At 40.4% G+C, this 144,179-nt stretch overlaps 4 protein-coding genes and 1 pseudogene across 4 annotated transcripts; 1 reads left to right on the top strand and 4 right to left on the bottom strand.

The window, feature by feature from the left end:
* The first annotated feature begins 11,790 nt into the window (after positions 1-11,790).
* On the top strand, positions 11,791-13,462 carry LOC135712080 (uncharacterized). The gene is made up of 3 exons (XM_065235060.1): positions 11,791-11,998; positions 12,058-12,642; positions 12,708-13,462. The coding sequence occupies exons 1-3, from the start codon at positions 11,791-11,793 to the stop codon at positions 13,460-13,462; spliced, it is 1,548 nt and encodes a 515-aa protein (XP_065091132.1).
* A 23,275-nt stretch (positions 13,463-36,737) lies between these two features.
* LOC135712078 (uncharacterized) lies at positions 36,738-41,471 on the bottom strand. Its single transcript, XM_065235059.1, has 3 exons — positions 40,233-41,471; positions 39,164-40,172; positions 36,738-37,066 (listed from the first exon to the last, which is right to left on the bottom strand). Exons 1-3 carry the CDS (start codon positions 41,469-41,471, stop codon positions 36,738-36,740), a joined length of 2,577 nt encoding a protein of 858 aa, XP_065091131.1.
* A 15,353-nt stretch (positions 41,472-56,824) lies between these two features.
* Positions 56,825-92,111, bottom strand: LOC135712077 (uncharacterized; annotated as a pseudogene).
* Positions 92,112-125,815: 33,704 nt separating this feature from the next.
* LOC135712076 (mucin-4-like) lies at positions 125,816-127,297 on the bottom strand. The gene has a single exon (XM_065235058.1). The coding sequence runs from the start codon at positions 127,295-127,297 to the stop codon at positions 125,816-125,818; it is 1,482 nt and encodes a 493-aa protein (XP_065091130.1).
* A 12,975-nt stretch (positions 127,298-140,272) lies between these two features.
* On the bottom strand, positions 140,273-141,559 carry LOC135712074 (uncharacterized). Its single transcript, XM_065235057.1, has one exon. The coding sequence runs from the start codon at positions 141,557-141,559 to the stop codon at positions 140,273-140,275; it is 1,287 nt and encodes a 428-aa protein (XP_065091129.1).
* Between the last annotated feature and the right edge of the window lie 2,620 nt (positions 141,560-144,179).

Below are 144,179 nucleotides of genomic sequence, written 5' to 3'. Positions count from 1 at the left end.
CTCCCATTCGCTCACTGCGGAATAGAAATTTGTTTAGCATCAACAATCAATGAACAGACTATGCCAAAAATAGCCCATTAAATAGAATGATGTCTTGCTATACATACACTGTGAATCTATTGACAAAACAATTAGTAAAAGAACGCTTAAACAAACTTTATTCACGAGGTTAGCTAGGCATCAATAATAAAATATAAATGTCATGCAAGTACTTGAAGTAAAATTGTAACAATTATCGTTTAAGTAAAAAAATTAAAATGGTCTACACTGATTGACGACAAATAAATAAATAAATAAATAAATAAATAAATAAAATCATTAAAAATGTAATGATATTGAAGCTGAAAGACTAATGAACATTCAGCGAAGTGTTTTGGTGAGCTAATACCAAAAAAAAAATTGGTTTCCGAAAATAGTCGATGAGTGCCGAAGCCATAATTTAACCTATTTTGCTTTGTTTTCGATCTTGTTACAATGGTGCTTGGTGTGCTCTTGGTGTGCATTTCCCTTCTTTGCCCGGTATGGCTTTGAAACATAAGAAAACGCGTTCAATTACGAGGCTGGATCTATTAATTTAAATTATTTAAGTTTAGTTTTAGCTTTTCGATGAATGAACATCTTCAGATTCACTCAGCATTCCTTCCAGCTAGATTTATAGAGGGAAAATGGCTCTAATGTTGACCTATGGATCTAAGATTGGACCCATCGCTAAAAATCTGCTATTTATCAATTTTATCTAGATGAACGCGTCATTGGGACGGTACTAATGGATATTTTTGGTCGCTATTGAAAATTTAGTCGATTGCTGAATTTATGTATGGGCTCAAATTAGGGGCCTTTAGGCCGACATAACATCCATTTCACCTATTTAAATTATTTTTATGTATGTCCAGTTCTTTGATCAATGAACATCTGAAGATTTATTTTACATGGATTCTTATTGTCATCCTTCCTTCAGACTGCATCTATTGTTTCTAATTATTTCAATTTTTGTCAGCTTTTTGATAATGGAACGTCATTAGATTTATATTTTAATGATTCTCTTTTTTCAGCTTTCATTCAGGAAAATCCAAGAATATTTAAATGCATGATCACACTGTTTTTTTTTTCTTCAGATGCATAAAACCACATTGTATTAAAACTATAATCACATAACTTATCACGGGGAATCTTTATCAAACAAACCTAACCCTCTAACACAATATCTCTCTGGGAATGCAGAGGTATACTCGGTTTCAAATTCAGCAAGGATCACGCACTAACATTCCATCCCCATTTCTACCTAATTGCAAGGACGTGGCCGGTGCCGTTATTGATTCTTAAATATTTGGAGTCAAATAAGTTGTAGAGGGATCATAATTCACCACTCCCAGTCAGTTATTCAGATGATTCATTGAGGTCCGGATCAATCTCGGCTAGGCTGCATGTTTTGACTAATTTCGTTATGAATTGAGGCTGTATTGTTATCAATGATGCAATAAATTTTATTTTTTGATGTCGGACTACGCCTTTGTGGACTATACTGGGGTGCAAATCAAAAAAAAATAGTGAGGTTGTGCACAAGACACATTAGCAGCGCTGTTTTATAACTTTTCAGATTCAAGCAGCACGATGTGCAACCAAAAGTACTCGATTATCACGACTGGGTTTGGGGAGAACGTTTATTTCATGAAAACAGTGATAAAATTATCACTTTTTAATTGTACATTTTTAAAACAGTTTTTTTTATGAAAAATTGAAAAAAACGTTTATTGTAACAGCTTAACAGTTATTTTAAGCAAACAGTTATTTCCTATCGATTGGTGTATTTGGATTCTAATTTCATCTATAAATGACAAAGTTATAAGCGTTCAAAACCTTACACCTTTTCGTGACGGTTGCAATTTTAGATTTTCGTTTAACCCCCAGTACCTTCCGGTAAGAAGTAGTCTACGTAAAAAAAAGTGTGATGAAATAGTGTCAGGTTTTGAACGTCATATATTGGTCATTATGAATTTAATCAAATTTAAACTACACAATTTTATTCACATAAGATTTGTTTGGTACAAAAATGATAGTTATTTTGATAACTATTGAAAATTGATCAAAGTTTTCAGTCGTAATCAACCACTTGCTTGCTCGTTATGACTATCAAATCGAGAGAACAAAAAGACTAGTCGGTACCAATCAATACTTAATGTCATTTTTTTCTTCTTTGCTCTTTTCTATTCATTGGCCTTCAACAGCAAAATACAAAATATAAGGTGGGACTATGAAGGCTTATCTAACTTAGAAAATTTTACTGCAGCCATCGTTGCAGTACTGCCGAGAACTATAAAGGGGTGTTCGTTGCGTTGTACACTGAAAACAAAACAAAAACTCAGAGAGCGAGTAACTTTTACTCCAGTTGTGAGTCACTTTTACTCATTCGTATGGAGAAATTTCTAAGAGCGTAGGTCACTCTCAGCACATGATTAACTTATGCGTTTAGAAATTTCTCCAAACGAATGAGAAAAAGTGACTCACTCTCTGAGCAAGCCTAATTTTCAGTGTAACTTGTCATCTCGAAAGAAATTCAGAATGCATAATTATTTTGTATGGGTCGAACGGTTCGAACAAAAACAAGAATATGTGTGAATCATATATCGCACGATGTATCGTTTCATGCAATACTGTCACAAGCCTAATCTTTTCGTTTTTGAGATTTTTATTATTTATTTTTTTTTTTTTTGATCGGATATTTTATAGAATGAATGAAACACACTCCATTCAGTCCAATGGAAATAAAAAGATTCGTAATGTTGATACTTTACACAGAAATGCAAAAGATTTTTGAACCCAAGTTTTCAAACGTTGATTGTGGAAATTCACAGATTTTGAGCTGTACCAGTATTGCACTAATCCGACGACTACATGGTGTAAAGCCCTGCCAATTTATCGGGTGCCCGCTTTCAATCGGGTGTATCTCAGAATCTGTTTTGTTTATAATAAAACATTATTAGAAGAAAATTTTATGTATTTATTATAGTTTAAAGATAAAATATGGGTTTAGCGATTAGTATTCCTCAACTGCTGGTCAACTGCTGCTTTTTTCCAGTATCTGGCCATTGAAATAGCAACCTTAGTCATGTTTCCACTCAGTTTAAATTCGGTCTGTTCAAAGTCCCCCCAAAGTTCATCCATTTCTCAATGACGTTTACTCTATTATCACGATACCACTATTGTACATTCTTACTGTAGTGGCAACTCGCCAGATCTGGCCAAAACTTGACGGGCCCTCAGTTTAACGGCAATACACGTTTTTTCAGGCATTCGGTAATGTATAACTGTCCGTTCATATTGTTGGTTGTGATGAAAATCGGAGTTTTCTGGCCACAGTTGCAGATTCCCTGCCAGATCATCAGCTTACGGGCAAACTTGTCCGCAAAAACAAATTTATATTCCTTGGGAACATCTCCACGACTCCTGAGAACATAAAATTTCTGTCCCGGCAGCTGTTTGAAGTTCAATTTGACGTACGTTTCATCATCCATAAGGATACATCCGTTGAATTTGGTCTGCACCTGGTCATACACCTTAAGGGCCTGAGTTTTAGCCATAATGTTTTGCTTTACGGTCCGGTTCTGTTGCTTAATAGTCCGACACTTGAAGAAACCTTCCCGAATTCGTATATTCCGAACTGTACTGTACTGCACCGAGTTTTTTGGCCACATCTACGTCCCAAAGTCCTGGGGGTCCTCATAGCCTAGTCAGTAAAAGCACGGTATTACCAAGCCGGAGGTGGCGGGTTCGGTTCCCGGTCCTATCGAGGGAATCTTTCGGGTTGGAAATTTTCTCGACTTCCCTGGGCATAGAGTATCATTGTGCTTGCCACACAATATAATATACAAATTCATGCATTGGTATTGGCATCGAAAGCTCTCAATTAATAACTGTGGAAGTGCATTTAGAACACGCAATAAGCTAATATGCGCTAAGCAATAAGCTTGAAATGCGAATAAGAAGAAGAAGAAACAACCTCTCCTTATTTCAATCTTCATTTCGATTTTGTTTTTCTACGTGCCGTATCTCTCAAATATTCAAACACTCACAGTATTATAAATTCGGATTATGTCTTTTTAAGTTCCAGAATCTCAACACTGTTATTCCACACTAGTGGTACACGTTAAGTGGAACATTTTTGATATTTTTGTCTGGTCTGACATCGATAGTAAACGTTTCTCAGGATCTTCAATATATTCCTAAGTATGAAATAGAAGTACCAAAATATTGAATTTTTCCAGGTTCTACAAGTCAAAATTTGATATGCGAGACATTTTAAATTTTCTAAAATCATGATTGTTAAGCCTAACGTGGGTGGATCACCTTTTCGTGGTACGTTACGGGATGTAAGATCTACCACCGATTCCTAGTCTTGACTACTTCAAACTAGGGGAAAAGGATTTTTCAGTAATCAAAGGAACACATCTTAGTCCTTGTTACTTTTTATGTCTTGTTGTTAGTGATAAGTCCTCGGTTTCCTCGACTGAGGATGATCTTGAAAAAATGAGTAAGTTAGTCTTCACCAGTGATGGAAAAATCATAAAAATCCAAAATCAGGAACGGCCGAAAATCCCTGCTGATCTTGAGATCAGCAAAATCACAAACAGAAAATCACGGTTGATTTTATCTTAGCTGATCTTGAGAGTAACAAAATCACAGAGCAGAAAATCAAGGCTGATTTTAACCTAAGCTGATTATGAGTAACAAAAAACCAAACGGAAAATCAATAGCTTGGTATTACAGTCAAAGTAAAAAACCGACATCCACCGCCATTTTGGAATCCAAGATGGCGAACCAAAATCCAATATGGTAGCCCCCGGACAGGGAATATTCATCTAAACCCATGCAATATGAGTATCAACGGAATAGACTTGATAAGTGGAAGTGGAAAAATGACATTCGCTGCCATTTTGGAATCCAATATGGTGGACCAAAATCCAATATGGCGGCCCCTGGACAAGGAATATGCATCTAAACACATGCAATATGGGTATCTACGGAATGGGCTCGATGAGGGGAAGTGGAAAATTGACATCCGCCACCATTTGTGAATCCAAGATAACGGACCAAAATCCAATATGGCGGCCTCCAGAAAGGGAATATTCTTTTAAACCTATGCAATATGGGTATCTACGGAATGGGCTTAGAGTTAGTTAGTCTTCACCTATGTGATTCCTAATCTTCTATTCGTAGTTCCCTAGTTTGAAGTAGTTAAGACTAGGGTTCTGATGGATGGTCATTATCGGTGCCATTGCTTTGGAGGGTGTTTAAACACTCCGAAGGGTATAAATAGCGGGATCTTTCAATTAGAATCGATTCCTTGCGTTGAAGGCAAGATTGACAACTGTATCAAAACCGAATACTTCATCATTTCTCAATAGTGATGGAATAATACGACATGCACTAAACTAAGGACACGGGATATACTACAACAGATCAAATTACTGGTCGTAATGGTGTTATGGCCCGAACAGAGGATAAAAAAGCCTAAGAACTAAAAAACACTTAGTCCGAAATCATCAAAATTGTCCTTTGTTTAAACCTTTAAAATTGTGCAATGTTAAAAAAGGCTACTTAACTCAGAATCTTATTATTTGTAAGTCTTAAATTTCACCAATACGTCCATGGTCTTATATATTAAAAACTTGTCTAGGTTGTATAATGTCATGTCCTGAAGATAATGAAAACAAAATAAATCATAATTCTGACCCATTTATATAAGTCTGCAATGGTTCGCCAATAATATGTAAATTAAAAAATATTGAACACATGACAAGAATAAAGTCAAATTCTGAGGAAAATCTTAGATACTTCAAATGAGATTCTTGAGAAAATTAAAAAAAAAACTGTGAAGGGTTCCACGAGAAATAAGAAAAAACATTAGGCACAGAAGATACTTAAAGATCTGTGGCTATAATACTTCTCTGAGTGAAGTTTATCTTAACTTCGCTTAAATTCTCTGTAAAAAAATGTTCTTATATGAAATTCATAAAATTCCACAAAAAAAAATATCATGATCCAGGGAAAAAACCCCGGGTTTTTAAAAGACTTGAAACTTGTTGAGACGACCAAATATTGTTTAAATATACTGCCGTCGTGGATAAAATTACTGTAGTTATAAACAAGTTCAGACAAACTAGTGGACCAGGAAATCGTACAATCCTGGAAAATCCTGGATTCCGAAATCACCGGAGTAATACCGGGAAAAAACCCGTGGAAAATAAATGCTATCCTCTTTCCAGAAAATAATACCTTTGAGAAAAGGCAAGACTCTTAGTCACGACCAGATTTTCGGGATAAAGCTACTTTGAAGAACTATTAAGATAATTTTGATAAAATCTCCAAACAAATTTGGAGAAGATATTAGAATGAACTACCTCAATTTCTCCGAGAAGAATTCCAGGGAGTTTTGGAACTCCCAGTGAGCCTTTACTAGAACTCCAAGTCAAATGCAGGAAGGGTTCCAAGGGGTGAGAAGAGCTCCAGGTGAATTTTAAGGAACGTTCAGAGTTGAAGGATGTTCTGAGAAGATTTTCTAGAGAGTTCTGATTATAATTCCATTATAGGTAAAATTCCATGGTAACTCGAAACATAATTTCATGTGAGAAGAGAGCATATGTTTAAAACATTTCAAAAAATAATACCAATGGCATTTATAGGCGAATACAGACTCTTCTGAGCATAATTTCAAGCCTCATCTGAGGTGAATTGTATGAAAATTATAAAGAGAAATCAAGTGATATTTAAATTGAATTATGAAAGAAAGCTTTAGTGAATTCTTGGAAGAGCAATTTAAAATTGATGGTAAATCTCAGGTTAGAGTACATGGTTATTGTTAAGATTGCTCTCGGCTGCTCTGGACTGAGAAAGTATTTAGGTAATCCCGAAGAGATTCCTAAAAGATCATTCCCAAAAAATCTATAAAGATTTCTATGTGAACTTTCATGGTAGTTAAAATAAAGAAAAATGTTGCTGTTTCTGTAATTACTCATTTTACTTATTGATCCGGTCAGTTCGATATCGCCCAACCGAGAAAATTAACAGAATTCTGAGAAAAAATTGGAAAAAGCGGAAAATAGCACATCGTAACATGCTGGTCACCAATTTTGAAAAATACTTATGCAGTTTGACAAAAATTTCAAATGCGGTTAAATTACTCATTTAACTTAGTGACTACTTTCTCCATGTGCAATAAATGTTTTTCCCCACCCCCTTATTATGAAACCTGGCTACCCCATTGTACCTAATGCTTTATAATGGTGATAATCATTGAGACATAAGGTTTGTTCCCATATACCTCGCAAATCTGGGATTCCTGTATTATTTTTTTACAGCAACTTACAGCAAAAGCAAAAATACAAGTACGGGAACAAACCTATAGTTACCAAGCAGACCTATTAGACTGATGCAAAATATGAAATTTTCGCTCCACAATCCACAAACGGTTTCAAATCGGGCCCTGATTAACCTCCACAAATGTGGACTCATTCGGTAAGAAACTGACTTGGCACATACGGTTTATGTCAAAATAACTATGGGAAACCAAAGTTTTTGTAAGTCGTGCTTCTCAGCAACCTCTGTACCAAGTAGCATGTAAGGTACTTGAATTACTTAATTTCGTCACACACGCACATACACACACACAGGCATGCTCCGATCTCGTCGAACTGAGTCGATTGGTATACGTCACTCCTTCGGCCCTCGGATCGAAGGTCAGTTTTCCAAGCGGTGAGCATATCCTTCTTTGTAAGAAGGGTAAAAACAGAAACTGATGCCAATAAACTTCCTAAATTCTAAGAAAGAAAGTCCTAAGCATATTTGTTTATTTGCCAATCACTTATGGAACACTTCAAATATTTCATTGATGAGTAGCTCGACAAGCCATGTAACAACCAAACCCATAGCAACCATTTCCTTCGTCACAGTTCTAAGTTGGTTACAAACTACATCAGAATACAGAATTAATCCCATTGAAAGCACCGATGAAAACGGTAACCATAAAACAACGCGCGGTAACGGTTTGATGTTGTTTCCTTTTCACTCAAATCAACACCTACCATCCAATTCTCCGACCGAACACTATCTTACAGAATCCAGTCAGTGGAGTGCAGACCCGTCACCGCCATGCATTTGAAATCTATAAAATGAGGTGAGTTTTCCAAACAGAGCGTTTTGGGGTTCATTCTGGGGATGCAAATCGGAAAATGGTTTAGCACTCTGTGGGTTTCGGTTGGTGCAACTTCCATCACTAGCAGTAGGTAACAACGTGGGGATAATGGTCGATGGTTTGGAGCTTCTCCTATCTTCCACAAACACACAAACACGCCCGAGCTTGGTGCGATCGTTTGGTTTTATTGGGAGAACTGTATATTTTTGGTTGTGACGCCTCCGGTATGGGTCCGGACAGAAAGGCGCGGGGTGATGTTAATTAGTAAAATTGAATCTTGGAAGTTTAACAACCGCACTCTGTGTGAATTCGACGAAGGGAGCTATTTTGAACTTGGTTTCTATAGAGGCAAAAACGGGCTTTAATTTTCTGGCAAATTTGTTTCATATTGCTAATTGATACGAGTAGGAAATTCTTAATCAGCAAAAGTTTTAATTAATTATTATCAAACTTTGCAGCTCGTTTCACTTGGAATCCATCTGAATTTGTGAGCTGAGAAAAAAAATCTAAACCAAATGATCAGCCTTTAATTTCGTGCCATGTAATAAATTCGAGTAAATCAATATAAAAAAAACCATCAACACTAGCCTGGACATAAAAAATCCAAAATGAAGTAAAAACATCCATCAACTTTAATGTTCAAACAAAAGTGTGAAATGAACCAAAACACCAATTTGCTATGTAGGTATTTTTTGTCCTGGTCACAATTGCAATGATCATGAATTGTGCTACGTTCCGTAACTTCCGCGACGTGAAAACTCCATCGCAAAGTTGACTGTTTTATTCAGTTTCTCTTTTTTCAGAACACAAACAAAAACGAAGAATCACTACAACAATAACAATGTTGTCCTTGCATTGTCCTGCCGTTGTCAATCGTGGGCGGGTCGTGTTTGCTCTAGGCTACACGAGCTTGCTTCGCTATTTCCTCCACCCAGTTCAGCACCAACCAATCCTATCAGTAGGTTCTACAACTTTGCGAAGCTATAAACGAATATATAGGTCCTACAGTTGAATGTTGGTACAGTGAGCGAGAGCGTTCCCCGAAAAGCAATGAAATTTTAGAATCATCTTAAAGGGTCACCGGCACTACTTATTGCTAACGCGTTCGAAATTGAGGGTAAGGGAGTTGTTCTTTTCTTTTCGGATTTTATGTTTTGGAAGCGGGAATAGATGACTCCAGAGGAAGGAGACAATATAGCTTTTAATAGATTCCTTTGTCACCCTCCGGAGAGCGAGAAACCGGAGAACGATGAATGCATTAGTGCTGGATGTACTTTTGGAAGATGTCCATTCCTGCGCTGGGGATAGGGGTGCTCAATAGATCACAGTCTGAGATTCTTATGATTACATTCTATAGGAGAACGCGGAAACTTGAATGGTTTGATTTTTGATAATCTTACCACAGTTGTATATTTTGATGTTTGATAATGTATAATATTAATTTACTATACTTACTTGCCGTGGGCGTTACGCAACCTAACGTCCTCTTGACGAAAAAAAAACTACAAACACGAAGTCTTCCCTGAAGTCAACGATCATGTCCAGGTTATCTGCAAAATATTAATTACACTGGTCACTCTTTCAACATCTGTGCTAAATAGTCAGCCCACCGTAGTGAGCATGAGCATGAGCTTGAGCATTGACGACCATTCATTTCAGTAGTTGCTACTCCGTGACTGACCAGATTTAGCGAAATATGTACAAAGAACCATATAAATGGGGCTTGGGACTAGCAATCCATTCTCTGTGTACAAAATCCGGAGAATCCATATTTTTGAGGTCAATAACGGCGCCGGCCGCGTCCTACCGGTCATCGGGGAGGGAAAGGATTGTTATTTCAACAACCGTTGCTACTAGAGACCGAGTATACCTCTGCATCTCCACGGTTATCATAGGAAGGACGTTTTTGTTAGTGGGAAGGGTAAATTAGATCTGGATTCACATTGAAAAGTGATGCGATCTTTTAAAAGGTGTTAAACAAGTGACGCGACCCTATCAACTCAGTAATGTAAAGAGGCTTGCGTTTTAACCCACAATCTTCTGCTCAGTAAGTAAAAACGGTCGCTCTAGGCCACCCTTACATCACAACAATCTACGACCGACGATCGTTCATTATCGGTTACAAGAAGCTATTACAATAAAATTAAATCATCCAAAGTAGTTAACAATGTCTTCCGAACCGATTCAGGCGTACGTCACATTTGTCTAAATGTACTTTCTGAATCGTTCCTCCAATTTCTGTTATTAACGATTTTCTACAATAGAGGCCTGGATATATTAACTTAGTAATGCAATGAGGCTTGGGTTTTAACCCATGATCTTTTACTCATTAAGCAAAAACAGTTGCTCTATAACCACAATCTACGACCGACTCAACAAAAAGTTTTTCAAATGAAGTGACGTCTCTGAAAGCAGCCAACAATGTCTTCCAAACTGGATCACGCATGCACGTTTTCCGAAATTCATGGTTTAAACTATTCAACTTTTGGTTATTAGCTGCGCTTTATGCTCTCGGGACCCAACGATGGTGGTTTATTCTGTTGTGGGAGAGCTTGGGATTAAACCCATTGTTGTAGTTAACGTTATTCTTTGCGATGTGGTGTAACTTCGCCTTCGACCAGTGCTGCCGAATCCTCTTAATGCGAGACACCAACACACACTTAATTTTGTCTGTGAAGATTCTTCTCGTGTCTGCTGCCGCAGAGGTTTATACATTAAGTTATCATTGTCAGTCTTTGCCAATTCTTCCACCGCGACGGGTCGCAGAATAAAATTTTGAACCTCCAGTGAGTGTTATAACCCTTAGTCTCAACAATTGGTGCCGTGACCAGGATAGATTGCATTCGCATGCGATCACGAACCGACAGAATATTGTACTACGACGATTTCGAACATCATAACATTTTGCCGAGGTGCTAATCCATAGCGCCATTGCTAAACTGCGAAACAATTGGCTGAGCAATTGTGAGGCATCGGCCATTGTGATCGATTAAGAGGACCGCGTGGTGACTGCTGCCATCTTTCCTAGGACAGAAGCTGCTAGAATAATAATTAATACAAGGCATAGAATTAGCCTGCAGCAGGTTAGTAGCAGTTCAAATTCATTCGCCCCCCCGCTGGTGCCCTCTAGAATGTGTTTCTCATTTCTTCCGGTGTACTCGATCACCCTTTTTCCCACCGTCAACGGTCTACGACGGTTAGTGTACGGTTCCTACTGCCACTTTCGGACGATTTTGGCACGTTCGACGGCTGCTGAGTGACGTCATCCAAGACCATCCGCTCCAAGGCCTATTTCCATCAAATTTCATCCACTGGCAACTGCTGGCACGGTGCTTGGCTGCTCTGGTGGTGGGTACCAAGCAGTCGTTCCTGCCACGACGGTAACAAAGGCCGACCGAGGTTTCGGTGGCGGACGACTCTTCCTGTTCCTGTTGGCTGATATTTTAAATACAAGGCACATTTTTGCCTTGGAAAAGGTACGTACCTCTCCAAGCGGCTATATTTCCAATCCCAGGGCTACTGGTCTTCATTTTTCCCAGAAACCGGTCGCTTCACCCATCGAGCTACTGCATCACCATCGGCATACGTGAGTGCCTTGCAAAATGGCGGAACATCAGGAGAAGCGGCAGCTGGTGCTTCGGCGCACGTCACTGCTGGCATCGTTGGCTCGAGCGGGACAATTCCTGGAGGCATACGAAGAAGAGCGGGATAGGCTAGAGGTGGCACTGCGAATCAAAAATCTGGATACGATTCGGCAGAGCCTTGAAGACATTCAGGCGGTTCTGGAAGGCATCGAGGAGTCAAACGCAGGTATAATCCTTAACACCCAAATACGTTCCGGCTTTGAGAGCCAATTTTTCCGAATAAAGGCTGGTCTGCTTTCGAAATTGCCGTCGTGCATTCCTACTGGCAATTCCAATCCTACCCCCCTATGGTTTCCTCCAGTATCAAGGGTCTTAAGCTTCCGACGATTACTCTGCCTGAATTCAACGGGGATTACAACGAGTGCTTGGCCTTCCATGACATCTTTCTGGCGTTGATCCACTCGAACCAGGACGTTCCAGATATCGAAAAATGCCACTACCTGAAGTCATCATTAATTGAAGAAGCTGCTCAGGTCGTCGAGTCATTCGCGATTAGTGCTGCCAACTATCCACTGGCCTGGCAGGCACTGGTGAGCAGATATGCAAACGAATACCTCCTCAAGAAGCGACACCTGCAGGCTATGTTAGAGATCCAATGGGTGAAGAAGGAGACGACAGCTTCGTTGCACGGAATCGTTGAAGAATTCGAGCGGCATACCAAAACTCTACGGCAGCTCGGTGAACCAAGGCGTGGGAAGATCATGCATCAACGACCGAGAACCCAACCTACGATGCACTCATTGAGTTCCTGCATCGGCGCATCCGTGTACTGGAGTCCATTTCGGTCAATCACGCTCAACCTCTGCCACAGTACGTCACCTCTCATGTTTCTTCCACTCGAAAAACCTCCAACATGGAATTTTCGCCCCATGCAGCGGTCGATAGTCCTCCCATCAAGTGTTATGCTTGTGAACAGCGCCATCCGTTGGTGAAGTGCATGAAGTTCGAGAAAATGAGTGCAGCTGACCGGCTGACCCTGGTCAACGTGAATCGGCTTTGCTTGAACTGTTTCCGGTCTGATCATTTCTCGAGGAACTGTCCGTCGAGATACACGTGCAGGTTTTGCAAGAGGCGTCATCATTCTCTACTCCATTCTGGATTCGGAGACAATCCAATTACATCCGAATCAAGTAATGAGACGCAGGTGTCTGCCGACGTAAATCTGGCCTCAGCGAGTGACGAGTCAACATCGTCCGTTCTATCGGCAGCCGCATCCACCCAACCAACGGAGACCGACTGCAGTCTACAGCCTCAAGAGATTGAGAGAAACGTTTTCATGCTAACAGCAATCGTTGTGGTCGTTGATCGCTATGGCAAGGAGCACTTGACACGTGCTCTGTTGGATTTTGAATCCCAACCCAACCTGATTACCAAGAAGATGGCTCAATTACTAAGGCTGAAGCGAAGCAAGACGAAAGTTCTTGTCCAGGGAATTGGTCCACAACCACAGAACGTTCACGTTCAGATCCGGTTCAGGAAGGAGAACTTTTCCGTGGATGCCGATTTCCTGATTCTTCCGAAGGTCACTCCTGAAATACCCGTCCACAATGTTCCAGTAGATCATTGGAACCTTCCACCGAAGCTCTTCCTGGCTGATCCCCAGTTCCATAAGCGTGTGATCAATCACTAGAATGTGTATGCTACCGATGGAGTAGACGGAGTACAGTCAACTGCCATCGGATGAGAATCAACCTGAAGTACTCCAAGAGGAAAATTGAATTGTAATTTTAATTAGTTTGTTAATTTGCCTTTTGCATTTGAATTTTGAAAATCATGTTTTCAAGGTGGTGGCGATGTTGTAGTTAACGTTATTCTTTGCGATGTGGTGTAACTTCGCCTTCGACCAGTGCTGCCGAATCCTCTTAATGCGAGACACCAACACACACTTAATTTTCTTTGTGAAGATTCTTCTCGTGTCTGCTGCCGCAGAGGTTTATACATTAAGTTATCATTGTCAGTCTTTGCCAATTCTTCCACCGCGAAGGGTCGCAGAATAAAATTTTTGAAACTCCAGTGAGTGTTATAACCCTTAGTCTCAACACCCATGATATTCTGCTCATTAAGCAAAACCAACAAAGAGATACGCGATAATTCATATAATTTCAGCGGCTGGTGGTTAATTTTAAATTTTATATACCGCGACTATGACGGCGCCTACGACGACGACAACAGCGAATTTGTAACTTACCATTTGTCTAGGATATAACACCTTTGCCCGGCACCTCCACGATTTTTTCAAGAGAGGCCTGGATAGATCAACTCAACTAAATAGTCAGCCCACCGTAGTAGTTAAATATTATTTATTTATGGTTTTGATATGTGGTTAACTGTTGGTAGTACAGGGTAAGTACTTGGTCAGAAGATCTCTTCATCGGGATTTTATTTTTTTTTTTCGTAACTTAACCTAACGCAGCGGTTTTCAATCTTTTTTCGTTTGCGACCCAATTTTTGAAATTGTAACTAACTTAAAAACTCCAAAAAGAGCCATGGAATTTGAATATACAAAATTCCACAAGTGGGTTTACTCAGATAGTGAGTAAAATTTTCCACACTTTAAAAAAAAACTGCTTGAATCTGCGGAAAATTGGCCAACATTTTACACAGTCTAGGAGTAGCGTAATCCGAGGGCAAGATCATATAATAATTTAATGATAAAAATAAAAATCCACATCAAACGATACTGTTAAACTTATGGTATTAAATCAGTAGCTATGAGATTTCTATCGTTCTGCACGATTACTTATCATATTGAGTGTTTTGTTTATATTTAGGAAATTCATGAAATCTCAAATTCAAAAATAGTGATTTGGGGTGAACATGATCAACTTCTCAAATGACTTGCAAGTAACTAATCTCATTAAATTTGGGTTTCCTGAATCCCTATGAATGCCCGTTTGTATGAATGATGATATTGAACGTCAGTTAAATAAGTAAATTGAACGTCAGTTCAATGCAGTAAAATATACATTTTTTATTATGAAAATCTTGTCAAAGCAATCATTTAAGTTAATGATGAAATGCTATCAAGATTGATTGATATCTATCACCGATAATTTTCTACTTTATTACTAAAAACGCAACCCATTTAGCTTGTTTGGCTTTATTACGACCCTATTGGTACTTTACGCTGACTCTTAACTTAGTGTTCTTTGAGTTCTTCCACAGTTGTTAATTGAAAGCTTTCAAAGTCTTTACCGTTTTTGCATACTGTGTGGCAAGTTCAATCATACTCTTTGTCCAGGATAGTTCAGAAATGTTCCAACCCTTCCTCCTCTTGCTATAGGTATAGCTTCGCCTTTACTGACTGAGCTAAGGTAGGCCCCTCCCAGATCAAATACAGCCCGGAGATCAGTTTTTTCTCCGGATTACGGTATACTAATAGACTGATTGGAATATCTCTCGATGTTCCTTGTATTCTGGAATTTTTACCTGGCAAATGGAGTTAAATTTGACTCATTATTTGAGTAACCTTACTTTTGGTAATTTTGAGTCAAATTCGACTCAATTTTGAGTTACTCTCATTGGCCGTGTATATACACATTAAGTAGGCTGAATGCAACATTTAAGCGAAAAGTATTGGGTCAGCAATGAGCTGATGCAACATTTTCAGCCATTGGATCACTGCTAATATGCAATCAATCCTTGAACCCTTGTTGGATTTCTTGATTCGATTAGTTGCTTCCATATCCTGCAATGTTAGAGCCTTAGAGTTGTCGCGAACAGGGTTGTTAAGTGATGAGCCACAACCTTGGCTGATCGTGCCGAGAAGTTGATGGCAACTGGTAACATTTTAGGTGATAAATGGGGTCACTGCCAGTCGCGTATTCCACTGACATCCTTAGGTTCATCTAAGGATGGTGTGTCGCTAAAGCGAGAAGGGTACAATTGGCGAAATACGTTCTAAAAATGTCGGACAAGAATTCCGCCAAAATGGTGTTCGCCTCGAATCCGCACCACACTCGGGTTTGACGAAGAATTTTTCCTATCGCTGTACAGAAAATTATTACAGACAAAACTGCAAACGACTTTTCCATTTCCTCGTTAAGTGTGAGCATCCCCATCAACGTGAAACCCCATTCCAGTGCGCTCTCGCGTGCCGGAAAGAACATCTAAAATCAGTAGCAATACCAGCAACCATAGATACAGAACAGAACAGCAGTAACAATAGCAAAATGCGTCGCACTTAAGGAACACCACCATCCGGAACCGGGGAGGGATTATATTGGAAAACTTTGCGGCTCCGGTTCCTGGTATGCTTGCTCACGAGCAACCCCTTCGGAACGCTATTAGATTGCTGCGGGAGATGGGAACGGGAACTGTTCTTCCCTCAGCCTCAATTTTACGATTATTGTTTTATTAGAAATTGCCGAATGAGCTCTGATGGTTATTCGAAATTAGCAAAGGAGGGTCGTCGCGTCAAAACGAGTGGGTGGCAAAATGATACCGCGCACTAATTGTTGGTATTGATGGTATTGATTAGGCCGTATGGGAGTAATTTTGAATAAATGATTGGAAAATGACCGCCACAGACCAGGTTGGGGCTTGCGGGATGGCACTAAAGGTGATCATCAAAATATCCAGTATGTTTGGGCGCATGTAGGCTAATTAGGTGGGCTTTTGATGTGTTTAGGCGAGTGAACCTTGCTGGACGACTGGTTTGATAACAAATTAAATATTTACATAATTTTGACTCAATATCCGAGTGTTTGGTGTAATTTGGAGAACTAGAACGGCAAAAACTGACCGGACGCAAACAATGAGCCGCAAAATTGAACGAAAAATTAATTATTCCGTGCCCAGTATGGACACAATCACATCGCTGATGATGGTAATTAATACAATGTTTCCAATTGGTTAGCAATGAGAGTACGTGTATGTGCGTACCATTGATCAACATAATAATATGTTGATTATACTTACTGGACTATTCTGTGATTCATTTATCATTCGTTCAAAATGCACAGCTACTCCGATTCAGATGTAAAATGCGGAAAGAATTAAAAGATTTTGCAAACATTTCAATAATCGTCTCAAGCGAAACTTTTCTTATGTAATTTCCTTAGGACTTCGTCCGGTTGCTAAGCTTGAAAGTTGTAGAAGATATCCGCTTGGAAGGTCATCGCTGGAAGCAGTGCGGTACGGATGGCAACATCCACACTTTCGTGCTAAATTAAAGAGTTGGAAGTTGAAGATATTAATTGCATCCCGTTTCCTTCCGTTTATCTTATCACGTACCCACTAACGCGCGGAACTGACGGACGTGGGAAATGGAACGTTGCGGGAATCAACGCGCGAAAAAGACATCCGTCTTCCCACTCCACTACTGATGCGCTGCCGAAGCAGGCTAAGTGAGGATTGCAATCGTATGCAACTTTTCTTATTAGCAACCATCAGAAAGTACTGCCAACAGCGATGCCAGATCTACTGAATCTTCCGTAATTCAACGGAAATGCTCTATTTTTGCGGAAATACGGATCCGTAGACAAAATGTGTTATGTGGATTGTTGTAATTTTCTAGGGCGACTTTTGAATACCTTCGAGGCCCAAGGAAGACAACCCTATATCCCTATCAGAGACATGTTGGGAACTCGCGATATATGCTATATGCAGTGTTTCTGAAAATGTAGAAGAATTTAATTCCTTTGTCTTTTGTCTCTTTTTATTAGTTTTTGTTTGTCTTGTTCCCCCGTCTCGATGAGTCTCATCGTCGCCCACTGGTCACCATAGCCGGTCGAACTCCAGATGAAACTAAAACCGCACTAACGTTCATATTGGCGACAACGCTCTGATGAGACAACGAAACCTCACCCCCAAGCTCCTCCCCTGATCCTATCACTCGACAATGTACCCCTCTAACATCGGGTAAGCCACGAGTATTCGGCCCAACTCCTACTAGACATAGAATTAAGTGAATTTTGTTACAAACAAAGAACAATGAACTATCGGCTCCGTTATGCTAACACGATTGAATTGCTGATGATATTCCTCCAGCATCATTCTCTGGGGGGAGTGGAAGCTCCGCACAAAAGCAAATACACTCTTGCTCGGAAGAACGCGAACTCGGTCTACACGAATTCCATTTACGTGGAATGATCCATTTACGCGAGAGAATCGCGTAAATGGAGTACACGTAGCATTTGGGATTTGACCTAATAGGGACCAACATGGAATATCTCGCGACCCTGGACATTAGAAGGTTACTGTTTTGGGCAACTTTGCTTCAGTAGATCAAGACCTAATGGTTGGAGGACAGAATTTTGAAATTTTCTCACAACGTGGTGCTAGTGTGCATGTATTAGTGATTTCCTTAATTATGTCATGTCTTGAAATCCTTCCCATCTAGGAAGTTGCTGTTTTCGGCAAAGTTGTTCAGTAGCAGGCTTGCCTAAACTCCTCGAACTTAGATTATGCCGTATAGATGCTCATTCATCGTGAGCTAGTTCATCCCTCACATATGAAGAGCAATGATGTCAAATCCAAAGAGTGCAAAAGAGCTCGAGCTCAGATTGATGCTCAAGCTGGACTTTCACTAACACGCATCACGATGAGTGATGCGGATTTCGTTCTTGGGTGAGACATGATTTACATCGGCTCTGCTCACCAAACAACATTTTGAACTTCGGGATGGACTCGGTTAAACGGTGAGCTTTGTTATGCATTCGGAGCACAGCCTTTGATTGATGCACGGTTCTTCCATTCAATATAATGATACCCAACAATACATTCAATGGACTATAGGACCATTCCCAGAGAACGTAACATTTTGAGAGACTGATATTTTTTTAACTTGGGGACCAATTTGTAAGAAGGGGGTTTCCTACAATTGGGAGCATGCGACTTACCTTAATGACTCATCTCAGGGGGAGCCTAGCTTCCGTCTAAAGAGTTATTTCTACGTTGGGAGAGGGGACTCTCCGTTCCGCAGTCACACCAAAGAGCACCACCTTCACGATCGACACCAATTCAACGCGAAGCGTCCACTCGAACCGTAGTTTTTCCTTGGTTTTCGCACCGGACCAGAAAACGGCGATTATTATTCCTCACGCATTTTGGACCACGGGACAAATCGGATCCGCTCACGGAACGAGATCGGGAGTCGGTCCTCAAATTACACTGCACTATCTTCGCGGTGACGGGCCGCTTAAGAACTTGGTTCCGAAGTCGACACTTGGTATCACTGTGAACTGGATGCGACGCAAGTGATATTCACACGACGGTTTTTAATTTTTCACCACGGACTCGATTTTCGACCTTATCGCAAGAGACCGACGTCTCTTTTTTTCCGATCCTCATCCACCTCCCAAGTTCGTTTTTGCGCGTCGTTGTTCGAGCGACGCTCGTTTCGGCGGAAGCTGCCCACCGATCGTTCTTTGCGCTTTTGACGCCTCCTTGTGTCGGAGTGGGTGTTGGCGTTATGCGGCAAGCCGGAATGCAATTTTATTTTAAATTTATAAACCTAACTCCTACAAGCAATACTAAACAATTTTGATAATTAATTTTTGATTATCTATGGGACATTGCAAATATGTAACAATTTTTTAGGTTGCTCAAACTCAGTCACAAAACTCTTTGATCGTTTTTTTCCGCTAAGTGCTTTATGAGTGAATACACGAAATTATATGTCTGACTTATAATGTGCAATGGAAAAACTAGTAAAAGCACTAATTACTTCGTTTATGGATTATCCCTTGGTGATGTTTTCGTATTCTCCTGACTGTTGCCTTTTAGCATGTTCATTCATTCAATTTGCTACCCTCGCTGCACACACGGTAGCTTGAAAATCTTTCTGGACCAACATTTGAAATAGGCGGATCAGTTAGCGCTCAACTTCCGAGCCGAGCAGTCGATGTTTTTGGACAACCAAGTTCTGGAAGTCGTTCACGGACTATTGTACGTTTTTGTATCGATTATTTTCTACCGTCGCTTCAAGTATCGCGTTCGCGTTCGCCGCGACGTCATATTCCGCGATGCCACGCCGCGAAAATACGTTTCGCGTTGACTATTCGCAGTTTCCGAAGATCCTCTCTCATGACGAGATTCATAAGTTCGTCGGGAAAGAACTCGGTCTTACGCGCGAAAACGTGCTTCTACTCCAACCAAGCAGACGGCTTGGATGTACCTTCGTGAAGGTCAACAACCTCGAACTTGCCGAGAAGATCGTGGAGCAACACGATAGCAAGCACGAGTTCGTGTTTGATGGCAAGTCCTACAAACTACGGATTACGATGGAGGACGGTGCGGTGGAGGTAAAGTTGCTCGAACTACCCGAAAGCATCACCAACGACCAGATCGCAGTTTTCCTCGCCGACTACGGAGAAGTTATTAGTGTTCGTGACCTAATGTGGGATGACCGATACAGTGATTTTGGTGGTGTTAATACCGGTGTTCGTGTTGCTCGAATGGTAGTAACGAAGAACATTCCTTCACTCGTGACAATCCAGGGCGAAGAAACTGCGGTGGGATACAAGGGGCAGCGGCAAACCTGCTTGCACTGCCATGAATTTGCACACATCGGCATCCCATGTGTTCAAAACAAAAAACTGCTAGTGCAGAAGCTCGTAGCAGATCAATCCTACGCTAACGTAACGAAGGGAAAACCGTCCAAACCGCAACCGATGAAACAGCTATCGGATCCACGAAAACCATCATCGAGCTCGACTTCAGGAACTTCGGGTTTAAAGGCAAGTCTCCTTGGAGCAAGTGAGACACGAGTTGCAGCAGCACAGCGGAAAAATACAATGCCGCCACCGGCTGCACCATCTACAGCAAAACCCTCTGCAATGCAAGCTATTGTCCAACTCTCGCCGCTGTCAATCCCGATCGGTACATCCGTATCTCATCGCAGGACCGATGGCAACGACACGGACAGCTCACAAACATCTCTTGCTTCGAACAACAGCCGACGCACGCGTAGGCAACCACCGGGTAAGAAAATGCGACACTCCGGAGATGATATCACCTCCGAACACGAACACATCAGAGTTTCCGATGAAGAAATGCAGCAATAATGGAGTACGTCAGCTGTAATATCGGAACCATAAATACAAACACCATCACCAACCAAACCAAGCTAAATGCCCTCTGTACGTTCGTTCGTACAATGGAGCTAGACATTGTGTTTCTGCAGGAGGTTGAAAATGAACAGCTTGCATTACCCGGCTATAACGTTGTCTGCAATGTCGACCATGCGAGAAGAGGAACGGCAATTGCTCTAAAAGAACATATTAAATTCTCCCACGTAGAGAAGAGCCTGGACGGGAGATTGCTCGCCCTTCGTGTTCACAACGCTACGTTTTGTAATGTGTATGCTCCATCGGGTTCCGTGCCTCGTTCCGAACGAGAGCGGTTTTTTAACAACACCATCGCGTATTATCTTCGTCATCGCACCGATCACATCATCCTTGGAGGCGACTTCAACTGCGTGATTCGACAATGCGATGCGACGGGGCACAACTCGAGTCCCGCTCTTCAAGCCACCGTTCAGCAGCTACATTTGCATGACGTGTGGCAGCAGCTCCGTCCACGAGAGATGGAATACACTTACATCACACACAACTCCTCGTCCAGGCTCGATCGGCTATATGTAAGCGCCGGTCTCCGAGAACAGCTGAGATCAACAGCTGTCCATGTGTGCTGCTTCTCGGACCACAAAGCCGTCACCGTGAGAATTTGCCTTCCTCTCCCCGACAGAGCACATGGTCGTGGTTTCTGGGCGCTTCGTCCCCACCTCCTGACCACAGAAAATATAGACGAGTTTCAAATACGGTGGCAATATTGGACTCGTCAACGCCGAAATTATTCGTCGTGGATGGAATGGTGGCTGTCATGCGCAAAGCCTAAAATAAAGTCCTTCTTCTGTTGGAAGTCGAAAATAGCATTCGACGAATTCAATCGTGATCAGCAACGGCTCCACGATCTACTACGGCATGCGTACGATGGCTACCAAAACAACCGTGCCATGCTCACCACCATCAACCGGGTAAAAGCCGAAATGCTTTCAAATCAACGAAGTTTCTCCAAAATGTTTGTGCGGACAAACGAAACCTACGTTGCTGGTGAGCCGTTGTCGACCTACCAGCTAGGCGAGAGAAGGCGCCGAAGGACCACCATCGAGCAACTGCGAAACGAGAGAGACGAGATCATCGGTGATTCTACTGCGATACAGGATCATATGGTCCAATTCTTCTCCGATCTATACGCACGCGGTCATGTGGACGAAGAAGAAGAACAAGATGGACCCTTTCAGTGCGAGAGAGTCATCCCCGAGCACGATGCCGTAAACGAAGACTGCATGAATGAGGTAACAACGGCTGAAATACTTTCTGCCATCCGCACAAGCGCATCCAGAAAATCACCAGGCTCTGATGGGCTGCCGAAAGAGTTTTATCTGCGTACTTTCGATGTGATACATCGTGAACTGAACCTGATTTTGAACGAAGCTATCAGGTCAAATTTCCCGAGTCAGTTCGTCGATGGAGTGATCGTGCTGGTGAAGAAACGAGGTGCGGGGGACACCGCACGTTCATACAGGCCAATTAGTCTAGTCAATTAAAGGGTGATACGGTCAAAATTTGGTCAATATCAACTTGACGTATTTCTTTCAATTTTGCATTTAAAAAACCTGAACACCCCTCATTTTGAAGGTGTGTGTGTGTAGAATGTTGCTCCTATTTTGATTTTGGAATTTACTCTTCAGTTGTCAAAATGCCGTCCAAGCAAAAAGAGCAGCGTATCAAAATTTTGCTCGCGCATCGCGAAAATCCGAGCTACTCGCACGCAAAGTTGGCAAAATCGCTAAAAGTTGCCAAATCAACCGTTACAAATGTAATTAAAGTGTTTGGGGAACGTTTGTCGACAGCCAGGAAGTCTGGATCGGGGGGAAATCGAAAACCGGAAGCCGCTGAGACGACAAAGAGAGTTGCCGGTAGTTTCAAGCGAAACCCTAACCTCCCTCTCCGAGATGCCGCAAATAAGCTGGGTGTATCGTCTACAACCGTGCATCGAGCCAAAAAACGAGCCGGACTATCGACTTACAAGAAGGTAGTGACTCCAAATCGCGATGATAAACAAAATACGACGGCCAAAGCGCGATCCCGGAGGCTGTACACGACGATGCTGACGAAGTTTGACTGCGTGGTAATGGACGACGAAACCTACGTCAAAGCCGACTACAAGCAGCTTCCGGGACAGGAGTTTTATACGGCAAAAGGAAGGGGAAAGGTAGCAGATGTTTTCAAGCACTTGAAACTGTCAAAGTTCGCAAAGAAATATCTGGTTTGGCAAGCCATCTGTACCTGTGGCTTGAAAAGCAGCATTTTCATAGCTTCCGGGACTGTCAACCAAGAAATTTACGTGAAAGAGTGTTTGAATAAACGTCTGCTGCCTTTCCTGAAGAAACACGGTTGTTCCGTACTGTTTTGGCCGGATTTGGCATCTTGCCATTACGGTAAAAAGGCCATGGAGTGGTACGCCGCCAACAACGTGCAGGTGGTTCCCAAGGACAAGAACCCTCCCAACACGCCAGAGCTCCGCCCAATTGAGAAATACTGGGCTATTGTCAAGCGGAACCTAAAGAAGACCAAAAAAACTGCTAAGGGCGAGCAGCAGTTCAAGGCAAACTGGCTTTCTGCGGCGAAGAAGGTGGACAAGGTGGCTGTACAAAATCTGATGGCAGGGGTCAAGCGTAAGACCCGGCAATTCGGATTTGGAAAAGCGGAAGCCTAACTGAATATTTTTCCTGAATTTTATACTAATTGAACTTGAAAAAGAAATTTAATTTGATTTTTTAAATAAACGATTTCACCGATTTACACGCGTTTTCCCTTGACCAAATTTTGACCGTATCACCCTTTATGACTATAAAATTCTCTCGCGTGTCCTAAAACAGCGGCTTGAAAATGTATTCCGTGCCCATGGTGTTTTGACTGGCTCGCAAAAATGCTCAAATACTGGACGCAATATCTTCCAGGCCACGTTAGGTTTGAAAGATAAAATTGCACAGCTGAAAGCGAACAGGCAAAATGGGAAACTGATCTCTTTCGATCTCGATCATGCATTCGATCGTGTGGACCAACGCTTCTTATTCGATACGATGCGAGCTATGGGATTCAACCCGGCGCTTGAGGATTTGCTCTCCCGTATATCAGCAGCTTCTTCATCTCGCTTGCTTATCAGCGGACACCTCTCTGTACCCTTCCAAATCGAACGTTCGGTCCGCCAAGGGGACCCTCTCTCGATGCATCTTTTTGTACTCTATCTGCACCCACTCTTGCGGCGTTTAGAACAAGTGTGTGGAGCAGATCTAATCGTCGCATACGCAGATGACATCAGTGCCATCGTCACCAGCGTCGATAAGCTCGATGCGATGCGGGATTTGTTCCGACGTTTTGAAAGAATAGCAGGGGCGCGCTTGAATGAAGCTAAAACAACGGCAATCGACGTCGGCCTCATTAACAATCCGTTAACTGTGCCGTGGCTTCGTACCGAAAACACTATCAAAATTCTCGGAGTTATTTTCGCCAACTCGGTGCGGGTAATGACCAAGTTGAATTGGGACCTACTCGTGACAAACTTCGCTCGGCAAGTGTGGCTACACTCGTTACGCAGCCTATCCTTACATCAAAAGGTAACGCTGCTGAATACATTCCTATCATCGAAGATGTGGTACATAGCAGCAAACTTGAATCCAACGGCGGCACACGTGGCGAAGCTGACGGCTACCATGCGGAGCTACCTATTCCGTGGTGCATGTGCGACCATTCCGATGGAGCAGCTAGCGCGAAAACGGGAGGATGGCGGTCTCAACTTACAACTACCAGCGTTCAAGGCATTGCTAATTAATCGGCACTTGCAAGAAATGATCTCCCTTCCTTATTATAGTTCTTTCCTCAACCAAGTAAACTCCCCCCCTGCCTGAATATAATCCTAAACCATTTTCCAAACTTCCCCTTCCAAATCCGACAACACCCTTCCGCTGAGTTCATCCATCGTTTTTTCGTCGAACGTACATCCAGACCGAAAGCCGAAACAGCAAATCCAGCAATCAACTGGCCCCGTGTGTGGAAGAATATAGCTACTCGTGATTTATTGCCTGCGCAGCGCAGCTCTCTCTACATGTGGACGAATCAAAAATTCTCAAATCGGCGACTGATGTTTACCATGAGAAGAGCGGATGGAGAAAATTGCCTTCACTGCATTACGTGTATTGAAACAATACAGCACAAATTCTTCGGCTGCCCCAGAGTACGGGCTGCTTACGATTTGCTACAACAAAAGCTGCTGGTTGTGACAGGCAGGCGACGATCTCTTCACTTCGATGATCTTCTCCGGCCCTCACTGGAGGGGGTAGCAGCGAATAATAGAACATTGATAATGAAAACTTTGTTAACCTATATCACCTTCATTGATAGCTGTAATCAAGGTTGCAAAGACTCATTTCAGCTAAAACAATGTTTTTCTAAATTATGAAATAATTAGATGCCATGATCAAATTTTGAATTGGTAGGATACAAGAAGAGGTTGCAAAGAATGTGTTTGACATATTAAACCTGTTTATTTCACTTCATGAGAGTCACAATCAGCGATTTTTCACAAACTCACTCACTCACTCAGCGATCAGCAAATCGCTGATTGTGACTCATAGAAAGCAAAATTTACAGGTTTTATGTTTCCAACGCATAATTTGTAACCTCTTCTTGTAAGTTACAAGTAGAACATGCCATCATACCATCTTTTGGTTTTATTATTCCGAAAAACATTATTTTAGCTGAAATGAGTCTTTGCAACCTTGGCTGTAATGGCAGGATTGATATAGATCAACTGAAATTTAATTTTGAAATCGAGGTTTAAATAATTATGTGAATAATTTTTACTAAACAAACAAACAACAAATAAACGTACTTTTACAAAAAAAAAAAAAAAAAAAATAGATACACGAAATTATTTGTCTGACTTATAATGTGCGATGGAAAAACTAGTAAAAGCACTAATTACTTCGTTTATGGATTATCCCTTGGTGATGTTTTCGTATTCTCCTGTTGCCTTTAAACATGTTCATTCATTCAATTTGCTACCCTCGCTCCTAACACGGTAGCTCGAAAATCTTTCTGGACCAACATTTGAAATAGGCGGAGCAACCCAATGTAAACAATGGCTTTAAACACAAAATTCTCGAGAATCAAAACACTACCACGTAAACTAAAATTTCTATTCGATAAAGGAAGTTTGCTCTATCAGATGATGACGTAAGATTGTTTGGATGTGCTTTGATTTTCGAGGAATTTGTGTTTAAAGCCATTGTTTACGTTTAGTTGTTCCACCTATTTCAATTGTTTAACTCAGGTTGAGTTTGAATCGATTAATTCATAACATTCAGTTGGTTGCAAGATGTCGCAGAAACGCAAATCAAATTTTGATGCGGTTCTGTTCTTCCGCAAGTTAGGAAATTCAGCAGATGGTGAATTAAAGTATAAATCTTGCGAAAAAAAATTTAAACAAAACACAACTTCAATTTGAAAAGAAATTTAAATCAATGGTAATTGAAACGTTATTCAATGAACGCGTGATAATTACAGGTAGTATAATTAACATTTAAATAATCCACTTTGTTAAAATGTACTTACTCTACCTACAAATTCAGCATAGCATTAAATTTGCAATGTGCAACTCATACATGATAGATAGCGTAGAAGTTTCTATCTTCGACTCTATGTATGTATTCCTGGCATAGGCCAATATCTCTTGATTCTCAGCTGCGATTTAAGTTTGCAACACAAGAGATGATCCGCTATACGATGACGAGACAGTTGAAATGCCGTGAATCGTGTTTCAGTTTACAAACAAATAAATAAAATAAATAAATAAATAAACACGAGAGCTATTCTGCTTTGCCTGAAATAGGGGCGTTTACCGAGAATATAGACAGTTACCCTAAGAATACAATTGCCACTTTGGAGTTTCGGAATATATGCATACGTTCCATATATATATATTTTTTTTTTTTTGATTTCTTGGTTGTGCACGTCTTTTTCAAATACAATACAAAATCACTCATTCATGCGCACTGGGAGAAGCCATTAAGAGCCAAGCTCTCTATGAATACATCACGAAGCTCCAAGTTTTACTGCTTTGCGCGAGCGCATCACGAAGTTAAAATTGTTGCTCGGCAGAGTCGATGTACGCCCGAGAACGAGCTCCGCATCCCTCTCAGCGATGCGGGTTGGCAAGAGCCCAGCTTGAGCAGCAAGTATAGCTCCGTGAGAGCAAAATATATCATCATCAAAATATGCTGGAGCTGAGCTTATTGATGACTCTTGATGGAGCTTTTGGCAAGCCTGTTCAGTAGATCAAGACCTAATGGTTGATGGATAGAAGTTTGGAATATTTTCACTACGTATCGTTGTTTGTGTTATATCTTAAAATCCTTGTCATCTAGGAAGTTGCTTTCTTGGGCGAAGTTGTTCAGTGGATCAAGACCTTATGGTTGGTGGACAGAAGTTTGGATTTTTTTCTTCGCACTACGCGGCGCTAGTGTGCATGTAATAGTGATAAGGTTTTGGTCCACTGAAAAACTTTACTGAAGACAACAACATTCTAGATGGCAAGGATTTCAAGATATGACACAATCACAAATTCAAGTACACTACAAATTTGGAACTTCTGTCAAACAACCATTAGGACTCGATCCACTGAACAGCTTTGCCGAAGACGACAACTTCCTAGATGGCAAGGATTTCAAGATATCACGCGTAGTGAGAAAAATCCAAACTTCTGCCCATCGACGATATGGTTTTGATCCAGTTAACAACTTCGCCGAAGAAAGCAACTTCCTAGATGTAAACAAGGGCATCATTAATTAATGCACACTAGCGTCGTGTAGTGAGAAAATTCCGAACTTTTGTCCACCAACAATAAGGTCTTGATCTACTGAAGCAACTTCCTAGATGGCAAGGATTTTAAGATATCACACAAACAACGATATCACAAATTCATGCACACTAGTGCCGCGTAGTGAGAAAATTCCAAACTTATGTCCACCACGATAAGGTCTTGATCCACTGAACAACTTCGCCTAAGAAAGCAACTTCCTAGTCACAAGAATTTCAAGATATCATAAAAACAAGGGCATCATTAATTCATGCACACTAGCGCCGCGTAGTGAGAAAATTCCAAACTTCTGTCCACCAACCTTTAGGTCTTGATCCACTGAACAACTTTACCCAGGACAGTAACCTTCTAAATGTCCAGGATCGCGAGATATTCTATGTTGGTCCCTATTAGGTCAAATCCCATATGCTACGTGTACTCCATTTACGCGAATTCGATTTACGCGGTACGTATTACTCGCGCTCTTCGGGGGGAGAGTGTAACCCACAAGCATAATGCAGCTCTCCACCTCACACAACAACTCCAGATCCGAATCATCGACCCGAATGATTCACCGGGAGCTGTTTACGATGACAGCTCTCGGACCCTTCCAGCTCTTCGGATCTTTTTTCCTCTCGATTCTTCACGATTTAGCTCCGGATCCGGATCTGAGCTGAGATCTGGAGATAATGTGGTGTTTACATCTGTGCGGATTTACTAGCACTAGGCCTACTAGCACTGTACAAAAAAGTAGCCAGCATAATGTAAACAGGGCATCAGCGTCTACCAGCATGAGATTTCAAGAGCAACTGAAATTCGTACTAGTTGGTTGAGCTGGTGCCCACAAAGCCGAGAATAGTGAGAGAAATTCTGCTGCAGAATTAACATCAGCAATACAAACTGTATGAAAACTGGATTACATAGCATGAGAAAATACGCAACATCGTGTGACACGATGTCAATCATATCATCGCGTGTGTCATAAGTGTAGCTCTCTCGCATACATTTTTTGCTTTTGCTGTTGTTACGCGGTGGTTGTTCAGTTATTGCGTTAGTGGCGTTTTCAATAAAAAGTACAGCCGTGTTGTAAGCTTCGGATTTATTGGCTTAGACTGCTTTTTCGATTTTATGTAGTTTTAAGCTTAAATCACCAAAGGATCACCAAAACCATTTACAGGTATACCTCGATCAGTGTCTGTTTTTATCATTTAAGCTGGGTTTAAACAGGGCAAGTCAATTGATCAAGTCAGTTGAATTCAACTGACTTGAACGCGAATTGAACGTGTAAACCATGCCATTCAACTGACTTGATCAACTCACTTGAATTGAAAAAAGTTGAACCAGGCTCAACTTTGCAAGCCAATTGAATTCAACTGAGTTGATCATTTGACTTGCCCTATCTAAACCCAGCTTTACTCTAACAGGCACTGACTATCGCTTCTACCTACACGGTTAGAAAAAAGTACCCAAAATTAAGTTCTTTTCACTCATCTCGGCACTATAGTGCAGGAACCCAATAGTAGGTAAAGCGGGTCAAAGTTATTTTCATTTACTTTTGTGCAGTTCGTATGGAATTTTCCACTGGCTTTTTAGCCAAAAGTAAGTTAGTTGTGCCTAACAGTAGGTAAATATGATTATGCTCAACGTTGGGTTCCCACACTTTACTACCTCTGTTGGGTAGTTTTGCTCCTCTGTTTTTGATAACATTAGAAGGAGAAAAGGAGACAAACTAGTCAAAAGTAGGTTAAAGTGAACTGGCCGTTGGGTACTTTTTTCTAACCGTGTAGTGTAGATGAATTGCAGTTGTTTTGAAATTCTTCACTGTCAACAAACGAGTGATATGAACAAATGAGTTCATTATTCATCGACGAAGACGTGTTTATTGATATTCATCAACGCTTGAGTTTCCAACCCAAAATTGTCAAATCGGAAACGATCTTCAAAGCAAAAACGGCCATATCAAGTCTGCAAAAGCCAATAATTTTGTTCCACAACGGTATATTTGTGTAAAACGAAAAAAAAAATCATTTCGCATTTGCTACTCAAAATCATCCCCACCAAGATGATAATGAATATTGATGTGACAACAAAACAGTCTATAATGAAAACGCATCTTTGAATGAACAAAAACAATTGTTGACTTTGAAACTCAGCGGTTGCCTTGATCAAGAGCATGTTATCATGTCAAAATTCAAATTCATGCAGGTAGTTGGTTTATCTTTCAAGGTTGCCTTAACTTTCAGCTTATTTGAGTGTAGAAGAAATCAGTGGCAACATTTCAAACGGGCTTAATTGCTTTTGTAAACAATAGCTTTAGCCAATGATTTCTCGCGAATAAAAGCTCGCACACGGTAATTAATGACACCAACAAGTACCAGCTAGCATTGTTAATTTGGAAAGGTGAGCCAAGAGTATGCAAGAAATCAACGGCTAAAGCTATTGTTTACAAAATCAGTTACGCCCCCTTTTAAATGTTGACACTGAAATGATTTTTATCAGTACTGACCTCGATATAACGTAACTTTCATTTTTGACTTCCTTCGTCAGTATCTCCCAAATAACAATTGAATCATACAAATTATATTACCACTACGGAGGATTATGTCATCTGTCCGATGATGATTTTACTTAGCTTGTTTGAATTAGAGTCGGTGTATAATGAGTCACGCCAAGAGAAAAACAGTTGAACTCGCATTACGGTTTTCGAAAGATTCCCTTTCTTTTCACTTGGCAACAGAGGACTTCTGCATCAACTTTAAATGACTTCTAGCGAGGAAAAAAAGTAACGGCTGTAGTAAATAAATAAATCAGTGATTTTGTCAATTTATCTTAACGAAAAATAGTAGAAAATCTCACTAATAACCATTACAAAACGTATCGCATGACAAATGTAATGCTCCACGCAGTGATCATTTGTTCGATTATATTTACATTTAATTGCAATACCTTTCGTGGACCTTTCATAGCATCGTAATGCTTGTTTACTTCGCGCGATAGGTAGCCGGTTTGACAGTTCAATAGGTAGACTTGGCTTCACTCTTGGCGTGACTCATTTATACACCGACTCTAGTTTGAATGATCGTTTGCGAGACATCGGCGATGGAAGTTAAAAGTAACAGTTACGTTATATCGAGGAATACCTGTATTTCATTTCCGATTTTGAATTTGTGTCAAAATTTCTATAATTTCAATGTGAGCTGAAGAGCTGTTCTAAAGAATCGGCTTCCCTTAGTGAGCTGGACGGGTCAGATCCGCTCAGACAGGTGAGCTTTTTCGCCCACCTCTACTAGAGACATCGTCTCAGTCATAGTTGAACGGGTTGATCTTACGTTCTGATCTCCAGGACTATTATGGACTGGCTTCACAGTGTTGGAAACGTTCACCAAAACTCACTATGACTCGCAAACTTCTCCCTTGGTGAATTACATGAAATATCGCAAGCTTTTCCAACGCTGAGGCTACGTGCATCTTCTTGGACGTGATTTTTTAGTAAATATATTGACTACTTAAGTCGTGGTTGAAGTATATTGGAACTTATGTTTATATTTCTATTTATATTTATATTTTTTTGAACATGACTGTGTCCGAATCATGGGCTGTAGAACTATGATAAATGCCAGATTTGACGACATGTCTTCATTTTGAACACATCTGAAAACTGATCTTGAAAAAGAGTTCAAAGGGCTTTTTGAAATTCAAGCAGACAAGTGTAGTTTTGTTACTATTTAAATATTAAAGACATTGACTTCAAATTTGGAACTCCTTTTTGATGTTTACGACACATGCTGACTTGAACGTGAAACAATCGATAGAACTGTTTCCGTACATTGAAGATACGTTAGCAAATCGGCGATCATCTCTTTTGCCAGTGGTGGTGGGGGAAAATACCCCTCACCATCCCTCTCCAACAGGGGAGTTTGGTAAAGAAGATGATCAAACCGATTCGTGCCTTCCTGCAAATTGACCTTTACTCGTTTTCTACTCTCTATACACAATTCTCACACTGCCGTACTCTAACGGAACTATCAACTCTATGCTTTCATTTCCTCATCTATCGTTTAAAATGAACACTTTAAGTCTGATTTTTGTAGTTAAGCATCTCCAAAAAAATATCTGCAGTTTACTGAAGTCTTCGATTAGCTCGAGAACTTTTGAACCTGAAGTCTTGAAAAAATAATATCCAGGGAACTTTACTTATATACTCGTCTATCTGGAGATCTTCTGAAAGGATATTCTGTAGCTTATGCAAAGCTTCCTGAAAATCTTAAAACTTCCTTAAATTTTACAAAATGACCTCAACTTCTACGCAGCTCCCTGAATTTATTCCAAATTCCAATTCCACCCAACCAGGGGGATATAAGATTCGCTTACAATTATGAGGGATTCATCATGGGAGGATGTTGGTGGAGACCACTTGAACGGAGGATGAGGTATACCGAGCTACGGTCCAATGCAAGAAAATTGGAGACCGAAAAATGTGGAGTGTATAAGTGTGTAGTATACATGGATAGGCTAAAAGCGAATAAGAAGCGTTCATAGTACGATAATTTGATTTCGCATGCTTTTACTGCTGAGCGAGAATAGGAAAGAATCGAAACAAGTGTGTGCGTCGTTCTACAATGTTATAAATAAAATGCTTGGTGATATGGTCGAAAGTGGAATTGCCTGCAGAGGATTATAGGAAATGCTACTAACATTCAATGTAATAGATTTTTGGTTTGCGTGTAACATCTGGAAAATTCCTTGAAATTTAACGAAGTTCCCAAAACATCCAAGAAGATCATTGAATTTTTTTGAAGTAAGATCTCTGACAAACTGCTGCATAGTTCCCTGAACTAAAGTGACCCAAGGAGCGTTGCAAGCATTAAAGAGGTTTTATAGCAGTCTACAAGCCTAAATAATGGTCTATATATCCTTAAAAAAAAAACCAAACAAATTAAATGGGAAGGATCCCTGTAGTGCTTAGAAGATTGATGGACTATTTTTAGATCTTCCACAAATTTCCCTGAACTTTTTCAAAACTTCCTACACTTACGTCAATTTCACGCAGCTCCAATAGTAAATGCTACGAAATTCGCAAAACAACTATAAAATTGAGATAATTGACATATAGGGGAAACGCTCCTATAGTTGCGGTACGTTAGAAGCGTTAGGTTCCTATAGTTGTGCATGGAGACTCAATACACAACTATAGGAAACTAACGCTTCTAACGTACCGCAACTATAGGAGCGTTTACCCTACTGGCACTTTTACAATTTTGTATTGCTCACTTATTGATTTCTAAGTGCTAATTAAGATTTCAGATTGGTATTTTTTTTAATGCTCGTCATAGAATTTTAAAAGAATTTTTTTAATTAGGGTTAACTACCCCATTTCCGGCCGGTATGTTATTATAACTGATGGCTTCCAAATTTATTTACCTTTCCGTACAAGACCCGTACATGTAAGATTTGATAAGGAGAAACAAATTGATGAGATGCTGTTAAAAAACTAACACTGCTTCTTGACGCCAAACTCGGCCTACGGATTCTAAACTCGGCCTAACGCATTGAAACGCCATTGAAACGCCAATGAATTCACTTCGGCCTATTGGATGAAGATAAAGATTGATTCTGTTGGAGCGCTTCATTTGTATTTGAAAATATTGGGTGCAAACATTCATATCACGCGTTCTTATTGACTTTTTTCGGTAGCATTTGAACTAAATTATCGTACCAAACGCATAATTTACCTGTTAACGCCAAAATCATGGATTTATTTGATGTTTTTTGCTTGATAGGCCAACAATGGGTGCTTAGGCCGAAGTAGTAGTATTCATGGAACATTAAAGATTGTCTACGCTGTGTGATAATCAATTGAAAGAGACCGATTTATTGGTCGTCCTGCCTTGGCAGAGGCATTAAGCGATATAGATTTATTGTTTGTTTTTTTTTTTTACATACAGTAGATACATAATAACAGTGACAATTATAGATATAAAAGTGGTGAAATCTATAGGGTGTCCCAGAATGTCTAAGCACGATTAAAAAAACGATAACGTAACTCTGTTTACAGCAAATTCGATTTTTATTGCGTATGAATGTTCTCTATAGTATTCTCTTACAGTTAAACGTAGAAAATCCAAGATCCGATCAGTCATTAGCCAAGCAGCGGATTTTCGAAAGACTTTTCTCAGTCTTTCGCAAACTTTGTAACGAAATCCGCTGCCTTTACATGTTTTCGCAAATATGCTTTGGTAAGGGCCCAAAAAGTTTCGATTGGCCTGGCTTGGGGACAGTTTGGCGGATTTATCTCCTTGGCTACGAATTGGACCTTGTTGTAATTAACCGACCCCAAATCCGGCAAAACCAGTACTGAGGCGTCTTGTTTGCAAATCATGAGTAACAGACGCTTGTTAAAACACTCACGCACGTAAACATCGGTTGCCATTGTATCCTTTGTCACAAATAGCTGCCAAACCATAGCATTTTTACCAATTTTTTTGATAAAAATTGAATTGTCCGCGTGATCAAAACACTTCTACCATCACGAACGGTGTAGTTCTGATCACCAGGAAGACTTATGTAATCAAATTTAACGTATGATTCATCAGCAGCACCGATGGTGTAGTGGTAAGCGTGATTATCTCTCACCCCAGCAGGCCTGGGTTGAATCCCAGTCGGCGCAGCCGGGATGTTCTGAGTAATAACATCTCTGATCACGCCTTCCTTCGGGACCCCCGGTTCATGAGTTGATGGGTCGATAGGTAGGATCCAGATGTGGAAGCTGCCTCCCTGGCGTTGGTAGCATTGGTACTCAGCACGGAAAATCAAAGGAAAAAAAACGTATGATTCATTGTCCATAATCACGCACACCGATTATCCGCACATCAATTGGTCATATAACTTCCGAGCCCTCGGTTTGATGAATGCGGGTTGTTTTTCACTCCACTTTGGCTTTTTCTGCATCTTATAAGTCTTTAGACTCATTCTTGCCTTGGCCCGCTGGACGTCACTTTTCGAGGATCCCATTTTTTCCACGTATCGAACCGAAGCACATTTCTTGCTAGTGAAAGCTTGCAGGATTCCCGGTCCAGATTTTGGTCAACAGGGTTCGTCCAGATTTTTGATTGTCATGGAAAGTTGCTTGATCACCATACTTCCGAATCGCGTTTCGAACGGCTCCAAAGCTTAAACCTTCCAATTTCGCTAATTGACTCAGAGAAATTTTAAGGATAGTACACCATTTGTGCACGATCTGTTCGCGCTTTTCCGGAAAAATGCTTCGTATTTTCACGGAAATGTGAAGAACCGACACTAGTGATAGACGGAACTGTTGGTCGAAATGTAAGCAATGATTCAGCGTGATAATCACGTCATCTGAAACAAGCAGCGGTGTTCCAAAGTCGTGCTTAGACATTCTGGAACACCCTATATGGACTGGTTTAATAGCTACGTCATGCTTAGGATCGTCGCTTGCACGAACAATGGGGTTTCACCAGCGAAAAAAATATTTTCTATGGCCATTTTTTAATTTTCAATTAATACTTTTAACTAGTCTATTGCTCATTTCAATACTTTATTGCTTCTGAGCGAGTAGGTTTATTGGTAATTTCACATTAAACTATGGGAATTCTCCCTACTTTAAGTGTAGACGATTAAAAGTGAACGGAATTGAACCTGAGATAAATCTGGCATCACTGACTGCCAGCGTCTGGTGGCAAGATGAGAAAGAAGAACCTGCGAACAAACGAAAAAATGATCTCCGACTGCCATGAAAAATAAACAGTCCCGTTCCTTTGCCACCAGCGCAGCATTCAGATAGACGGTGCCAGTCAGTGCGGATACTGTGAGTGTTTCCATAGAGTAAATTAATTCATAATTTACTGGTGAGGGAGAAGCTTTGCGCGCAATGGATACAGTGAGTGCCAGCTAAATGCGCTTCGTCGCTGTCGTCCTTTTCAGTTTAAATGTGGAAATGAGCGCTACTTCATTCCGAGCTATGTCTACACGTTGCTGTAAGAATGTAACGCCTTGAAACAAGATAAGTTTTCTGTTGGGGAAAATTGCTGACAAGATCTAGATTCTAGAAAGATTCCACTCGTTCTGTATTAAACAATATGACTGCGGTAAGGAATGGGGCCTAATTAATCCAGCAGATGGAAATGAATTGAGATCATTTCAAGGAAAATTCTGAAAGCACAATTTTGGCCAGTGCCAAGCTTACAACAATGCAAACAAAGCTGAATTAAAATTTAAAGCTTACTATCTGTGTTTGGATTCAGAACAGCTTCAAATACGAGACGACTGCCTTTATCTTCAAAAAAAACTTCATAAAGAGCATGCATTTTGGAACAGACTACTATAAACTCTGCGATGTACAAGGATTGCGTTTCATCTGTGTTGGGGGATTTAGGTTCTTTGGTTGAGCTGAATACTCCGTTTGCCTTTCCGTGCTCCAAATATACACCTTGTAAGCCACCTCAGGTACCTTAGATCCTACGTTGTGTGTTTTTCCAGAATCGTACTATTTGTCCTTCCAATTCCGATCTTTTTCCGAATATCCTAGGTATCCTTTTGCTCCTCTTGTTTCCTTTCCTTCCACAATTGCAATAGAACTGAACCAATTCCACTTCCAAACACTTTATTTCAGAACCAAAGTTTAATACACTTTATTTGTACGGGTTTGTAAAGCGCGCGCATATATATATTTTTTGCCTTTATTCGTTCGCTATCGGTTGGCTAACTAACTTCACTGTTTCGTTATCTGTCTATCATACCTAGGAATTCATGTACTATCTCTTCGTGTTCTATTCGTATTGAGTGTTCATTTAGGTACTAATAGTGTAAGTATTTAGTGAGTGTCTTCTATATGTGGTGAATGTATAACAGTTCTGTATCAACCAGTGTTGTAAATTCAATTTTAAATAATTCAATTATTGCTTAATACTAAAACATCCAACATTTCCGCCCTCCTTGAAACTAAGTTTCAACATTCCTGAACAAGCCTTGCTTATGTTAGATAACGTTCAAAAATTTTGCTTAATCCCTATTCGATGAATTCAATTAATATCGGCAGAATCCTCGGTGGGTAACGGGCAGATGCGGTTTGCTGGACGCCTGTAGGTCCCTTTAGACGTCTTGATCGTCACCACTCGTATAACTCCGTCTGCGCCAGGGTGAACCTCGGTTATCCTCGCTAGGGGCCATTGAAGTGGTGGTAAGTTGTCCTCCCGAAGAATCACGATGCTGCCTACACGGATGGTGCTTGGTAGACGGTTCTTACTTGCTTCCTGAAGTCCAGTGATGTACTCTTGACTCCAACGCTGCCAGTATCGTTGGAACATCTGCTGCCGTTGCTGATAGTGGGCTAAGCGGTTAGTGGGTATGGCTGTAAGATCGGGATCGGGGAGGGCTTTCATAGAAGTCCCGATCAAAAAATGGGCTGGTGTTAGGGCATCGAGGTCTCTAGGGTCGTCTGATAATGGGGCTAGAGGTCTAGAGTTAAGGGCGGCCGATATTTGTACGAGCAGGGTGCAGAAGTTTTCATGACTCAATTGGTTCGTACCGACTTCCTTTTTCAGGCAACTTTTGGCGGAGCGTACTGCTGCCTCCCACAATCCACCGAAATTGGGGGCACGGGGTGGAATTAAATGCCAGGATATTCCTTGCTGTGACATTTCAGATCCAATAGCTTCTTGGGCAGCTTTGCTGTTGAGGCTCTTGTACAGTTCGTACAATTCGTGTTTAGAGCCTTGGAAATTTGTAGCATTATCTGAATGGATCTGCGATGGAAGTCCATGGTGTCCAATGAATCGGTGAAGTGCAGATAAGAATCCAGCAGTTGACAGGTCCATGACTAGTTCCAGGTCTATCGCTTTGGTCGTAAAGCATATGAAAACTGCAATGTAACATTTCGGTGGGGCTGCTCGACGGTGAGGGGGCTTTAAATAGAAGGGTCCACAAAAGTCCACGCCAGTTATGAGAAACGGCCGAGCTGGGCGTACTCGCGTAGATGGAAGCTGTCCCATCGGTTGTTCAATCGATGTGGGGCTCGACCGGAAGCACCGATGGCACATTCGAAGTACAGAACTGACGACTCTTTTGCCATGAATTGGCCAGAATTCCTGCCTTGTAGCAGCGAGCGTAGCTTGCTGTCCTCCGTGGTGTGTTTGAAGATGATAGTATTTGATGAGTAGGCGAGTGAAGACATGTGATTTTAGTAATACCGCTGGATGAATTGTCGCATAGTTCTCCAGCGAGTGTCGTAGTCGTCCGCCAACTCTGATAATGCCACCCTTGTCTAGGAAAGGGCATAAAAGCTTTAACGGTGATTTATGTGGAACTTGATAGCGCCTTTTCAAGGAGTTGATTTCTTCCAAGAAACATTCTTCTTGAACCAGCCGCACGAGGGCCATTTTTGCAGAGTTTATCTCATGGACACTCAAAAATAACGAAGTGTTTCTTTGGGTGGATTTTCGACAGTTGGCAGCAAACCGTAAGCATAATGCGACTATTCTGACTAACGGAAGAAATGAAGATCGAAGAGTGAAGAAGATGTTGGGCTCTTTCGAGGCAGTGGTTGCTTGAACGACGACTCGGGGTTCCAGATCTACTTCTTCAGGTACGGATCCAGGACATTCCGTCAGCCATTCTTTCGGCGCCAGCTTCAACCATGACGGTCCGTGCTTCCAACGATCACTTTCCAAGAAATCCTCAATGGTCATTCCACGTGAAACCAGATCTGCGGGATTCTCCTTACCGGATACATGTAGCCATGGGTGTCCATAGGTGGTTGTTTGTATAGTCGAAACACGGTTTGCTATGAAGGTTTTCCACGAATTTGGCGGAGCTTTCAACCAATGCAGAACAACAGTTGAGTCCGACCAGAAAAATGCCTGCACTCTATCTAGTGCGAGGGCCCCAATAACTGTCTGATATAGATGCGCAGCTTCTCTAGCTGCGCATAGTTCTAATCTCGGGATCGTGAATCGTTTTAAGGGAGCGACCCGAGATTTCGAGGACAAAAGCTCAATGCGTACGTTGCCCTGTTGATCCATGGAACGCACATATAAGCAGGCTCCGTACGCAAGATCGGAGGCGTCAGCGAAACAGTGGAGCTGTACGTCGACGTAGTCTGGGATGAAGGAGAACCTGGGTATGCTGAATTCTGCTAATTTGAACAGTCGGCGATGGAAATCCGTCCACTTTTGCTGTAGTTGTGGTGGTACTGGGGAATCCCATCCTGTTTGCAGTAGCACCAGCTCTTGCATAATTATTTTTGCAGTCACCACTAAGGGAGATATCAATCCTAGGGGATCGAATAGTTTGGCTATTGCAGATAATATGCGCCTTCTGGTCCATTCTCCTTCTTCCTCTCCAACATTATATAAGAACCTAAGCTGGTCCGCTTTCGGTTCCCAAGTAATCCCTAGCGTTTTAACCTTTTCATCGGGATTCAACTCAAAGGTTATTGTAAGATCAGTACCCAACTGGTCCTCAGGAATACCGGATAGGACTTCAGGCTGATTCGAGCACCATTTCCGGATTGGAAATCCTCCTTTGGCCATCAACGATGTCAATTTTTTTCTAAGCTCGATGGTTTCGACGACATTTGCGGATCCTCCAATATAGTCGTCGACGTAAAAATCCTTTTGTAGCGCTAGGCGAGCTTTAGTACCTTCAACTCCTTCATCTTCAGCCAGCTGTTGTAGTGCCCGGGTTGCCAGAAAAGATGACGGTGTAAGCCCATACGTTACGGTCAGCAACTCGTAAACATCTATGGGATCATCCTTCGTGAAGCGAAAAAATATCCGTAGACGAAGAGTGTCATTAGCGTCCTGAAGTACCTGCCGATACATTTTTTCCACATCTCCCACAAGCGCCACTTCATGCTTGCGGAAGCGTATCAGGAGATTTAGCAGATTATCCTGAATTACAGGTCCCTTCAGAAGAACATCGTTGAGGGAGTATCCGCTGTCTGTACGTGCCGATGCGTCAAATACGACGCGCACTTTTGTAGTTGTGCTTGATTCTTTTATCACCGCGTGGTGCGGCAAATAAAACACCTTCCGTTGACCTACTCCGTTGGCCTCTGCCTGCAGTTCCGTTGTCGTTAGCCTTCGCATGTGCCGCATGTCCACGTACTCCTTCATGAAAGCGTGGTATGGTTCCTTCATATCCGGGTGCCGTTCCAACCGATTCTCCAATTTCTTGTACCTGTCCAACGCCGTTGCTCGTGATTCTCCCAACATCCGGTCCCAGCTATTTTGTTTCGGCAGCTGCACGATATACCGGCCATCTGCTGCTCTGGAATGCGTACTCTTGAAATGCTCCTCGCAGTCTTGTTCCTCCTTTGACCATGCAGGTCGATCGTCGCAGCTTTCTACTCTCCAGAACTTCTCCAATAGATCTTCGATTCTCTCGATTGGGGTGACTGCCGTGCAACATCGAACTGACTGTTTCTGCTGTAGACTTTCATCACGTCCGGATACAATCTACCCGAATACCGAATCCACGAGTATTGGCAGCTTTGGACCCAACACCATTCTTTTCACCTCTCTATCGCGCAGGAAACTGAAGAAATGTTCCGCTCCTAGTAGCAAATCAATGCGGCCGCTTTTGTTGAATTGTGGATCCGCCATCTGCAGGTCATGAGGAATATTCCAATGCTTGATAGGACTCGTAACCAAAGGAAGTTCAGATGTCACTCGCTGCAAAACCAGGAAATCCAATTCAATAGAGAACTCGGTGACTCTGGACTTAACCGTTGTATTCACTGCATGTCTTGCCGTCGATTCCGATTGTCCAACTCCTGTTATGGGAACGCATATTGCTCGACGTTTAAGCTTCAGCATTTGGCAAAGTCGTTCGCTCATCACATTGACCTGCGATCCATTATCCAGCAACGCTCGGGTCAGCTGTGTACCACCATTTTGATCCCGTATCGCCACGACCACTGTTGAAAGGAACACCTTGGAACTCAAAATTTCCTTTTTCGTTCCAACGCTATATGATCCGACTGCGACTCCTTCGGCTGCTTCGATTTGTTCTTCTTCCGCTGTTTCTGCTGCAACGTGAGGCCTAGCTGCGTCGCTTTTGCCATTGCTGCCTCCTCCATTACCAGGTTGAAACCCCGGATGTATCAAAGTGTTGTGCTTCTTCCCACATGTCTTGCAGCTAAACCTTGACGAGCAGTCACGAACCCAGTGACCCGTTTTGAAGCAGTTGCTGCATAGCCGTTTTCCGTTGACAAAGTCCAACTTTTCTTTTAGTCCAAAACCCTGGAATTTTGCGCACCGTACCAAATAATGCAATTCACCACAACATTGGCAGGTTGGATCACTTTTTCCGCCCTCCGTAGACGTTTGTACAGTCACGCGCTCTCGTTTAGCCGCCGCCTTGGGATGAGCAGAGCCGTGATTGATGGTGTTGGATAACACAGCTTCCAAAACCCTCGTTCTTTTCTCCAGAAAGTCCACCAATACCGCGAACGTAGGTTCCCGTAACGATGCAGCGTGATCCTCCCATAGCTGCAGAGTATGCGCATCCAGCTTTGAACACATCCAATGGATGATCATCGATCCCCAGTGCTCCGTCTTTTCGCCCAGCTGCTTCAAAATCTTCAGCCGTTGATCGAACTCGTCCACCAGTCCATGTATTCGCCCAGCCGACTCCTTCTCGATCCTTGGGAATTCCATCAATGCCTGAAGATGGCGCTTCTTCAGCAAATATTCATTCGAGTACCGCTTGGTGATGGTGTCCCATGCTATTATGTAGTTTCCGTTTGTGATCATTAGAGACTCGATCAGTTTAGCTGCTTCCCCTCTCAGTGCAGACTTCAAATAATGAAATTTTTGCACGTCGCTGAGTTCATTTGAGTCGTGAATCAGCGACACGAACGTAGATTTGAAAGATAGCCAGCCCTTGTAATCCCCGTCAAACTCTGGTAATGAAATTTGTGGAAGCCGAACCCCTGTGTGCACACCCAATGAAGCATTATTCCGACCAAGAGTATTATCCAAATTTGCTGCTGGTGTAGTAGGTTCTAATTTACTCAAAAAAGCAGCCCGAATCGCATAATATTGCTCTTCGAAGTCGACGTATGCTTTGCTCGAGACGGCTAATACATAGGTGTAACAGTCGGAAGAAGTGTTAGTTTGTTTACTTAAATGAACCATGCCCATTTTGTTATGGCATGTTTGCTATACGAAATGCGCCTCGTGTTTATTAGCGAATTTCACATCAAAGATTGATTAATTGAGTAGGAAATAAGTTTGGCACGGCATTTGTGACCAGCATACACCTTCCGGTAGTATGAAACAGGTCAAAAACTGTTCAAATCCGCAGATAAAATTTTTGTTTTGAATTTCTGTATAGCAAAATAGTGAACTTTTCGTGAACATTAACGGCAAAGAACTCACCAACACTGGGAGACTGTGAGTTCCTGCCCACCTGTTCATTTTCCATCGTGTGCTTTGCTAGTCTCCGCCTCTACTTCGCCTTTCGCATCTAGCTCAGATATTTCGTCCTGCAAATCGTTAAAATCCTCCCAAGATGCCTCTAACTTATCCAACCTGGATTGAACATGCCCTTGTTTACTTTCCGGATCATATGCATCCAAAAATTGCTTATGCCGATCCAAAGCAGCAAAAATGCGCTCGCGCTTCTTAAGCTTTTCCTTAAGTTTTGTAGCCATACCCACACTATCAGATAAGTAACGTTCCACAAGCAAAGGTCCGGAAAAGATAGACAAAAACAGACCCAGGAAGTACCGCTGATAGGACTATAAAGTCAATGGACAGTCACTCACCTGAGACCTGTCGAATTCAGGCCTTGTATAAATTTCAAATGCGCCAGCTATCAGCCCTCCGCAACCATATACGGTCCTTTGCTTCGTTACTTTCCAATGATAACCGTTGCAAAATTTGCAAAGGATGATCGCTGTAGCCTGTCAACAATAGGCCTTGATTTTAATTTATATTCTCGCCTCACGCTTCCCAAAACCGTTTAAGCATATGCATGTGAAGTACTCAACGTACTCCTCGATCCAGCAAAAATCGCTTTCCGCCAATCGCCCAAGTCAACCTTCCTTGCCAACGGTTTGATCGTATCTGCCGTGTATGGGTCCTCACCAGCTCTGGTCTTCACCGCCCGACGTCATATGATCCCTTTCGTAACTAATCTCGTTGTAAACACTCCAACGAATATATCATGTAGAGATGTCTCCGTTCCGCAGGTATATGAAATTGGTGAAAGAGATCCAAGTAGCACAACAAACAAAAAGGGTAAGCTTGGACAGGCACTCACCTGAGGCCTGTCAACAATAGGCCTTGTATAATATAGGGGAATTTACGTATTCTCGTCAATCTAAGCAGCGTCTGCACTTCTACTAGCATTTTCTCAGCGTCACGCACATATATGATGTGTCTGTTTGTTTACATTCATCTACTGCTTGCTTCTCTATCCATTCCAATCGACAGAATTTTTCAAAACGTTTTGAAAGCGTTTTTACAACGCTCCAAACTTCTCAGGTGAGTGTGACTATTGTCGGCAGCCTCTTTTTCTTCGGCAACCTTCCCATTAGAACTGCGTGTTAACCAGCTGTTCTATTATCGGCAACTCGAAATCAACCCCATTTTGTAGTGCGTATGCTTTATTTGAAGTTAAATGTAGCATTACTGGATTGCTCGATCGTTCAAATATAATCAGATTGAAGCTGAAAGGCTAAACAATCGTTTGGAAACAATCAGGGAAGTGCGTTGATGGGAAAACATAGTGAAATTAACGTTTAAATTTTGGTTGCCGAAAACAGTCAATGGGTGCCGAAGCCAACATTTACCCTATATAGCAGGAACCAGCAATACCCAATACGAATGTATATACCTTGCTCGGTAACCGTTATCCGGATCCACGATGGAAAATGAACAGGTGGGCAGGAACTCACAGTCTCCCAGTGTTGGTGAGTTCTTTGCCGTTAATGTTCACGAAAAGTTCACTATTTTGCTATACAGAAATTCAAAACAAAAATTTTATCTGCGGATTTGAACAGTTTTTGACCTGTTTCATACTACCGGAAGGTGTATGCTGGTCACAAATGCCGTGCCAAACTTATTTCCTACTCAATTAATCAATCTTTGATGTGAAATTCGCTAATAAACACGAGGCGCATTTCGTATAGCAAACATGCCATAACAAAATGGGCATGGTTCATTTAAGTAAACAAACTAACACTTCTTCCGACTGTTACACCTATGTATTAGCCGTCTCGACCGAGTCCAGCCGAATCCAACCGATGCTCAGATGAACCAATCTGACTGTGCTCTGGGTGTTGATCAGACCAAATCAAAACAAACTTTCGATTCGTAGATCAGTTTGATGTTGTTCTTCGATTAATCCACACGTATCGACGTTCAATGTCCCGACTGTTTGAATACCCCACAGTGCGCTTAGTTTCAAAGACTAATCGATGTTTGTCATTCACTAATCGTCCTGACTCCAGTGTAGAATGTAGCATTCAATTGTCGAAGTGTTGCTACGTCGCGTTGTATATCGCCAATCGCACGACCACAAAAGTTGCAGTTAGCCCCACAATATTGTGTAAAATGATCCGTTGGGTGGTATAAGTAAAGGGAGCTGATTAACTTGCCGTTGAAATATTTCACCGCAATTGTCTCCTCAAACTGCCAGCAAACATGGCCTTGGCGCCATCCAAGTCCTCGTAACAATACGACAATGATCCAATTGTCCTCAGCACCGACGCTTCCCTACTCAACCGTTGATCCTGGTCACGGCACCAATGTTGGGGGATTTAGGTTCGTTGGTTGAGCTGAATACTCCGTTTGCCTTTCCGTGCTCCAAATATGCACCTTGTAAGCCACCTGTGTTTTTCCAGAATCGTACTATTTGTCCTTCCAATTCCGATCTTTTTCCGAATATCCTAGGTATCCTTTTGCTCCTCTTGTTTCCTTTCCTTCCACAATTGCAATAGAACTGAACCAATTCCACTTCCAAACACTTTATTTCAGGACCAAAGTTTAATACACTTTATTTGTACGGGTTTGTAAAGCGCGCGCATATATATATTTTTTGCCTTTATTCGTTCGCTATCGGTTGGCTAACTACGAGACGGCTAATACATAGGTGTAACAGTCGGAAGAAGTGTTAGTTTGTTTACTTAAATGAACCATGCCCATTTTGTTATGGCATGTTTGCTATACGAAATGCGCCTCGTGTTTATTAGCGAATTTCACATCAAAGATTGATTAATTGAGTAGGAAATAAGTTTGGCACGGCATTTGTGACCAGCATACACCTTCCGGTAGTATGAAACAGGTCAAAAACTGTTCAAATCCGCAGATAAAATTTTTGTTTTGAATTTCTGTATAGCAAAATAGTGAACTTTTCGTGAACATTAACGGCAAAGAACTCACCAACACTGGGAGACTGTGAGTTCCTGCCCACCTGTTCATTTTCCATCGTGGGCTAACTAACTTCACTGTTTCGTTATCTGTCTATCATACCTAGGAATTCATGTACTGTCTCTTCGTGTTCTATTCGTATTGAGTGTTCATTTAGGTACTAATAGTGTAAGTATTTAGTGAGTGTCTTCTATATGTGGTGAATGTATAACAGTTCTGTATCAACCAGTGTTGTAAATTCAATTTTAAATAATTCAATTATTGCTTAATACTAAAACATCCAACAATCTGTTTAAACTAATCAGCATACAAGGAATTCACAGTTTTCCAAAGTTGAATGTTCATGGCACGTTTTCACATTTATGGATTTATCACACTGCATATTTACTGTCAGTGCCACCATGATCGATTTTCCTCTCACAAAACAGAACACGTGCCATTTAGATTTGTCCACATTTCATCCGTTTCATGTCTACCGGCTGAATACACCCGCCGTCTGGATGGCGGCACGGTCCTGTCCGTGTTTCAGTCACGAAAACCTAGACGACAATAGCACCACTAGCAAAACTCCTGTGATCCACGATCCGGAACACTTTCATGTTTACTTTCACTAGTTTACACCCACAGAGACACCGTTCATATGTCCAGGGTACCGCAGTCGCATTGCCGTCATCACCTAGGTGTTGACATAACCTAAAAAAAAACTTACTACTCACCGGCTTAGGTCCTACTACAGGAGCTTCTGAGAAAAACCACGACTATGTGTACAACTGACGACGAGTGCACCATATGTGGCGAACGGGAAACCAAAGCTGAAAACTATTCATTGACACGTTTTCAGGTGACAGAGAAAATAGGTTCGGTTTTCGATTGCTGAACAACACAGCTATTGAAGCAGGATTTCCCATATCCAGAAAATGTTGCGCTATTTTAGGCTGGAACTATCAGTTCGAGTGTATCTCCAATATTAGTTATTCCAAATGACAAGGTTTATTCCAAATGACAAGGATGCAAACGTATTCTACCAGCACACCAAACGTTCTTGACAATTCAACTTGCTTCCAGAGTGAACTTCTGCAGTTGTCGAATCGCACATTAGATATCCTAATTCCGGTTGATGTCCCACACATTGTGCCAGATTTTTTATCCCACGTTAAACCTCTAAATCAACCCATCCGTAGTAGCGAATCCGTTTTTCCATTCTTTTCAAGTTCAGCACGGTGTAAATGTGTAGATAAACAGACGATCCTGCACGACCGTACGGTTCGTTCGACTGGCGCTTCAACAAGCGACTTCCTACGTAGAGGTTAGGTTAGTTGTACCGCGGGCGTGGACACTAAAACAAAAAAATAAAAGCCATCAGACACGTCGCACGTTCCGCGGAATGGCGCGCAATGCACACCCAACACACACTGCATATGTGTGTCATCATCGTTTTTAAGTACGTGCTCCGTGACATACTGTCATACATATCTAGCTACCAGCCCCATTGAGTGAGTCACTGTGTCACACACGTACCCGGGTTGCATTTATTGTGCTCCGCTTGCTTGGTCCGCTGGGTGAGGAGGAAGGATAACAGCCAGCAGCGCCAGGACCAACCCAACTAGGTACCTAAGTATACATTGAACGGAATGATACGACCAGCATTCACTTGAATCGGAGTCGGCAAAGTTCAACGAGCGGCGCAGCCTTTTGGAACGAGTTTCGTCGAGTGAAAAAAGAAGATATTTTACGTTTTTCTTTCTTTCAAATTATGGCATGAACCCAAATGGAATGCCTAAGTGCCCGCGATGATACGTGACGGTGATAATGAAGTCGCTTGGATGTATCAATGTGTATGTTTGACGGTGGAAGTTGGGCTGGATAATATGTTGAATTTGAGCTGCGACTACTCGCAGCTGCATCATAAGTGATGATATAAAGTTTGTTTTGGAAACAGCTTTTAATGACATTCGACAGATCGTTTTTTCCACTGTCAGGGAAAAATGGTAACTTCGCAGACATTAAAGAGCATTCGCTAAACAAATGTAACACCTAAAATCAGTACTTAGGGAAATGTCAATTGTCACTCAAGACAATGGTTACCCCAATTCGCAGATTTTTTTTTTCGAGATGATATTTTTTAATTTTTTTTTTTTCTGTAAAATAAGACAAAAAGAGCAATTTTGCTAAAATTTTTCTATATCAATCAGAACACAGCATATTAATAATTGTCTATGGAAAACAAAGCTATTTTAAAGTTTTCAAGTAGCGTAACTAACCCATATAATTCGAAACCGTAGGTTATGTGCGATCATGATTATAAATTAAACATAACTATTTCGCGGCTTTTAGTATTAGGGGAAGGAAAAATGTGTGGAAAGCGCAAATTGAGCTAAGTATTGCGTATGAAGTGGATGAATTCCTGGTCGTTTTTTTTTTTTTTTTTGGTATTCGAGCATTGATCTCACTATCGTATTGATGTTTTAACAAGTTTAACTCTTCGTATGTGCCAAAAAAAATCAAATTGTCATATCTCAGCAAAAGTTCAACGGATTTTGAAAACTTCAAATTCTTTATGAAGTAAATTTTATGTGCCCTCAGTTTAACTAATCAAAGTTGATCTAAGGGAGGGGCCAGAGATGGTTATATCACCAGATCCCAACCAAATAGAATGTTGCTTCCATCTGCAAAGATATTCAAGAATACAAGGTCTTCAATGATCAAGTTCCGCCATCTTATATACACATTATGTAACGTTATCTATAGATCCAGCTCATATGGATGGTTCCCGTCCTCAGCAAAGTTGTTGATATGGACAGTACCTATCTTATGAAAAATAGTTTAGTTAAGAATTCACTCACCAGGCAGCGCAAGTGTGACATTCATTTTGAATTATTTGCCCTAACTTAGCATATGGACTAGATAGAAGGTTTCCGTCTAGGGTAAAGTTGTTCAGATGGACTAGACCTATCACTATTGATGATCAAGTGACTGATATGAACCGTATCTTATTTTTTAGATATTACCGGAAGAGTGGATGGAAGGTGTCGTATGCCCAATATACAAAAAGGGTTATAAGTTGGATTGCTGCAACTACCGCGCGATCACACTGCTGAGCGTCGTCTACAAGGCGGAGATGCCAGATTTACAGGCTTTTAATTTTTCATATACATTTTTTTTTTCGTTATAGACATTTACAGACTTTTAAGTTTTTTTTCACAGATATTTAAAGACTTTTGTAATAAATGTTAAATTTTAAAATTTATTTGATTTCACTGTTTTATATATTTTATAAAATTATACATGCGATGCATTTTGCAACACGCATTAGAAATTCGCGGGTTTGCAAATCCATCAGACGAACGAGCTGTCACTGTTATAGACGGCCATAGTTATAGACCTATGCTGCCATGTTGTATCCAAAACGAGCATTTTCCATACGATTTGACGGTTTGTTTGGATACGTCAACTCACGTTGTCCGGTCTATAGATTGACAGTCTATAGTTTAGTGTAGTATAGTATAGTGTAGTATAGTATAGTGTAGTAGACTGATGCAAAATTTGACTTTTTCGCTCCACAGTGCTTAAATGGTTTCAAATCGGGTCCTGATTAGCCTGTCAAAGTTACAACTCATTTGGTTAGAAACAGACTTCGCACAAGCCATTTGAAGTTTACATGTAAATTACTATAAGAAATCTCAACTTTTTGTTCATTGCCTTCTAGTCTTTTTCCATATAAAGCTGCGAAACAGTTCGATAGCTATTCTTATAGAAAATTTTCTCAGCTACAACTTTGTTCAAGATTTTGTCTATGTAAAACGAGACAGGAAAAAGTTATTAATTATTTAAGAGATTGGTAAACTTATGACATGATCAAGCAGCTGCTCTTTAGGCAACACTGTATTTTACAGTGTGACATAGTAGCCATGATTTGTGTGTCTTATTCAACGCCCCAGAAACACCAATGTTGCCTGCTGAGCAGTTGATTGAGCATGATCAATTCAAACATCAGCGCATTGAACCATTGATAACTTTCGATCCTTGCATTTAATTAAAAAGTGGCCTTCAGCAAAGTTGTAGCTGGGATAATTTCCTATAAGTACAGTTCAAAACTTTCAAAGCAGACTGATATGGTTAATTATTAGATAGACATGAACAAAAATCTTTGTTTTACCATAGTAATTCCCATCAGTGCTGTAAATTCTCCTTTGGTTTGTTTTTTTTCCGTCGATCTTGTTTTCCGTGCTGAGCACCAATGCTACCGACGTGCCAGGAAGGCAGCTCCCACACCTGGACCCTACCTATCGACCCATCAACTCATGAACCGGGGACCAACGGCTTTACTTCCCATCCGAAGGAAGGCGTGATCAGAGATGTTATGCCTCAGAACATCCCGGCGGCGCCGACTGGGATTGAACCCAGGCCTGTTGGGGTGAGAGGTAATCACGCTTACCACTACACCACCGGCGCCGTTACTGCTGTAAATTCTCAAAATCATTTGAACATTTTTGATGAAAATGAGAAAAGTAGCTATTCGCTATCAAAGGGGACCTCCTCCGAACGGGTGATATCAGTTGCTTAGTCATTTGACGAAGGCATGGATCATTCTCATTTGAGAAACGCTATACATCATTCGATTGAGTGTAACCTACACACAAACGGAGCTCTGGTCGACATTCCGGCGAAAAAGCTAAGCCAACCCGACACCAACCTGACTTCTATCAAACCCCAACCCGATGTTGACCCGACATTGACCTGACATAAACCCAAAATTGACCCGACATTAACACGACATTGGGTCGACATCGACCTTAAGTTAGCCTTACATTGATCCGACATCGGTTCGACTTGTCTGTTCGGGACCATTTTCCTGGATTTCTTCCATACTCCACTGTCGTATATCAAATGATACTGAGTGACTCAATTGGCAGTGACAATGAGCTTCGAATGACAAAGGGGCTCTTCAAATTATGGTCATGTGAGAATTCGTTTACACAGAATTGATTGAATGGTTGTAGTGGTTCATCTTCAATCGAATGATATGGAAATTTACAGCACTGATTCCCACACAAACTTCAAATGGTTTGTGCCATCTCAGTTTCTCACCAAATGGGTTCAAATTTTGAGAGGTTAGTCAGGATCCGATTTGGAATCGTTTAAGTATTGTGGAGCGAAAATTTCAAATTTTGCATCACTCTAATAGTATAGTATAGTGTAGTATAGTATAGTGTAGTATAGTATAGTGTAGTATAGTATAGTGTAGTATAGTATAGTGTAGTATAGTATAGTGTAGTATAGTATAGTGTAGTATAGTATAGTGTAGTATAGTATAGTGTAGTATAGTAAAGTGTAGTATAGTATAGTGTAGTATAGTATAGTGTAGTATAGTATAGTGTAGTATAGTATAGTGTAGTATAGTATGGTGTAGTATAGTATAGTATCGTATAGTGTTTCCAATCTATTCCATCTTGTTATTCGAGAACACCCACCCCCGGATGCAGTTTTAGTGCTGAACGATGCAGCCATTTTCGCTGTTTTGTACCTGAATAAGAGTCGTAAAAATGTGGAGAAAATCGAGAAAAATCAAAGGGAACCCGAGAGGAAACCCCATAACGAACTTTTTCATAGGATCAGGTAACCTTTAAGTTAAGGAAAATCAAAATAAACACTTGCACTAATCATTATGTTGAGTTCCATGCAATTTGAGGTATCTCACGATGTCGAATGTCAGAATCTGTCCACTTTCCGGAGGTACCTGGTTCATCTGGAAGAGGCCATTGTGATCATTGGGTCTTGATATGTCCACTATTGATCTTAAAGTAAAATTCAAATGTGATTTGAGGTGTCACATGAGACACATCTTTTGGAACTTGTTCCATTGGTTCAGCCATCCCTGCAAAAATTGAGTGAGTAGCACTCATACGAACTAACATACATACATGTATGGCAGATTATGCACGAATACAAATTTCCGGATAAACTGACGCGATTGGTCAAGGCGACGATGGATCGAGTGATGTGCGTTGTTCGAGTATCGGGGACACTCTCGAGTCCCTTTGAATCTCGAAGGGGGTTACGGCAAGGTGATGGACTTTCGTGTCTGCTATTTAACATCACGTTAGAAGGTGTGATCAGAAGAACTGGGATAGACACGAGTGGCACGATCTTCAGGGACCACCGATGACATCGACATCATGGTACGGAACTTTTAGATGATGGCGAAAACGTACATAAGACTGAAGGCTGAAGCTAGGCGGATTGGACTTGCCATCAACGCATCGAAGACGAAATACATGAGAGGAAGAGGTTCTAGGGAAGACAGTATTAGCCTCCCTCCCCGAGTTCAGATTGACGGTGACGAAATCGAGCTGGTTGACGAGTTCGTGTATTTGGGTTCACTGGTGACCACCGAAAATGATACCAGCATATAAATTCAAAGACGCATTATGGCAGGGAATCGTGACGCTCCGGTCGAATAAATTTTGTCGCTGACTATCTACAAGACGAACGGAAGGTGCTGCTACCATCTACGGTGGAGTGCAGAAGAATGACGAAACGTGGAAGAGACGAATGAATAACTCACCAACGCCCAAGATCACGCTTGATTTTCGTAGACAAAAATCAACAAGCAAACAACTACGGTTGATTTTGCACGCTGTGATATCGCAGCTCAGAATATCAAGCTAACAAAACTCACCAACTGGAAATCTCACCAAACTGTGGTGAGATTGAGTTTAAGGATTTTTGCTTTACACTCGAATGCAACCGAAACTTCCATGATGGCTTGCAGCAGTCCATTCGCGTCTGCCATCGGTGAAGATTAAAAAGAAATAGCAAACTATGCTTTCTCTTTCTAAAAAAAAACGATGTGCAATGGAATCATTTTTGTGTCGAGTCAACTCTCAGCTTGATTTTTGCATATTGTGAATAGTCTCGCAATATCAAAGGAGCTTGTAAAATCAATATCAAGCATGATATTTTGTTCCAATATCACGCGTGATATTGCGAGCGCATGAGAGCGGAAAAATATCAATTGATTTCTGATTTTGCCAACGCTGGTTAGGAAAAACTATTTTTGCAGGCAATCTTGATAATTTTGATCACAACAGTTGGAAATTTGTGTAATTTTCAATAACTAGTTTCCTATTGAAAATTGATAAAATGTTAAGTTTAGCAGATTTGTAGGAAAACTTCCAAACGATTGGCTTGTTTAGAATTAAAATCTATCCGCTATTGGCAGAGCTACAAGTGGTCCAGCGGTTTTTGAAATTACACCGCCAATATGCCGGAAAACATAATCCTACGTCAAAACTTCACCTAAAAGTTCTTTTCATTAGCCTTTGGGCTTCACTTTTTAACTTCTTAGTGACACTGAGCTACACAGCTAGTTTTCAGTCCGGATATCTGGGTTTATAAAACAATGTTAGCTATCACGCGTTTTATCACGTCTATGCATAGATACTATAGCACATTCGGTATAAACGATTTAGCACACTTGGGTATATTCTTTGACTAGGAAATTAGGCTTCACGATTTGATCCCTCGCACAGATCTAACCATAATGACCCTGGCTCATATCGTTATCCACTTCGTGGTTGTGAGAGATAAATTTAGAACTAAAATCAATTCTAACGTATACTGATCTGATTGGATAAAACAACAACGTCCGGTGTTGCGTTTCACAAGTTTTTGTGAAAGATTAAAATTTATTCGAACATACCACCTTCAAAAAAGAATAACGATGCGAGGCTAATCAACGGGAGTTATCAATATCTGCTGTAATGGTTTTTACATATTTAGATACAAAACCCGCCACACCACTAAAAGCGAAGCTACCATCACTCAAGGGTATCAAAACTCGAAGCAACGTAAGCAATAGTGCGTGTCTGGGTGATGCGAAGACGGACCCCAAAATCGCACCAATTCTAAACTCTCCCGGTGCGACGAAACAAATATAAGTTTTGCAGTACCGTAAAACGGGGTATCTTTGATAATGCGGGTAACTTTGATAGTATAATATAATGATTGAATTTACTCGCTGCGCTTTTTCTATATAAGAAATATTGGTTCCATATTTCCGTTGAAATCGTATATAGTTTTTATATAGTATGTGTTACATATTTAACAAACATATTAAAAAACAATTTTCGTATTTTTCGCCTGTTTGAAAAAGCACTCAAACCATCACTTATGAAATTAATTTCCGATAAAGCCATCACAAATTCAATGTTGTATTCTTATTGCTTACGAAGTTTTCTAATTATATACTCATTCAAAGTTTCATATTTAAAGAACTAAAATGTTTGAGTTTCACGCATTTGTTTCTACATTCATTGAGCATTATCAAAGTAACCCCAAGTCAAAATACTAATGTTCGGTAACAAAACTAAAAAAATAGTGCAAATGCTTTAATTGCCGTTAAACAAATTACTAACGAATAAACTCTTGGATCCTCAGTACTTATTTTAAAAATATAAAATTTAAAAAATATTTATTGCTGCAAAAAATATTTAGAATATACTTTAAAAAATTATCAATGTTACTCCGTTTTACGGTACATCAATATTAAAAATGTTCAAGTTTATCTTAAATCATTTTATCAATAGTGGGATGTAGTGTACATTATCACTATTTTTTTCAAATATAAATTATCAATTACCGAAAAGAAAAAAAATAGGTAAATGTAGGAATTTGGGGCCTTCCTTAGCTCAGTCGGTAAAAGACGCAGCTACAAAGCAAGACCATACTGGAGGTGGCTGGGTTTGATGACCGATCCGGTCAAGGAATTTTTCAGGATGGAAAATTTCTCTACTTTCGTGAGCATAGAGTATGATTGTACTTGCCACACAATTATACGAATACAAAAATGGTACAGACATCGTAAGCTCTTATTTATAACTGTAAAAGTGCATCTAGAACACTAAGTTTTTTTTTCCTTTGGTATGTTTTTTTTCCGTCGATCTTGTTTTCCGTGCTGAGCACCAATGCTACCGACGTGCCAGGAAGGCAGCTCCCGCACCTGGACCCTACCTATCGACCCATCAACTCATGAACCGGGGACCAACGGCTTTACTTCCCATCCGAAGGAAGGCGTGATCAGAGATGTTATGCCTCAGAACGTCCCGGCGGCGCCGACTGGGATTGAACCCAGGCCTGCTGGGGTGAGAGGTAATCACGCTTACCACTACACCACCGGCGCCGTTGTTGAACACTAAGTTGAAAAGAAATAAGCTTGAAATGCGAAGAAGAAAAAGAAGAAGAAGAAGAAGAAGAAGAAGAAGAAGAAGATATTTAGAAAAACAAATTCACTTCGATGAAATTTATGACTGTAATTCAGCTGCTGATACAAACCTCAGTAAAAGATATGTTTTAGCTGAGTGATGACACTTGGTCTTTTGGCGATAACTGTTAGCTTATTGATTCAATCAAGAGAAAAACAACTACGGAATTCAATTTACAATAACTGCCATTGCACCGGATGCCAGCCACATCTCACAAATGTGATTAAACGATGAAATCGTGAAAACCACTTTCCTGACCAGCACTGATGCAGATAAGAACAGACGCAAGAGGCTCAAAATTCCAAATCTGTCAGCTCTCCTCCTCATTCCCTAGCGATCATCGCTTCGCAGAGCGTGCCGTGCTTTCTCCAGCAACCATATCCCCAAAAATTACCACCATTAATCTCGCTTAAATTTCCGGAGCTGCCGGAAAATTAATCCGCAAAAGGATTACGTGTCACGACCAGAACTCTGCTGACAGTAGCGCTAAGCTTCCGGCGAACAACACTCTTGCCCTACTACCCAGGGAAGACGAATTGCGCGGAACGCAGGCTGATGAAGAATGGTCCATTCCGGTTGCAGCGAGTGCGGCGGAGAAACGCCACCAGAAGATCAAGTTTATTTATATTTTTCGCAATTTTATCGCTTGCCTTCAACTGTGTGGCTCGCTCGGTACGGTTCGGTTGCGAAGTGCATCCGCTCCCGGTGCCACCACAAACTCCACAAACGCTGGCTGTTAAGCTGAGGGACTACTATCGCGAAAGTGCATCGCAGGCAGGAAGTCATTCTTTTCCATTTCCCTTCCCAGATCGCATTGGCCACTCTCAACGGAACGAGATCCCGGTTCCGCTCATGGAAAACTTCTAAATCCTCGATAATTATTTTAATCTCCTGTGCAAATAGAACTTAACATTGTCAAAGTATTATTTATTCATGGATTTTTTTTGTGTTCGGTCTAGCGTTCCCGTGTTGAGCAACGGAAGGATTGCATGCCACAGGCAAACGGGACACCATATCCCAGGCAACACGACGGCAGCGACGACATATGATGATCCCCAAAAGACCACCGCCATCAGAACCAAGTAGACGTTTCACAGTGGGGCAGCGAACCTGGTGGCGTGGCCAAAATCTCTAGCGCCCTGAGTATGCATGGTCTTGGACAAAGTTGCTCAATTTATACAGGGTTAACTTTTGGTAGTTTCTGATTAGTTCGTATTCCTGGCGCTTAAGTGGTGCTCGATTCTATATTTTAAACGGAGCTTCGCATAAGGATGGTTTCTTCGACAAAGTTGTGAATTTCATTGGTTCTAATATATGTTGTCAAATACAGCAAAGACCTGCAACTCACCGGTAGCAAGATTTTAACCTAATAATTAAAACTTACCGTAAAAGGCGTTTTCTTGACACGAAAATATTGTTGGGGTTTAAAAAAGCCATTTATTTTACAGAGTTCAATGTTACAGCTATACATTAACGTAACATTTTTTCAGTCTTCCTTCTTACCATACGCCATTGCTCGATTTTTTTTCGTACACGGCTCATCATCTTTTGCACTAGCCCTGTTCCCACGGCCAAACGGCTGCCAAATTCCATGTCTGCTTGTAATCCTTCACGTCAATTAAGTCCTTTTTCTTAATTCACTATTGACCAATATTCCTCAAATGGCCCTAGTTCCGGAGTATTGACCGGATTCATCTCCTTGGGAACCACAGTGACGCCATTTTTGCTGTACCACTGTTTGGAGGAATTTGAGTAGTGTCAGCTTGCCAAGTCCAGTCAGAATAGACAATCCACCTTATGCTGCTGCAGAAAATGCAGTAGTCTCTTCCATAGGCACTCCTCCTGGTAAATTTGCTGGTTCATGGTCCCAGAAGTAACGAAAGTTTCACTTTTCAGCCCACAACTGCAGATTGCTTGCCAGTCAAGGAACCTTCCCGATCGCCATTTTTGCATCATCAATTTGTCGAATCCTTCGCCAGGAAGGGCTTAGTTGGAAAGCACTCGAGAGACGATCTATTCAAATACGTAGCGAAGAAGTCGTCCAGCTTGCCATAGAAATGAGTGGAATCAAATGGGATTATTAAAATTTAATCTTCCTGGATGAAGTTAGTTTTGATAATAGGCCAATGCTTAGATCTAAAGGATACGGAGTAAGAGGTCAACGTTTGATTTGTAGGGGTGAGTTAGTCAGAAAACCCAGAATGTCACTGTTATGCATCATTGGACAAAAAGGGTTAACTGAAGTATTCTTGACAAAAGGGACTTTTAACAGGGCAAAAATTTTCGAATGCTGTAGAAAATTTGTTTTGGAATCTGGAACGGTTCAGTGCTACCCTGGGTTCCATTCTGTTTGGATTATTGATGCTCTTTTCCAATCCGATAGAATTTGTATTTAGGATGATCAAACGAAAACTGAAAAGGACGTATCAAGAGCTGCTCGCGCTTCAAATGCCTCAATGTTCATTTTCAAAAGTCAGTTAAGCATTCAAGGGTTTTTTCAAGATTGTTGAATGTTTCTCTTATGAAGATTATTTCTTCGTGGTACCCTGCATTGACGTTGTGAGCCACGGTAAAGTTTTGACGAATTTGCATCAATCGCGGCAGCTCTTTGGCTATGAAAAGCTTCACCAAGTGCGCTGGAAGTCCTTCGTTCACCAGGCTTTCGTGGAGACAAGGGTCTGAAGCAAAAATTTAATTAGCCCACACCATCCACTGCTTGCCAATGATCCCCGTGCTTTGACATAACTTTTCAGTTAATAGTTTAACAGATCTGTTGGACGCAGCACCATCTCTATCCCGTTCTTCGGGATCTAAAAGAGTGCCCTTCAGCACCTTATGGACTGCCTTGTCATTTACGGAAAGAGAGTATACGTGCAAGAGAAGATGAATCTCTTTGTTCTTCCAGTTTTGCAAAATTGTTGCTGTGATTTTGTCAACGGTATGTGACCTGTGACAAGATTTGTCGTTAAATTATGCGAAACGACTGAAATCTTCTTCATCCGGTTGCATTTTTGTGCACCTTGACGGCTGGGCAACACCATTTCCATCGCAGACGAAGACGATCTCACGTTTGAGAAACTGTTGGGAAAACAACCAACAGTTTTTCACAAACTCCTCGGAAGAGTCTCCTGAAACTCCCCATTTACCTGCATCTTTTCCTGAACTCTGACCCTTAAACTCACGAACCGATACCAGCAGCCAACAGCCATACAAGCCACTAGGCAGCATAGATTGAGCATAGCCACGATTTTCACCGGTTAAATACAACTCATACCCCCTAATTCTGCGAGTCACGTGACTCTCTGTCACCGGTGAGGTGACAATTGTCACCTCGTGTGAGGTGACTCTCCGTGCAAATCAAATGGAGAGTCACCTCACACGAGGTGACTATTGTCACCTCACCGGTGAGAGAGAGTCACGTGACTCGCAGAATAGGGGGGATAATCTACAATCACGGCCGGGTCAAATCAGAGATCGAGCGTTCTTCTCCTCCTTAGCCATCTTCGGGAGATTCCATCTCGTCATCGGGGTTGGAAAGACGCGACAGATTTTCTGTTTCCGGATTTTCCGAAGCTTCCAAGCGACGCCGTTTTTGGTTTTTCTCCATACTCTTGCAATCTGTGCAATTAAGGAAATCGTTTGATTAATTATTCCACAACTGATATTTGAAAATAACCACCTATCGACAATAAACTTTTCCCTAGACTATTTATTCCGGAATGAAGCCGATAGGAAAACAGTGGAACAGAACAACTGAATACAATCTGACAAGCGCGTAAGTGGAAAATAATCAAAACAAATCAAGAAAAACGATCAAAGCATACAAGCCTGTGAGGGATCGTGACTGAGAAAATAATTTCAGCTCAGGAGTCTACTATGCTGCAAAATGCGCAATACATTACCGAAATGATAAATTCTGGTCCACTCATATTTCGAATTTATCACGTTGGATATGTGTGCAGGATATTTTTTTTTCTTGTCTTTCTTCTGGTACAACTTTTTTAATACTGCACGTATCGAGACGAAACTTTCACCACTGAAACACGCGTACTTCAAAACAAATCGCTGTCAAAACATTCCAAATCCGGCCAGTAGAGGTGCTGCTATAAAATAAATAAAATGTCCGCTTGTTATGTGGACTAGACTTTAGCATTTATCCAAATCTTACATGTTTTGAAATGTATCAAACATTTTCATAAAAATATTTTCAAAATTTTGCAATTAGTGGTATCTTTGATAATGCGGCTAACTTTGATAATATAATATAAAGGATAAATTTACTCGCTGTGATTATTCCAAATAAGAAACATTGGTTCCATAATGTAGCTTAAGGTATTTCCGTTGATATGGTATATAGTTTTTATATAGTATGTGTTACATATTTACAAAAATATTAAAAAACAATTTTCGTATTTTCGGCTTTTTGAAAAAGCACTCAAACCATCACTAATGAAATGTAATTCCGATACAGCCATCACAAATTCAATGGTTGTATTCTAATTGCTTATGATGTTTTCTGATTATATACTCATTCAAAGTTTCATATTTAAAGAACTAAATTGTTTGAGTTTCACTCATTTTTTTCTACATCCATCGAGCATTATCAGAGTAACCCAAATCAAAATACTGAAGTTCGGTCACAAAACTAAAAAAATAGTGCAAATGCTTTAATTTTCGTTCAACATATTACTAACGAATTAACTCTTGGTTCCTCAGTACTTGTTTTAAAAATGTAAAATTTGAAAAACTGTTATTGCTGTAAAAATATTTAGAATATACTTTAAAAAACTATCAATGTTACCCCGTTTTACGGTACGTCTTTTAGTCAAATAAGGACAAAAAGGGACAGGCTAATATTTGGGCGTGGTTAGTGTAGAACTAACAAAATGATTCACTGACCATAGGAGAACGGGAAACAGCAGGCATTATTAAAAAAAACCTCATGTTAATATATGTTTCAAATTAATTACAAAATATTCAAATGTCATTTCATAGAAATGCCTGCTGAACCCCGATGTACATTCGCACTGAAATATGCAACTAACTCTACCATAATAAATCTGAAAAAAATTGGCCATCCATTTCTGCCCCAATTTGAGTAAATGGCATTTTTATACATCACTATTTTGAAACCATTTAGAACATACTTTTATAAAAATGTTAGATATATCTTACCTCAACATTTGTAATAATTATGTTAATTTTAGCATACTCATAAAGCACCATGTATTTGAAGCTAACATAAGCTAAACACGTCAATAAATGGTTATAATCATTTTATATTTTTTTAATTTGTTTGAAAGCCGATAACTTATTTTCAGTGGGTTAGAAGCCTTCAATGTCTCGGACAACATTTCTTAAAATTATAAAATGCACAACTTTACTGAAGAAACCATCCTTGTACGATACTCCGTTCCACCTATGCGGCACGAATACGAGCTAATCAGAAACCACCAAATGCTGGTCTTTTGTAAACTGAGCAATTTGTAGAGGACATCATATCTGTAGAATGCATACCCACGGTGCTAGCGGCTTTGGCCACGCTACCGGATTCACTGCCCCAGTGTGCGTTAACGATGAAAGTTGTGTATGGGAGAAGGAAGTATGGAATCATGACCGTGGAATTGCTGTCGTCGCATCATGCTGGGAGAATTCATTGCTATATCCTAGTAGAAGTTGGATATAGGAGTCGTAATTTGCTCTTGCTATCTACTGCTTTGAATATATGCTGAGAATAGAAGCTGAGATAGCGTTTCAGTACAGAATATATGAAAAATATCCACTGTCCTACTTTTTCATGCAATCTCGTATGCTTTTCTTTTCTTTTTTGCATGTAGCAATAAATTTGATAGGTGATTTTCATTAGTCACTAGCCGAGCGGTAGTATTGTCAGCTAAACGATGTCAAACGATTTTATGATTTTTGAAAAGCTATAGGGGGTGCCATAAAATATAAGCACACTTTCAACACGCCGTCATACTTGGTATACTGATGACGTTTTAGCAGCTGTTCAACGATGTGAGTTGTTGCTTTCTGATTGCTGAACAAATATGGGTGCCGAAGGTGTTTTTTTTTTCTCCAAATTATCACGTGGCATTTCCTGGGAAATCAAAACCAGATCTTGCCCCATTCCAAACTTGCTAATCTGAACAAGCTTGAAATACCTTAGTGAAAGAATACGTTCCAGGACACGTGTAAAACAAACCTATAATGGAAGATCACTCAAGCCTTCGTTAATAAGAGTGCCTCTAAAAACTGGGAGCATCTACGAATAAGGTAAGTGGTGACACATTTGCAGTTACTATCACTCAAATAACTTAAAAAAATCAGTATAAACGTTAAACCTTCCATAACAAAAGGTCTAATCAACATTAAATCAGCACTTTAACTAATCTTGTTTGTGTTACTCCATGCGTGAGGTTAACGATTTACATAGTTGGAGATGCTAACCGTCAAATATCAGACTTAAGTGGACATTTCGAAACTGTTCCCGAGCAAGAGAAAATAACTAGCCTTGCCTTGCAGAGCTTCATGACAACATGCGCATCATAGAATGGTAACAATAATATATGTAATGTTCTTTGAACTATTCTGGAGCTTATGTCTTGAAGTTCTACATGCTCAATATAGTCTTGAAAATGTACTGAAAATCTTCATGAGTTCTTGAAGCTCAAGAAAGCCTGCTGGCAACCTGTACATCATAAAATGGCGCCTTTCCTTTCTTTTATTTAACGTCGGTCTCTGTTCCGCAATCTAGTGTCAATCACCGACGGACATCGATTGCCATCCATTGACGGCAATCGAATGTGCAGGAAGGCAGCTTCCACACCTGCATCCGAAGGAAGACGTGACTAGAAATTTTTATGCCTCAGGAAAATCCCACAGACCTTGGCTCGGATTCAAAACAAACCCATTGGGGTGAGAAAGCAGTCACGTTTACCACTACACACCGGTGCCGGCTATAAAATGGTATCATTAAGATATTTACTGCTCTCTAAGGCATTCTGGAGTAACCCAAGCAACACCATTTGTTTCTCAGCGAGTAACAACAACCTTAGTGTGACTAATACCTAGATGGTCTAAATTATGGACAACGCACCGCATATAAAACTTCATTGTACCTTAAAAAGCGCAGAAGGTGGAGTCTCTTTGCAACTTATGATTGTGGCATAAGGTGTTGCAAATAAGGTGCATGTAACATGATATTTGAATGACACAAGTTGTAAATGAGGTTTTAACTGACTTAACTGCAATGTTGCAGTGAAATATTTAAAACAGTACTGTGATGTTTTCGAATACATGTAAATGACATTCAAGTTAACCACATAAATGTATTGGATATTTTTGTGAGGTGATGCGGAAAAAGCATACTGATGTTTTTATTTAGACTGCAAAATAAGAGATGACAATTGTAGAAAAAGTCATTTGAATAAAAGTATGAAATTAATTACTTTTAAATATTGATAACTGGTCCATTTTTTCAAACGCATCTAGTTTTATGGTGAAATTACACATTTTGCTTCGATTAAATATACACGCCTTCAAAAACAAACAAATTTATGCCACAAATTTGCAGCTTAAAAATATGTCAAAATAAAAAATTGATCTCTAAAATAAAATATTTATATTCAAACTATTGTAAAACATTACAGCTGTAATAAGTATTTCATGTTTTTATGTTAATAGGGTGTGAAAAATGAATAAATTGAAAAATAAGTTTATTATGTTTATTTCTGGTGGATTACATATGGCTGCCAGTCTTACCAACAGCTTTCTTATTGTGTACATTGCGGGTCAACATGTTCAGTACAACCATATTTATTTGTATGTGCGGTTTTGTTTGCGAATGTGATCAATTTTTGATTTCATTCTAACCGAATTAAATTAGCATGATGATGAGTTCTTAAAACTCAACTTCATGAAGTGTGCAACCCGTAGCCGCAAACCTAAATTTTAATCAGCATAGTTAATTTAAAATAAATACTTTACAATCAATCAAGGCCTAATAAGTGATCAGTTTTTTAAACCAAATAAGCGTTTTTTATGCAGTACCGATAAATCATATTAATGTTAAAATGCTTAAAAACTAATTTAAAGAAGTATTTTATGCATATATTTAAACATAAAAATATATATTTTTTAAATAAATTAAATGGTATAAATTTTTATCAATTTAAAAAATCAATCAATCAATAAGTTAATATATAAATGAAATAAAAACAAATTGAAATAGCCTGTTAACCAATTGGAATTAATGACTTTAACAAACAAAGCAAACCCCCACTGTTTATTACTGACAAATGCTAAAACTTTCATCGTTTCGCCATTTTTTAACAGAATGTAAAATTTGCAGTTAGCAACCCTTCCCCCGAAAGTCTTTCTAAGATTTTAAAATTTTCAGAAGATCGTTAGATATCGATTTGGGTAAATTTTTACATGCATTTGCGCATTTAAGGTTCAATTTACTTTGATGCTTTTTCGAAAAATTCAAGAGCAGTTTTTTTCGACGCATTAGTTCAGATAGCAAAATGCTCGCACTATTCGATTCCTTTTGCTATTCTACACAAAATGACGCGAGCTTTTAGCAATCGGAAATAATGTGTCGAAAAAAACTGGTTTTGAATTTTTTGAAAATGCATCAAAGTAAATTGAACCTTAATGTATTTGGAGGTGTTTTGGCATTGAATCGCTTAAGATAAAATTATGTTTTTCACCTACTACATTTAATGAATGAAAATTTCAACCCCCCTCTCCCCCCATTCCGTTACTAAATTTGTGGATGATCCCAAATGTTGGAAAAGATATAAATAATCCAAGAAAATCATTTTTTCCAAAGATTTCATAGAAAATTAGCATGTAACAATACGCTTTCAATCTCATCGAATAAAGTTAGCCTCCCAACCAAACCGAAAGGTTGATTTTCTGCGACTTTTGAGTCCATCTTTGTGCGATGATGTCTGAAAAAATGTATTGAGCCATCAATATTTTCTAAAAAAAAAAATGAGAAACTTAAGCGGTTACGGATTCCGAAGACGGTCGTTGGAGATCAGTTGTGGAACTCGTATGACTCCCGGAAACAAGAAACAAAAATTCAACTCCAAATAAATAAATATACCAGTTTGCTGCTGCGTATCATCAATTTCTGGTCAATACATAAATCCTTGCTCTTTGACCCCTTGGTCGATCATAATATTACTATCCATTAATTAGTGAATGGGATAGATATTTCAACGCTTAGAGTTCATACTTCAAACCCTAAGGATTCAAAATCCCAGTTTATTTCGCGAGAATTAAAGCATTTTCACTACGTCGATTACGCAAACCGTTAGGCTTCTTTTCATAATCATCTAGTCATGAATCACTGATCTTTTAAAAAATAGCTTATAATTATAAAGCAAAGATATCTATCGGAATTTTGACAAAATACAAATCAAATCCTTCACCTGAATAACATTGCACCATAAGAAAATAGAACCAACCAAAATGGAGAACTTGATATAGTTCTCTAATGTCCTGCACATCAAAACGCCCTCTGATAACCATAAACAGGTGTAAAATTCTGAATTGAATTAATTTTTTAACGTTTGGAATATTTGTGAACATAATTTTGGTCGGTAGTGTACGGTTCATCCAGATATAATCCAGCTAACTGAGCTGTAGCAAACATGTTAAATAGTATGTTACAATAATGTAGCTATTTTTCAAGACATCATGAAAAGTTCACAACAAGTATTTTTTACGTTGCAGATGAGTGGATATTAAAATTATTGATTCGCATTGAACTGCAACAACACCGCAACGATTTGTCAACATAACTGCACCATTACGTATTATCGATGTTACAGTTATGTTGAAACTACTTAGTTTGAACAATCATAGAATTTGTTGAGTATGTGCGTGCTTTAAACGTCACTTGTCAGTAGCAATGTGACATCGAGTGGTAGCGACATCGGTGCAGCTCCTCCGTCAGCAGTCATCAGGTTTCAGCATTATAAGCCACTAGTTCTGGCAATCCACCCGCTATTTGGTGCCGTTTCCAGTTCGCCAGCAGTTCCGGCAAATACGAGCTCCGTCTCTAACGGTTCCTCAACGGCCACATCTCCGTTCGGCGGTATCATCATACTTGCTGCCCCCAGCTCATGCAACAACCAATCCATCGTCACCTCAGGCTTCTCACCATTCTATTTAGCTCTTTGGAACACCCGGTTGGTTGAGAGACTACGGCCACGCTGTTGTCATCGTCTTTAGTCACCATCGTCCCCCGCCATCCGTAATCCTATCGTCGTGGTCTTCCATTTCCTATGCAGATGTTAGCACATGCATTACGATTTCTTTGCTTTTGCCAATGTTGCCATGGTAGATACTAGATGGTTACAACATATCTTTACAGTGACAACTTGATTCAGTTGGTTGCAAAACGAAGTTTGAAAACTTATAGATTCATACGCTTAATTGGAACAAGATTGCAAATAGGTTCTTCAACACATCTCGGTTCGTGAACTTTTTAGTAACATATCGAAAAAGTTGCACAATAGGTACAAAAAACATATAGTTCACATTCTGTTGCAACAAAGTTTTAAGAAACAATGTTTTATGGAACTCTCATTTAATAAACAAAACACAAGTTAGATTTGTTACTTAAGTGTTTCATAAAATATCACGTAGCATATAACTTCATACCAATTTGAGTGTAACATGTTTGCTCCTCCCATATGAAGCATGATTTGACAGGTCATCCAAGCAGTACATTGAAACAGTTGAGTTTCATTATTGTGACCTAAAGTAAATGAAGCAACTGAGACTAGATGAGACTCACCCTATGTGGCTCAACCAAGACTCCCGGATATCTAGCTCAGTAGCATGAGACCCATGAACTGTGTCACAGGGCCGGCATGCTACTTGGTAATTTGGAGGGGTACGCGGGACAAACTGTGCAGAAACTGTGGGATTTCTTATGTGATTGTGAAATTAATTGGAAGCTAAAGTGTGGGTCGAGAAAGTCTAAAAGTTTATTAAAATGGAACTATGGTGCGGATGGTTTTATTGGGCTATTATGGGGTGTGTTCTGTGGGTTTCTGCTTCCTTGGTACGTACCGGGGGTGTTTGCTGGACGATGGCGAGCGCTCGCTGGTGGTGATTATATTGGGCAGCTGTTGTTTGACCGCGATGGCGGTCCGTGGCTTGATCACTCCGTCGACAATGGCGGATCGGTGCCTTAAACTGGTCTGGAAGATGGCGCCTGGTGACTAGAGCTGTGATCACTACAATGGCGGGTTTGAGGCTTGGTTTTGCGCGTTGCGATGGCAGTTTGCAACCAGGGAATATAGCAATCCCTGTGCAGCTACTGAAGTAGTCTTTTCGGTGTCAACGGCATCTCCCTTCGTTGGCGAACATCAGCTGACCGTGACAAGGCCACCTTGGTCGAGCCGAGAAGGGTCTTCCTCCTTAACAGTTAGGACTACCGAGTCCGAGGATGCTCTCCTTTCTGGCAATTATTAAGCCGGAGAGTTGAAGGTCCTTGACATTTAGACCAAGACAGTCGAGACTGACTTGGTCGAAAAGTGCCGATCGTGAGAATATCCGTGGAATACCAAAAAAAAAGGTTGCTCAACGATCTGAGCCGATTGAGTGTTCAGGAGCCTGGGAACGGAGAAAGCGAAAATGAACAAGAGCAGGAGGAAGAGGAACAAGAACTACATGAAGAGCAAGAACAAAAAGAAGAGCAACATGAAGAGCTAGTAGAGGAAATCGAAGAAGATACCGTGAGGGCATTTGACGGATAGCAGGAAGTCCAGTACTCCTATTCGCCAAAATCCAAAGGTCGTTAACGCGGATGAGCTGTTTGATCGAATCATACAGCATATGGATATGGTAATTACATCCAAACTCCAGAGCTTGAACATAGGAGCTAGCTCACATAAGAATCATGCGTCGGGAAAGGTGGACAGGTCCAGAAACAAGGCTGTAGGGAAACCAGAAGTAATAACGGAGTTTTTTTTTAAGTTAATTTTTTTTTTCACCACAGTTGATTATACACCCTTTCGATCCTGTCACATCCAATTAAGCTTATAAACAAATATCATTTTCAAACTACCTACTAAAACAAATTTATACATTTTTCAATAACAGCAATTTTACCTACAATCCTACTAATCCTTCTAACCCAACACTGACACTAAACAAACACTACAGTTTCCTAAAACAACATGCACAAATTAAAACCTAGGACATTGTAACTAAACGGTTGCACAACAAAGCTGAAACTTTGTCGTATCAAGATGTATTTCCTGTACCATTTAAGGGATTTCTAGGCAACTTAAATAAAAAATAAAAGAATTGAGATGTTTTCTGTGCTGCTTGGGTAAGAGTTTGAAGATCTACAGGCTCAATGAAATTTGAATATCACTTGAAGTATGTCTCCGCGTACATAGTACGGGTTAGGCAAAAGATGTGCGTTTGACTTCAAAAAAACTGTCGCATTAATGGCCCTTCGCTCATTTTCAACTTCTATTCAATTTTCATACTGCCGTACTCTAACGGAACTATCCACCTACCCTCTTCTAAAGATCATTCTCTAGCTAATAAATTATCACACTTAGCATTTCCAACCAACTCTGTTAGGAACAACTTTGTACACTTTTTTTTCTTAATGTTTCAATTTCAGGCTCTAAATGCAACTTTCCTGCTAAATTCCCATTCTGGACCACTGTGCAATGTGGGAGAATTGTTCCAAATGCCACCACCTCCAACTGCAAAGGATCCAGAGCAAGATCCTTAGGACGAACCTCAACGGTCCTCCACGGATTCAAAACTTTGAGGTCCTCCTCTTCAGACACTTGTAGGATGGGAAATAGTCTTCCTGTGGGGCAGGTTAGGTTAAGTTAAGATAGTTAGGTTGGTTAATAAATTAAGAAATTTAAATCAACTAAACAAAACTAGAACGAAACCAATTTATTAAGATGCAGAGCTAAAGGGGGTATTCGATAAAAATGGCACACACATATTTACTCACCACAATTAAATCGATTAATGGATGTTCTAGAAGTTTTCAGGGAATGAAAACTACTAATGAGTTATGATTTCAATTTTTTTTTTTCATTATTCAATTTCGTCTCCCATCCCGGGTGAGACGGATCCTTTTTGTTTGTTTAATTTAATTTTAAACAGGATTGGAATTTAAATTTAGGAGCTCGGCTAGCTTGGCGGCTGCCGCTTTTGCTTACTGAGTAGAAGATCGTGGGTTTACTCCCAAGCTCCTCGAGAACAAAACAATTACTATGGTCACATCACCTGCTTAAGCGAATACTGACCCATCTGCTACATAACTATCCAACTCCGTAGCATCTATGGGGGCGTCGGTGAGTCGCTGGCCTCCCGTTAAGTAGATGCTACATCAACAATATCCTTCCTTTCCCCGTAACGGAGAAGATGGGCGTGGCCGGCAATGGTAATTGTCATGTTTTTCCTGTTCTGAACTTTGATTGGAGAACTATTCACTCCCAAATAGTTTTCCTTAAGCAATCAGAATAATAACGTTAAAGTTGATACATGACAGTTGCCATTATTCAATCTACGAATTACTCCATTACACACGCAACGCAACACATACGGTTCAAAAGTTAAAGAAGATTTTTGAAGCACCATTTTTATCGAATACACCCTTTAGTCAAGCTAAATCACATGAAGTGTAACGATTTTGCTTAAACGGTGCGTTTTGCACCATCCTACCCTACGGAAAACAAGATCGACGGAAACAAATCAAGGAACAAAAAAATGTCAAACTTTCAAATATGGGAGTGACAAGTTGACAAATGAACAACGTCGATCGGATTCATGTCAATATTGTTCATTTGTCAACTTGTCACTCCCAACACAGTTTACCCATGTATAGGTAGGTTCAGTATTGACCGACCTGGGTGGAGTCTACCCAAATTTGGGTAGATTTAAAATAGCGTGTGTACAAACAAAAAGGGGAAGTGTTCCTCGTCCAACGCCCGGCCAACGAAATGAACCAGCTTGACGCGGAATGATGATGGTCGTCATATACCAACCATCTGTGAGCAGTGATGATGACGGTAGTGGTGATGATGCTGGTTCAACCTTGAGTGGAATTTCGGTGGCTTTTCACCGCGAACATCCCCCTTCCTGTTCCAATACATCCTACGAGAAGAGAACGATGCAACCAACAACACACGGATCAAACCAAACAAGTTTCACGCTCGGCAAACTGCTACTCTAAGCTCCATTATAATGCTGTTAGAGATTACGTTGAAAGACTACGACTCCTCTGGTAACTGCACCAGTGCGATGGGGAAAAGGGATGTTCGAGAGAATGAGATGAGCTTCTCTGACGATCGTGCGGTTGAAGGCAGAAGGAGTGTTGCTAGTGAAGATTAAAAAGTTGCCCGGCTGCGCCTGATGCCTGTGAGAAGAGAATTCCATCCCGAACGGGAGTGCATAGTTTGTAGCGGGGGAGGAGTGCGAAGCCATTGCTGGCTTTTCTCGGACGATGGTTAAGTAAATTGAATTCGAGGAGTTAACGGGATGTTTCTGCTTATTTGCGCTGGATTGTTTAAATATTAAACTCTTCAATCTACTCACACTATTCAGAGTTAATGGACCTGGGTGGAAGTAGCTCATGTTATTTTTTTGCGAAATGCCCGTATTGAAACCCTAACAAGGCAACAACAGCTGTCAACATTCAGGATAAGACTTCCCACACGCCGCACCCACCAAGTTATTACATCTAGCGTTCAGAGTCATAATGGCCTATATGCTTATTGCTTTTGCTAGCTTATACAACCTTTCACTACACTTTATTGTGATAATTTCGGAAAATTTGTTCACTGCACTGTGGTAATGCGAAGGAAAAATTGATGAAGAGAATCGATCATCTCAGATAGGCCCTTATGATTCTAGCCGCTAGATATGCACTTTTTAGCGAATAAAATTATCATATGTACGGCCAAATATCCACTCGACAGTTCAACCCTTCCCGTTCATTCGTTGGTGGGCTGGCAGGAGTGGATGTTCGTCGTTCATTCGTTGATGTAGGCCCATAACGCATTTCCTGTTTATTTCGGTTCATAAAATGCGAACATTTTTATGGTCCAGCAATGAAAGTCAACATGCATCGAATTTTCCCATTGAAAACTTCCTGGCATGAATGAGTACATATGTGCTCGTGTATTTGCAAAGGTACTTCAAATGCTCTCTTGCGCTCGTATTTTAGCTTCGCGCTTTGTCTTATTGTCACATAATAAATATTAAATTATGTTTGTTTGTTTTTTTTTTTCATTGGAAGGTCTATTTGCAATTGACCAGCTGGTTTTGATGACTATTGTTAGCGTTATAAATAAAAAAATGCTTCTTTATCGGTAAATGTTATCTAAGCCATTGAAAAACGCTCACTTAGGCTGTGTCCCAATTTCCGAGTCAAATTTTACTCGTATAGTTAAAAGTGACATTTTTAAAGTTAATTTCAATGTACAAAAATCCCTATGTTGACAATCGACCGGTTTTCGAACCAGACTCAGCTACAGTTTCAGCAAGTAATAAATCAAATTACAAACAAACAGCACGGCTTTTTTCAGCTACCTATAGTCTTCTTGAATTTGTAACCTTCATTCTTAACGCAATGGACAATGGCAAGCACGTGGAAGCTCATTATACTGACTTCAGTAAAGCATTTGACCGAATCGACATACCATTATTACTCTTTAAATTGGAAAAAATAGGAATGGAATCTAGATTTCTGAATTGGCTCCAATCATGCTTAACGCAACGCAAACAAATAGTTCGTTTTCAGAATAAACTTTCAGAACCTATTTAGGTCACCTCTGGGGTGCCCCAGGGCTCTCATTTAGGCCCAATTCTTTTTATTTTGTACGTAAACGACATTTCCTACATACTTAAAAAAAAATAATAGTTCTTATATATGCAGACGACATGAAGCTCTTCATGGAAATAAGTAATTCTAGCGACACAGAAGAATTCCAAAATGAAATTAACTTATTCAACACTTGGTGTAGTAAAAGTCTGCTCCAGCTTAATGTAAAAAAATGCAACGCAATTGTATTTAGCAGAAAAATAGAAACACCTCTTTTTGAAATAATTTTAGGCAACCAAAAAGTAGAAAAATGTAAAACTGTAAGGGACCTAGGTGTGATCCTAGACTCCAAACTCACTTTTGTAGAACATTACAATACAATCGTAACGAAAGCAAATAGTATGTTGAGCTTCATTAAGAGGTTCAGCTATAATTTTCAAGACCCATACACTATCAAATTATTATATATTAAATACGTAAGACCTATTCTGGAATACTGTAACCTAGTTTGGAATCCCTACATTGCCATACACGAGGAACGCATAGAATCCATCCAAAAACAATTCCTTTTATATGCCCTTCGGAAATTGAATTGGACCGCATTTCCTCTTCCATCATATGAAGCACGCTGTATGCTCATCAACTTACAAAACACTCAAAGAACGCCGCGAATTTTCAATGCTTTTCTTCATCAATGACATTTTTTCACATCGCATAGAATCATCAGAAATACTTTCACAATTAAACTTCTACACACCCTGTCGACATCTAAGAACACGAAAATTATTTTCAGAAAAATCACACAGAACAAATTACGCAAAAAATGGCCCCTTCAATCGAATGATGCGACAGTATAATCTACACTGTGAAGTCATTAGCATCACTATGTCAAAAGAAGAAATTAAAACCCAACTAAAACATTATAGAAATAATGCATAGTATACACTGAGTATGTAAGTAAAACATTGTAACCATTGTTTGTAGTCTACTTTGCTTGACAAAATAAATAAATAATATAGTTATAAAAATCTAGCTTTTTGTCTGTCATAAATATTCACGCACGGATAGCAGGGTTATTTAAGGTTCTACAAAGGGTCATTATTTTGTTTACTTCTTCTTTTTGAAATATTCTTCGATCATCATTTTCTAAATGTATTGGTAAAATTCATTGGAAGTGCATGTCCCCACGCCAAAACTGCCCATTTTTCATAAATATCAACTGGTATGGTGACGAAAACTTAACCATCTCTTTTCTTCCTTCATTTCAATACAACAGCAAATATGATGTCACACTATCTAGTGGATAAGAATGTAGCAGACAAAACATAAGCACTGCCAGACTGCGCTGTATGCAAGTTTGTTTACACCCCTGAGCGGGAAAGTGTATAACAGGCTACGTGCACTACTGCCATCAACCCTGTTAGTGTTGAATTCAATATTCTGTGACTTTCTTAATTGGACCGGTAAAATGTTTAAAATGGTCATTTATGTTTTATTTAATCAGTTTTTGATATTTATCCACCATTAAATACATCCACTCATCTATGTTAATAAGGCAGACTTCGCAATTAATTGTTTTAATAAACTTAAATTCATTGCTAGAGGCAATACATCTGGCACCGCTGTTTCAATGATACTTTCACGATTGCTAGCAAAGCAGTAAAGTAGAAATGGTTTTCTTTGTGATGAATTTTGTTCACCAAGAGTTTTGTGAAGCAGTTGTTTTGAGTTTCGTGTATTCGATTGCGTTTAATTGTGCTATACTTCGAAGAACACAAGTAAGTAAAACAGTGAATGTGTTTTACCCAGGAAATTTTCGCGTTTTACCCACGAAATACATGTTTTAAATTTTCATATTCATAATATATGAATATATGTGTAAACTAATGATGATGATTTTATGATATTTAAAGAAGAAGAAGAACACAAAATTACTTACCCTTTGTAGAACCTTAATAATTTTCTATCTCTCACTTTCAACTATAAGATAAATTTAACTCGGTAAATGGGACACAGCGTTAGTTGAAATTAATCTGCATGTGCTAGCTACTCAGGTTAAATACACTGTACGTGAGGTTAAAGTTGGAGAAGCGTAGTGATAAAATACTCAAAAGCTTCTTTTAGAACCTACTTTTAGAAACTTTATTAATACTTCCCACAGAAGCTCATTTGAAATTGTTTTAACTTCTTTTGATAGCACGTCACTACGCTCTTCTAACTAAAGAAACACGGACAGGGTAATAAACCTGACTAGCTACGCACCTGCATTTGCGCTTTCAAAACATAGCTGCACTCGTTTGTTCAGTTTCATTCATTCAGAATGTTCTGACTGTTCTCGGAATTAATATCATTGTGTGCAGGATGGAGGATTACAATGATTGTGAAAAACCATTAATTCTCGAAATTGATGAATGAATTAAAATTACTTAGGTATGGAAATTTCAAAGCTTTTCTTTGAATTTTTCTGGAAAATATCGCAAAATAAGGTCAGCGAGGCGGAATTGATAAAAAATTCCTAACGTTTTTGTCACTGGGGTGGGTGAGCCAGTAGTGGAGGAACTAAGCCAATCTATTAATTAAAAAATAAATATACGATCTACACACAATTTTCATGCGTCAATCTTTAGCTTTCAACCTCTTTTGATAGAAAAATATTACATTGTAATAAAATCGCATAAAATCTCTGAAGCTATCACTATGTCATCTAAGTAGATAAATACGAAGGGTTCAAGATCGAATCCCATGGCTTTAATCATTAGCCTACCCATCGTAAACGGGGCGTTTCTCAGACCAAATGGGACAACTTTAAATCGAAAAAGTCCTTTTGGGGTTCGGAAGGCTGTAAAGTTTCTTGAATTTTGTTTTAATGGAATTTGAAAATAGGCATCCTTTAAATCAATGATGCTAAAATATTTTGCTTTTTGTAGCCTATAAAAAATTTCATTCATGTTGCGCATCGGGTAAGCGTCTTTTTTGGTAATTGAATTAATTTTTCTCGAATCCAGGCAGACTCGAATATTCCCATTCGACTTTTTGACCGGTACTAATGGGCTAGCAAACTCACTAGTGCACTCTTCGATCACATCTAGCTTTTCGTATCGTTCAAGTTCCTTTTCTATGCTCTCCCATACACTGGGCGAATATCTGTACATAGGCAAGTCCCGCATTTTTGCGCCTTCTATCGTCTCAATTTCATGTTCTATTAGGGTAGTTCTACCAAGTTTGTTTTCACTAGTCCATTGGAAACATTTTAATGTTTCTGTGAGCTGTTGTCGCTCGTGTCCTGTTAAGTCATGTTCAATTTCTATGTTTTCAATGTCTCGTTCGGGGTTGCTAGATAATTCTAGAGATGGCATATCTAGTGATTCGTCTTGTTCTGGTTTTGCCTTATGAGTAAGGATGTTCTCATTTTCTGTTCGTTCTAATGAACATATCGTTAGACAGATTTCTGATTCTAAGTCGGTAGGGTTCAATTGTCGATTATGATCTGCGGAGATTAAATTGATCATGGGTTGTCCGTTGATATCTAAAAGATCAACAGCAGTTACCTGATCGTCACTTTTGATCATTGGTTTTATCTCGAAGGCATTCAAGAAATCCATCCCTAATATTAATGATTTCGAAGGTGGGGGGACAACAATGGTCGGAATTACCTTGGTAACGCCTGCAAATGTGTAAGGTACGTTTGCGTACCCAAGGCATTCATGTTCTGTATCATCCGCTGTGCTGACTAACACGTTTGCCTGAAATAATTTTAGCTCATGTTTTTGGAGAATTTTTGTCGAATTCAGCACGCTAATACTTGCGCCTGAGTCTAATAAAGCGATTATATCTGTGTCCAAAATAGCAACGCGTATTCTTGGACAAACGTTAGGGTTGACCTTTATATGCAAGGTTTCTTGATACTTTTTAAATTGCTCAGAGCTGTTTGTTTTAGGGACCACTTTTAACATTTGCAAGATGGACGGGTTCCCTTCAGTGCATCCCGCATCTAGTTTAACGGTTGCTGTTGAGAATTAGTGGAATTTTGTTTGTTAGCGTTAGGATAAGATTGGGGGTGATTGCGCTCACATGTTCTTGTGGTTCGACCAATGTTTCCACAAGCATAACAAAAAATAAGTTTTGGCTCCTTGCAGGATCTCCAGTTGTGTCCTGTCTTTTGACAATTCCAGCATTTCACTGTTGAAAAATCTGATGCTTGAGAAGTTTGTGTATTGGTTGAGGGGTTTGGTTTTTGGGAGTCCCGTACTGTTTTAGTCTTGCGTTGAAGTACATTAATAGCTACTTCATCCGGAGATGAATATTCATCGTCAGAATTACTTTGAGCCTCCAAGTTATGCATTTCGCTTCTAACATTTTGACTTGACCGATAAAAACTGGGATCATTGGCATCGATTCAATGATTGAGATCCAATAAATGTTCCAAATTATGAACTCGAGTTGTCACTAATTTGGACCTGTAGTGAGGTCTCATGTTCTCCCATACTATTTCAAAAATTGTTCGGGATGAGTGAGTGTGTTTCAAGCACAGGTTAAGCTTTTCAACTTCTGTGACGAATGCCACGAAAGATTCACCTCTCTTTTGCCTAAGTTCCCGTAACTGACTTCTTATGCCGCGGTCATGGTTAGGGCTACCAAACCTAAACCGTATTTCGGTTTCAAAACTCTTCCATGTGGTGCAGTGGCTTTCTCTGGTAAACCACCAGTCACTGGCCTCCCATTTGAGTTTATAGTGTATTCTGTCCAATAACTCATTTTTCCCTACCTTTTCATGTTTGGCCAATTTTTTTATTCTATTTAGAAAGTCTTCCACTTGCATTGATCTGCTGTCTCCGTTGAAACTAATGTCCCAATTTTCAACTCTTGAGCGTGCTGATCTAAAATATTCTTCTCTATACCCTCTAATGGGTGTTTGTGACCTACGATTATCCCTATTTCTGTTCCGTCCTGTTTGTTCTTCTCGCTCTGAGCTGCTCACGCTGCTCGAGGTGGATAAAAATTTCCCTCTTGATTTTATGGGCTTCTTGTTTTTTCGCTCCTTTTGTTCGTCTTCTGTAAAGTCATCCCTAGTGTCGGAAGAATCAGTTGTGGAGTGGTTTGAATGTTTCTTGCGATCGTGATTCTTTTTTCCTTCCTTGTCGTAAGCATGTTGTCCGCGTTTGTGTTTGTGATCGCATTTGGAACGACTGCTTTTTCTCGGTGTGTATTTTTTATCTTTTGCTTCTGAATCTGTGTCACTACTTTCCTCCATATCCTGTTTTTTTGAGTATTTGTCTGATCTAGCTCCCTTTTTCTCTGATTGTTGTTTTACTTTTGGTTTTGTCCCTGTATTATTAGGCTCTTCTTTTTTTTTCTTTAACTGTAGCCTTCGGATCTGGATTTCGCCAAGATTGTTTTAACGCTTTCGCTCCTTCTCCTAAGTCTAAATCAGTTTCGTCGTTCGACTGCTCTGGATCGTATGTTACTCTTTGTCTGTAAGCCCTTAGAATCTCCTCTATCTGTTTGCAGCAATCGTCTTTCATCTCTTTTTCTTCATCATTAGTGGTTTCTGCTGAAGCCAATCTAATTAAATAATGTCTAAGCCGTGAGACAACAGCATAATCAAACCGTTCTCGCAACCTATGTCTTAATGTTCTTACTACTTGATCTACATCCTCAGCCTCTTTCACAATATTAAAGCCAGAATCATATTGTTTCGGTTCACGGCGTTCATATTTGTATGCATGTCTCAATGTTCTTTTCTTGTCCTCAATTTTCGCGTCTTGCTCTATTTCAACGCTACGTAATCGAAATTCAAAATCTAGTTCCTCCTCTTGCAAATGATCTGCATTCGGAGGTATGTAAAACCTAACCATTATTTTATTTTCAGTTCAAACTTCAAAGTATTTCAATGAGAAAAAAAACAATATAATAACCCTAGCCTAAATAAACAAAAAAAAAAAAAAAATCAAGAATGACCGAAGAAACGAAGAAAAATTAAGCTTATACTAGATAAATGTTAAATATAATTTTGTTATTTTAAAAATGTGATGCTATAATTAAAAAGTGGTTGATTTCAAGAGAAAAAAAATAGAAAATAATATATTCAATTATAAATTCAACTTAATTCTACAAAAATTAAATTAAAAAAAAAATTATTATCAAACCCAGTATTGCTCTAACTTAACCGAGATAAAATGTACATCCAATTAAAAATAAATTTTAAAAATTTCGAAATGTTGTGTAATTTAAACTTGCTGCTCAAGATTAATAATGTAATTCAATTTTACGTTGGGCGCCACTAAGAATCACTAATTTTAGTACCAATAATTTAAAAGAATTCAATGTCTAAAATTACCTTTGTTATTTTCAATAGACTGCACACAGAGCAGGATAATTGTGCCTTCTTGGCTTTGTTTCTACGAAACTTTAACTAAACAAAATTACAAAAGAAACATAAAAGATTAACCTTCACTTCACCACTTTACTAAATTTTTAAGTCACACCTTAATTGAAACTAAAACGGAGATCACTGAGAAGAATTTTTCAATAAGACATCTGCTCACCAGCCGCTATGAACTTTAAGTGAACGAGAAGAATCCTAAATGCTACTAAAGACCTCGTTTTTTAGAGGAAATGGTCAATGTCGACTGCTAATGACATTTGACATTTCTATCACATTCTAGAATGTTCGTTTTTGCACTAACGCTATCTTACATTTCGTTCGAAAAACAACATTATTCTATAACTTGGTAACCTAGTGTTGATATACATTTGAAGTTGCATTGGAAAAGAGGCATTGAAATTTAAATATTAAACCATTTTATAGCAATTTATTAAATAAACGAATCATGCTATAAAATTCAATATATTGCATTGGAGATGGATCTACCTTTAATTGGAAACCTATCCTAAACAAATAAACCGCATTCATATGGAAAACTAATCGAAATAGATGAACAACGTTACAAGCTTATGTTCTATTAATAAGAACACTGTTGCAGTAGTTGTGGTAGTTGCTAACTTTGGTTCCTATGATAGTGGAATGCGTTGGTTTCTTATGGGTTCCACTATTATAGGATCAGAACCGCAACTATAGGTGCAATGGAGTGAAAATCTTAAGGAGAATTAATGATTTTCCATAATTTTGTGGGCTAATTTTAAGTTTGAAATTTGCAACTATGCTTTATTTTAGGATAGCTACCGATGAAAAATAATCTTATCCGGGTCCTCTTCACTATTCCGGCACAACCTCCATACCGCAACTATAGGTACACCACAATTACTGGAACACCTACCCTACCTCCACTACTAGCTCACCCACAATATATATATAAATGAATTTATGTCTGTCTGTCTTTCTGTCTGTCTGTCTGCCTGTCTGTCTGACCCTTATAGACTCGGAAACTACTGAACCGATCGGCGTGAAAATTTGTATGCAGGAGTTTTTGGGGCCAGGAAAGGTTCTTAGGATGGTTCGAGACCCCTCCCTCTCTGTAAGGGAGGGGGGGCTCCTATACAAATGAAACAGAAATTTCTGCATAACTCGAAAACTAATCAAGCAAATGGAAGCAAATTTAGCATGCTTTTTTGACGAAGACTACGCCTTAAGGGAAGGTACGGGGGGTAATTCAAAAATCTGAAATTGCAACCGTCACGAAAAGGTGTAATTTTTTGAACACTATAAGCTTTGTCATTTATAGATGAAATTAAAATCCGAACACACCAATCGATAGGAAATACCTTTCGTAAGCTGTTGCAATAAACTTTTTTTCAATTTTTCACAAAAAAAAACTGTTTTAAAAATGGACAAATCAAAAGTGATAATTTTATCACTGTTTTCATGACATAAACGTTCTCCCCAAACCCAGTCCTCATAATCAAGTACAATTTGGTTGCACATCGTGCTGCTTGAATCAGAAAAGTTATAAAACAGCGCTGCTAATGTGCCTCAACTCATTTTCGCTTCGGACGGCGGGTAAGCAGGTAGCAATAGTAGCAGCAGCAACATCAGAAGCAGTAGGCAGGCGGTTCCTGTCAAGCGCACGAAAACCAAAATTTAACTTCTAGTCGGTCCGAAATAACCACGCTCGTATAGCAGGGTTATTCGATAACTCATCTGTCTATTTAAACCACAAATAAAATTCAACTCATAACACAAAATAAGCGATGTGTTTTTTTCGTTTTTGAGTTAAATTTGTTTGAAGTTATCAAGATTTGGGTTTTCGCTCTATACTCGGCCCAGTGGTTCAAAAGTTATGATTTTTTGAAAATAGTCATTTTTGAAAAAACGATTTTTTTAAACCACCCTAGCAAGGAAATGGTCACCCTAATGACAACATAAAAAAATATAGGTGTAATATTTTGCGATACAGAACAAAACTACATATTTTTACGAAATTCTGAGCAGTGTCTGTTTTTATCATTTACCATCACACGCAAGGAGTAGCGCTTCAACCCAGTGTAGATGAATTGCGTTTGTTTTGAAAATCTTCACTGTTACGTACAAGCGAAATGAACAACTGAGTTCATTATACATCAACGAATACGAGCTTGTTGATATTCTCCAGTGCTTGATTATCCAACCCAAAATTGTAAAAATCATAAATGATCCTCAAAAGCAAAATAATCAAATTCGTTTTGGGCAAAATGATGATTTTGAATATTGTCGACTCCAGAGCCTAAAACCGGGATTTTAGCATTTGTTCAGCATGAGCAATTTTCCATCGATGTGTATGTAAAAACTAATACGACACGTCCTTCAGTGTTATATTTGTGTAAAATGAAAATAATCATTTTGCATTTGATCCTCAAAATCATCCCCACTAAAATGAAGACGAATATTAATATTGACAACAACGGAGCAGGGTTGCCAAAAGCAAATCTGTATTTTTGCATATAAAAATCTTTTCATCTGTATTTCTTCTTCGAAAAATCTGTATCAATATCTGCATACTTTAAATATTGCGTATTTTGCTCCATCGTGTTGGAAGTGCGGTAACGGTCATAAAAGTGCGCTTTTGCATCAAATAGTGCTAGTACGTTTTGCGCCGAATACATTAATAGCGGTAATCTTCAACTCGGATTTACTTTTAATACCGTCCCTGTTTGAAAAATCAGCCAAATGTTTGCTTAAAGCGAAGACAACAAATCAAGAAGACTGGCAACTCTTCCATTTTCTCATACAAACGCTATGAGACAGGTACAATCGCGTCATCTGTCGCTCAAAGGTAAATGCTTCGAACGAATTTGATAGCAAAGATTACATCGTCAGAAGAAGGGTTTGTGTATTTGCTCATTTTTGTATGCGTTTTTTTTTTTTTAAACGTACCAGCCTTAATTGTTATGATATATATCTAAGTGTTTTAACATTGTTCGTGTCTTGGCAATTATGTATTTTAAACAGGTTTGTTAACCTGCATGTCAGTATAACAATTGATATCTTAAAACAAAAAACTAAAACTAAATCTTATCTAAGTATAAAGGGAATTAATCGTTGCAATTGAGGATTGCAACGATTTTTGCCTGAAATTATTCATTATTTTTTTGGACATTTGTTCTAAAGTCTCAACATTCGAAATTCTATGTACCTCAGTAGTACTGTACCAGGGAGGCAACTTCAAAATCATCTTCAGAACTTTGCTCTGAATCCTTTGCAGTGCTTTTTTCCTGGTAGTGCAACAACAAGACCATATTGGCACAGCGTAAAGCATGGCCGGTCTAAAAACTTGTTTAAATATTAGATATTTCAGGAATAAACAGGATTTCCTGTTTATAAGAGGATACAAACATTTAATATATTTGTTACATTTAGCTTGAATGCCCTCAATGTTATCTTTAAATGTTAATTTTTGGTCAAGTATTAATCCAAGATATTTCACTTGGTTTGACCAGGAAATTGGAACTCCGTTCATAGTGACTATGTGACTACTACTAGGTCTCAAAAACGAAGCTCTAGGCTTGTGTGGAAATATTATAAGTTGAGTTTTGTAAATAAGAAGAGAAAATATCTAAACTTTTCTGCAGTCTGCTGCAAATAACACGAAGATTTCTTCCTTCAGCGGAAATGCCTGTGTCATCAGCGAACAAAGATTTGTGGCAACCCTGAGGCAAATCAGGGAGATCCGAAGTGAAAATGTTATACAATATAGGCCCAAGAATGCTACCCTGAGGAACTCCTGCTCTAACAGGTAGTCGATTAGATTTGGAATTTTGATAATTTACCTGCAGAGTTCTGTCAGTTAAATAATTTTGAACTAATTTCATAATATAAAGTGGAAAATTAAACTTTTTCAATTTAGCAATCAAACCTTCATGCCATACACTGTCGAATGCTTTTTCTATGTCTAGAAGAGCAACTCCAGTTGAGTGGCCTTCAGATTTGTTTGAACGAATTAAATTGGTAACTCTCAAGAGTTGATGAGTAGTTGAATGCCCATGGCGAAATCCAAACTGCTCATCTGCAAAAATTGAGTTCGTATTGATGTGAAGCATCATTCTATTCAAAATTATTTTTTCAAAAAGTTTACTTATTGAAGAAAGCAAACTTATTGGACGGTAGCTAGAAGCTTCAGCTGGATTTTTATCCGGCTTCAAAATTGGAACAACTTTTGCATTTTTATATTTATCAGGAAAGTATGCCAAATGGAAACATCTGTTAAATAATTTTACCAAGAAAGACAAGGTACTCTCTGGTAGTTTTTTGATGAGGATATAGAAAATTCCATCATCACCTGGAGCTTTCATATTTTGAAACTTTTTAGTTATAGACCTTACTTCGTCCAAATCAGTCCCCCAGGAATCATCAAAAATGTTTTCCCGAGAAAAAATATTCAGAAAATCCAGAGCAACCTGATTCTCAATAGGACTAGTAAGACCCACACAGAAATTATGGGAACTCTCGAATTGCCTAGCAAGTTTCTGAGCTTTTTCCAAATTTGTGATCAAAATTTTACCACCTTCTTTAAGCGCTGGAGTAGGCTTTTAAGGTTTTTTTCAAAATTTTTGTGAGCTTCCAAAAGGGTTTGGAACTCGGGTCTAATTTAGAAATATTATTTTCAAAAGTTTTGTTCCTCAGGGCAGAGAATCGCTTTTTAATTTGTTTTTGCAAATCCCGCCAGATAACCTTCATGGCAGGATCGCGTGTTCTTTGATATTGTCTCCTACGGACATTTTTAAGACGTATCAAGAGCTGAAGATCGTCGTCTATTATAATTGAATCGAATTTAACATCGCATTTTGGTACTGAGGCAGCTCTTGCTACAACTATAGAAGTAGTCAGAGATTCAAGAGCATAATTAATTTCATCTTTGGTTTGCAAAGGAATGTTTGGATCGAAGTTATATTCCATAAATGTTCGATACTGCTCCCAATCAGCTCTATGGTAATTGAAAGTAGAGCTGTTGAGATTACAAATTATTTCTTGGGATATTTCAAAAGTTACTGGAAGGTGATCAGAACCGAAGTCAGCATGGGTAACCAATTGGCTACAAAGTTGACATGAATCAGTTAAGACCAAATCAATAGTGGAGGGATTTCTTGCAGAAGAAAAGCATGTTGGGCTGTTTGGATATTGAATAGTGTAATAACCTGCAGAACAATCATCAAACAGAATATTACCATTGGAATTGATTTGAGCATTATTCCATGAGCGGTGTTTTGCATTAAAATCACCAATAATGAAAAATTTAGACCTATGACGGGTAAGTTTCTGGAGGTCACCCTTGAGAAAATTCTTTTTCTGGCCTACGCATTGGAATGGCAAATAGGCAGCTATAAACGTAAGTTGTCCAAATTTTGTTTGAACAGAAACACCCAAAGTTTCAAAAACTTTGGTTTCAAATGAAGAAAGAATTTTATGCTTGATTCGTCTATGAATAATGATGGCAACGCCACCACAGTGTCCTTCAAGACGATCATTTCTATAAATCAAGTAATTTGCGTCCTTCTTAAGCTTATGGTCAGGTTTTAGGAACGTTTCAGTTATAACGGCAATATGCACGTTATGAACTCTCAAAAAGTTAAATAGCTCGTCTTCATTATCTTTAAGAGATCGAGCATTCCAATTTACAATATATTTAATGCTTTAAAATCCATTACTAAATTTTAAAGTCATGACAATATTATTTGCAAATTTTACTCCAGTTTGAATAGCATCAAACATGGAGTTAGATTTAAGCATATCAGAAATCATGTCAATTAATGATTTCTGTAAAAATTCCATTTTAGGGGCAGTAATGCTTCCTAAGTCAAAATTGTCAAAATTTACGTTAGAATTACTTTGGTTAGTATTTTGATTTCTACCCGCTGCAATAGCAGCATAGGTAGCTCCATTAACTCGCTGAACATTGTTAGCAGCGAGGGGAGTAGGTACAGATGAAACATTTGAAGCAGGGGTGATATTTGTACCTACGGGTACGAATGTAGAATTTGTTCCTCGCTGACCGTTGTTAACAGCAGAGGAATTTGTACCTGGTCGGAAACGTGGAGCGTTTCTTACCTGCCGGTTAGAACGAGATTGTAGGATCGCTTTGCGAGTCTTACATTCCCAAAAATTGGATTTGTGGTTTTCACCACAATTTGAACATTTAAATTTCTTAGGATCTTCCTTAACAGGACAGTCGTCCTTTGCGTGAGAGGAATCACCACAATTCATGCATTTAGCTGGCATGTAGCAATTTTTAGTTCCGTGACCCCATCCCTGGCACTTACGGCACAGAGTGAGGTTTTGGTAATTTCGTCCAGTCTTCCTGAAGTGTTCCCACTTCACTCGAACATGGAGCATAAGGCTAGCTTTTTCTAAGGCCTTAAGGTTGTTTAGTTCACTAGACTTGACGTCCAATTTGTAGAGAAAACTTAACTTTCACGAAGTTCAAAAGTTCCATGCGAAGATCATGGAAATCGGAAGTGGTTATCACAATAGGGGGAATCTTTTCCTTCTTGGCATTAAGCCGGGAAAGTTTACTAGAATTTTTCTTGGATGATAGATCATTCTCGTCATCCGTGAGCAAATCAAATTTATTACTCAAATTAATTTCATCAGAAGGGGGGTCAAGAGTTTGCCCCTTTCTTTTGCGTTTAGGCGCCATGGCGGCAGTAATTTTTTATCCAAATCGACTTCCAAGCAGATTACTATAAGAATCTGAAGGATCGAAGAGGAATTTTCCAAATCGATATCCAAGAAGGATTACCTCGGGTAGGGTCCAAACAAGGATCGAAGAGGAATAAAAGTTGAACAAGGTAGAATATTTTTTACAGGATGAGCACTGAAAAGTGCTGTTTAAATTTGTTGTAGCTTTAGGTAGTAGTAACACTTCCTTAAGCAAAAAGCAAATAGATCCGCACGACAAGAGAGCACGATGCGGACTGATTTTTTTTTTTTTGTATGCGTTGCTTCCACCTTCACTCAAGTGCAGCGATACTGTATCTGTCGCTTGGATTCTGGCAAAGTTGCCAGTCTTCTTGATTTGTTGTCGTTGCTTTTTAAAAAATCGATTTTTTTAAAGGTTTTTTTTTAATCTTTATTATTTTTTGAAAGGTATAAGCACAGACAAACATACATAACTCATTGAATATTTCACACTGTAAAACATCGTCGATAAAACATTATCGCCATCTTTTGAGTACAGTGTGGTGGGCACCACGCTGAACAGATGGCGGTAGTGTGTAAACGTCAAACGCAAGGGAATTGACTATGCGCGCCACAGGTGGTGGTACTAACTACGATACTTTTAAATTGAATGCTTGTTCGATTAACAACTTGCTAGTTTTATGTCTGTTAATCTGTGGTATAAGTGTCTACTATATTTTACTTTGACTATATGTTTAGTATAACTTCTGAGTGAAGTCAACGATTTACATAGTTGAAGATGCTAATTTCAATTAACAGACTGAAGGGGTAATTTTTATACGATAGAGTGAGGAGATGGAAGTATAGAATTGATAGTTCCGTTTAAAGTACGGCAGTGTGAAAATTACATATAGGGGAGTAGACAGCGAGCTAGGATATCTTTTAGGAAGGTACAAATCGATTTTATCATCTCTCTTTACCAAACTCCCCCGTTGGAGAGGGATGGTGAGTGGGTTTGAATGAGAACTTCCCCTTAAGATTGAATTGGTTAATAGTACCCTCGATACCAAATCAACCCAACATTCATTATCGCTATAAGACCATTCAAGTAATCCAAAAAACAATGTATATGGAATTTGTGACGTAGGTAATTGCATGTACGTACAGTGCTGACATGCAGTTGTGTGTGCCCGATTACTTCACCCCGGTAATCCAGTTCATTGAGTTCTACACTCTCGAGGCAAGGTTATAAATCATACGGTAACATGAAAGTAACACTGACGCAAAAATTTAGCTGAATTAAAGACAGACCTCAAAATATCTGTACAAACATTTACCCAATCAAAAAATCTGTATATTTGTATTTATACAGATTATTCTGTATTTTTGGCATTCCTGCAACGGAGGCGATAAAAAACGAATGAACGAAAACAAATGTTGATTTCGATACTCAGAGGTTGTCTTGATCAAGAGAATGTTGTTATGTCAAAATTCAGATTCATGCAAGTAGTTGTTCTAGCTGTTAAGGTAGTCTTCATTTTCAGCTAAGTTGAGTGTAGAAGGAATTATTTTTATCAGCACTGATTCTGATAATCACTACATCGTTTTGCTACGTTTCTGACACTAATCATATACAGGTATACCTCGATGTAACGTAGCTCTCACTTTTGACTTTCATCGTCGATTTCCCGCAAATTATTATTCAAAAAAGCAAAGTTATGTCACCGTCGGACAGATGAAATAATCCCCCATTAATTGGTAATATTAATGTGTATGATTCAATTGTTATTAGCGAGTTATTGACCAGGGAAGTCAAAAGTGACAGTTACGTTATATCGAGGTATACCTGTACACAAAATGAGCTTAGTTGGTTGAAGAATAACCGAGAAACAGCGGTGAGTGGACGGTACAACCCACCGCATACTAAATGGAGGGATTAATGTACCTCGAATTTCACCATACATTTATAAGAACATTTTCAACTGGAACGTAGTTACCAAAGATGGAATATAAGAGAAATTCTGTGAAAAGAACCGATCAATGTTACTTATGACCTAATGCATTGTTCAGCTTGATTTGTTTTATGTATTATTTCAGCACACAGCGCCGTAATAAAAAAAAATGGCGTCTCATTCGACCATCACCACTTCACAAGCGATCGAGGTCATACTGGTAAACAAAAGGGAATGTGAGAGCAGCAAACATAGTACAATTGCAGCAGCAATTCAAGAACAAAACGAGTGTAAATATCTAATTAACTATCACCACGTGGTTTGGAGCTAATAAAATTCGATCACCGTTTCACAAAATCAACCCAAAAACTAGCAAAACATGTATGTGAAAAGCTAATTTAATATAGGGGAAATGGTTCTAATGTTGGCCTATAAATCTAAGATTGGGCCCATCGCTAAAAATCTACTATTTATCAATTTTATCTAGGTAAACGCGTCATTGGGATGGTACTTATGTATATTTTTGGTCGCTATTGAAAATTTAGTCGATTGCTGAATTTATGTATGGGCCCAAATTATGAGCATGTAGGCCGACATTACATCCATTTCCCCTAATTATCAGGCACCGGATCCAGAGCTAACAAAAAACACGACTGATCGGTATCGCATTTTATTTTTTTTTTCACACTCATATCTCATCTCAAGATTAAGTTATTCTAACCCTCAGGAGATCAAGTTTCCCCTAACTGAGTTAGCAACTTCAAATCAATCTGAACAAAAGATGAAAAGAAACACAAGAATGGACAAAAGGTGGAATAGACAAAAGATAGAATTGGGCAAAAGAAAGAATTCAATTTGTAAGGAGCAGAAGGCCTAAGGAAAAAAAGTAGGAATGGACTAAAGTTTGAATGAACAAAAGGTCGAAATAAATTAAAAGGGACAAAAAGTCGAATTATCAAAAGCATGAATTTGACAAATGGACAAAAAGGCGACATAACTTTTAGTGGATTAAAGAATGAAAATAATAAAATTTCAGAAAGGAAACATGCTACGTAAAGCAAGTAAACCATGCTGTGGCTTTGAGTAACCTAACTAAAGTACTAGAAATTTATTTCTCTATACAGTGTCTTCCCGTTTTTGGCAACACATGATTTTTGCCTCATTCACTTTTTAGAAAATCCATCTAACGCTTCATTCTATTTCTGATACTACTAGACATCTCTTTAAGGATCTTTTCTTCTTGGAATTTCATGAAAAATTCCCAGAAAGTACTAGCACAAATTTGAAGAAATCTCGCGTAACATTTGAAAAGGGCCTATGTCCAAAATGTAAACAATCCAGAAAATGGATTGTAAATTTTTCCGCCAGTATTTAATTCCTATATAAATAAATTGAAGTATTTTAGGCATTTATATTGTTCACAATAACAATAGTAACTATATCTCAGTACACAACATTCAAAACATGCGAAACGTTTTCAAAAATACATGAAAATCGATAAAAATTTAATATCACAGTAATAAGCCTTTTTGTGAATCTTTAAATGGTTAGGCCCTTTTTTTTAAGCCGTTGTGCTTGTCATCATAAATTGTAGGCCCTTTGCTAAGCCTTTTCTTAACGTCAAATAAATCATCGGCCCTGCCTCAAGCAGTAGGGCCTAGCTTTAATTTGAAATTTTTCAATCAACGGCCCTTCTACGTCGCTAGGCTTATGAATGGAACCTCATCGAACGAAAAAAATATATGTTAGGCCCGAGGTTAGGCCGTTTTAGCATGAATGATTGGAAAAATTTCGTGGATCCGCCGTTTTTAAAATCAAGTTATTTTTAATGATTTTTATCGATAATGTGGAACATTCCTATACGACTGGTAGCTAATTACCAGTGCTACAGAATGGTATCAAAAATCGGTTTGTTTACATTTTGATCATAGGCCCTATTCAAATGTTACGCGAGAAATAATTGGTTGATGAAGTGGTGTTGCCAAAACGGGAAGGCATTGTATTGAAGTTAACTTCTTCTTAAAAACATTAGTAGTTTTTTGGCCAATAAAAGTTATTGAAAATCTAGCTAAAAGTGCTCGAAAGTAATTTCTTAGTTTTGAAGTTGATTCCTTCGTTGTAACATGAGAAGTCATTTGACAAATAATGCACTTTAAACACTCCAGTTGAAAACACTTTAAAGTTATTTCTTGGAATTGGAATTCACTCCTTCTTTGTAACATGAGCTAAAAATGACATGTGCAGAACACCCATGCGCTTATTCAATGGCATTATTGAATCAAAGCATACTTTAAACATCCATCTTGCAGATCAATAAGAATGATTTGGAATTACGCTTATGTAAAATTATTTAAAGATACAAGTCTGTTCGCGAATGTGCTGACAAAATCGGGTCATTACTGTATGCAGTGCTTTCCCGATTTTGTCAGCTCCCGATTTTGTCAGCTCCCGATTTTGTCAGCTCCCGATTTTGTCAGCTCCCGATTTTGTCAGCTCCCGATTTTGTCAACCCCCGATTTAGTTACCCTTCAGATTTCACATAATTTTTCAGTTTTTAAGCATGAATTTTTAAACTTTTCGCTCTGAATAATTTTTATTCTTAATGTAAAAGTTAGGGGAAAAAATATGAATATTAGGGGAAGAGAGGGTAAAATTTGTATACGGGATAAAATGAACAATTGACGATTTTAAGAGCTTATTCATTCAAATATCAATCAATTCAATGCACAGGTCTTTCAACCAATGGACCTTTAACATTTTAATTCATTTACATTCATATACTTTGAATAATTATTCCGTTAAAAAGGTCAATTTTTCACCCCACTCCCAGTTCCCCTACTAGAAATAATAAGTTATTAATTGCTGTACTGGAAAAACGTATCTATATTTTCTTTAAAATTGTAATAAAACAAATAATTGCCCCGTAACGTGGGTAGATCACCTTTTCGTGGTACGTTACGGGATGTAAGATCTACCACCGATTCCTAGTCTTGACTATTTCAAATTAGGGGAACAGGATTTTTCAGTAATCAAAGGAACACATCTTAGTCCTTGTTACTTTTTATGCCTTGTTGATAGTGATAAGTCCTCGGGTTGCCTGGACCGAGGATGATCTTGAAACAAGGAAAATGAGTTAGTTAGTCTTCATCTATGTGATTCCTAATCTTCTATTCGTTGTTCCCTGGTTTGAAGTGGTTAAGACTAGGGTTCTGATGCATGGTCACTATCGGTGTCATTCCTTAATTTTGTTGCTAAGGAATCCAATTTTGACTGACAAAGGAGCGCGCCTTTGGAGGGTGTTCCAACACTCCGAAGGGTATAAATAGCGGAACCTTTCAATTAGAATCGATTCCTTGCGATGAAGGCAAGAATGACAACTGTATCAAAACCGAATACTTCATCATTTTTCAATAGTGATGAAGTAATACGACATGCACTAAACTAAGGACACGGGATATACTACAATAGATCAAATTACTGGTCGCAGTAGTTTTATGTCCCGAACAGAGAGAAAAAAAAATAAAACAAATTGCCTTATTGTCAACAACATTTATTCTTACAAAATAAAAAAATAGCATTACATATTTGAAAAAAAAATGCTTTGCACATAAAAGTTTTGACTGACTTTAAATTTTCAAGAGCTTTCGTCATCTTCAATTCTCGAATTCAAAATAATTTCGTCAATTGAATGGGACGATGCTTCAGCCCTATTAACTTTTGTTTTGGCCGCCCATGCAACTTCGGCGGTAACTTCCCCCTGCAGTACTGTTTGTTTGAGTTTTTATTTGCGAGAAATCGGTGATTGAAGTCATTGTTTACACAAACAGTTATGCTCAAATCTCAAATCAGTCCAGACATAAAGGTGCTGAAGCATCTATTTTCACCTTGGTTTATTTATGTGAAGGCTCAAAAGAATGAATCTACTTGATTTTAGTGCATTATTCCCAATCACCATCGCTAAGGGAAAATTGATTCAATAAGTATAATTATTTGATGGTTTAGAACAGTTTTAACAAATAATATTCATAGGTAGGACAAGATGGAGTAAAACGCGTTTTTTAAACTATTCAAACTATTCAAAGACTAATTTAACAGTTTCGAAAGTGATAGTTCTCCAGCGCTTCTTGTGATTCTGGGTGAAAACCCATTAAATTAGTTTTAAAAAGACGAAAATAAGCGCTGTTAGTCATGACACGCATTACCCCACCTTTCTCTACAACAATTTCAAAATTCTTAAATAATTTTGATCGAAAAAATAGTGTGTAAAAAATTTCCCGATTTTGTCAGATTCTACTGTATCTAAGTTGTCTTACCCCTTGGTGCAAAATGGCATTTAGTCATCAAACGAGGTTATCCAAATAAAACTTATAGGCAACTTAATACAGCTTATAGATAAGAAATGCTATGACGAACAACTTTGCCGGAGTTCTTCTTTATCGAGATATTCACGAGGAAGGATAGTCATATTTATGCATATTACCATTATAATCTATATATTTTCGCAGTGTCATACAAATACGTTCAATGCAAAAAATAACCTTTAGTCTTATTTATCCCTATGTTATGCGTTGCTTGTTTTATCTGTGAAACCAGCTAATTTTCTTCGATAAGGGTTATGTAAAATTTTTCCAAAATAAGCCCTAGCGACCACTCAGACTAATGACCTTTGTTCTAATGGGCTTCAGCCTCTTGACCCAGTACAATTAAAATAATACGATAATTTATGCAAATTTAAATAGCAGATGGGTTCAGAACGGCGTCGTTTTACAATCATCAAGAATAATCACAGTGTACATTTTAGTACAATCCAACCCCAAATCGCAGACAGCCAATTTTAGCTCAACCAAACGAAAGAGAATCAAGGACTGCTCTCTCACTTTTCCACAATATACACCATCGTGTTTTCGTGTCGCCTAGTAGGTATGGGGGAAAATTTCCTGAAGCTTTCCAACGTGTTCACATCACGGCATGATTCTCTCGGTTTTCTTCGTGCGTAACCTTTTCCGGGTTGACGACAATAATCGGAAAGCTCCGAAGGCAAAATGCTTTGAGCGAATTCCAGCTGATAGCGTTGGTCCACGCTCTGATGTTTTGGTTGTTTTTCAGACTGCGGTTCGTTCTTTACACTCACTCTGTTGTCTGTTTTGCTCTGTGAGCAGGTTGGTGAAAACGGTCGGGATTTGTTGATTCGAAGGAAGCAGTGTTGTTACTGTTGTTGTTGCTGCTGCTGGAGCTGTTTCGTGTATGGCTATGTTATTTGCATGCGAGAAAAGCTAATATTAGCGACTAGACAAAGATACGCACTCGCTTGATCCGGTTCTGCCCTTGACTGTTGGATAATAATCACCAAATTACATCATTCTCAGCGAATCGATAATCGACTAACTAGGTTATGTTATCCCTTTTCCCAGAAGAGAGGGTTATCAAAGGATACAACACCGCACAACTAAAACTATCACCGAACCCCTCTCATCGACGTAAATCCCTTCAAATCGGTTTGACCTTCCCATATCACTTAGGGCTCAATTCGATTCCCCCACCCGAACCAGACAAGAACAAATCACAAGCCACCGAAACACAACCACCAGCAGCTACTCACACACATGGCTTGTCGTTGCTACTCAGCGCCGATAAAAATGCCAACAGGGATTTTCCTTCCGCCTCCCTCACATATCCAAGAAAACTCCTGGATGCGTTTACACACGTAAAACGATACGTTCGTCCTTGTAACCCTTTTCCACCGGTCTCTCGGATTAGGCGGCAGCTTTCGAGTTCGTGAAATGTGTGTCGTCCCCTTACCCAAATGTGCGTGTTATTCCCAAAGGATAACATCCGTTCTCCACTTTTCCACCATTTGGCTTGCCTATGCACTACACCGTATCCTGCGCCAGATGTGACAATTCTCTTCCCATCTTCTCATCGATGGTTGAGTGTTATCTCCGGCTACGATACTGGAATATGGAAACATGCCCGAGACGGAAAAATAAAAGCTCTAACAGCACGGCAGAGAGTAGGTAATGCGGGGAAGCTACAGAGATTTCCAGCTCCTGCTCCGTTGACTTGGGTGGATTCAACCTCAGTGTCAAGGACAGGTCAGGAACGAGCACGGCATGGTACATTGTAGCGTAACGATCGGCTGTGTGGTCTACTGAGGGATGGCCTGCTGAGCGTGGGATAAGCCGGGAGGGGTGTTTGCAGAACGAATGACGTTCTAAAGCGGATAGCGAGTGGGATGTCAAATCTTTTAATCTCCGTTTGAGATTTTTCTTTAGCGGTTTAGAAGCGGTTTGGTTGAAATATTGTTCAGTTGAATTTCTTATTCTTATTCATGACTGTCACGTTCCAACTGGATCTTTATGCCTGGTATCAAAGTAGTGTTCTTTGAACAATTCCACAGTTGTTATATGAGAGCTAGAGAAGCCTATACCTATTTTTGCATTTTTAATATTGTGTTGCAAGCGCAATGACACGATACGCTCAGGAAGCTCAAGAAAATTTCCGTTTGGAAAAATAACCGAACCGGACCGAGAATCGAATCCGCTCCCACCCGGAGCCCCTCGTTATATAACTAAATTTTTCTCTCACTTCAATTGCAACATTTACGTAATTTAAAAAAAAAAACAATCGAAGATTCACGATTCGCCTAAGCTCAAAGTTCGGTTAAAGGGTGTTCCACGTCAAATTGCATTTCCGGCTTCACGGCTGTTGAAAATTACCTAGTGGACCGATCCTTTTCAGATAATAGTCCAGTATTTTTCGTTTGCCTCAGTAGCAGATCACTTGCTAAAGCATATTTTTCTTGGCAAACTTTGGAAACTTCTGCTTCCTTACTTCCTCCGGAACATCAAACTTGTGCTGGGTGGTGAAGAACAGTAGCCCCGGAGGCTGCCGGAAGTCCGCCTTGATGTAAGTCTCATCATCCATGATTAGACAATGAGGTTTCGTCAGCATCTGGGTGTAAAGTTTCTGGGCCCGTGACTTTCCCAGCGTATTTTGCCGTTCGTCACTATTTGGAGCCTTCTGCACTTTGTACGTATGCAGTCCCTCCCGGTCCTTAGCTCTCTGAACGAAAGATTTGCACAGATTCAACTTTATGGTCACATCCCTGACCGAAGCATTGGGATTCCGCTTAAACGCTTTAACTACACGCTTGTGATCCTGATCACTAAGAGAACATCCATTCTGACCGCATTTTCCCTTCCGTTCGATGCTCTGAGTTCCGTAATAACGTTTAATCACACGACTCACCGTTGACTGCACGATTCCGAGTTGTTTTCCGATGTCCCGATGAGAGAGTTGAGGATTTTCCAGGTGCTTGCGGAAAATCAATTCGCGAAGTTGCTTTTCGGATGACGCCATTTTTTCCAACTTTCGAAAAACTGACAGCGATTCAAATACAGTGTAAACAATACACTCTAAACTATTATTTCTGCACTTCTAAAACGATGGCTATTGTTTAATTTACATTCGGGTCACTTAAAGGTGATTTTGAATTTTATCAATACAGTATTATTATCACCATAGACCCGCAGAATAACAGAAAAATTAACAGCGTTAAATCGATCAGTGCTAATAGCAACATTAAGGTATTTCCTTGCATAGTCCACAGTTTTAAAACATTTCAAAATTTCATGAGTGAGAATAAAAGTAAATCTGGTTGCACGGCCAACTAAGTTATTTTGTCTGCAAGGTTTGGCAAACCGCAATTTAGTGTTTACTTCGAGTGACTTTAATTTCAACAACTGTCGTCCGGTAAAATGAATACCTACTTCCTTGACCGCATCAGTAGTATCGGAATTCAATCGAAATATTTGAAGACTCAATTGTTAACAACTCCAAGCGAAACCAAATATACCACATTAAAGGGTATATTCTACAGAGCGTTGCACAAAATTAAACAATTCTTGTTTCCTACCCTGTATGAGTGAAATTTTTCACAAAATTCACTATCAATGTTTCAATTACATAGGAAACGCCTTGATCTACGTTTCAGAGCCTGTGAACATATTGTTCGTTGTGCTGGAGCGAATATTTCGTGAGAACGAAGCTGGTGAATAAAAATAACATTCCAGCCCAGTTAACTACCTTGATGATGTCATTGAAAATCACTATTTTTGAAGAATGTCACGATATTCGCAGGAAATTATTTGATAGGTTCATAATCTTCAGACTCCTTATTCATCAGCTATAAAAACATACTGCATTCTTTTCGGAGAATGTGGCTTATAAAACCCGAGCGTCTGTTCTCCATGTTAGGGGCGGCTCAAACAGCATCTGACTGGCATCCAGCGGCTGAATACGAAATGCTTCTCCCCGAAAGCTATACCCAAGATGGCAGTCCCATCACGGCGGATAGGAGACCTAAGGCCAACCACCTACTGTCTCCGAAACCTTCAAATTGTTACAGAAATATAGTGAAAGATTACTAACTGATTTTATGGCAACGACTTTTAGTGCTAAACAACGGACAAGAATTGGAACATGGAATGTACTGACGCTAGCCCAACAGGGTAAAATGGCACAACTCGCCAGTGAGGTCCGCCGTATGAAGCTTGAAATCCTGGGACTTAGTGAAGTCCGCTGGCCGAACTGTGGAGAACACAAGCTGCCTTCGGGACAGGTACTTTTATATTCTGGTACGCGAGGTGAAAACGCTCCGTGACATCGTGGAGTTGGCTTTCTGCTTAGCGCCCACGCACAGGCTGCGCTCTTCAAGTGGGAACTTATCAAATGAGAAAATAATCGTTGCCATATTCAGAACACGGGTCCGAAACCTTACCATAATCCAATGTTATGCGCCAACCAATGCTGCCGAATTGCAAGACAAAGAGAACTTTTAGAGTCAACTGAATGCTGTCGTGGATAAGACTCCAAGAGGTGATATCAAGATCAACACAGGCGACTTCAATGCGAAGATCGGCTCCGACAACTCGGACTATGAGCGCATTATGGGACGCCATGGTCTCGGAGATATGAGCGAGAACGGCAAGCTGCTTGCAGAGTTTTGTGGCAACAACGACATGGTGATCGCCCAGTGAATAAAGTCACATGGGTCTCCCATGCTGGATATACAGAGAACCAAATCGACCACATCTGCATCAGCCGAAAGTGGAGACGGAGCCTTCTTGATGTTCGAAATAAACGCAGCGCTGACCATCATCTCCTGGTCGGTGAGATCCGCCTACGCATTGCGCGGGTTCAACGGCGGGAGGAGAGACTCGGGCGGCGATTCAACACACGCCGACTGGAAGACCCAGCAGTGAAGAGATCGTTCGTCGAAGAACTCGAGGCTCGCGCAGCTAATATTCCGGAAGGTGGCAGCGTAGAAGAACAGTGGACGCCTTTATTGAAACAAGCGAGAACAACCTGGGTGAGCTGCGCACTCAGAGTAAGGAGTGGATCACCGATGAAACCTGGAGGAAGATCGAGGAACGGAGAGAAACAAAATCCGCGATAGAGCGATCAAGGACCCGAGGAGCCAAGAATGAGGCCCATCAGCGTTATTCGGCTCTAGAGAGGGAAGCTAAGCGCTCCTGTATACGGGACAAGCGAGCGTGGGTGGACTCCCTTGCTAATTAAGGGGAGAAAGCCGCAGCAACTGGCGATGTCCGCCTCCTCTATGATATTTCACGACGCCTGGGCAAGGATGAACCAAAGGATGCCTGTGAAAGACGCGACTGGACAGTTGCTCACCGATCCCACTGATCAGTTGAAACCTTGGTTTAAGCACTTTGAACAACTTTTCGAAGTTTCAGCGGTCAACCAACCATCAAAATCTCGGCATGAACCACCAAGGGTGAGCGCGTTACTCGCGTCAACACTGAAGCTCCATCATTGCAGGATATAGAACCAGCCATCCGAAGTATGAAGTCCAACAAAGCTCCGGGGGTCGATCGCATATCAGCAGATATGCTCAAAGCTGACCCCATGCTATCCTCACAATTGTTGCATCCGGCCGACTGGATGCAGGGCGTCTTGGTAAAAGTCCCCAAGAATGGGGATCCAAGTGTATGCGACAACTGGCGAGGCATCATGTTACTCTGTATTGTTCTCAAAGTTCTGTGTAAAGTTATCCTCAATCGGATACAGGAGAAGATCGACGCGACTCTCCGACGACAGCAGGCAGGATTCCGTGCTGGAAGATCCTGTGTGGACCTTATTGTCACGCTCCGCATCATCTTGGAGCAGGTCAATGAGTTCCAAGAGTCTCTGAACTTGGTATTCATTGACTTCGACCGACTAAACCACGAAAACTTGTGGGGCGCCCTGAGACGCAAGGTAGTCCACGATAAGATCGTCAACCTCATCGAAGTGCAGTACGAGGCTTTCTCAGACAAAGCTCATTTGTGCAACACTCTACAAATGAGCTTTGTCTGACCCGATTCGGGCAATCGCGGGTGTGAGGCAAGGATGTATATTATCACCGCTACTGTTCCTCATCGTAATCGACGAGATCATGGTTGGAGCCGTTGACCGTGTACCAAACTGTGGGTTGCTGTGGCAGCCCATTACCATGGAGCATCTCAACGACTTCCATTTGGCTGATGATGTTGCGTTATTAGCACAACGGCACTCTGACATGCAGAGTAAGTTCGACGGCCTTGTGGAACACTCCTCTGAAGCAGGTCTAACCATCAACGTCAACAAGACCAAATCGTTGGATGTCAACACGGAAAATCGTTCCAATTTCACGGTAGCTGGGCAGACAGTGAAGAAAGTTGAAAGCTTCCCCTATCTTAGCAGCCAGATAGCGTCGGCCGGCGGCACCAAGAGCGACATAGGTGCACGGATTAAGAAGACGAGGGCTGCTTTTGCCAGTTTGCGAAATGTATGGAGAGCGAATCAGATCAGTCGACGCACCAAAATCCGAATTTTTAACTCGAACGCCAGTGAAACATGGTGTGTATCAGTGGAGAACACTCAGAAGCTGCAGGTGTTTATCAACCGATGCCTGCGGTACATAATTCGTGCCTGGTGGCAACACAATTGGATCTCAAGTTCCGAGCTTCATCGTTTGTGCCATCAGAAACCGATAGAGACAGAAATTCATTAACGGAAGTGGATGTGGGTCGGCCACACACTCCGACGGAGCGGAAACGAAATCTACAAGCGAGCACTGGACTGGAATCCAGCAGGACATCGCAGCAGAGGCAGACCCAGAGACTCGTGGCGGCGGAGCCTAAACAGTGAAAACGTTCTTAACGTTGACCGAAATTCGACTTGGGCACAGATCAAGGCCAAAGCTAGTAATCGCCCAGGATGGAAATCTTTCACAAAGGCCCTTTGCACCCCTGGAGGTGCGCAGGATCGTTAGGAAATACAAACATAGAGGTATCTCTAAGACCAGAAAGTCCCGAAGATACAAATCCGGAGATTTATAACCTTGACAGTCGACTTTGTAATTTTTTAATAATAGTTTACCGTCTGACATTGATATAAATATTAACAATCCCCTCGCCTTTTCTCGTGAAGCTCTCATATTTATTTACATTGATCCATTGCAACCGCCTTTCACGGTTCAATTGAAACATTTGGTTTCAGTTTTCGAGCGTCTATTATAAAACATCGTCTCTGGTTTATCATATCGCAAGCCACCAATTGTGTGTGTTCATTAGGGTGCTTCATTAAAAAAAAAACTTTGAATTTCTTAAAGACCAATACCTCAGAATATGAGTCTATCCAAAAAATGATAAATGTCATTTTCGTGTTTGCGGTATAAAGCAGGAATAAGCGCTTGACAGCTCAACATCATTTGTTTGTAAACAAAGGTGCATCTATCCTATATATAATTATTTCGGTGTACAACAGTATACACCGCAAAAACGAAAAAAGATTGATGAAGGTTTAGAGGTCGCACCAATGAATTGAAGTTTGTATGGAGATTTCGGTGAATAACTAGGGGACATTATTGAGATTCACTTACATTGATCTAACTTTGGTTGTAGTTGTTCGAACGATGAAAAAATTTGAAATGTGATAATGATTAACAAGCATGTTATAAAACAGCAAAAAAGGTTATGTTCCACTTAATTAGTTTTGGTATCCATGACAGATACGTATTTCGACTACAATGTGCAGCCTTCATCAGTGTCATTCCCACTAAAGAACTTATCAAAATCTAACCCCCTTAAGTACTCATCCCATAGGTAAAAAAAGTCAAGATCACAGGTATAAAAATGAAACTACAATGTGTTGAATCGGAACCTACCTAGCTAATAAAAACCAAAGATTTAAGTAAACTAAAGGAGAAAAATCTATACAACTCTTTAATAAGGAAAATCTCAAAGGCTTGGTAGCCATCATAATGAAATAATGAAATTGGGTTTTTAGCGGAATGCTGTAAGCCCGTTACCCAACTTAAAAACTAGACAAAAAGAACATGTTTCACATATTACAAATTAAGCTGGTTCCTTAAAAAATACCTAAGTCTACTTCGAATTTGTAGAAATTACATCTTGTAGTCTATTAAATTCTTGCATAAATCTGCTTGTAGGCTCGTGCTGCGTGTAGTTTCTTGACCTCAACGAAGGATCGAACACCCTTCGGTGACGAAGATAAACCGGGCTGGTATAGAAGCTAATCCGATCGTAGAGGAAGGAACTCCTTGTCCGTCCGCTCAGTTTGCTGCAGAAGCATATTATGTCGGCGATCTTGTGTCTCGTACTGATTAACAGAGGTCTTGTTATGCTGGCAATTGTTCTCCACTTCACAAAGGTTTCTCAAGGCAAATTTAAGGAACTTTTTTCTAGCCTTTGAATGTGCACTGCATAATGTGGTCGCCATACCACGGTCTCAAAGTCTAGTTTGGACCTAACGAGGCTATTGTAGATAGTAAGGATTGCATGAGGATCAGTGAACTCTCGGCTGAAACGTCGACTAAGAGCAAAGAGTTGCAGCACTTTCGTAACAACTCTGTTGGCGTGATCATTAAATGTTGAGGATTGATCAATCGTCACACCCAAGTCCCGAACATTCTCTACCCGGTGTAAATACCAATGTCCCAACCTGTAGTGAAACATTATCGGTTGAACTCCTTCTTGGTGTACGTCATAACGGAGCATTTGTTTGGATTTACAAGGCTATTTTCAACGACCAATCCTTCGAAGTTGTGCAGTCATCGGTGACTTCACCGGTAGGAAATTTTTCACATCATCTGCGTAGATGAGTAAAGGGTGATACGGTCAAAATTTGGTCAATATCAACTTGACGTATTTCTTTCAATTTTGCATTTAAAAAACCTGAACACCCCTCATTTTGAAGGTGTGTGTGTGTAGAATGTTGCTCCTATTTTGATTTTGGAATTCACTCTCCAGTTGTCAAAATGCCGTCCAAGCAAGAAGAGCAGCGTATCAAAATTTTGCTCGCGCATCGCGAAAATCCGAGCTACTTGCACGCAAAGTTGGCAAAATCGCTAAAAGTTGCCAAATCAACCGTTACAAATGTAATTAAAGTGTTTGGGGAACGTTTGTCGACAGCCAGGAAGTCTGGATCGGGGGGAAATCGAAAACCGGAAGCCGCTGAGACGACAAAGAGAGTTGCCGGTAGTTTCAAGCGAAACCCTAACCTCTCTCTCCGAGATGCCGCAAATAAGCTGGGTGTATCGTCTACAACCGTGCATCGAGCCAAAAAACGAGCCGGACTATCGACTTACAAGAAGGTAGTGACTCCAAATCGCGATGATAAACAAAATACGACGGCCAAAGCGCGATCCCGGACGCTGTACACGACGATGCTGACGAAGTTTGACTGCGTGGTAATGGACGACGAAACCTACGTCAAAGCCGACTACAAGCAGCTTCCGGGACAGGAGTTTTATACGGCAAAAGGAAGGGGAAACGTAGCAGATGTTTTCAAGCACATGAAACTGTCAAAGTTCGCAAAGAAATATCTGGTTTGGCAAGCCATCTGTACCTGTGGCTTGAAAAGCAGCATTTTCATAGCTTCCGGGACTGTCAACCAAGAAATTTACGTGAAAGAGTGTTTGAATAAACGTCTGCTGCCTTTCCTGAAGAAACACGGTTGTTCCGTACTGTTTTGGCCGGATTTGGCATCTTGCCATTACGGTAAAAAGGCCATGGAGTGGTACGCCGCCAACAACGTGCAGGTGGTTCTCAAGGACAAGAACCCTCCCAACACGCCAGAGCTCCGCCCAATTGAGAAATACTGGGCTATTGTCAAGCGGAACCTAAAGAAGACCAAAAAAACTGCTAAGGGCGAGCAGCAGTTCAAGGCAAACTGGCTTTCTGCGGCGAAGAAGGTGGACAAGGTGGCTGTACAAAATCTGATGGCAGGGGTCAAGCGTAAGGCCCGGCAATTCGGATTTGGAAAAGCGGAAGCCTAACTGAATATTTTTCCTGAATTTTATACTAATTGAACTTGAAAAAGAAATTTAATTTGATTTTTTGAATAAACGATTTCACCGATTTACACGCGTTTTCCCTTGACCAAATTTTGACCGTATCACCCTTTACTATTGCCTTCGCAATGAATGCAGCACGCATGATACTATCTACACCCACCAGTGGCCTTGCTCATGTCCGTATAAACACAGTCGACTTAGCACTCTTTGGATATGTAATCCAATAGATTGAAAATAATGCTTACTCCCCAGCACTATTCCTGACAGCAGTCTGGCTAAGAATTTCAAAGAAGACGTGAGTGTAACTTGTATCCAATCTACGAAATATATCTTAACAACGTTGACGCTAAACCTAACATTTTTATCGGAAATTCAAATAAAATGCTTGCCAATAGCAGTTGTTGACGTCGTCGGTGAGGTCGCCGCCAGGATCAAAATCTAGTGACTGCAAGTTGAACGGCAACTTGATCGTAATTGTTTTGTGATATGGGGAGCTCGGTGGCCTTTGCTTACCGAGCAGAATATCATGGGTTCAATCTCAAGCTTCCTCACATTGTAGAGTAAAAGAATACATGAATACATGAAATGTCTCTAACGTTGGCCTATGGATCTAAGATTGGGCCCATCGCTAAAAATCTGCTATTTATAAATTTTATCTAGATGAACGCGTTATTGGGACGTTACTAATGGATATTTTTGGTTGCTGTCGATTGCTGAATTTATCTTTGTCTTCATCTTCTTCACATTTCAAGCTTATTGCATATCGCATATTAGTTTATTGCGTGCTCTCAACTTAGTGTTCTGGATGCACTTCCACAGTTATTAATTGAGAGCTTTCGATGCCTGTACCATTTTTGCATTGGTATAATTGTGTGGCAAGTCCAATCATACGTCTATGCCCGGACCGGGAATCGAACCCTGCCACCTCCAGCATGGTCTTGCTTTGTAGCTGCGCCTTTACCGACTGAGCTAAGGGAGGCCTGAATTTATGTATGGGCCCAAATTAGGGACACTTAGGCCGACATTACTTGCATTTCCCTTATAGGTTAGAGGAACGAGTACGTAAAAGAAATAATATTCGAGTTTTAGGAGAGACGTGTTGATCAAAACCCCATAACAAATCCTTCTCCATAGCACCCTAATAATATATGAATGTTTATTTTGCTTAAAGACTTGGGTATCATCCAAATAATTTGGGAAATAGCTCTATCATTTGAATCATCAATCTCTACTATTTTTTGCACTGGCTTCACTGGCGTGCACAGGGTGGGTGCCTCACCTTTTATAAATAAGAGTTTTATTTCCACATTTACAAAATTATGGTATAAAATAACTTGATTTCTTGATAGCTTGATTTGAAGGTAAAATGACTTCATTTCATAATACACTGGAGTCGCTTTTTACACATGACCGTGTAAATTCCAAAATCCACGTAAAAAAAAACGTGTAAAAAGCGACTCTAGTGTATAAGGGTACTGGAAACCTTTTATTGTATCAATTCCTTTGAGATGGTGCCTGAAAATTGCACCACAAAGGTGCATGAAGGGACAAACCTCAATGAAATTTTTTGGTGAAAAAATTGCACCACAGAGGTACATACAAAAAATTTCTGATGTATTTTTTTTTCACGGTAGTTCATGGAGAGTTAAGGTGATACTCTAAGGAAGCCTTAGCGTGAAACTTTAAAGGCACAAATGTCAGCATCCACAAAACATACAAATTTGAAATTGCTACTCCTTGTTTGCTGTGCTACTACAAACAGAGAGTAGCAATTTCAAATTTGTATGTTTTGTGGAAGCTGACATTTGTGCCTTTGAAGTTTCACGCTAAGGCTTCCTTAGAGTATCACCAAGAAGAGGGTAAATTTAAGGTTGAGAAAATTCACCTTCATGGTAGTAAATCGAAGAAAAAGCGTATTATACAATATTTCTGGTGTAAAAATATCATCAAGGTGGTGCATTGAGGGACTTATCAAAATAAATAACTCTGGTGGAAAAATTGAATCACGCTAAAAATTTGGAGGTGCACATTTAACTGACAATTTCTGGTGGAAAGTTCGCAACACTGTGGTGAATGTAGAAGCAAGGTTTATTAATTTTTCTGGTGCATAATTTGCATCGCTCTGATGAATGTAAGCTTCATTGAAAATTTATAGTGGAAAATTTATGGTGGAAAATTTGCACCATTCTGGTGCATGAAGAGGCAAAGCCTGAAAGTTGCACCATAAAAGTGCATGGTAAAACAAACTTCACTGACAATTTTTGGTGCACCGTTCTGGTGAATGGAGGAGCATGTTTTATTGAAAATTTCTGGTGCAAAATTTGCATCGATCTGAAAAAAGAAGTGAACTGAAAATTTCTGGTAGAAAACTCGCACTGGTCTGGTAAATTAAAGCACAAGCTTTCTTTAAAATTATGCTATATTTAAAATTTCTGGTGGAAAATCTGCACCGTTCTGGTGAGCTTTTCGGTAATTTTTTTGTCTTAAATTTGAATCCCTCTGCTGAATAGAGAAACAAATTTTAATAATAATTTCTGGTGTAAAATTTTCATCATTCTGATGATTGTAGGGAAGCTGCTTTACTGAAAATTTATGATGAAAAATCTTAAAATAGGGGCAAGCATTATTTGGTGAAAAACCTGCAACTTTCAGATCATAGGAAGAAGCAATCTTTATTGAAAATGTCTAGTGGAAAAAGGAAATCTACACCAATCAGAAAATTGGAGAAGCAATTTTTCTTGAACATTAACGGTGGAAAATTGGCAGCGTTGGCAGCGATCAATTGAAATTTTCTGGTGTAAAATTACCTGGGAGCAAGTTTGTATTAAAAATTTCTGATGTAAGATTTGCAACAGTCTGCTGCATAGGTGGGTAAGCTGAATTGAAAATTCCTGATGTAAAAATTGCACAGTTCTGGTGAATGGAGGGGCAAGCTTCATTGAAAATTTCGGATAGGAAAACTACAACGTTTTGGTGAATGGACGGACAACTTAAACTTGACTTCCGAGAAGAACCTCAAGGATATTGAATTCTGAGGACAGTTCGAAAAGAAAAGATTGCTGGGAATGATTTCATGAAAATTCTGCGAATAATTAGTGAATCCTGCAGACAGTTCCAAGATAATTTCGAAAAGAATACCGAGAGAATTAAATTTTGAATGAAATTCCAATGGGATGTTGAGGAAAACTTAAAGGAAATTCCGATGACAATTTCAAGCTCATTCTGGGAAGAATTTCTGGAGAATACAGAGGAAATTTTTCTGAAATTTTAGAAGACTTCCAGTTCCAAGGTGTTTTGAGAAAAAATGTTCAAAAATATTCCGATAAGAACCTCAAGGATATTGAGTTTTTAGGACAGTTCCAAAATATTTCTGTAGAGAATTAAATTAAAATTCGAAAAGAATACCGAGAAAATCAAATTTTGAGTGAAATTCCAAAGGGATTTTGGGCAAAATTTCAAGCGAATTCGAGGATAATTTCAAGCTCATCTAGATAATTTCTCATCATTCTAGCTTACTTCGTCCATATCAGTCCCCCAGGAATCATCAAAAATATTTTCCCGAGAGAAAATATTCACATAATCCCGAGCAACCTGATTCTCAATAGGACTAGTAAGACCCAAACTGAAATTATGGGAACTCTCAAATTGCTTAGCAAGTTTCTGAGCTTTTTACTAATTTTACCACCTTCTTTAAGCGCTGGAATAGGCTTTTGAGGTTCTTTTTTGTTTTTGTTCCAAAGGTTTTGGAACTCGGGTCTAATTAAGAAAAAAAATTTTCAAAAGTGTTGTTCCTCAGGGCAGAGAATCGCTTTTTAATTTGTTTTTGTAAATCCTGCCAGATAACTTTCATGGCAGGATCACGTGTTCTTTGATATTGTCTCCTACGGACATTTTTCAGACGGATCAAGAGCTGAAGATCACCGTCTATTATAATTGAATCGAATTTAACCTCGCATTTTGGTACTGAGGCAGCTCTTTCTTCAACTATAGCAGTAGTCAGAGATTCAAGCATAATTAATTTCATCTTTGGTTTGCAAAGGAATGTTTGCTCTATGGTAATTGATGGGACTAAATTGCCAATTCAATTGGCTGTCTGAAAGCAGTTTGCATTGCAGAAGATGAACCACCACCGGAGCAAAAATAAATAAAATTAGCTAAATTGAACAGTAGGGAAACAGTGTTGGGAGGACAGCACCATCCCCCACGCACTTTGGAGTACTCCCCATCCACAGATTAAATGCACCATAGAAAAAAAATTGCCCCTCCTTAACAAGATTCCTGTGCATGCTAGTGACTGGCTTATATTTTGGGGTTTTGAATCGAACTGGAGGGTGACCTATAGAAATTTATCATTTTTTGACGTAGGATTATGTCTTTTGGCAACATATTGACAAAATCGACCGCGGGTGTAATTAAAAAAAACAAAATCAATAGAGGATGGATTTTAATCCTAAACAAACCAATATATTGGAAATGTTTCTACAAATGAACACTTTATCCATTTTCAATAGGTCACTATTGAAATTACACAAATGTCCAACTGTTGCAATGGTGATCGAAATTATCACCGAAAGCCTGTGAAAAGCGCTTTCCCTAACACAGGTTTCAAAATCGAATTCCATGCGGTCTCGCCGAACGGTGTTTATTCAATCACCGCGTGTGGAGAAGGTGGTGGCCGATCATCATCATCAGCAGCAGCCGCTTTCGGCGCGTACCGTTGTACATTTTTCACCAGTACACAACGAAAGGCTCTCCACAAGCAGCTTATCAAGGCTGCCCTCCCAAGCCCTCGATTCCCCGAAGAAGGAGGAAAAAGCCGCACTGGTACTGATCAGATTCAGTTGCTCTTTGTGTGGTGGGTCATCTATGCCAAGCGTATCACCATCGTTCCAAAAAAATACAGCTTGCCAGCCGTGTTGAACACCCTACACAGCAAAAAAATAATTTTGACATCACATCAAAGTGGATGCACTACAATCATGTCGAAAATTTCATGTAATTTTTATGACCACATAAATAAACAAATGCAGTAAAAGCAGCGTAATGTCAGTTCATGCATTGTATTAATGATAATTTTGTCCTTTTTAGCAAGTAATATTACACCATATTTTCGACATGATTGTAGTGCATCCACTTTGACGTGATATCTAAATTATTTTTTTGCTGTGTAATAGCTCACGGTTCTTTTCAGGAACACCATAAATTATTGTTATTTAAGAGTTAATTTTAAATGAACGTTCACTCGCCTTACTGCCAGCCACATCACCCCCAAAGCTCTTTGATAATGAACCCGGCAACCAAACGAGGCGTTTTCGTGATGGAAAAAAAGGTTTCCCTAACACAGTCGCCGAATATTGATATCGAGCACGTAATCCTACGTCAAATCTACGGTCGTGTCTCTTACTCTTTTCGTCCCCTTCTTCCTGTGCGACTGGTTTTATTTTCGTTCCCTTTTCTATGTGTTGAGGTAATGGATATTTTAGGAGATGGCGGGGGGATCTCAATCTCCGACGATGATTCTATGCTGGATCTTCCTTCTTCTAAAGCGATGAATACATCTGGTGGTGATGGTTCATCCACCAATATGTACACCGAAGCGTATCCAAATGTTAAACAATCTCCACAATACTCCAATGCCCCCTACTCCACCCGTTCCCCTGAGAACATCACCTGCCCCCCTCTAAGGCTTACCCAAAAGGCTCGAAAGGTCCGTGGGTTGTCTTTTTCCAACGCAAACAAAAGGCTTTGAATATTCATCAGATTTCTAAAGATCTGATGAAACATTTAATCAGAAAAATAAATCGAAATTTTGAGGCCAAATAAACTGCACGTTACCGTTGTAGGCAGACAAGATTATTGCCTTTGAGCTATTTTTTTCTGGAATATCGAGTGTATATTCCAATTCATGAAGTTGAAATCAAGGAAGTTGTTACCAAGCGAGTATGACTTGCGATGATTTTCTGAAAGGCGGGGTGGTGTCTTCAAGAACCCTAACCTCCCCAAAATTAAAATTCTAGATTGCATTCAAATGCATTCAATGTCACTCGTTTGAACGTTTCGATTGGGATGAGCCAAAGGTAATTAATTGCACAAAATGCAAGCGACTAGGGTACACTGCGACCTTTTGTGGCAACAAGCCTGTGATCTGTGATCAATGTGGGGAGAAGTAGCGGTAATGTTCCGAAAGCCCCTCCACTGGGTTTCAAAACATTTGATTTTGACAGGGACTTTTCGTGACTTCCAGGTTCTTCCAAGGCTCTAGATGTTCCAGTTCTACAGTCAGGACAACATCAATCCATGTTCATGTTTTCTGGAATTGTGAATGGCATGCAAAATTACGCTATATCCAATGCAAACTGGTTTTTGTTTTTATTTACATTATCTGATAACACTGAGCTGCCAAACTGATACGGTGTCCAAAGCAAATATAGTTTTAACTTGTAGGATAACTACTTTGTTGTAAAAATGTATATTAGGCTTAAAACGAAAGAAGTGCATCTTGCCCAAACGGTACATGTTACCCCAGGAACCCCTACATGTGCTTCCCTTCCCCTAACACAAACTTGCACTTTCATAGCTATCCCGGAAAGGCCTACATCTCTATTTTTTCTAGAGTAGTTATGGACAAACGTTACACATATAATCTCGACCTATCCTAATTTGTATTTATAAGACTATTTTCTTTCCAGTCCGGGCACCAAATTTTCCGTTTTGGCATCCAGTTGGGGTGGGAGCTTGACATGAGCCAAGCCAAACACACAGCAGTCTAGCGTATCCCCAGGATTACGTGGCACAGACAGCTGAGGAATACGAAAGACCAACTCACCTAGAGAGAGAAACCATGCACCATGTGGGGAGTTACATTTACATTTCAGAATACCGGCCGTGCCTCCGACCGCACACTCAGCCAGATGCAAGCACACAATTCAGCTCAACCGAGACGATTGTTGTTGCTTAGAGAGTCTGGTTTCCGTTCCATTCCCAATTCAGTCAGTGCCATTGTTGGTAGTGCCGTTTTTCCGAGCTTCTTCCGAGCCAGTGATGAGCAACGAGAATCCTTATGGCCTTCTTCCGGAGGCAGACGCGTTCAATTATTCATACTGTTTTTTGTTGAATCGTACACCGCAAACGTTCGCAGTCGCCCGTGAGTTTTGGGATGCTTCGCTTATCAACCTGAGTCCCGGAACGACTGGGCTTTGGAATGGTTCAAGGACAACTTTCAGCAGGGCAAGAAGCTTTAAGCACTTGGTTTTAATGCTCTTCCGAGTGCTTCTGCTGATATGGGAGACCACCTCCTGAACCGCACTTTGGTCCCAACTGCTAGGAAAGGAAGAAAATCAATTTCCGATTCTACGAGGAGGAGCAGGATGGGCAAATGCTTCTCAGCTCAGGCACAATTTAATATTTATGAAATGGAATTAGTAGAATACTTCTTCCAGATCCCTTCACCCTCCGGCAATGAATATGAAGTGGAGGAGTGCTCATCGGTTTACGATAAGAAATTCTTAAAGACCTTCTCTTCATTAGGGCTAAGTCCGTCGAACAACAGCATTCAATCAATATCGGAATCCTTTTCCCAAGCGGCTGCTTTCGGAGCGGAACGAAAGGGATCAAAACTTTACCATAACTTCTCCACACTCACACCGGGGTACCATGGAAGACAAAAAACAGATGAGTGTTATTTGTTTTGGCAGAATCTCCCCGGTACCAAACACCCCGCAGGTCAACAATCCACCCCAACAACGACAAGATGATGAAAATGTTTATCAAAACAAGCACGCACCCCCGCTCTTGACAGCATCAATTCATATGGGCAATCGTAATCTTCATCATCATCTCGATCGCACTACGAGATTGATCCATCTCATCAGCGAATTTCAACCTTGTACGATGTGGATTGTTGGATGTTGTTCAATACATGTCTCGGCGAAATTCGAGGGAATTGGCGTAGAATGTTTTTGTTTATGTATAGGGTAAGTGCAGCGATTTTGTACATTGTTTCATATTTTAGCCATACCTCAGAAAAAACGATTATATCACAATCATCGTGCGCACAATCTAAACACAACTTAAACATGCAAAATACGTGAAATATCTTCAAATCCTGGCCAAAATAGGTGCGTTTCCCCTAATTTGTTTGGAAACACGAAGCCGACAGAAGACATGAATGAGAAACGCAGACTTGCTAATAACAATCCACCTGGGAAATGGATTTATTTCTCTGATCCGGAGAATCCGATCCCAAGCAAACTCGCTACATAAATTGAATTAACGTAAAAGGGAGGTGAGGAAATTTACGTCTTAAACGATGAGAGCTTTACTGATTTCGCTGAAAATCATCAAATATTCAATCGTTTTTGATGAATCATGTAGCTATAACCATGTAAACTAATTAACATGATGCATTGCTCTATAGCGCATGGTGATTGTGATCATACTCAAATGTTAACTACACTGAAAATAAAATTAAGTTTTTACAACCAAATCGTTCGTTTGATCCACGAATCCATTCGTTGTTTCTTCCGTGAATAAGGATTTCCCTCCAATTGCACCAGCTATAAATTCCGTCCCTTATTGAAATCACGATTCCAACTCCATGGAATCAAACAAATTTACAAACTACCCGTGCCTTTCATTCCCACCAGCATTCACATCAGCATCACTCCCAGCAACAACAAATGTGAGCAGACACGAAGACGAAAACAGCAACACAACACCGCCATCAGCAACTGAAGCATCGCAAATCTCGCGTCACTGTTCTAAAGCTCCTAAGTAACATATGTAAACAAATTGAGTTAAGCGATACAAACTGTTGCTCTTCTTTCATTGTATGTGATACAAAAACATCCATCCAAATTTACCTTCATTTATTTAAGATAATCATAGGTCAAAAATTGTCCAATGTACAGTTTGAAATGATGGGTACATGATTGTTACTTGGGTCATTTGGACTGCCTAACATAATTGGTGCTTGTTTTCCAAAGGCGGGGACAATCTAAAGTTAGGTACTCTACTCTGAAATCTGTGAAAGGGAATTTTATATCATGAAGAACAAAACGTCCAATGTAACACTCATTGATTGTGTCATTGAGAAAAATCATCCAATGTAACATGTCCGATGTACAACTTGACTAGTCAAATCGTCCTATGTGTTTTTTTTTCTATATTGTAGCATGAAATTCAAAGTAAAATTGTGATTTTACCGTTTCTACTGAATTTTCAACGTTATTATTCACTGACTACATTAAAAATAGTATTATAAAATGTATTATTTCTAAACAGTTTAAATAATAATCTGTCGAACTTCAACTTCGATTTGCTCAAAACGATGGATATGTTACAATGGTCTATTTGAAAAGTGACGTGAGAAATATGAACAGGCACCAAGAAGAGCAGCAGTTTGCTGGTCCGTATGAAATTCAGTTCAGTGTATTGTACGTACATGACGTAATTTTAACCTTTTCCTAGATGATAGGCAATACGAATGTTTCGTACAATGAACGAAAAACTATGATTAATCTACGAAACACATTTTTAAGAAACGAGCGTAAGAGAATTAACTAAAAAAATATGTTTAGTGTATAGACATCGCTACAGCAAAGTTTCACAGAGGACAAACAAATATAATCGATACAACCGATCATAACCTTCCGATTCCCAGAAGATAGGTTTTCGGCTTCAAACTGGAAGGGCTCAACAACTGAACCTTCTTCTCAGTGACGGACTACGATTAGAAACAAATTGCGCCCCTGGGCTGGATGTTGACACATGAGCCGCTGCTGACTGCCACCGAAAGGGAAATCCCAACCTTTCGCCTTTTTTTTCCCACCCCATATATAGATAACTCGTGTCACACGGAAGCACCTTCAGGATGACACAATTCTTTCGTCGTTTTACGGAAAACGGACTGAAAGTAGACAACTCAATCGAAACGAAACGGACTCTTCAACTCTGTAGGGGACGACGGGGAAAGACGGCCACCTTTTGGATTTTTGAAACAATCAGCTCACACACATTTTAACTTGATAACAGTTGTAGCGTCAAAATGAACATCAAATACAAATATGGTGTCTGCATACTACGAAAAAGTCGGTTCCCTGAGACCGCCACATGTAAGCGGCCCTTTTGACATAAGAATCAGTTGAAAGAAACGAGAAAATTAATTCAATCAAACGTTCTTTTCGTCGAGTTGCTTATGTTTCGGTTTGAGAACACCTAATTTTACCTGAAAAGTTTGTTTACGTTCCATGATTTACGTCCAATATGGATTACGTCTCGTGTAAAATTAGTTATTTCTAAGTGGATTTTCAATATGGGAATTTGACTCCAAACATCAACAAACCATCGTTGCTTGTTTTCGTTTGGAACCAGTTATGCGAGCTAGGCAACGATTGTTCGTATTTGACAGTCAACTCCTCCCCCTCATCCCCCCCCCCCCCCCCCTTTGGTATCGTGGTAAGATGACCATGTTTGGATGGGATATATTATTCCTCAAGGCTGGTACGCAGTGCAGTAAATAACAATATTTCTGTTAAGGTGAACAATTCATGAAACTACGAGCTAGTTTTATACGAAGTTTCTGTTTCCGGCAATGTCGGTAATATGACCAAGATCTTCCGAATGGTGATGGTGAACAGATAAATTTGGAATTTTCTCACTATGTAGCGCTAATGTACACCGTTTTAAAAATTCGTGTAAATTTCACACAAAGTTGACGCTTGATTTGGCGTAAATTTGCTCGATATTACGTGTAAATTTAAGCGTAACATTACATAGATTAACAATATTGTATGCTAGCTTATAAACAATTTTGTTGTTGTTGTGAAAGTCTCCTTAAAAAAGATATAAAAAAAAAACAAAAAAAAAATTGTTGTTTATGCCAACTATAGCTCAATATTAAACGAAGGGAGATTTTACGCGATAGTTAAAATTCAGAATTCTTCATCTTCAGGTATCCAGGATCCATCGGCCACTTCGCTAGTTTTGCTTCTTCCATTCCATGATCCTTCAGCAGTTTGTCGATGTAGTTGCGCAAGCTCCCCTTGAACTTATCTCCTTCACGCTTCACTTCAATTCCCAGGAAATGCCGCACTTCCTAGAGGCTGATCTACTCAAACACCGCATTCAGGCAATCCTTGATCTTCTTCATCTTGCTTTCATCCGTAGACGATAACAACAGGTCATCAACGTATACTAACAACAGGGATCTGCCTTTGCTGCCTTGAATCCGTTCTTCACGAGCACTTCATGTAGCCTGTTCTTCCAACAGTGAGCTGACTGGTGCAAACCATATATGCTTCGTTGAAAACGGTAGAGTAGATTTTCCTTTCCGCAAGAAACGAAACCCGGAGGTTGACGCATGTAGACTTCTTCGAAATACGCCGCCTTGATATCCAGATTTTAACGAACATGTATTGCTTCGCTGCCATTGTCAGGAACGTCCGGAAAGTTGCTTGACTGGACACGGGAGCAAACACTTCACCAACATCAACTCCAAACCGTTATGCAAAGCCCTGAGCTACCAATCTAGCTTTGAACTTTACTATGTGGTTAGCTTCATCCCGCTTCGCCTTGTAGACCCATGTGAATCCGATGACCGTGCGCCCTTCCGGCAATGAGCGTCCAACTCATTTTCCATCGCCTTGCGCCACACAGGTTCTTCCATAGCGTCCTTGAAGTTAACAAGTTCTTCAACTGCACACGCTGCTACGCCTGCAGCATACGAGAGCTGGAAATCGTCAAGGTATTATCGTCACCGGACCAAGGTTTCCAGCCTCGGCCACGGCTACACGAATTAATGATGCAGCTCCCACGGCTGCGACTGGTTCCAAAACTGCTGCTATTGTTGCTGCTGTACCTTCTATTCATCCACCTCTTCCAAAATTCGTTACAAGAACCCGTCAACGAGCTTAGGTGCCTCATATTTATACTAGAGTCGGTGTATAATGAGTCACGCCAAGAGAAAAACAGTTGAACTCGCATCACGGTTTTCGAAAGATTCCCTTTCTTTTAACTTGGCAACAGAGGACTTCTGCATCAACTTCAAATGACTTCTAGCGAGGAAAAAAATTAACGGCTGTAGTAAATCATTATATCAGTGATTTTGTCGAATTATCTTAAAGAAAAATAGTAGAAATTGTCATTACTGATCATAAAAAAACGTATCGCATGACAAATGTAATGCTCACTGCGTGTATATGATCATTTCTTCGATTATATTTCATATTTAATTGCAATACCTTTCGTGGACCTTTCATAGCATCGTAATGCTTGTTTACTTTGCACGATAGGTAGCCGGTTTGACAGTTCAATAGGTAGACTTGGCTTCACTCTTGGCGTGACTCATAATACACCGACTCTAATTTATACCTGCTAAACTATCAAAATTCTCGAAGCAATGAAATTCCGTTTACATACGGTCTATCAAGCTGCTCACTCGATTCTACTCATTCTTTATTCCACACAAACTCAATATACTACATTCTTCCCCTCTCCTATTCTCCTTAATTGAGGAAAGGGGGAATTTTTTTCCATTAGGTCATGGCAATTCTACCTATTTCAAAATTTCTTCAGTCCATCCATTAGGTCATGGTAATTCTTATCTACCATCCATCAGGTCATGGCAATTATTATTTACTATCCATCAGTTCATGGCAATTGTAACTGTTTTTTTCATACTTTGCCATGGCAATCATTTTTAAAAATTTACTCAGTTCATCCATCAGGTCATAAAAATTCTATCTACCATCCATCAGGTCATAGCAATTCTTATATTCCATCCATCAGGTCATGGCAGAATTTCCTCAGACCATCAATCAGGTCATGGCAATTCTTATCTACCATCCATCAGCTCCTGTTAATTCTATCTACCATCCATCAGGTCATGGTAATTCTATCTATCATTCATCAGGTCTTGGTAATTCTATCTATTATCCATCAGTTCATGGCAGTTCTTATTTACTATCCATCAGTTTATGGCAATTCTTATTTACCATCCATCAGGTCATGGTAATTCTATCTACCATCCATCAGGTTATGGCAATTCTTATTTACCATCCATCAGGTCATGGAAATTCTACTCTACCATCCATCAGGTCATGGTAATTCTATCTACCATTGATCAGGTCATGGCAATTCTTATCTACCATCCATTAGGGCATGTTAATTCTATCTACCATTCATCAGATTAAGATAATTCTATCTACCATCCATCAGGTCTAAAAAATTCTATCTACTATTCTTCAGGTTATGGCAAATCTTATTTACCATCCATCAGGTCATGGTAATTCTATCGACCATCCATCAGGTCATGGCAATTCGAATCTACCATCCATTAGGTCATGGCAGTCCTAATCTACCATCCATCAGGTCATGGTAATTCTATCTACCATCCATCAGGTCATGGCAATTCTTATTTACCATCCATCAGGTCATGGTAATTCTATTTACCATCCATCAGTTCATGGCAATTATTTTTCGAAAAAAATCATCAGTTCATCAGTAGTAGATGTACTACATTGGCGTGACCGGACCGAGGTTTCCAGCCTCGATCTAGGTTCTGCAGGTACGTAGCAGTGAGAATTGCTTCACCCCAGTAACGTTTCTCCAACATACACGTTGCCATTTCCGTCTGCGACCTATTTTTCCGTTCGGCAACACCGTTCTGTTGAGCAGAATAGGGAGTCGTAAACTGCGGTTGAACTCCTTCCGATTTGTAAAACTCCCATAGCTCCTTATTATCAATTTCCCCTCCATCAGAGCGCACAATGTGTGGTTTGTGTTCAAACATATTGTCGATCTATCGAACGGAATCTTTCAGATTACCGGTTGCTTCCGATTTATGTTTCAGAAGGTATGTGACTGTAAATCGGCTGTGATCATCACTGATCGTCATCACATACCGATTGCCACTTGGAGTGACGTTATCTATTGGCCCACATAAGTCAGTGTGGACAATGTTCAACACTCGCCAGGCCTTTAGGTAGACGACCGGGGGAAAGTAACCATAGCTGACTTAGCTTCCATGCAGCATTCGCACACCAGCCGCAGCCCGCAATCGCTCACCTTGATTCCGGTAGCCAAATGCTCTTTCAGAATCCGCTCAGCCGCAGCCCAAACGCGATGACCGAGCCGTTGATGCCACTGGTGCTGGCAGTTGAGTTTATGCACCCCTTCAGATGCAGTCATCGACACTTCTGCAACTTGCAGATACTACAAACCACCATGGCAGTTTCCCGTAGCCACAACTATACCTTCAGCATGCAGGATTTAGCAACCACTTTAGACAGTCCGGCGACTGGTGACAGTAATTGTTGGTCATATGCGCGCTGGCACCGCTGATGATCACCCAGCTGGACGATTTCTCTTTTCCAACGACTCCATACCTCTGACGTCACCTTGCGCAGCTTTGGTCTTGGCATGAGTGTTCGTATCAGAACGAGACGAATTCCCATCCTTCTTCAGCGTCGTGAAGAACTTTCGACAGTTCCTGCTTATTCACCGTATAACGCATCTTCGATCGCATCCTCTTTTCCACTCCAACGGCAAAATTGCTATGTATTCGTGCACCAGTATCGACTTGATGACGTCGAGTGAAATATCGTCGTCTGAACGGCTATCCAGACCCGTAACCAGCCCGTCGAATGAATGAAGAAGGCTGTGAAGCAGCATACAGACCTTGGTGTCCACGTCCAGTTTCATTACAGCAGCATTCAGCCGATCGAAAATGTCATCAAAATCGTGAATGTGTTTTCCTAAGAGAAGAAGTGACAATGCGAAAATGAACCACTTTTCTGTCAAACGTGAACCAGCTCCTGATTGGCCGATTTCATATGCGTAAGATAGAGATAGAGATAGAGATAGATAATGATAGAGATAGAGATAGAAATAAAAGAGGTCACCTCTTCCTTAGATGTTTTCCGACATCACTGTTTTCCGAGAGGTTCGTGGAGCACAGTTTCTTCAACAGCGACACACGAATGGAACGAGTCGTCTTCTGATGATAGTTCTTGAGTGTATTGTATGCATCCCTGTCATGAACGCAGTCCCTCACCAACGGAAGCTGACTGTCCTCCAGTAATAAAATCATCGTCGCTTTCGCCTTCCTATCTTCGCTCTTCCACATCGAAGTCAGGTTCACTCCTTGCGGGATATCCTTTCCGATTACGTGCCAGAGGTCCTCTCGAGCTAGCAGCATTTTGAGGCGTATCTTCCAGGTTTGCCAGTTGGTACCGTTCAACTTGGCAATGGCAAATCTTGCATCAAGCAATTACGCCCTAATCTCGAAGTTCTCCGGATATATGTGAATCAGCAATATCGACAGTGAGCATGCATAAGGGCCTATACGCGATGATCGATTCTCTTCGTCGATTTTTTCTTTTGTTAATAACTCGCTAGATTTAACGTTTCTCGGTGCGTTTGCTGTTGCTTTTGATAGCCAATACAACCTGTTACTACTCTTCATTGAACATATTCTAGAAAATTGTTTCGCTTAGCTGTAGAAATGCAAAGAGAAAATCGATGAAGAGAATCGATCATCGCGTATTCGCCCTTATGCATGCTCACTGTCGATATTATAGTTGGATGAACATAAAAAAAACACAAACTGTCAAAAACACGGTTCAAGGTAGCTGGTATAGCAGGTTAGCTAAGTCAGTTATGCAGAAGAGAAGCAAAGTAAAATGAGAGAAGAGGCAAGCATTGCTCTTTTTCACACTTATAAGCTACAGACATAGAATGACGGAATCCAGCTTTCACTAAAGTATTAGACGTAAACAAACATGTCATGTAAAATTAAGTACTTCGAGACTGAAAAGTCTGCTATGACTTAATTTTATGTCATATGACACTCGTATAGTCTCAGAGCACCTTATACCCCATTCACATTACAGCCTATATCACGTAATATACGCTGTCTAGCAATGAGCACTCATGCATCTAGTTTTCACTGGAAATCCTATGTATGAGTGCTCATTGCAAGACAGCCAATACTACGTGATATAGGCTGTAATGTGAACGGGTATAAATTAACATGAGTTTTACTAAGTGTGTATAATACTTATATCCTGACCTTGGCAGACAAATTAGTTAAAAAAAATTCTCACTACGTGGTGCAAGTATGAATGGAAACTATCAGTATATGATATATCTCGAAAACCTGACCATCTATAAGGTAAAGTAAAGTTGTTCTGCTGACTAAGGCTTTCCTGATGATAGACATACAAGTGGCGTGTAGTGAGAAAATTGTGAACTAATCTGTCTCCCATCCAATCACCAAATTCAATCACCTGAACACAATTTCCGAAGACACCAACTTCTTAAATCTTTTTTTATATTAAAGAGATTTTCAGTCTCGGGCAACTTCTTAGATGATCAGAACATTAACGTAACTAAGACACGCATGCACGCTAAGACCAACCGGTGGAAATTAACGATTTTAAATTGGCTCACTACTTGACTAGCCTATTGGTCCCAAGCAAATCGATTAACGTACCCTATTCTAGTCCAGTACTACATAATGTTTGTTTTGATTCGCTATGAAAGTTTGACAGATAAAATGAGGGGTTAGTGGATTTTCCTATGTTTCGAGGGGTGAATCGATTAGCTTGGGACCGAAGATAGTACCAGAGCTGAGCTATAAAGGTTGAACACGTTTCTTCGGAACCTCTATGCTAAGACCGCGTAGTGACAAAAATATTAACTATCCCTCCCACAATTTAGAAGACCTTGGTCAGCTGAACAACTTTCCCGAAGACGGAAAATTTCTATATACAGCTTTCCATGCTCGGTAATGGCAGCCTGTTTGTATGAATAAATGTATCCTTCACTGTGCTTTTTGACACTATCTGGATGTTCGGATTTTGACCACTCCCTTTCCAAGGAACAGAAGAAAATGGAACAACATACGCCCTCCAGTTAGCTGGAAAGTCACGATCTCAATATATCTCGCGTAACATTTGAAAATGGCCTATCCTCGTTGATCGATTCTCATCATCGACTTTCTATTTGGTTTACCCCGGCAACATAAACGAATTTCTCGCTAAGCTCGCAGCACAGTTCGACAGAAGATAATGTAAGCATGCGCTTGATTCGATCAACAATGATAGATCCTTTTCTCGTGTTGCTCGTGATATATTTTATGCAGGAAATTTGAACATTAGCGCCGTATAGAACTACTGTTTTCTTACCTATCGGCCTTGATGCACTGCACAACTAGGCTAAGGGGGGCAACCTTACCTCTTGCATTAGGGTTTTTGATCTGATTTCCGTCCTACTAAGCATAACCCCCGCTAAACCTATCTTTTTTGAACGGGTTTGAACTAAAAATGGAATATTTCTGTCAAAGATGACTTCTAAATGTATTCACCTTTCCATACGTACCGTTGGATTTGATAAAGAGTCACACATTGTTGAGATACTGTTTAAATCTAATACCGCTTCTTGATTCTAAATTCGTCTTACGAGTTTCAATAACGTCCTAACGCATTGAAACGTCATTAGATTTTCTTCGTCCTACGGATAAACGTAGAAAAAGGGGATTTACTAGGAGCGCTTCTTTTGTTTTGAGAACAATGACCGTAAATTTTCATACAATGCGCTCTAATAGGATATATGTTTTAGCTAATAAACTAACGCATAGGAATAACCTTATTATTGATTTGTGCACGGTGAAATCATTGATATTATTGATCTTTTCTGATCGATAGAACGGAAATGGGCGATTACGACGAAGTAGCGCTCTACCCTATTTAGACTTTTTTTGGTTCGTGATAAAACATTAGGAAATTCCCTAAAAATCCATGTTATTAGGGAAAGTAGGTACCTTAAAGATCAATATTCACACGATCGCGGAAATTTTATATCGCTTTGGTTAAATTTTACTTTCCGGTTAGGGTGACCGTCTAACCCCGTCGTCCCCTATATCTGCCCAACAACACGTGGGAACAAACCTGCTACTTCGAATAAAAAGCGACTGGTGTGGTAATTTATAGTACTAAATGCCTTTCTTGTCATGTCGTCGTCGTCCTTTTCTAGCAAGGTGGGAGTTTTGCGGGGTTCGATTACAAGGGACGAACGAGGTGATTTTGATCCCTTCGAGGAATGTTGTCAACGGGACAAACTGATAGAACTGAGTTGGTTTTGATTCCTTTTTTTTTTTTGGTTGGCTTTTCCACCGTTTCGGGAGCGAAGGATAAGGTAGTGTGAATAACAAGATTGATTGAGGAAGCGGTACCGGAATGGGGAGAAAAACCGTTTCCATTTGCTTTGTCGTTTAATTGAATGATTCGTTTTTTTTTTTGCTTTCGGGAAGGTGTCGTTCGAAAGGGTTCCGGAAAGGATTGCACATGGGTTCTTTTGGGGATGAGAGTAATGGCAGTAGAAAGTCGTTTGTAGCTTTGGTATTTTTTGTGTTTACATCTAATTCAGGTCGTTTGGAAAGATTTATGAAGTTGAAACAATTTTAGAGACAGGATTTTGTGGACACTTTAAAACGTGAAAAAAAACCAGTTAACTCAACGAGCAGTTGCGGAAAATTTACCAAGTAATTAAGCTACAAAGTAAGTTACGGCGATGAAACGACCACAATTATGGCAAAATTATAGCTGCAAAGGCAGACGATCAGGTAGGACGTACACTCCAAAAAAATCACATTTTCAAAGGAAAACATCTATGTGAATTTCAAATAACTTTCATGAGATCACATAATTGGAAAATGCACCACAAAATTACATAAACCTTACGTGTTCAATGTACTTTCTATGACTTATCACATTGAACTCATATGATCTCATGAATGTTATGTGATATTCAGATAAAAATAATTAATTTTGATTTTGGAAAAAAAAACAATATGTGCGTTGCTAATGGAAACTATATGAAAACTTGTTTTAGCGTAGATTAGAGAAACAGGTCCAAAAGAACTTCCGAGGAAAATTTAAAGCGCTCTCCAGGGATTAGTCGGGAAATAAATTTTCATAGTAGTCAGGTGATACTTACAAGGAGGAAAATAAGAAGAAACTTCAAGGAGAACTCGGAAGAATCTTTGAAATGGAATTGAAAGAAAATCCCAGAGGTAGTTGTAAAAAGCTTCTGACGGAAGCCAGACAGATTTGGAGGACAAAACTTTTTCCTGCATTTTGAGAGTAATATAGTCATTTTTCATCGGGAAATATTGAACTATTTCAGTATTTTTCATACAAAAGAATTAAGTGACGGATTTCACGCCAACTCGTCTTCGGAGTTGGCAGCACCCTCTCAGAACCTTATGAAACTTTGTGGGTGTGGAGACTTAGCAATTTTAAGCAACTTTGAGTACTTATTTTTTTCAAAATTTATCTCGCCTAACATTTGATAAGGGTCAAAGTTTTTTGTCGATTTTTTTTTCAAATCGATATAGCTCAAAAATGACAAGCCCTACAAAATAGTGATGTATGGCGAACTTTTAGCAAATAATCTGAAATTTTATAAAAAAATTTAAATAAATTAAAAAATTGGTTTCTACACTCTAAAAAAATATATTTAAAAATTAAAAGTCATTTTCCCAAAAATGGTACCCCTCAGATTTGCTTGATATTTTTTCTCATGAAAGGCAATATAATTACCTAACTTTTCTTCATACATCGCAAAGTGGGCGCTTTTAAGGAAAAAAAGTTGTTCGAACAACAACTTTTTCATGTTAATTTTTTTTTTAGCGTGTTTCACTCAAAGTCGAATAGTAATACGCGCACAACCTTATTAAAATCCGTTGAAACTTAATGAGCATAAAGATTTTGACCTTTTGATAATCTGGGCGTGCTTAAAACAAAAATCTAGCCTAACATTTGAAAGGGCCTAATACAGAGGATTTTCCTGCATTTCGAATGGTGTTTTAATAAATGAAAACTCTAGTGTTTTTGTTTAGTGCATAATTTATTTTCCTATAATTCTCCATACATAATTTGAGTTTTTCATTGATTATTAGTCTATCGGAAACAGAGTGAAATTTTTCGGAGTTTCCTTTGAATGTGAAAATCGCTTAGTAGAAATTATGTTTTGAGAAATAGGTACAAAACAATGAAATTTTTGTGTACCAGGTATAGTTTTTACATGACTGAACAGCTCCTTGAGTTCATCGGACATCTTTGTGTATTGATCATTTGATATGAAGCAGAAGTTCAATTTTGTGATGCTTGTATCTGTTTGTTTAACTGCCCAGTCATACAGTTCTTGTGGAGTTGTGATTGTGTTTCCATAATCTCGAGCAAGACTTGCTCTCTTTGCCATTCGTTTGAGAGTTCCTCCAATTGCGTCACATGGGCCTTTCCCATGAGACGTTGCGAAGAAGTGCCATTCTGCTTCCAATCCATACTTGGACTTGAAGTTGCACAAACTGGCAAAATTCTTTTTATTTTTGTAATGAGCTGCTCCATCTGACATGAAAGTAATTTTTGTGAAACTAATAGATTGTTTAATGAAATCTAACAATTTTGATATAAATAATTGAACTGCTATTGTATCATGGGTCAATACTTCTGAAATAATAATAAAGCTTAAATTTTCCAACTTGTTTTCTTTTATGTAGTAAATTTCGAAAGGATGTATCGTAGCTTGATTATTGTTCCAATGATACCCCTGTGCTGAGTTTTGAATAATAAATGAATAATTTTCAGAAATGTCGCAAATCACTAAAATTTCACCGTTTTGAAGAGAATTTTTTTTATTACTTAGGTAAGATGATTGCTCTTTATGAATAAAATCATGGGTTATGAGCTTTTCAACTTTTTCCTGTTGATTTGGAACAATTTGAGGGTGGTTTTATAGAAGTTGGATAGAGTGTATGCATATATTATAATACAATCCATCACAGGAAAGTGCAAACCATGCTGAGATGGCTGTTCCTCATTAGAACGTTTTGTTCTGAACTCTTATTGGACGATTTGCAGGTAACTTCTCTGTACCCTTTTCAAATGTTAGGCTAGATTTCGCCCAGATTATCGAAAAGTATACCCATAAAGTTTAATCGAATTTTAATAAGGTTGTGCGCGTATTACTATTCGACTTTGAGTGAAACACGCTAAAAAAAAATTAACATGAAAAAGTTGTTGTTCGAACAACTTTTTTCCTTAAAAGCGCCCACTTTGCGATGTATGAAGAAAAGTTAGGTAATTATATTGCCTTTCATGAGAAAAAATATCAAGCAAATCTGAGGGGTACCATTTTTGGGAAAATGACTTTTAATTTTTAAATATATTTTTTTAGAGTGTAGAAACCGATTTTTTATTTTATTTAAATTTTTTTATAAAATTTCAGATTATTTGCTAAAAGTTCGCCATACATCACTTTTTTGTAGGGCTTGTCATTTTTAAGCTATATCGATTTGAAAAAAAAATCGACAAAAAACTTTGACCCTTATCAAATGTTAGGCGAGATAAATTTTGAAAAAAATAAGTACGCAAAGTTGCTTAAAATTGCTAAGTCTCCACACCCACAAAGTTCCATAAGGTTCTGAGAGGGTGCTGCCAACCACTGGATGAGTTGGCGTGAAATCCGTCAAGTGAAAAATGGCCCATTACACAGTCAACTCCCGCACTTGATAAAGAATAAGGGAGGGTTATCAAGTTACGGGGGGAAATTTTGGAAATTCAAGACCAACAATGGAAAAGGGCTCAACTCCATTTTGTAAACAAACCTTGGAAGGCCATTTCCTCGCGAACCGAAACCTACATTCAAAAACCTTAAACACAATCGGGTAGAGGAGGATTTCCCCTACCTGTTCGTTTTGTTGGTTTGCGTTGGCGGACTTCGGTTCGCGAGAAAATGGCATTACAAGGTTTGTTTACAAAATGGAGTTGAGACCTTTTCAATTGTTGATCTTGAATTGGTATGGGAATAGTGGACAAAGTAGTCTGTTTTTTGGTTGAGGGGGAATATCGAGCGAGGGAGCGAATTTTATAATGTTATGTAATATGTCTCAAGGGTCTAGATTTTTTACCCATGTTGGGTAAACATTTTTGATTGAAGTTGTTTGGAAATGCTATCTATCATGAAGCTTTAGTGTGATAATTTATTAGCTAGAAAATGGTCTTAGAAGAGGGTAGGTAGATAATTCCGTTAGTCACGTCACCCCAATTCCAAAAACACTCATATTGAGAGGTATTTGACAGTATTTCCCAAGTGTTTCTGTAACTGGAAGCCGCAATATTGGATTAGAGTAGATGTAGATTAACGATATTAAATGCATTCCAGAATATCCTTCTTACTACGGGAGCTGTCAAATATATAAATATGACCATTGACCAATACCACCCATTGTAGCATGGAAACTAAGTCCGATAGCAGTGGATTCTCTTTTCTGATTGTCTTGCTCAAGCTAGATAACCTCTGATTGTCCTCAACATATCGCTGTATGAAGGGCCAAAAACGGATTAGGTGGATCGATAGGCAAAGTCACCTATACGCATCTACGGGACAGTAAAGAATCTCCTTCCAGCAACATGAGCACTCAATTAGTCAAAAAGATTAGTCCCAAACAGGAAGATACCCCAATGAGTGGGGAGATGAGCCCACCCTTTATCCACGAAATTTTATCAACAGGGAGTTGGCATTCCCACTCTCCCCGTCCGAATCGCTTCAATCGAGTACCCTGATGCTACCCTACCAAGCCCAGCAGTGTTGTATGTACAGGGTGTCGACTCAACGAAGAAAACTAAATTCCCTGATTTTATCTGATTATCCAGTCGTTTTTCAGGTATAGAAAATCGTTCACTTTTTCAGTTAAATAAGTAACCGGGGTGTTACTTTGATTGATAATGATGTGTGAATGCAAATGCAATAATGTTTATATCAATCAGCTTGCTATCTTTTAATCTATCTACAAGAAGTTAAAAATAAAGTTATCATAAAACGATCGGTTTAATTTTCATCACAAGCTTGACCTCCAGAAAGTTCATAATCCCCTTCTTTCCTCAATTTACTCAATTTCCTCTTCTTGACATGTCATTTTCCTCACCCTTATTAGGGGCTGTTCATGAACTACGTAGACTGTTTTTTTTTTATTGGTGACCCCCCCCCTTGCCCTGCGTAGACAATTTTTCATACACAATTTTTAAAATTTGTATGGGCCGTCGATAATTGACAACCCCCGTCCCCCGTCCCCTAACCATTCAAACTTGTTTTTTTAAATGACTGTATCAATTTTCGATGAACATGTTTCAAGCTGCATTTAGTGTCTTTCTCATTCCTGCTGGGCTGAACTTCATAATGATGAAATAAATTGGACTAGAATAATTCCATTCCTGAGATGCAGAGACCACGTTAGGCAGCGCTGGTCTACGTAGCTGGAGAACAGCCCCTTAGTTATATTCTGACAGTTTCTGGACTTTCCGCATATGAAACACTTGTCTTTAATCCCTTGTTATAATGTTCGATGCGCAACCCATTTCCGTTGAACATTTGTTATGGAGAACACGTTTAACCAAACGCTTGATCGCAGCGGCATACCTTCGGTGGGAAATCGTTCACAAGCACGAATTACACATCCCAGGTAACCAATAAGCCCGCTAATTTACATTGGTTTTGCTATATAGGGCTAACATACTATTAATTCAGAGGTTTGACACATTATTAGTGGGATTATTATTAAACAGGCTTGTTGGATACGTGAGATTGCCCTCCACTTTCTTACCATCAGCATAATCGAAAATTTGATATTCAGAGTTGTACTTTCACAAAATAAGAAATGTTGGTCCATGTGACCCTGAGTTCAATATTTAATCATAATCTGCTGTTCCAAGTCGTCAAAAGATCGTCCATCGCCTACTGGTTTAAATTTTGATTGAATAGCTCAACGTCTGAATTTATCCGACTCTTAAGCACAAAATGAGGAACTAGATCCACAAGCTGTCAAATGTGTAAATATAAACAAAAAACTAAACGCAACACCTCTAGCTACGAAGTGATCTAAATTTTGGTGAGCAATTCCTTAGACTGTAAAGAACCAAAACAGTGAAATGTTTACAATATTGTTTACTATCCTCTTCCTGGATCACTTCTAGATTGTTTGTTGAAACAATGAATTTAATTTTGTTTTTTCGTTTTGCAAAGTCGTGTAGTCGAAGTCGTGTATTCGAAGTCGTGTAGTCGAAGTCGTGTAGTCGAAGTCGTGGAGTCGAAGTTTTGGAGTCGAAGTCGTGGAGTCGAAGTCGTGGAGTCGAAGTCGTGGAGTCGAAGTCGTGGAGTCGAAGTCGTGGAGTCGAAGTCGTGGAGTCGAAGTCGTGGAGTCGAAGTCGTGGAGCCGAAGTCGTGTAGTCGAAGTCGTGTAGTCGAAGTCGTGATGTCGAAGTCGTGGAGTCGAAGTCGTGGAGTCGAAGTCGTGGAGTCGAAGTCGTGGAGTCGAAGTCGTGTAGTCGAAGTCGTGTAGTCGAAGTCGTGTAGTCGAAGTCGTGTAGTCGAAGTCGTGTAGTCGAAGTCGTGGAGTCGAAGTCGTGTAGTCGAAGTCGTGTAGTCGAAGTCGTGTAGTCGAAGTCGTGGAGTCGAAGTCGTGGAGTCGAAGTCGTGGAGTCGAAGTCGTGGAGTCGAAGTCGTGGAGTCGAAGTCGTGTAGTCGAAGTCGTGTAGTCGAAATCGTGTAGTCGAAGTCGTGTAATCGAAGTCGTGTAGTCGAAGTCGTGTAGTCGAAGTCGTGTAGTCGAAGTCATGTAGTCGAAGTCGTGTAGTCGAAGTCGTGTAGTCGAAGTCGTGTAGTCGAAGTCGTGTAGTCGAAGTCGTGTAGTCGAAGTCATGTAGTCGAAGTCGTGTAGTCGAAGTCGTGTAGTCGAAGTCGTGTAGTCGAAGTCGTGTAGTCGAAGTCGTGTAATCGAAGTCGTGTAGTCGAAGTCGTGTAGTCGAAGTCGTGTAGTCGAAGTCATGTAGTCGAAGTCGTGTAGTCGAAGTCGTGTAGTCGAAGTCGTGTAGTCGAAGTCGTGTAGTCGAAGTCGTGTAGTCGAAGTCGTGGAGTCGAAGTCGTGGAGTCGAAGTCGTGGAGTCGAAGTCGTGGAGTCGAAGTCGTGGAGTCGAAGTCGTGGAGTCGAAGTCGTGGAGCCGAAGTCGTGTAGTCGAAGTCGTGGAGCCGAAGTCGTGTAGTCGAAGTCGTGTAGTCGAAGTCGTGTAGTCGAAGTCGTGTAGTCGAAGTCGTGTAGTCGAAGTCGTGTATTCGAAGTCGTGTAGTCGAAGTCGTGGAGTCGAAGTTTTGGAGTCGAAGTCGTGGAGTCGAAGTCGTGGAGTCGAAGTCGTGGAGTCGAAGTCGTGGAGTCGAAGTCGTGGAGTCGAAGTCGTGGAGTCGAAGTCGTGGAGTCGAAGTCGTGGAGTCGAAGTCGTGGAGCCGAAGTCGTGTAGTCGAAGTCGTGTAGTCGAAGTCGTGTAGTCGAAATCGTGTAGTCGAAGTCGTGTAGTCGAAGTCGTGTAGTCGAAGTCGTGTAGTCGAAGTCGTGTAGTCGAAGTTGTACAGTCGAAGTCGTGTAATCGAAGTCGTGTAGTCGAAGTCGTGTAGTCGAAGTCGTGTAGTCGAAGTCGTGTAGTCGAAGTCGTGTAGTCGAAGTCGTGGAGTCGAAGTCGTGGAGTCGAAGTCGTGGAGTCGAAGTCGTGGAGTCGAAGTCGTGGAGTCGAAGTCGTGGAGTCGAAGTCGTGTAGTCGAAGTCGTGTAGTCGAAATCGTGTAGTCGAAGTCGTGTAATCGAAGTCGTGTAGTCGAAGTCGTGTAGTCGAAGTCGTGTAGTCGAAGTCATGTAGTCGAAGTCGTGTAGTCGAAGTCGTGTAGTCGAAGTCGTGTAGTCGAAGTCGTGTAGTCGAAGTCGTGGAGTCGAAGTCGTGGAGTCGAAGTCGTGGAGTCGAAGTCGTGGAGTCGAAGTCGTGGAGTCGAAGTCGTGGAGTCGAAGTCGTGGAGTCGAAGTCGTGGAGCCGAAGTCGTGTAGTCGAAGTCGTGTAGTCGAAGTCGTGTAGTCGAAGTCGTGGAGTCGAAGTCGTGGAGTCGAAGTCGTGGAGTCGAAGTCGTGGAGTCGAAGTCGTGTAGTCGAAGTCGTGTAGTCGAAGTCGTGTAGTCGAAGTCGTGTAGTCGAAGTCGTGTAGTCGAAGTCGTGTAGTCGAAGTCGTGTAGTCGAAGTCGTGTAGTCGAAGTCGTGTAGTCGAAGTCGTTTAGTCGAAGTCGTGTAGTCGAAGTCGTGTAGTCGAAGTCGTGTAGTCGAAGTCGTGTAGTCGAAGTCGTGTAGTCGAAGTCGTGTAGTCGAAGTCGTGTAATCGAAGTCGTGCAGTCGAAGTCGTTTAGTCGAAGTCTTGTAGTCGAAGTCGTGTAGTCAAAGTCGTGTAGGCGAAGTCGTGGAGTCGAAGTCGTGGAGTCGAAGTCGTGGAGTCGAAGTCGTGGAGTCGAAGTCGTGGAGTCGAAGTCGTGTAGTCGAAGTCGTGGAGTCGAAGTCGTGGAGTCGAATTCGTGGAGTCGAAGTCGTGGAGTCGAAGTCGTGGAGTCGAAGTCGTGGAGTCGAAGTCGTGGAGTCGAAGTCGTGGAGTCGAAGTCGTGGAGTCGAAGTCGTGTAGTCGAAGTCGTGTAGTCGAAGTCGTGTAGTCGAAGTCGTGTAGTCGAAGTCGTGTAGTCGAAGTCGTGTAGTCGAAGTCGTGTAGTCGAAGTCGTGTAGTCGAAGTCGTGTAGTCGAAGTCGTGTAGTCGAAGTCGTGTAGTCGAAGTCGTGTAGTCGAAATCGTGTAGTCGAAGTCGTGTAGTCGAAGTCGTGTAGTCGAAGTCGTGTAGTCGAAGTCGTGTAGTCGAAGTCGTGTAGTCGAAGTTGTACAGTCGAAGTCGTGTAATCGAAGTCGTGTAGTCGAAGTCGTGTAGTCGAAGTCGTGTAGTCGAAGTCGTGTAGTCGAAGTCGTGTAGTCGAAGTCGTGGAGTCGAAGTCGTGGAGTCGAAGTCGTGGAGTCGAAGTCGTGGAGTCGAAGTCGTGGAGTCGAAGTCGTGGAGTCGAAGTCGTGGAGTCGAAGTCGTGTAGTCGAAGTCGTGTAGTCGAAATCGTGTAGTCGAAGTCGTGTAATCGAAGTCGTGTAGTCGAAGTCGTGTAGTCGAAGTCGTGTAGTCGAAGTCATGTAGTCGAAGTCGTGTAGTCGAAGTCGTGTAGTCGAAGTCGTGTAGTCGAAGTCGTGGAGTCGAAGTCGTGGAGTCGAAGTCGTGGAGTCGAAGTCGTGGAGTCGAAGTCGTGTAGTCGAAGTCGTGGAGTCGAAGTCGTGGAGTCGAATTCGTGGAGTCGAAGTCGTGGAGTCGAAGTCGTGGAGTCGAAGTCGTGTAGTCGAAGTCGTGTAGTCGAAGTCGTGTAGTTGAAGTCGTGTAGTCGAAGTCGTGTAGTCGAAGTCGTGTAGTCGAAGTCGTGTAGTCGAAGTCGTGTAGTCGAAGTCGTGTAGTCGAAGTCGTGTAGTCAAAGCCGTGTAGTCGAAGTCGTGTAGTCGAAGTCGTGTAGTCGAAGTCGTGTAGTCGAAGTCGTGTAGTCGAAGTCGTGTAGTCGAAGTCGTGGAGTCGAAGTCGTGGAGTCGAAGTCGTGGAGCCGAAGTCGTGGAGTCGAAGTCGTGGAGTCGAAGTCGTGGAGTCGAAGTCGTGGAGTCGAAGTCGTGGAGTCGAAGTCGTGGAGTCGAAGTCGTGGAGTCGAAGTCGTGGAGTCGAAGTCGTGGAGTCGAAGTCGTGGAGTCGAAGTCGTGGAGTCGAAGTCGTGGAGTCGAAGTCGTGGAGTCGAAGTCGTGGAGCCGTGGAGTCGAAGTCCGACATATTTTTGAGCATAAAGAGTGCGAAGACAAAGTACTGGAGTCGACTCCGACTATTATGAAAAAAAATAACTTGAAACTAGAACCTAATTTGGTCCTCGAGTAATTTTGGCTCAAGAATTAGATTGAATTTAGGAGCCTATCATGAATGTTTTCATGAACTGTCTATAATGATTTTGGTCTCATAAATCTCATCAGCATAAAACGTTATGCTATTAAAGTTCTATTTTTTTTTTTGCGTTGTCGTCTGATGTTAAATATTTACTATTGAATACGGTTAATGGTGCCCGTAACAGCTATATACGTGCTAATTTTGATGACACAAGTGAGACTAAATTTTAAAATCTCAAAGAAAATAAATGTAAGGTTTTAGAATTAAGAAATAATTTGCCTGAATAATTTTAAATATTTCATTGATTTTTTTTTTACAATAGTTTGTTTGTTAGGCTCAAATGATCAAAAGAACTCCTCGGAGCCGAGAAGATTTTAATGAGGGACATTTTTTACGAGTTCTTCATACTCTTCCTTGTAAGCAATTTGAGTTTGGCTTCCGCTTTCATCCATACCCTCAACTCCCTTGCTTCTTCCAATTGTTTTTCCTTCAGCAGCGCCCGTCGCTTGGCCTCATTTTCGACCTTTATTTGCTCTTTTTCGATATAGTCCACTATCCCGAACTTGTAGTAGCAAAAAGACAAGCGATCAACGAGCCGAACAATAACGCTTTGTCAGAAATGGAAAGCAATAATGATATAATATTCTTCCTTCTTTTTCATGACAAACAGCCTCTGCAACACAGCTCGCCGGTAGAAGGGCCGGTAGAAGAAGCGGTAAAAGGGCCAGTAGAATGGCCGGTAGAAGGGCTGGTAGAAGGGCCGGTTAAAGGTTCAGTACACTCTAGCGATCATAAACAAATTTCTTTATTTTCGATTTGATTCAGATTTTCAAAACTTGTAGTTCGGTTAATAAGTAACAACTTTGCTGACGATTGCATTATGATTCGCTTTTGAATGTATATGAGCATTTTGAATATGAAAATTTCAACCAAATCTTCTATATGAACATTAATCCAAAAGCGCCAGCCCGTGTAACGTCAAAAAGAGTTGAAACATTCAAAGAGTGGTTATGGCACCAAAAGACACGATTTTTAGTGATAATCTAGGTGATACGTTGTATAAGCTGCCTGTATTTTGTTGCAGTGTACGAGCAGAATGCACATAATAATTAATATCTCCATAATACTAACTTGAATCAACAATCAATACGAAACTAACGATTTTAAATTGGCTCACTACTTGACTAGCCTATTGGTCCCAAGCAAATCGATTAACGTACCACATGAAAGTTTGACAGATAAAATGAGGGGTTCGTGGATTATCCTATGTTTCGAGGGGTGCATCGATTAGCTTGGGACCGAAGATAGTACCAAGGCTGAGCCAAAACCATGTTTTTTTGCATATACGCCAACCGTTGATGGTATTCAAACATTCACTCGTATCTTATCTTCCAACTGACATAATTATCCCACCGTTTAGGTTAACAAAGATGGAAAAGGAAACGCTCACAACATCAATACCTACAATACAGGAATCTCCCGAATAGCGCGCTGGATGCTACCAGCTCAAGAGGTTGGAAAACACCCGAAAGCACTAATCGGGGGATTCCTGTGCCTCAAAATGCCTAGACGCAACCCATCATCTCAAAAAGCCCTCCTCCGTTGATTGCTATTGACTTTGAATTGCCTTTACCACTGTCTGCTAACCATCCTTCCATCCATCCATCCTTCGCCATCGGTGGTTATTTGTCAAATTCGATAACCGAATCACTTTCGCTGCTAACTGCCTACCAGTCATCCCAACCAACCTCCCAGCCTCCCATCAGCATTATTGGGAAACCTGTAGCCTTAATTTTTTTTTTTTTTTTGCGTAAGGAGAAAGTAGGGGAGTTTATTTTCCCCTCTTAACCACCAGCAATGAACAACAAGCCCGACAGAAAGCAAATACAAATTCTTTCTTTTCATCAGCTCAACAGCAAAACCTGAAGCGAAACCGGGCTGCGGCACCGTTCTTAACTTTCTTGTACCCAAATTTGTTCAAACAGGACGACGACATCGTGGCCTGAGCGGTGACACAGTGGGGAAGACGAATTGGGGTGGTACATCGAACGGCGAAGGAGGAAAAATCGAGTGAACAAACACATAAATCAATCTCGTTCAATTATTCCGGTATTCCAGTCCTGGAAAGCAAACCGGGGAGAGAGAACTTCAAGATTAAAGCTGCCACCGCCAAGAAGTTTCCAAGTCGAAATCCAAGCGTGTGAGTGGTGGCTGGCAGAGCAAACAGTAGTAGCAGTAGCAAACCGGAAATATTTGCATTCTTACCCAGTGCAAGCGAACAAGCTCGCAAGTGGAACACTAACACAATGTGATTGAAGGAATCGGACGGACGGAGGAGGGTTATCCCGGAAAAAGAGCTAATCAAATTTCGATGTATTCAGTGGAAAATAAATATTCCATTGTGCCTCTCGTCCCCCATCCGCCCGCTCTAATATGCGATGGCAAAAGCATAAGGATTCCGCTTTTGTTCCGACCAAGAGGGGGGGGGGACCCGTTTGGGAGAGAATGATGGAAAACAGGAAGCCTTTTCAGCAATATAAAAGCGAACGAAAACATATTTTCGCACACATACATGGAATGGAGCGAGCGGACACAAGAGTGTACCTCTACGATTTATGTGATTTGTAAACATAGCTTCGAGCAACGTCCCTCAAGCTTAAGGTTATTCAAATGGGACAAGCCCCTGAAGCGGCCATTTTGACAGTTTTTTCCCCTTAAAATGGTGCCATCTTTGTCAAGCAGTTTTGGTGTGACTTTCTGCCACCGATTTCACAAAACTTGACCAACAAATGAAACGCACAAATTTTGGCAACATTTCACGTGGTTTATTAAGAAAAAAATCTAAATATATTGTTTTATTTCAAAGTTCGAGCGGTTGAAACCGTCATTTTAACTGCTCAAATCAAGCGGTCAATTAGAATTATCTTGCTCTGGGTCTCGTTTGCAATGTATTACAATATAACACCAAAACACTAGTCGAGTTATTCTACCTTCCTTCTCCCCCACGCTCTTTTTGTCCACAAACTGTACAATGCGCAATACCTGAGTATTGAGAGATCTTGGCTTCGAGCATAAATAGGATTGAGATTTCAAGCATCCTCCCGGAAGAAGATAGAATAAGCAGATTCTTGTTGTCAAGTTTGTTTTGCCTTTATTGTGGTTTTCTGTTTGAATGGGGAAATTGTTTCGTATGTGGATTATTGCTGGCATTGGAGCTTTGGATTGATCTCTGAAATAGTCCTCGTTGTGTACACGATCGATCAAAGCTACTCCAAATTGAGTAGAGTCAACTGCAAAAAACAGGAAAAACTTCTCGAATATGTGGAAAACTGCTGAAAATTTTACTCAGTCTACGAGTATACTAATAGACTGAGTGAAACCTTTATCGAGTTTTGTCATATTCGAGAAGTTTTTCCTGGAAAAGCCATGGAAAATTTATCTAACAATTTTGAATAAGTTTATCGACCACCTTATGTTGTAAAATGGACTTTAATATGAAAAACTTTCGTTATAATGACGATGACATGGTTTCTTCCAATCCATTTTTTAAGTAAATATATTTCAAGCCTTCACCTGCCGAACCCTTCCGCAACCGCAAGGGAATCAAGCTTCGATTCTTCAAATTTCAATAAAGCTAATAATGATAATAATTATTGCAGTATTCCTACCGACTAACGAGTGCAGGAAGCATTATCAACGAGGATATTTTGCCACAGCACTTGGAAGCCGTTGAGGACCTTAAGGATCTGCAGTTCATAGTGTACTGTGCAGCTATGGCCGTGGTACAAACGTTGGGATTGTGAACGTAACCGCAAGGAGACGGCGAAAGTCGTACACGTCCCAACGCTCAAAAACCCGCATGGATGCGACGCCTGGAGGGCCGAATCGTCACACTTCGGACTAAGATTGATCGGTTGACACAGTACAAGAGGGGAAACCGATCATCGAGACTAGTTCGTCACGTTGCTGAAATTGTCAAGCCCGCAGAGCTCCATGACCTCACTGACGCCGATATTACTGAGGTGCTCGACACACATGTACAGTAGGGTGCTTCATTCTGAAAAAAGTGATGAATTTCTGATGGGCCACCCTCCAGTTCGATTCATAGCCCCAAAATATGAACCTGTGCAAAAATTGGTAAAGATTGATGAAGGTTTAGAGGTCGCGCCAATGATTTGAAATTTGTATGGGAATTACTATGGAAGAATTTAAAAAATCGCTTATATCGCTATAACTTTGCTTCTACTTGTCCAAATGTCGAAAAAATTTAGTATGTTATTGCTATGGCAATAAACAAAAAGCCTACAGTTGCTACGCTCAGTTTTGCAGCGTATCAAGAATTATAAAAATGTGAAAAAATGGCAAAATAGGGTAAATTGACAGATGAATATGTACAAGGCAACAACGCCAATTTCATCGCAACAACAACAGGCTTGTTGATCATTGTCATGACAACCACATATTTTTTTTTTCAACGTTTGGACAACTACAACCAAAGTTAGAGCAATGTAAACGAAAATCAATAATTTCCCATACTAATTCACCAAAATCTCCATACAAAATCCAAATCATTGGCGCGACCTCTAAACCTTCATCAATCTTTACCATTTTTTGCACAGGTTCATATTTTGGGGCTATGAATCGAACTGGAGGGTGGCCTATAAAAAATTCATCACTTTTTTCAAAATGAAACACCCTAATGTACAGCGGTTGAGTACTCTTGCTAAACGGATGCGACGTTATGGAGAAAGTTCGAAGCGGAAGAAGGAAAATCGATTGTTCAACACTAACGAAAGGGAGTTCTACAACCAGATCCGTAACAACAAAACCGACTAATTGCAAGTATTGTAAGTATGCCCACGGTCGTTGTAACCGCTCAGGATATTCGGTAGGCTACCTGGTATACCAGGAATTGGGCTACACCACAACCAGATTTTGTGTATAACATCTGGTATAAAAAGTTCACATTAATCCATGGGCGGATGGCGGAATGCTTCAATATGGTACTAGAAAATCCCCAACAGCTACCAGAATTCATTACCAGAGGGGTAGCCTATCTTCTGCTGAAGGACCAAGACACGGCTAATCCAGCCAAGTTCAGGCCAATAACATGTCTCTCGAGCCTGTACAAAGTGCCCTCATCAGTAATAAATCGGAAGATACAGAACCATTGCAATGTAAACAACGTTATGTCCGAAGAACAGAAGGGCTGCCAGCAAAACACTCAAGGCTGCAAAGATCAGGTGCAGTTATTGTCGGTCAGGCGAGCCAGAAAAATAGAAACCTGAGCATGGCGTATTTCGACTACAAGAAGGCGTACGACCATAGAGGTAACTCTAAGACCAGAAAATCCCGAAGAAACGTGCTCAACTTTTTGGCTCAGCGCTGGTACTCTCTTCGGTCCCAAGTAAATCGCACCCCTCGAAACATAGGAAAATCCACGAACCCCTCATTGTATCTGTCAAACTTTTATAGCAAATCAAAACAAACATAGTGTAATACTAAAATTTTGACTAGAAATGGGTACGTTAATCGATTTGCTTGGGACCAATAGGCTATTCAAGTAGTGAGCCAATTCAAAATCGTTAGTTTCGTATTGATTGTTGGTACGATTCAGTACCGCATTCGTACCTTCTCAAGGTACTGCAGTTGTACAAGGTGGACGGGGGAGTCATCAGGCTTATGCAACACGCAATGTGAATGTAGAGCACATCTCTCCACTTTTCTGACGGAGCAGTGGTGTTACGGTCCAGAACTCTCAGCATAAGAAGGGGTATTTCAAAGGTGATACCTTTAGTCCACTATGGTTCTGCCTTGCGATGAACCCCCTCAGCAGAGCACTAAATCAATGGAACTAAGGCTGCCATTTGAAAAATGGAGGAAGAAGCACAAATGTTACTCACACCTTCTACATGGAGGACTTGAAGCTGTTTGCGGAAACAGTCAGTGGAGAAGCTGCTCCGTCTCTTGCAGCAGTAATGACATCCGGATGGAGTTTGGAGTCGATAAATGTCGAATAGTCAATCAAACAGTCGAGGTCAAGTATTGGATACTGGCAGTTTCCGCATCAACGAACAGGAGGAGATTCGGAATATGGTTGAAGGCGAAACCTTCAAGTACCTGGGGTTCCAGCAACTGAAAGGGATTCGCCTTACAACGATCAAGATGGAGCTGCAGGAAAAGTTCTTGTATCGAATCAATCGTGTTTTGAGGTCGTTCCTGTCGGCCGGCAACAAGATAAAGGCGATAAACACATTTGCCGTGCCCCTGTTGACCTACAGCTTTGGGGTGATCAAGTGGACCAAAACAGACTTGGAGGCGATAGAACGAGCAGTACGAGTGGCGTTAACTAAGCATCGCATGCATCACCCAAAGTCGGCAGTCGAGAGAGTCACCTTGCCACGTAATGAAGGAGGAAAAGGCATCACTGATATCCAAGTGCTATGTGTTTCCCTGATTCAGCAGCTGCGGAGCTACTTCGTAGAAAGTCAACACCGTCACGAAGTCTGTCGTGCAACTACCAGTTGAATTGCGACCTAAAAACTGTTGAAGATTAAGTCACATCGTGGAAACTGAAGGAGCTGCATGGAACGCATCCCCATCAATTGGGACAAGCGCATGTCGACAAAGTGGCGTCGAATACGTGGCTGGTGCGAGGCCATCCAGGATCGGGTTATTGCGACGAAGAACTTCCGTAGGTACATATTGCACGAAGAAGTAGAAGACTGGTGTAGAAAGTACAATGCAGTAGGGGAGACGATGTTGCCAAGCGTTGGCAGAAGTAGCGTATCTCGGTCATCACAGCGATGTCACTAAGATTGTGCACCAACAACTTGCACTGAAGCACAACTTGGTGAACCAGTACGTACCCTAGTACTACAAGTACCTGCCAGACCCGGTACTGGAAAATAGTTGCATAAAACTGTACTGGGATTGCGAGATCATGACGGATGTCCACATTCGAGCCAATCGCCCTGACATTGTGGTTTACGACAAAAGGATGAAGGGGGTAGCCCTCATCGATATCGCTGTACCGTTAAATCGCAATGTTGAGTCAACGTTCTTCTCGACCAAGACACTAAAGTACCACGATTTGGCAGAAGAGTTGAAGCAAATGTGGCACCTGGAGGATGTGCGTATAGTTCCGGTAGTAATCTCGGCGACCGGAATTGTTCCCCGTACGTTCCCTTGAAGAGTTGGAACTACGAAAAAAAAACTGAACAGCATTCAGAAAGCAGTGATTCTTAGAACCTGTAGTATTGTCCGGCGGTTCCTGAATCATTATAACTGATCCGACTGAAGCAAACAAATTAGGATGTAAGTCAACTGACGAATGACATCCACAGAGTCTAACCCCCTTGGCATAAAGACAGCCCGGAGTAGGTGAAATTTTCCAGCATTTTTGCTGAGAAGTGCCAAAACTCTATAATAATAATAAAGCTTACGTAATTCAATATCTGGACGCACTGTTTATTTTACTGCAGTGCTGCAGAGGATCCTCGCCTTATTTTGTTTTAAAGAAGTTATACTTAATGTTGAAATCCAACGCGATCAGATTCAAAAATCTCGAAGTCGTGGAAATTGGCTAAATCGACCGTGTTCAGTGTTCTCAAACGTTTCCGTGAGTGGCATACTATCGATCGACAGGATCATAGCAAGCGTCGTAGTGGAACTACGGCTCGGAAGCCGCATTTGAAGGTATTGAGAACGGCTAGGGCTGTCAGATTATGATATCGCCAAGAAATTCAATGCCTACCAAAGCACCGTCAGAAGGATTCGTCAGCGAGAAGGATTTCGATTTTTTCGGGCCAGTAAGCAACCAAACAGGACGCTGAAGCAGAATCTAGTGGCCAAAAGGCGTGCCTGGAAGTTGTACAATGAGGTTATTATAAAGTACGTATGATGCATTCTCATGGACGACGAAATGTACGTGAAGATGGATTATGGGCAGCTTCCCGGACAAAAGTTCTATAAAACCACTGGTCGAGGTGATGTCCCTAGCAAGTTCAAATTCGTTTTTGCCAATAAATTTACAAGAAAGTTTATGATCTGGCAAGGTATTTGCAGCTGCGGACAAAAAAGCTAGGTTTTCGTGACTATGGATTCCAAAATGTACAAGCAGGAGTGCCTGAAAAAAACGCATTCTTCCGTACATTAAGGCTCACAATGGACCTGTAAAGTTTTGGCCTGATTTGGCAAGCTGCCACTACAGCGGAGAAGTTTTACAATGCTATCGAGACAACGGGGTAGATTTCTTCGAAAAGGACATCAATCACCCTAACTGCCCTCAATTTCGCCCAATCGAGAAATATTGGGCAATGGTCAAACAGAAGTTGAAGAAAAGTGGAAAGGTGGCTCGGTATGCGACAGATATGAAGAAAAGGTCACTCAGGTTAGCCAACAGAGTGTCCAAAATATGATTTATTTATTTATTAATTTATTTAATAATTCATCTGACAAATTTTGCTTAATGAATAAACTATTCGTTATCTTAAATAAGGTTCAGTCTTCTTACTCTAGCCAGAAATTGAGGTTTGATCAGGGATTGCTGACGTAACATCCTACCTGAAACACGGAAATCAAGCAGTGACAGAAGATGAGAGTAATCGACGTCACCGTTGAGTAATTTAGCTATAAACGTAGCCTGTTGTAGCTTACGTCTTCGATCAAGCATTTCGAGGTCAAGCAGACGGCATCTATCGGGATACGCTGGAAGGTTTAAAGAACCACGCCAGTGTAGGTTTGTGGGCGCAAGCCGTATGAATCTGATTTTGCACACGCTCGATTCTTTGGTTCCATGTTACGTCGTTTGGACCCATACAACTGAAGCATTTTCTAGGATCGGCCTTACGAGTGAACAATGCAATGCTTTTAGACAGTGTGGATCCGTGAAGTCCTTGGCAATGTTAGAGTTGAAGCCAAGTTGACAATTAGCCTTGGAAATAATCGACGCATAATGGGAATAAAAGGAAAGCATCAAGTGCAATACGACACCAAGATCCGTCACTTGATCCACTCTGCTAAGAAAAGTATCATCGATGTGGTATTCATAAATTATCGGGTCTTTGAACCGATAGAAAGTCATCACATAATATTTCGCGACGCTGATGACAAGCTCGTTCGAGCGGCACCAGTGAAGCAACCTTTGCAGTAGAAAGCATTCCTCGATGCAGCGTACCACCACATAGATTTTTAGATCATCAGCATATACGAGCTTGCACTTGTGGACAAGAAAAGATGCAGCGTCATTGAGAAATAACAGCCATTAATGCAACAGTACAAGCCAAACGCACAGCTTTTGCCTAACCCGTGTGTACTGTCTGAAGTTACTGTACTGTTCCTTGGTGCGATCCATTCTGAAATACTGTTCAGTGGTCTGCAGTCCAAACAACAACAATGGTGCTGAGAGTGTTGAGTCCGTTCAACGCCGTTTTCTTGGGTTCGCTCTGCGGAAGCTGCCTCTGGGAGACCCATTTCATCTGCCCAGCTATGAAAGTCGTTGCCAGCTGATTTATCTGGAAGCTCTCTGAACTAGAAGAGATACCTCTAGGGCCCTGTTCATCGCGGACACTTTACAAGGTAGAATTGATTTAGTATTTATGTATTTTATTCTTATTTTTATCCTTTGACCTACCTATAAATATAAGTTACTTAAATCATCATTGAGGCTATACTCAGCCTGTTGATGCATACAAATAAATAAATAAATTCTTACGACTCGATCTGTACATACAACAAGAGCGTCTGCTCTCCATGAGAACCAGCTGATTATCGTCCTCATGCCAGCGTAGGACTCTAAACCGGGGTATTCTGTAGCATTCAGTTTGGCTCCAACATGTCTTCGATTTTGACGTGCTGGTACCTATGGGATTTGAAGTTTTGGTACAGAGGCATATTCAGATTCAATGGCAAAATTAATAGGTTGCTTCGATATTCCACCAAGATGAGTGCTTCAATTAGAGAGGGTCTAGTATAAGAGAGGAGCGGATTCAAAACAAACTGCCTTGACTACCTATGCCTAGGTGAATTCTAGCAACACTGTCGATGCAATCAAGATAGGCGCTACTCGATTGACTCTGGCTTTGACAGTTCGTTTGGCTCAAAACCAGCCAGTCCGCTCCTCTCTTATAGTAAACCCTCTCTAGCTTCAATGTACCTCAGTAATAGCCCCATGCTCTTAACAGAACTGTGCATGATGGTCCCTTTATGAGCCTTTCCATGTTCTATATGCGTACAATATTCTCTACATAAAGTACCTACATTCAAACCTACTCTACAAGCATCTGGAAAATCATACGATACAACTGTAATTGCAGATGTAACAAGGTCGACAAAAAAAGAAAAACTTTGATTCAATTTACAACTCACTGCGCTGCGAGTGAGAATTGCACTTCGTGTCGTTCATTCCTGACTACGACCATCTGTCACAAAGTTGTCTAACATGCTCCAATAATGATGTACTTACACATATCATATTTATGCAATGATGCTCTTACATCAGAGTCACATCGTGATGGCACAGCTTGGATGAGTGTTTTGCTACCATTTGCGATGATGTAGTAGATAGCAAAAATATAACGATGATGATGACAGAATGGTAAAACACTGCCGATGATTTTATGATGACATGCATAATTGTTAACTGTATGTAACTGGAAAGTATGAATTTTCGAGAAGCGCAAAGACTAAACTCAAATGGAAGTGGTTACACTTGAGGAACATTGAAAATAATGATAGAAGCTCGAAAATAAGATGAATCCAACCCTCAAAGCAGGCTTGGCACGGTTGTTCTTAAAATAATAGCATTACTCTGTTTTGAAGATTTCTGACAAACTTTGCAACTTCACTCAAACATGAAAAGTACTCCACGTTGGCACGGTGGCAATCTAATTATTCAAATTTTGGTCCGCTCATCCTTTGATGCTAAAGCAAAAGCAGAGCACGGTAATCATCGTGTGCGTTTGAGATTTCCAGCGTGAAAATCGAACGGGAAATGATGGATGGAAAGGAAATCCAGGCTACACCCAGTCCCATTTCTGGGCAAACTGGAGTTGGCACGCGTGACTGTCTTTCTCTACTTTCTGTGTTAGATGATGGCAATGCTCTACACCTAATGATATTTGCATTCATTTGGCGGGCTACTTTTAGGTGTTGTGTTTCTTAACTCGAAATCACGGAAAATGCGAAAATGAGTGTTCTTTGATGGTGAGCTGTTTCATCAGAAAGCAGGAGTTATAATTTTCTCTTCGCTGTAGCTGTTGCTATATGCATACTCGAATCGAAAGTGAGTTAAATTTCAATGTTTTGCTTTTATCTCTCAGATGTTCTGTGACTTTAAATATAGTTTTTACTAGAGAAGGTCTAGTATAAGAGAGGAGCGGACTGGCTGGTCTTGTGCCAAACGGACTGGCAAAGCCAGAGACAATTGAGCAGCGCCTATCTTTATTACATTGGCAGTGTTGCTAGAAACCACCTAGGCATTCAGTTTGTTTTCATCCGCTCCTCTCTTACACTAGACCCTCTCTAGTTTTTACGAGTGAAACTTTGAGTCAAGTTATCATTTGCGTTAAATATAATTAATTTGTTTAATCTAGAGTTTAAGGAATTGAACCGAATACTTGCGGTCGTCTCGAGGTTAGTGATGATAGTGTTCTTCTTATTATGACTATTTCGTCCTAATTGGAGCTATATGCCTGCCCTCAATTTCATTGCTTTTAGAACTTCCATAGTTAATTGCGATGTTACTTTCACTATTCGGTTGTTGAAATCTGATAGACACTGTGAATCTGTGTGACGAAATTACACATGCTGAATTTTTACATTTAGTGCATGAGAGCAGCGTTCCTCAATATATGGGTCGCGATTTACACTGCTCAAATATTTTATTGAGTTCGTGCAAAGTTTATCTGAACAATTTTGTTGTATACACTAACAATCTATTGCGATTTTAGACGATGTTATGGCCATTTTGGTGTTTTATAGCCAGTTTGAAGAGTCTGACTTATTTTAGCCATTTTTTGCGGTTTTAGGACCATTTTGACGTTTCAAAATTATCATAAAAGTATTCAGCCCGTTTTGAAGGTTGTAAGGCCATTATGGCATTTTTAAATCTATTCAAGGTCATTTTAGTGTTTTAAAACCACTTTGGTAATATGATTAATTGTGTGCCCAGTTTTGGTGTTTTGGCATAACATCTCTGATCACACCTCCCTTCGGAAGGGAAGTAAAGCCAGGCTCTGTCATACGACACTGTCGCCGAAGACCGTCACGAATGTATGTATTTTAGTTTTTCTCATAATAAGACCTGTTGATGGTATGCTTGTGTGAATTCTGAAAATAGCAAGCAATGATGTCCTAGTAATAATATTCCTGATCAGAAATGGTTTGATTTACACCAAATTGAGGAATTACAACTAAATCACACATGTCATATGATAGCTATTTTGATAATTTTCTTTTAGCTCGAATGTTATTCTACCGCTCGTGTTATGTGAGAGAGACGACGGTAGAGCATGAGTGTTCGAATACAAACAGACTGTCGCGCACGACAACGAAGCGAGTGTAGTAAAAAACGTCAACTGTTTCAACCCCTGATCCTAACCTAACTTTCTTCCCTGCAAAAACCCGAAATTGTGGGTATCTTATCCTAGTAAATAAAGTAATTAGGATTAGCGAAAACATTTGGAATGGTTTCTCTTACATTTGGAATGGCTTCTCTTACTATTATTCGAGTTCAGAACTAGCTTTCTGATTTGAGATATAATCGCGCAAAATGGAATTCTAAATTGTGAACACGTTTGTTTTCTGTCCTTCGTTTCAACTCACTCTCTCTTTTTTGACACCTCTTCGATCGTGCAGCGTTCCCTGTTACACCTCTCCGTTGCCCAATCGAGGGGCTTTCTCAACATACCCGGCCCCGTGTTGCTGGGAACCACGATCATCTTCTTTGCTCTGAGCCTTCCTGACATCCAGTAATGCAAGCTTCGTTACGGGCCTCTTCTTAATGCCAGTACTGGTCTGGATCATCGCCGACCGCACATGACCATCCGATCCTGGGTAGATCTCGGTAATAACTCCACGCTCCCAATGATTCCGTGCTGATTCCTCAATGACAATGACCAAGTCATTGACTTCCAAGGGTTTGGTCGGTTCAAACCATTTCACTTGTCTCCTCAAAACTGGAAGATACTCTCTAACCCAGCGACGCCAGAACTCGTCGGCCAAGTGCTGAGTAAGTTTCCAGCTGTCCCTCAATGTTTGACAAGGTGCCACAAACTCCGTGCTCGGTTGAGTAACCCCTCTGTTTCCGTACAACAGGAAGTGGTTCGGGGTTAATGCTTCATCTGTGGCCACATCCAAGGGCACGTATGTGAGGGGTCGTGTGTTCACGATGCCTTCCGCTTCTAGTATGACTGTCTCCAAAGTTTCATCGTCGGGATGGCGTGGTGCTCCTGCTACAGCTGCCATTGCAACTTTCACGGAGCGAACCATTCGCTCCCACACTCCACCCATGTGAGGAGCTGCGGGAGGGTTAAACAACCACTTGGTTCTCGCATTTGTAAAAACGCTCGCACATCCTCCGTTGATTTCCCTCAGCTGTTCCATCAATTGTCGGTTGGCTCCGACAAAGCACGTTCCGTTGTCGGAATATATCTCGTCTGGGGCCCCTCTTCTGACCACAAATCTTCTGATAGCCTTGATGCATGAGGAGGTGTTCAGCGAATGGACCACTTCCAAGTGGACTGCACGTATTGTCAGACAAGTAAAAAGTGCAATCCACCGTTTGACCAAGCTGCGTCCTACCTTGACGAGTATAGGACCAAAGTAATCCAGTCCGGTGTAGGTGAACGGCCTGATGAACGGCGTCAGTCTCACTTTAGGCAGAGGTCCCATTACTGGAGGTTGAGCTGATGCTTTGTGGATCCGGCAGAACTGGCAGTCCTTGCTCACTCGTGGTACCACCGCCCTGAGCTTCGGAATCCAAAAGCGTTGGCGCACCTCGTTTACAACCGTTTCACGATTGCTGTGAAGATAACGTCGATGGTACCTGTCGATTAACAGAAGCGTTACGGGGTGATCCTTAGGGAGAAGAATGGGATACTTAGCTTCGTAGGGGATTTGAGGTGCAGCCCCTATACGACCTCTAATCCTCATCACTCCGTTCTCATCCAGAAATACCGCGAGATTGTATAGAGGACTGCACCTCGATAGCTTTTCTCGGTAGGTCTTTAAGTCGGAACCACATGGCTTTCTTCAGACATTCCAAGATTTTAACATTATTTGTCTTGATCGAGCAGGTTCGTATAGAATTGATCTGCCTGCCATCACAGGCATTGAAGTAGTCACATGTCAGGTTCGGGGTAAACGCCTCAGTATTGCCTCAGGAAAATCTTCCCCCGAAACTGCGATTTCTCGCGAAGGTCTCTCAGATGCCTGGTCAGATTTATCTGAGCCTCGGTTGATCTTAGGAGATTTTAACTCCCATGGTACAATCTGGGAGAATTGTACGATGGCAGCCGCTCAAGCCTGATATACGACCTTTGCGATAACTTCAATATGACAATTTAAACACGAAAATCATCGACTGTGGTGGTACTTGATTGCAAAAGTTGAGGGAACAACCATCGACCGATGGTGATCTGGTATACCATGAATTTCTTGCAACATGGTCGGATCAAAGTTTACAGAGGAACTGAAAATAAGCGCGATTGGGATTGAATGAAGAAGGACCAACCTCCAGCGCCATATACTCTTAGTACAGACTCATAAATCTTGTTTGAGGATTTCTGTCGAGCAGATTTTCAAAGTTTTCCATCACCAACGGGTTCATTACTTCACAACGGATGAGAAACCGGAAAGACAGTTCAATGAACCGATCTGTTAGGGGAAATACGCCCACGAGTATCTCGAAACTCATCGATACGAAGGCAACGATTACCGCTTAAGGATGCACGTTTTTGCAGCGAATTGGAAGCAAAAGCTGCCATACTCTAAAACCGACAGAATGGTTGTTCGGTACAGCCTGATCAGATCTTCCGGGTGGGCTCCTCACCAAGTTCCGGTAATTGAACGAAGAAAATTAATCCTTTGTTTGCATTTTTGTTTCAGATACGCATTATGTTTTCCCCACGTGCATTTGGAATCGAACCAGACACCTAATTACTTAAAAGACATACTTTGAATGATTGATTTACCCATAAGCTGAAGCTGTAACTGTGCAGGATGCTGCTTCCTAGAAAAAAAAAAACAACCAACTCAGTTTCCTCTAGAGGGAATTCGATACCCAGCTTCATAGACCAAGTAGACAAATTGTCCAAGGTATCTTGCAATGGTCCTTGCAGGCCCGGTGCAGTTGGCACTGTAACGGACACAACGTTGTTATCTGCAAGCTGCCTGAGCGAGCAATTTTCATCAACACAATCGTCAACATCTTTTACATAAAAATCATAAAGAAGAGGGCTAATAATGAGCCCTGGGGGAGGCCCATGTAACTAATTCGTGAAGTTTCCATGAGAAAAGCTCATATTTTTCTCAGACAACAAATTGCTCAAGAAGTTGTTCATAACTGGTGAAAGCCCACTTGTGTGGAGTTTGTCTGAAAGGACGTCGATACAAACAGAATCAAAAGTCCCCTTAATGTCCATGAAAACTGAACCCATTTGCTGTTTTCGAGTACAGGCCAGTTGAATTTCAATAGAAAGCAACGCAAGGCAGTCATTCGTTCCTTTAGACCTCCGAAATCCAAATTGCGTATCTGAAAGTAAACCATTCGTCTCTACCAACTTGCCCAGACAAAAAAGAATCATTTTCTCCAACAATTTCCATATGCAGGATAGTATCTCGATAGGACGGTAGGTTTCCAAATGGCAATAACTCTCACTTGCCTCCAATCATCCGGAACAACAAGCGTCTCTTCGCGACGTTTGGGAGTTTTTTAAGCAAGTTGAACTTGATTATATCCATTCCCGGAGCTGAATTGTTACATGAAAGGAGAGCAAGTGAGAGTTCTGTCATCGAAAAAAGGAATCTATGACGATCCTTCCTGATGAAGGATCACGAACATTGGTTTGAATTGGCACTGAATCAGGAAAAAAATTTCGCGCGAAGCTAAGGATCCATCTGTCCGAAAACTCCGCGCCAACGATCAGGGAAAATCGTCCCTATTGCATTAATAGCAATCGTTACACCTGGAGATCACCACAGCAGACGGAATCGCAAATCGACCACGTTCTGGTTGATGGACGGCACTTCTCTGACATTATCGACATCAGGACCTATCGTGGCGCTAACATCGACTCTGACCACTACCTGGTGATGGTCAAACTGCGCCCAAAACTTTCCGTCATCAAGAATGTACGGTACAAACGCCCGCCACGGTACAACCTAGAGCGACTGCAGCAATCGGATGTCACCTTAGCATACGCGCAGAATCTCGAGGCAGCGTTGCCAGAGGAGGGCGAGCTCGATGTGCCCCCTCTAGAAAACTGCTGGAGTACAGTAAAAGCAGCCATCACCGACGCAGCGGAGAGCACCATTAGGTACGTGGAAAGAAGTCGACGGAATGAATGGTTCGACGAGGAGTGCAGAGCGATTTTGGAGGAGAAGAACGCAGCGAGGGCGGTAATGCTGCAGCATGGAACCCGACAGAACGTGGAACGGTATAAACAGAAGCGGTAACAGCAGACCTGGGAAAAAAAAGCCGCCTGGAAGAAGCGGAGTGCTGTGCCGTTCCCAAGAAACACGGAAGTTCTACCAGAAGCTCAACGCATCCCGC

The sequence above is a fragment of the Ochlerotatus camptorhynchus genome, unplaced genomic scaffold (assembly GCF_037179485.1).
Source record: "Ochlerotatus camptorhynchus isolate MF236.1 unplaced genomic scaffold, CSIRO-AGI_Acam_v1.1 ptg000457l, whole genome shotgun sequence".
Classification (NCBI taxonomy): domain Eukaryota; kingdom Metazoa; phylum Arthropoda; class Insecta; order Diptera; family Culicidae; genus Ochlerotatus; species Ochlerotatus camptorhynchus.
This window is presented reverse-complemented; position numbering and strand designations above follow the sequence as displayed.

What these genes read in the sequence shown, in the direction of transcription:
- LOC135712080 (XM_065235060.1), top strand. Translation starts at nt 11,791, where the DNA reads ATGGCGGAACATCAGGAGAAGCGGCAGCTGGTGCTTCGGCGCACGTCA. An exon ending in CATCGAGGAGTCAAACGCAG is followed by an intron (nt 11,999 to 12,057) that starts GTATAATCCTTA and finishes TTCCGAATAAAG; the next exon opens with GCTGGTCTGCTTTCGAAATT. An exon ending in CACGCTCAACCTCTGCCACA is followed by an intron (nt 12,643 to 12,707) that starts GTACGTCACCTC and finishes CGCCCCATGCAG; the next exon opens with CGGTCGATAGTCCTCCCATC.
- LOC135712078 (XM_065235059.1), bottom strand. Translation starts at nt 41,471, where the DNA reads ATGATCACAAACGGAAACTACATAATAGCATGGGACACCATCACCAAG. An exon ending in GTTTCCTGCGCGATAGAGAG is followed by an intron (nt 40,173 to 40,232) that starts GTGAAAAGAATG and finishes GTATTCGGGTAG; the next exon opens with ATTGTATCCGGACGTGATGA. An exon ending in TATTCCTGAGGACCAGTTGG is followed by an intron (nt 37,067 to 39,163) that starts GTACTGATCTTA and finishes CCGATCTTACAG; the next exon opens with CCATACCCACTAACCGCTTA.
- LOC135712076 (XM_065235058.1), bottom strand. Translation starts at nt 127,297, where the DNA reads ATGTCGGACTTCGACTCCACGGCTCCACGACTTCGACTCCACGACTTC.
- LOC135712074 (XM_065235057.1), bottom strand. Translation starts at nt 141,559, where the DNA reads ATGAGGATTAGAGGTCGTATAGGGGCTGCACCTCAAATCCCCTACGAA.